This window comes from Apodemus sylvaticus, chromosome 10, assembly GCF_947179515.1.
Source record: "Apodemus sylvaticus chromosome 10, mApoSyl1.1, whole genome shotgun sequence".
Classification (NCBI taxonomy): Eukaryota; Metazoa; Chordata; class Mammalia; order Rodentia; family Muridae; genus Apodemus; species Apodemus sylvaticus.
This window is the reverse complement of record NC_067481.1, coordinates 53,541,045-53,672,646: the sequence shown is the minus strand read 5'-3', so window position 1 is coordinate 53,672,646 and position 131,602 is coordinate 53,541,045. Positions and strand designations below refer to the sequence as shown.

The following is a 131,602-nucleotide window of genomic DNA, read 5'->3' as shown; positions in this document are numbered from 1 at the left end:
TGGAGAAGAACAAGCAGTCCAACAGACCTGTACGCATGCGGTTGATTGTCAACAAACGAGTAAAGGCAGTTTGCTAGAGTAAGAATGGGTTTTCTGTCCTTTTAAACAGTGCAATAGAACAGAATAGAGATACATGTATACGGTCAATTAACTCAATGAAGATTTGGAGATAGTTTGTTGCAAAAAGAAAAAAAAGTCTTATTTGTTTGTTTAGCAGCTAGTGCTGAAACTACAGGGTAAACGTGTAATACAAAACAACAACAAAACCAGTTTCAAAATGGGCCATAGAACTAAATGCTAAACGGGCAAGTTGAAATTATAAAACTTCTAGCCAGGTGTAGTAGCTGCATACCTGTGATTCCAGCATTTGGGAGGCAGAGGCAGAGGCCGGGGGATCAGGATTTCTAGCCCAGCCTGGCATACATAAGACCCTGTCTCAATTGTTCAAAAGGATGTACATATGATATTTAAGCATATACTTCACCAATGAAGACATACAAGTGGCAAACAATCATGAGAGAACAATGTTCAGGATTGTAAGTTACTAAGGAAATGAGAACTAAAATCTCAACAAGATCCTCTGCTCAGCTCTGGTGATACTGTAACAAAATACCTGACATAAATAACTCACATACACATACACATACACATACACATACACATATACATATATATTTTGTAGTGTGTGTGAATACCTGCAGAGGCCTGAAGAGGGCATCAGATCCCCTGGAACTGTACTTAACAGACAATTGTGAACCACCTATCCTGGTGGTTCATATACTTTTTTGGGGGGGGAGGGTTCGAGACAGGGTTTCTCTGTATAGCCCTGGCTGTCCTGGAACTCACTCTGTAGACCAGGCTGGCTTCAAACTCAGAAATCTGCCTGCCTCTGCCTCCCAGAGTGCTGGGATTAAAGGTGTGCGCCAACTCCACCAGGCCATATACTTTTTAGATGACTAACTATTGTTCTTTGTGTTTGCCCAAGGAGTGGAAAGATAGTAACACTAATGTTTACAGTTACTTTATTTGAGAGAACAAAAAACTGGAAACATTCAAACGGTTCATCAATGTGCAAATAGGTAGATTATAATGTATTCATAGGAAGGAACTCAGCCATAAAAAGGAGTTATTGATATACTCAGCAACATGGATGACTCTCAGAATACTTATGTTGAGTAAAATGGGCCGGCTCGATAGGTATGTAGATAATAAAGCAACGGTGATTGTAAATTAATCTGTAGCCATAGGCCACAGGCTGGTGGTTGCTGTACTGAGGCTGGGCCTTAGAGAACGAGGGGAGATGGCCTTCCAAAGGGCAGGGGTCACTATGCTAGCACTGTGAGTGCTCACATATACATTATCAAATTACGGATAGTTTACAAACTACAGATATCTGCAGTGTATTTCATGTCAAAAGAAAACATTGAGTCTGGTGTGTGTGGTGTGGGAGGTGGGTGTCAGAATATAAATGATTTCAAGGCCAGAAGGGCAGAGTGGATGACCTCCAGGTAAGAGGCAAGTGCCCGAGAATTTCAGGTAGGATTTGGTTTTGGATCACGAGATCCTTGAGTGGTCCCATCAGAGAGTGAGGAAGACTCACAACAGCGGAAAGGGCACAGTGGGAACCATAGTAATCTAGGCTCCTCCCCCTAAGTCCTCAGTGTAGTCATTTGATAGATCTGGGGCAAAGAAAACCCTCTGGGGCTTGAAAAAACATGTGCATTTCTGCTTCTCTCTGGTTTCTCTTTGTGATTGGTGTCCTGTGACCCGAGCTCCTTCCGGCTGACTGCAGCAGGGTGTTAACACCTGCGTCAGAGCTTAGGAGGCTGCCCCTACACCTACCTGGCCTTCAAGACCACAAGCATCCCAAGGGACCAAGAACTCTTCCTGCTAATGCCCGCGGGACCTCTGTTACCTTGGCAATCTAGGAGCTGGAGTCCAGTGTCTAGAGTCAAGATCTTTTGTGTGCTCTCAACTCTGGATGTAATGTAAGCCACAGACTATGACTCAGGACTCAGTTAACGAGCCTGGGGTCAATGTCCCGCCCACTTCCTTACATCTCATCCCACTGCTGTCTACTCCCCAAGGGTTGCAGCTGCCACGCTGCCCTCATTAATCTATAACCCCATCAGATGACAGAAATCTAAATATAGCTCTGGCTGACTGGCTGGTTGCCTGTGTGTTAGGGCAAGAGACCAGGACTTGTTCTCTTGCCTGTCTTGCAAATCCAGATACTCGCTGACTGGAGCGGCCCTCAGAGTACAAGTTTACAATCTAATATCGGAGTGAGAGTGCATAGGTGGGGTGGGGGTAGTGGTATCAAAGGGAGAAGAGAGGCGAAAGGGAACACTGAGGAGTGAAATCTAAACCAGAGGCAAAATTAAGTATCTTGTGGGGTGACTTAACATCATTAAGCCAGCAGGGCAGTGGTAGATCACACCTTTAGAGCCAGCACTTGGGAGGCAGAGGCAGGTGTAGCTCTGTGAGTTCCAGGACAGCCAGAGTTACACATTTTTCAGCTCTGGCTGTCCTGGAACTCACAGAGCTACACAGAGAAACCCCTGTCTCAGGGGCAAAAAATCCCTAAGCCATGGATCTAAGCAGGGATACCCATGGCTTGTGAGCTTTTTTTGGAGGGGTACACGACCCTTTCATGGGGGTCGCTTAAGACCCAGGGAAAACACAGGTATTTACATTATGACTCATAAGAGTAGCAGATTTGCAGTTATGAAGTAGCAATGAAAATAATTTTATAGTTGGGGGTCACCGCAACATGAGGAGCTGTATTGAAGGGCCGCAGCATTAGGAAAGTTGAGAACCACTCCTCTAAAGCTTGTTCTATTTAATGTTGAGAATTTGTTCTAATGCTCTGAGTTAATCTGGCCTCCAAAATTGGGAATCTGAATGTCCAAACGCTGAAGGTTCTTGTTCCCAATTGTTTTTTTGATGGATCAATGAAGAGCCAATGGCCACTGGCTGGGCAGGTAGACTGAGGCAGGACCTTCAGATTCGTGAGGACTAGGAACTGGAAGAGAGGAAGGTGGAGAATTGGAGGGAGATGGATCAGATTTAGAGTTGCAGAAGGAAAGTCATCCAAAATGTAGGTGAGAAGGGTTGCGGCACCCGGAAGGGCTGCCCAGAAGCATCTTGGGCAGCAAAGACTACGGAGTCACCCAGAGGGGGGCAGGGCAACAAAGATAAAATATAGAAGTAGAGCAATGGGAAGGATTAGAACTACCCAGTCTTTGAGCTAGTCAAGGCAATTAAAATTAACCGGCGTATGTGTGTGTGTGTGTGTGTGTGTGTGTGTGTGTGCACCTTTCACTTAAAAATCCAGAGGGCTCTGGCGGGTGGCCAGGAGTGAAACCCCGGCAGGAACACAAAGCAGTATAGCTAATTAGCAGCTACCGTTTAATATGGGACCTGCAATGGACCTTTGATTGACATCACAGTAACTAACTGGAATCTAAATACAGTGTGAAGCCAAGTGAATTATTTTTCATCCTTTTATTCATTCACACAAGCACATAGCTACAGAAGCCCTGGTTGCCAACTTATATACCCAGCCCTCAGGAGACTAAAAAGCTCCCAGATGTAAAAGCTGTAAAGGACTCTTACCCTGATCTGGGAAAGGGTGAGGGAAGGTTTTCAGGAGGAGAACCCACTCAGATGTAGGGTTAGTGGGAATAAGCAGAGACTGGTGTGTGAGGGTTGGCAGAGGGCTGGAGGTGTCCTTAAAGAATGGGTATTGTCACTTGGGGTGAGATAGACTTGGGGCGGGGCAGGTTGACACTTCCCAATCACGAAGACCTTCATTCGTCAATTCTTTCCACAAACTTGCTGAGTATGTACTGAATGCCTATTCTGGGCCAGCCATTGTACTAGGGAAATTAAGAAGGGTTTGAGATTTGTTAAGACATTTGCAGTCGCTGGACCGATGGAATGATTTCTAGACTGAGGTGATTCCACTAATAACCCCCCTCCCATTTCAGCTGGGAACTGAGCCCCGGCCACACCCATGCCAGTGTTTGTCCAGAGTTGTTTTATGGATCCTGTTACAAGCATCTTTTCTCTCAAACAGATTGTGCACATCAAAGACAGTGGACATAGATACCTGCTTCAAATGTCCTTTTAATAATTTCTCTTCATCCATCTTGACCTCTTAGCATGGCTGAAAAATGACTTCCAGCAGGAATTAGCAGAGCATTAGGCCTGGCATTTCCTTGTCTGTCACTCACACTGGCTCTACTCATTTATCTTCAGTCTGAACATCATTGTGAGCCACGTGTCCAATTTTTTGAAGGTTTTGGCAGTGGTAATTAGATACTATAATCAGAAAGCCTTGTTTGTTTGGCTGGTTGGTTTTGGTCTTTCAAGACAGGGTTTCTCTGTGTAGACCTAGTTGTCCCAGAACTTATTCTGTAGACCAGGCTGGTCTCAAACTCAGAGATCTGCCTGCCTCTTGAGTGCTGGGATTAAAGGTGTGTGTCATCACTGCTTGACTAAGAAAATCTGTGTAATTGGACCCTTATAAACTATAAGATATCACAACATGGCCAATCAAAAACTATTGTGGTGAACTGGGTAAGATGTCACATGCTCATAGTCTAAGCTGCTTGAGAAGCTGAGGCAGGAGGATCACTTGAAGCCAGGAGTTCAAATATATAAACATTCTACCTCAAAAAGAAATGGTGGTTACCATTCTGTTTCCCCATCTACAAGCGAGTGGCTCCATTTTCTGTCAGGACACCTGTGCGCCTGTCTTGCCTGGAATGATCTGGTTCACACGTCAGGATGCCAGTGTCAGCGCAGGGATGTGCTTGTCCTGTCTCAGCCTTTCGAGGATTATACACAACCATACCTTACTGGGTCACTTTGATGGCTGGAGAGGTAGCTCAGTGGTTAAGAGCACTGACTGCTCTTCCGAAGGTCCTGAGTTCAAATCCCAGCAACCACATAGTGGCTCACAACCATCCTTAATGAGACCTGACACCCTCTTCTGGTGTGTCTTAACACAGCTACAGTGTACTCACATATAATAAATATTAAAAAAGAAGAAAGAAAGAAAAGTGGGTCACTTTGAGGCTCCCTAGAAGCAGGCTCCTCTCTATCTTAGGGGCGGAGCGAGCTTTCCTGTTGTCTGTAGGAAGCATCCATATTCCATATGGAATCGCTTTCCCTGAATAAAATCCTCTAGTGACTCCTCACTGAATCAAGAAACATTCCCAGTCTGTCACTATGGCCCTCAAGTAGGAAAACTGTATAATCATTCTACCTCAGACACTTAAAAGAGGAAGGGGGCCAGGAGGTTCACACCTTTGATCCCAGCACTTGGGAGGCAGAGGCAATTGGATCTCTGTGAGTTCAAGGCCAGCCTGGCTTGTAAAGCAAGATGAAATAATGAATTAGGTAGGAAGGTTCAACATCCCAGGGATATGGTAAGGATGTCACTTAACCTTATGGTGAGATTTGTTTAGGGAAGTTTTCTAAAGAAGTGATGTTCAGACCTCTAGCCCAAGTCAGCCAGGGCTGCATAGAGACCCTATCTCTAAATAAATAAATAGAAGAGGAGGAGGAGGAAGGAAGGACAGCTGGAACCCAGAGGATAGACATCAGTCAGGATGCAAAGCTATTTTAGAACATGACCCCAGCTTCACAACCTCAGGTACTATTCCTTCACTCTCCTTACAGAGCCCTGACTGTGTTGCTCTTCTGGCCTTGCACAATGCTGTTTTCTCCCTTTCAGTGGTTTCTTATTTGCTGGTCCCCCAGCTGGAACACTGTTCCCAGCTTTCCACATGGTGTCTCCTCCTCTTCGATGCTCTACCTTCAGTTCAAACATCACCTCTTTAGAGAGATTTCCCTAAACACCCTACTCAAGTGACATCTTCACCATATCCCCAGGTTGTCAAATCTTCCCACCTAAGACATTACCTCATTCTGTTTTGCTTTAATATTTAAATTTTTCTCCTTTCCCCCCCCCCCCCCTCTCTTGAGACAGTTCCTGGCTTGCCTGGAACTCAGTGTGTAAACCACCCATCTCTACCTCCCAAGAGTTAGAATTAAAGGTGTGTGTCACTATGCCCAGACACTACCTTTATGTTTTGAGATGGGTTTCATGAAGCCGGGGATAGGCTTGAAATCACTGTGCAATTAGCTGTATTAGTTAGGGTTTCTACCGCTGTGATGAAACACCAAACCAAAGCAGTTTGGGGAGGAAAGGGTTTATTCATTTTGGCTTACACTCTACAATTAGACCATAATTGAAGGATGTCAGAACAGGAACTCAAACAGAGCAAGAACTCGGAGCCAGGAGCGGATGCGAAGACCATGGAGGAGTGCTGCTTCCTGGCTTGCTCAGCCTGCTTTCTTATAGAACCCAGGACCACCAGCCCAGGGATGGCAGCACCCATAGTAGGCTGGGCCTGCCCGTGTCAATCACTAATTAAGAAAATTCCCTACAGCTGAGTCTTATGGAGATATTTTCTCAGTTGGGGTTTCTTTTTTTTCCAGAGGATTCCAGCTTGTGTCAAAATGACATAAAACTAGCCACCACAGCAGCCATGAGTGACCTGAGTTCTAATCCTTCTGCCTCCCTCCCCCTTGTACTGTGATTACAGGCAGGCACCACAATGCCTAGTTTGTGTTGTGCCAAGGAGCAAATCATGCTAGGCAAGGACTTGACCAACTGAGTGATGTTTTAAACTGGAAAACTGCTATTTAAAAATTATTTACTTTTATGTGTATGGTGTTTTGACTGTTTGTATGTTAGTGTGTCTTGTGTGTGGCTGGTGCCGGTGGATGTCAGAAGAAGGTTCAGATTCCCTGGGACTGGAGTAACAGATAGCTACAAGCTACTAGGAGGGTTCTGGAAATCAAATCGGGACCTCCAGAAGAGAGGCCGATGCTCTTCACCACCGAAGCATCTTTCCAGCCCCAGTAAACTTGCCTTTTATTTCCATTGTCTACATTGTACATCTCTGTATGAAAGCATGATGATATTTGTCACCAAGCTGTCCCCAGTGCAGTGTTGGAAAATAGAAATCAGGGGGGCTGGAGAGATGGCTCAGTGGTTAAGAGCAGTGACTGCTCTTTCAGAGGTCCTGAGTGCAAATCCCAGAAACTACCTGGTGGCTCACAACCATCTGTAACAGGATCTGATGCCCTCTTCTGGTGTGTCTGAGGACAGCTGCAGTGCACTCACATACATAAAATAATAAGTAATCATTAACAAAAAAGAAAAGAAAATAGAAATCAGGTCTGAAGAGATGGCTCAGAGGTTAAGAGCACTGGCTCTTAACAGCTCTTCCCGAGGTGCCTCTTAACAGTCTATAATAAGATCTGTACCCTCTTCTGGCCTGCAGGCATACTTGTGGCCAGAATGGGATATATATATCCCATATCATATATGTATACATGCTGATATACATATGTATGTATAATGTATATGTGTATGTGTATATGTATATGTGTGTGTATATGGTGGTGGTGGCTCATGCCTTTTAATATCAGCACTCAAGGAGGCAGAGGCAGATCTGTGAGTTCAAGGTCAGCCTGATCTATAGAGTGAGTTCTAGGATAGCCAACTGAGTTCTAGGATAGCCAAGGCTACACAGATAAACCCTGACTTGAAAAACAAACAAAACAAAACCGAAAAACCACTCTGAATGCTAACTGAATGAATATATCCAAGAATGGACGTAACAATATTTTTGGAGCACAATAGCTTGGTCAAGATGCTCTCTCTGGTAAGGACTCTTCTGAGGCTTACCTTAGTCTCCTGCTTTCTTCCTTGCACCTTTGTAGCTTGGTCCTCAGATCCCAGCATGGACAATCACAGGACTCTGGGGCAGACATGAGGCCAACTTGGAGGATGCTAGCCTAGGGGAAAGACCTCAAGCCTGGCCATGTTTGTGTGCATACTCTTCTGTCTGTTTGAGAGACAGGGCTCTCACACTTGGAGCAGAAATTTACAAAGTCATAAGGGGAAGAGTCCATGGCACTAAGTTAGAATTGGAGGCAGCAGTAGGAACTTACATTTGGCTTAGGATGATTTTTTAAAAAGATTTATTTATTATATGTAAGTACACTGTAGCTGTTTCAGATACTTTTTCTTCTCTCTCTGGCCTTGCTTGCTCCAACCCAAAGATTTATTTATTTATCCCAAAGATTTATTTATTTATTTATTTATTTATTTATTTATTTATTTATTATATGTGAGTACACTGTAGCTGTCTTCAGACACCACAGAAGAGGGCATCAGCTCTCATTACGGATGGTTGTGAGCCATCTTGTGGTTGTGGGATTTGAACTCAGGACCTTCAGAAGAGCAGTCAATGCTCTTAACCTTGAGCCATCTCTCCAACCCAAGATAATTTTGTATTAGAAACATTTATAGATGTGTGCATATATGCAAGATAGTATGTCTATACAGTTCATTCTCTAGCTCCATAGGCCCCACAGATAGAAAATATTCAAAGCATTCAAAATGGAGAGAAAGCTCAATGGTTAACATCCCCGTCCTCAGAAGCTGCCCCATAATCTGGCCTGAGGCAAGGCCAATGGGTCAGCAGCAGTTTCCAGACTTCCTCAGCTACTTCCACAGCAACAGTTTCCAGACCTCCCCAGAAACAGTTTCCAGTTCCCACTCCCTAGTAATAGAATGTCCCAAGAGACGATGCTAGGCCACCTACCCCAGAATCCTCTAGTGTGCTTTAAATCAGGCCTATGAGCTCACTTGGTTATCTATCTTGGTAATGGGAGACTCCAGCATGCTGGACTTCTGCAGAATAAAATACTCTTTGCATTTACATACTATTTGAGTCTGGGGTATCATTCTTCGGGAATCATGGACCTTTACAGTAAGTATTTATTTGATGTTATTGATAGGAAAGTAGATTCTAATAGCATAGAGGATAGGTATCTGCTCAGTTTTTGTACTGTTTAAGGCTTATCGTAAATATAAGGGGTGTGTGTATGTCTTTTATCTGGGAACTAAATGGTTTCAGGTGGGATAGAAACTTCAGGATAGGATTAAATAATTCCCACAACAAGGAATCATTGAGGCTGGGAGAGGAAGCAGTATGGCTGCTAAAAACATGGCCACAATGGGCTGGGGAGATGGCTGTGTTGGTAAAGTGCTTGCAAGCACTGCACCCAAGGAATGTTCCATTCCGTGAACCTGTGTTTAAAAAGAAAAGCCTGGTTTGTGGTGCACGCCTTTCATCCAATCGCTTGGGATGCAGAGTCAGGTGGATCTTTCTAAGTTTGAGGCCAGCTTGTCTAGCAGAACAGCCAAGGCTATGCAGAGAAACCATCTCAGAAAAACCAAAAGAAAAGCCTGGTATGGTGGTGAACATGTGTAATCTCAATGCAGAGGATCCCTGGGACTTGCTGACAGGCCAGTTTAGCCCATCCAGCAAGCCCCAGGCCCAGTGAGAGACCCTGTCTCAAAAACACAAGGTGAGAACCAGGCACGGCGGCAGATGGCCATGGTCACAGCTCTCAGAGACAGCTGGGTTTCTGGATTCCAGTCTAGCCAGGTTCACACAGTGAATCAAGTTGAGAGGAGAAATGATGAGAGAGGAAGCAAACAAATAAAACATGTAAAAATATATTTCAAAATAAAACAAAAACAGCTACACAGGTCCTGATATCAAAACCCAAGGTTGATCCTTTGGCCTCCACATGTAAATGCATACACGTGGACACACACACACACACACACACACACACAGAGAGAGAGAGAGAGAGAGAGAGAGAGAGAGAGAGAGAGAGAGAGAGAGAGATTTAAACTCAAAGTATAAAAATGAAATCGAACCTTGGTTAAAACAATAAACTACTATTGGTCATGCTTTGTGTGGTGTGTGGGAGAGAGAGGTTGGAGGAGAGGGAGAGAGGGAGAGAGGGAGAAAGGGGGGAGAGAGAGAGAGAGAGAGAGAGAGAGAGAGAGAGAGAAAGAGAAAGAGAGAGAAACTGGGAACAAGATTCATTTTGCCAAAATGGTTTGTAGATGAGATGGTTCTGCTTAGTACTATACTTGAAGAAGGAAGGAAAGGTTATGTTGTGGGAGGCCAGCCAGGTGTTACTGAAGATCTCCTTTAGAATTCCACTGACTTGCCTCCCTGATCCTCTCACTGTCCCTACCATCCAGGGAGAAGGAAGCGTCGAGGTTCCTGAGAGACTCATCTGTGAGAGCACAAGAGGCTTTTTGTTGCATAACCCCAGAGGAATGTAACCTTTAACCACAAGTTTGGGATAGCCAGAAAACTTGTAAAACATATCGATTGTGACAAATTTTATGTGTCTAGTTAGACTACAAAATATGCTTGTTAGAGGCCACCGGACTCACCCACATGATCTGAAAAGAGCGCAGCGGTTTTTGGTGACAATTATGGTATTATTTTATAATGAAGTATTTCCCAAGCAAAGACAATCAAAGAATTGCTGGAAAACCTGGAGAGCCAGCCCTGAGGTTTTGAAGTAAGAACAACAGCTAACCTTGTGGCCTACAGCTGCCCTTGTGACCACATCTCTGCCGACACTCTGTGGGGGCAGAGAGGGAGTTTTGCTGTGCTGCTGGAAATGGAAACTGAAGGCCTCCACTGGCCTTGCTCTGACCTCTAACACCACCTCCACCATCAGATGCTCTACTACCTCTGCTTCCCTCCAAGCTTTAGATCCCAAAGGAGGGACAGTGCACCCAATTGGTGGTGTGGTGATTTAAATAAGAACAGCCCCCATAGCCTCATATATTCAAATACTTAGGCACCATTTGAGAGGATTATAAGGATCAGGAGGTGTGGCCTTACTGGGGGAAGTGTGTCACTGGGGGTGGACTTTGAGGTTTCAAAAACCCAAGGCAGGCATTTGCCTATGGCTCAGGATGTAACACTCAGCTACTGCTCCAGCACCTGTCTGCATTCCACCATGCTCCCCACCATGGTGTAAAGTGAATCAAACCTCTGAAACTACAAGCAAGTCCCCAGTTAAATGCTTTCTTTCATAGGAGTTGCCTTGGTCATGATGTCTGTTCAAAGCAATAGAACAGTGGCTAAGAAGGGCAGTGTTTGCTGGGTGATGCTGGTGCACACCTTTAATCCCAGCACTTGGGAGGCAGAGGCAGGTGGATTTCTACAAGTTTAGGGCCAACCTATTCTACAGGAGAGTTCCAGGATAGCCAGGGATACAAAGAGAAACCCTGTCTCAAAGAACAGAAAAGAGAAGGAGGAGGAGGAGAAGGGTGAGCATGTCCTAGGTGCAAAGGAGTCTGGGGAAGTAAACACCTAACAATTTTAGGTTTTTATTTAATTTTGAATGTGTATGTGCATGTACATGCATGTACATATCTACTCACAGATCTCCTGGAGTTGTGGTGAGTCACTCAGAGTGGGGGCAGGGAACTGACCTGTGCTCCTCTGGAAGAGCTGTGCTCTTAACTACTGAACCCCTACCCCACGCAGTTTTAGCTTTTATGTTAGGAGGAGGATTATGATGTTTACTAGGAATGTTAGAATGGGGTTTCAGATGTAGGGAATACTGTAAAGTGGCTTCAGTACATAAAGAGTTTCCAAATATGAATAGCTAATAAAATGATGTTAGGCTTGGAATGTAGTTCAGTATTAGGGGTGAGAACATAAAAATCCCTTATATCTTGTTAACTCCAGCTATATTCTTAGTCTGTACCTGTGCCTCAAAAGGTGAAGGCTGGAAGAGAACATGGCCTCAGCATCTCACTGGACTCACTTGCAACCCCCAGTTGCAGCTGGCAGCGGTAGCACACATCTTTAATCCCAGCACTTGGGAAGCAGAGGCCAGTGGATCTTTTTGAGTTGGAGGCCAGCCTGGTCTACAGGGTGAGTTTCAGGACAGCCAGGGATACACAGAAAAACACTCTTGAATGATTAAAAAAATAAACAAACAAATAAGTAAAATGAATTTGTAGACTAGTCTATCCACTGTCCTAGTAAGTTCTCTTATTTTCTGAGCTAGCATTTTGTTTTTCTCTCTCTTCAAATCACTCACATCTCTCCTTCATCCAAATGGTGTTTTAGCACCCAGAGAAAGCAGATGAAATCAATGGGGTCTGTTGAATGTTCCTCTTTCCACCAGTACAACCCGTCCATTCAGCTTCTGTATCTCATCCCCTCTCCCCTACTCGGCTGTGTCTGTAATCTCCCCTTTCATACTGTTCTGGATCATTCTAGTGGAATTAACACATCTCTTAATATATCTCATGACAAACCACAAAAGAAACAAAGGCTTGCTTTGAGCCTGCATCCTCTTCCACCTTCTAACTTTGTTCCCTTTCCCAGCAAACTTGGCCATTTAGACGATCTATTCAACTCTCACTCCATCCCCAACTTGGCCTTAAACGATTTCAACTGAGCTCTTATTTCGCTATTCAATCAAGGTCACTAGTGGCCTAAATCTCGCCAAAACCAAGGTTTATTTGTTTGTTTTGTTTGCATCTTACTGAACTATTAGCATTTGCGACTGCCGAGTACTTGGTCCATTCTGAAACAGGTTTGTAGGCTCTCAGAGCTACACAGGCGCACATGCATACTTGCACACACATGCACGCGCGCACACACACACACACACACACACACACACACTCACATACTCCTTTCCTCTTTTTCCTGAGAACTCTATCCAATCACTTCTCTCCTTTATTTATATTCTGTCTAGGTGATTTATGGTCCTTTTTTTTTTTCTCTGCAAATTTTATCCTATTTATTTTCAACTCATCTTGAAAACTTTCAAACTTACCCCAAACTGGAAGAACAGTAACACTGAACAACTCATACACACTCCAGTGAAGCTCATCAATTGCTAATATCTCCCCAAGATTTGTGTATCTGCACCTTCCCTTTCTTTAGTCCTCCTCTCTCCTCTGTTCTGTACACTTAATTTTAGCTTGTACATTCCAAAACTGGAGTAAAAAGAATCTCCCAAATATTATATTATATCTAAGAAATTAGAGAATAAGGTTGGGGAGTAGCTCAGCAGTAGTGTGTGTATTTAGCATGCAAGAACCTCAGGTTTGGTGCCCAAGACTACCACGAAGGGAACAAAATGAAAGAAAAGAACAAAAGGATTAGCAACCTTTAATATCCAGTCCATGTCAATTTTTTTTCAGTTTCCATTCTAAACTGGATGTAATAGCATATGCCTTTTGTTTGTTTGTTTGTTTGTTTTGCTTTTGTTTTTTGAGACAGTGTTTCTCTGTGTAGTCCTGGCTGTCCTAGAACTCACTCTGTAGACCAGGCTGGCCTTGAACTCAGAAATTCCCTGTCTCTGCCTCCCAAGTGCTGGGATTAAAGGCATGTGCCACCACTGCCCGACTAGCACATGCCTTCAATCCCTGCACTCAGGAGGCAGAGGCAGGGGGCTCTCTATGAGTTTGAAACCAGCCTGGTCTATGTAGTGAGTTCCAGGACAGCGGGGCTATGTAGAGTGTCCCTGTCTCAACAAAACAAAACAAAACAATCAAAAAACAAACAAAAAAAAACAATTTTTGCAAAATTGTGTTATATGATAAATGTATTATTATTTATTAAATACATATTTAACATATATTTTTACATATTCTGAATGGACTAAGCACTCAGCAGTTTCAAATGCTAAGAAGTTCAGTAAGATGACAACAAGACAAACAAATATTGGCTTTGGCAAGATGTAGGTCGTTAGTGACCTTTGGATAGCGAAGTAAGAACTCAGTTGAAATCATTCAAGGCAAAGTGCTGAAGTAGTCGGGAGATACACACACACACACACACACACACACACACACACATTTCCTTCTTTTGGGTTAGCAAGATGGTTCAGTGGGTAAAAAGTGTTTGCCATATAACCCTGATGAATTTGATTCTCAGATCTCTCTCCTCTCTCTCTCTCTCTCTCTTTCACACACACACACACACACACACACACATTAATAATACTGCTGCTATTGTTAGAGATTGTCTTAGTCACTGTTCTATTGCTGTGAAGAGACATCATGATTCTTGAAAGCTATCTTACAGTTTTAGAAATTTAGTCTGTTATCATGGTGGGGAGCATGGCAGCATGCAGGTAGACATGGTACTTAAGAAGTGGAGAGTTTTATATCTATCTAGATCCACAAGCATAAGGAAGAGAGAGAGAGAGAGAGAGAGAGAGAGAGAGAGAGAGAGAGAGAGAGAGAGAGGAGGCACTGGACATTGGACATGGCCTGGACTTCTGAAATCTCAAAGCCTGCCCCACAGTGACACACTTTCTCTAACAAGGCCATACTTATTTCCACAAAGCCACACCTCCTAATCCTTCTCAAGTGGCACCACTCCCCGGTAACTAAAGTGTTCAAATACATGAGCCTATGGGGGCCATTCTTATTCAAATAATCACATTCTACTCTCTGACCGCCATAGGCTTGTAGCCATATCATAACCTAAAAATGCTTTCAATCCAGCTTCAAAAGTCCCCATAGTCTATCCCACTCTCGACAGTGTTTAAAAGTCCAAAGTTCAAAGTCTCTTCTGCATCTGATCACAGGGGAAATGTTAACGTACTTGGCCTCTATCCTTTTACTGTAGACTAAATCCCCTCCCTACCACTTCTACACGGTGAACCTTTGTTTTTCTTTTGCAACAATGTCCTTTTTGAAGAGTCTGCTTGTGGCAATTTAAATGACAATGGCTCCCATAGTCTCACATAAGTGAGTACTCGGTCCCCAGTTGAAATTGTTTGGGAAGGTTTAGAAGGTGTGGCATTGTGGGTGTGTCACTGGGAGCAAGGCTTTGAGGACTGAAAATGACTCTCCTAGCTAGTGTAGGAGACATGCTTTTAATCTCAGAATTCAGAAGGCAGAGCCAGGTGGATCTCTGAGTTCAAGGCTAACCTGGTCTATATGGTGAGTTTCAGACTGGCCAACATTACCCGGAAAAAGCAAACCAAACCAAACCAAACCAAACCAAACCAAACCAAACCAAACCAAACCCCTGTCTTGAAAAACAGCAATTGCAAGACTCTCTCTTTCCCTCCCTCCCTCCCTCCCTCCCTCCATCTTGGTTATAGACTAAGATGTGTGTGAACTCAGCTGCTTTGTCGCTCTGCCATCATGGAGTCTGTCTTACCCACTGAAGCTGTAAGTCAGCTTGACCCTGTTCTTTATACGTGGCCTTGGTCATGGCATTTTAGTACAGCAATAGAAACCTAACTCATGCTGCTCCTGGAGGATCTGTGGAGATCTGTAACATTTGACCTGGGCAATTTTGCCTCCTATGGAACATGGCAAAGTCTGAAGATGTTTCTCAGCTGTCACAGCTGGGGAAGTGGTACCTGCACCTGGTGGGAAGAGGCCAAAGATGCTGTTAAGCATTCAGCAGAGGGAAGGAGAATCCTACAAAGCATTACCCAGACCAGAATATCATAAGTTTACATTAAATGAGCTTTGGGAGATTTAACTCAATGGTAGAACACTTGCCCTGGGTTTGGTCCTTAGTTCCAGCAAAAACAAAAACCAATCAACCAACAAACAAAAAGATAAAATTACAAAATCAACAACAAATATCCCCCCAAACCAAAACCACGAATAGTAACATTTTAAAAGATTTATTTATTTTATGTATATGAGTGCCCTAGATGCTTGTACATCTTTGTGCTGTGCTAGGAGAGAGAGAGAGAGAGAGAGAGAGAGAGAGAGAGAGAGAGAGAGAGCATCAGACCCCATTACAGATGGTTGTGAGCCACCATGTGGTTGCTGGGGATTGAACTCAGGACCTCTGGAAGAGCAGGCAGTGCTCTTAACTGCTGAGCCGTCTCTCTAGCCAACAGTAGAAACATTTAATGGTTTCTCTTTGCTTAGAATAGGGAGAGCTCAGAATGTATACTATATTAGATCAGGAACTCAAAGCCATAAATCTACCCTAATGCAAAAGGGGAAAAATTGTAGGGACCGCTGTTTTGGAACAAGCTAACAATTGAGATATCTGATCTCCCAAAAACCTCAGGACTCCAGAGATACTAGCTGTATTTTCCAAATAGACTAGTTTCAGTTGGCATGACAACCAAATTCCCTCTCAAATCCTTACATAAAAGAAGAAATCTGAGGTGACCTAACGAGTCAGCAATTCCTCTGTTGTCTCTCTAACCTGACTCCACCTTACAAAAATTGGCTTTGTGTTGAGGGACCACAGCCTAATCCCATCCCCTTTTAACAAGCTCTACAGTATAGATCTTGAAACTACACAGAACCTGTGAGGATCAGCAGTCATTTGAGGGGACAGGCGAGGTCTGAATTGCACCCCTCCCCCCAGCCCTCCTCATATTAAGTTTGAAACCGGCTGCACAGACTTGCCCCAGTTTCATCTGTCTGGCAGCTACCACTCCTACAGTTTTCTCTTTATTTGAACTGGCTCAGAGCTCACCAATATGAACGGTCCTATCCCCAGGACCTGCAGAGGATGAGCTGCATTTGTTTGTTTTACATGAGGCTATCCGGTATAGACTTGAAAAACGGGTGAAGGAGATGTCTGTAGAGAGCTTGGATAACCTCTGATTTACATTTGGGATTCTAGGATACAGGTCCATTGGTGCGCATGCTTAAAAACACCCGAGGAAGCCTCCGTGTGTCACTTCTGGCTGACCCTGGGGCTTTTCTCTTGGTGGAAATGAAGTTTGAGGCGAAGTTATGAACAGTGTCGGAGCGTTGGAAATATGGCCCTCTTTTGAGACCTTCGGCTTGTTGGTTCAAGGTTAAGGATATCATGACCCCTTTATTAGCTGGCCATGAAGTTATTTGGGCATATCACAGAGTTCATCCAGGAGACTCATTGAGCAGCGGAGGCAGCGGCAGCAAAAGGAAACCGGGACTGGTACTGGGAACAAGATAAGGGAATTTGATTTCTAGAGTTTCCGTGTTTTATTATTTAAAATAGTTTCAGCTGGGTATAGTAGTAAAAGCCTTTATTCCCAGCACTTGGGAGGCAAAGGCAGGAGAATCTTTTGAGTTTGAAGGCAGCCTGGCCTATAGAGTTACAAAATGCCAGAACAGTCAGGGATGCACAGAGAAGCCCTGTCTCAAAAATGAACAAACAAACAAACAAGTAAAAATAAATAAATAAAACCAAAACTGAGACACACACACACACACACACACACACACACACACGCATACATGCACACAAAACCAAAAACAGAAGGTACACCCAAGGGGCAAAAAAGTCAATGAAAGTCAATGTTTAAGGAATTGGACATGTTAAGAATTTTATTCTTATCTTATTTTGCTATTTAATATTTTTAGTCTGGGTTTTTGAGACAGGGTCTCCTGCAGCCCAGGCTTGCTTTGAACTCAGTCCTTGAACTCTTGATTCTCTTGCATCCAGCTTTCAAGTGCTAGCTCTGAAGGTAGGCACTGTCATATCTGAATTATCATTGTGTTCAGCCACACCCAGCTCTATTAAATATTTAAACCAGCCATTGGAAGTATGGCCAATGGGGCTGGAGAGAAGGTTTATTCCAGCAGTGCTCAGCCTGTGGGTTTTGACTGCTGTGTGGGGGTCTAATGACCCTTTCACAGGGTTGCCTAAGACCATGAGAAAACACAGGTATTTACAAGTCATAACAGTACCAACATTACAGTTATGAAATAGCAATAAAAATAATTTTATGGTTGGGGGTCACCATAACAAGAGGAACTGTATTAAAGGGTTACAGCATTAGGAAGGGTGTGAACCACTGGCTTAGTGGTTCAGACCAATTGCTCTTCTTGCAGAGGACCTGGGTTCAGTTCCCAGCATCCATGTGGTGACTCACAGTTATCTGTAACTCCTGTTTTAGAGGATCCAATAACGCTTCAGGCTTCCACAGGCACTCCATACACGCAAGCTCCCATGTATACATACATACAATTAAAAACAGGTTTTTCAGCCGGGCGATGGTGGCACACGCCTTTAATCCCAACACTTGGGAGGCAGAGGCAGGCGGATTTCTGAGTTCTAGGCCAGCCTGGTCTACAGAGTGAGTTCCAGGACAGCCAGGGCTACACAGAGAAACCCTGTCTGGGCTGCCCTTCCACAGAGGCTTCTTTGGTCTTCTCTCCCTCTCCCTCTCTCTTTGTCCTCATTCTGTGAGTGCCCTTTCTCTCTTTCTCTTCCCCTGCCCCATGGTGACTTCCCTGACCTTGGTCCTTGGGGCAGTGAACTCACCTGCCTCAGAGCAGCTTCCCAATAGACCTGAATTTAATAAATTAACGGGGGGGGGGGTTGGGGGGAATCACTTATCAGAAGGCCATCTGAATATAGCTATTAGATTTTTGGCTTTTGAATAAAAGCCAGTCAATGCCTGGGATGTTTGAAAATGTTTCTCAGTGATCATTCCTCTGTTGTTACATTTCTTTATTGTTTGGTCTTTACCTCCCGGATTATTTCCAAAGTGATGAAGAAATAGGCACTTCAGTTCCAAGAGAGTCAGTGTTCCCTTCTGGACTCTGTGGACACCTGCCACACACACGGTACACATATATACATGCAGGCAAACATCCACATAAAACATTTTAAGAAGAATTTGACATTTTTAAAAAAATGTCTAAAACTTGAGAAACCCCTTCTAAGACAGTTTCTTAGGGGGAAGCATGAGTGCCTTACAAAGAGATTAATAGTAGGTTAGGGGACAGGGATGGTTGTATACGACTTCAAGCCAGGCGTTCCGGAGGCAGAGGCAGGCAGATCTCTGTGATTTCCAAGCTAGTCAGAGAACATAGTGAGCCTTTGTCTCAAAAAAAAAAACAAATGATGCAAACAAAACTTCCTGCAAAGTGGGGTGAGAGATAGCTCAGTTGGTACAGGGCTTGCCTGATCGCAGTGCCAGCACAAGGCCCCAAGTTTCACTTCTAGAGTTCATGCAAAGCTGGGCGTGGTGGCACTGCACTGTAATCCTCAGCACTGGGGAGGTGAGAAGGGAGTATCCCTGAGCAGGCCGGCCAGCCTGTCTGACCTACATGGTGAGATTCAGGCTCATGAAAGATACAGTCAAGGTGAATGGCTCCTGAGCAGTGACCCCTGAGGATGTCTGGCCTTACCACATGCACCACCCACACACATGTATGCAGACTGATGGGTTCACTACAGAGTTATTGTAGTCAGAACAGTGTAGGACAAGCATACGTTTCATTATAAAAATCAATAGACTAGACCTGTGCATTATGGTTGATTGATTTTTTGTTTTGTTTTTCAAGATGGGTTTCTGTGGTGGTTTGAATGTGCTTGGCCCACGGAAAGTGGCACTATTAGGAGCTGTGGCCTTGTTGGAAGAGGTGTGGTCTTGTTGGAGGAAATGTGTCACTGTGTAGGTGGGCTCCTTGTGCTCAAGCTCCGCCCAGTGCAGAAGAGAGCTTCCTGCTGGATCCTCCTACCTGGATGCTGCCATGCTTCCCACCATGATGATAATGGACTAAACCTCTGAAACTGTAAGCTAATCCCAGAACTCACTCTATAAGCCTAGGCTGTCAAGTTCATAGAGATCCACCTACCTCTGCTTCCCCAGCTCTGGGTTTAAAGGTATGAGCCACCATGCCCAGCATTTTTTTTTCTTTTGAGACAGTGTTTCTCTGTAGCTTTGGCTATCCTGGACCTCTCTCTATAGACCAGGCTGGCCAGGACCTCACGGAGACCCACGTGTCTCTGCTTTCTGAGTATTGAGATTTAAAGACATGAGCGGCCAACAATTACTTTTTAACATGGATATCAATACAGTTCATTAGAGAAAGGTGCTGTCTCGTTAACAAATGGTGTTACAAAAATCAATATGCTTATGTTGCAGAATAAAACTGGACTTTTAACTCACATCAAGGAAAAACGTCACTGAAAATGGGGTCAAAGATTAAAGAAACTATTGAACTCATAGAAAAGAGAGGCATAAGTTTGAATCAGTTAGTGTTCTCTCTCTCTCTCTCTCTCTCTCTCTCTCTTCTCTCTCTCTCTCTCTCAGCTCAAACTGTCTTTGAATTCAGTCCTCTTGATTCAGCCTCTCAAGGGCTGGAATTACAAGAATGCAATGCCTTCCCATACTCACTCCAGACAATGTTTTCTTAGACATGACATTAATATTGTAAGTTACAGAAGAAAACCTACTTGATTAAGATACTCCCCTTAAGTCTTGGGTATATGAATACTTGGTCCTCATGGGTAGAATTGTTTGGGAAGGATTAGGAGGGGTGGCCTTGTTAGAGGAGGTGTGTCACAGAGGCAGCCACAAGAGTTTCAAAAGTCTCCCATCATCCCAACTGTGCTTGTTGGTTCCTGCTGTTTTAGATGTTGTCCCTCAGCGATTGCTCCACTCTCACAGATGCTAACTAAGCCTCTGAAAATATAAGCCCCAAATAAATGCTTTAAGTTGCCTTGATCATGGTGATGTTTTGTTTTGTTTTGTTTTTCGTTTTCTGAGACAAGGTTTCAAGGTTTCTCTGTGTAATAGCTCTGGTTGTCCTGGAACTATCTCTGTAGACCAGGATGGTCTTGAACACACAGAGATCTGCCTGTGTGTGCCAACCCCGCCCCCCAACATCTGATCATAGTGTTTTGGTTCTTTTGTTTTGTTTTGTTTTTTGGATTTTTTTTTTTTCCGAGACAGGGTTTCTCTGTATAGCTCTTGCTGTACTGGAACTCACTCTGTAGACCAGGCTGGCTTTGAACTCAGAAATCTGTCTACCTCTGCCTCACAGAGTGCTGGGATTACAGGTGTGTGCCACCACCGCCCGGCCTTGATCATAGTGTTTTATCTCAGCCATAGAAATGTAACTAAGACAAGATATTGCACTTTATCAAGTTAAAAATTAGTTCTAGGATCAGAATGGGGTGTGTGGACAGCAGAAAAGCCCAGGAGAAAAGCCCAGGAGCATAAATGGAAATAAGCATCCTCAGGGGGTGAGAGGTGGGGAGGACCCTCTAGAGAGTAGCAGAGATGGAGGAGGTGAGACCTTCTCAAGACTCATTGGGGGTGACCTTAGCCAAAATGCCCAACATTGGGGAAAGGGAACTCGAAGAGTCCTCCTCCAGTAGATAGTACCTCAAGTAGAGAGACAGGGTTACTAACCCTAGTCAAAATTTCTGACCCAGAATTGTTCCTGTCTAAAAGAACTGTGGGACAAAAATGGAGAAGAGATTAAAGGAAAGACAGTCCAAGGACCAGTCCAACTTGGGCTCCATCTCATGGGACACCAAAGCCTGACACTACTATATTATGATGTGCTTACAGACGGGAGTCTGGCATAGCTGTTCTCTGGGAGGTCCTATGAGCAGCTGACTGAGACAGATGCAGATACTTACACTCAACCATTGGACTGAAGTTTGGGACCCCTATGGTTGAATTAGGATTGGAGATTCTGAAAGGGAGAGAGAACTCATAGGAAGACCAGCAGTCTCAACTAACCCAGAACCGAAGGAGCTCCCAAAGACTGAGCAACCAACCAGGAGCATTCACAGTCTGGCCTGAGGCCCCAAGCCCATAGCAGAGGTCTACCTGGTCTGGCCTTAGTGGGAGAAGATGCCTTTAATCCTGGAGATCCTTGAGGCCACTGGTTAGGGCAAGAGCACTCTCTGGGAGGCAAGGGAGAAGAGGAATGGGATGAGGAACTATGGAAGGGGGTACTGAGCTGTGGGTGATGACTAGAATGTAAATAAATAAAATAATTTAAATTAATAACACCAACTTAAAAAAAATTGGTTCTGCAGTGCTGGAAGTGTAGCTTAGTGGTATAGCACTGGCTTGGTGTGTACAGGGTCTGGTGTCGTGGGCACAGGGTCTGGAATCAGTCCTCAGTGGAAAAATTTGACCATGGCTTAGATGTTCTCAAACTCTCTCTCCTTCTTTAAGAAGGTTCTCACAGATTTTGTCACCAGGACAAAAGGCTGATAAAATAGCATCAGTTGAGGAGCATTAGGGACATTTCCTCATGCACAGCTGTGAAGGTTGGTGTACGAGCTTTTATAAGCAATACACTTTCCTTTATAAAACGTATTTGTATTTTCTGCATATGAGTGCTTTACCTGTGGGTATGAATGCCACACGCATGCAGTGGTCATGGAGTGTAGAAGAGAGGATCAGATCCCCTGGCACTGAAGTGATGGAATAAGGGTAAACCTGGGCACTGGGTCCTGAACCCAGGTCCTTTGTAAGAGCAACAAGTACTTTTAACCTCGGAGCCATCTCTCCTGGTCCTGGCATATATTTTCATTTCACTTAGTATATTACTGGCATGTTGCTAGAAAAAAATATTACAATTATTGGATTATTTGGTAACTCTATGCCTAACATTTTTGAGAAACTATCAAATCAGCTTCCAGAATATCTGTAAAATCCTTTTGCCTCAGTTCTAGAGTACCTGAGATCATAGGCACATGTTACTAGACCAGCTCAAATGACCTCATTTTAAGCTTGTAACTGGCAAAGATCCCTGTCTATATCAATTTCTTTTCATTTCTGTGCTAAAACACCGTGACCAAAGGAGATTTATGGAAGAGTGTTTATTTTGGCTTATGGTCCCAGAGGTGGGCTTTACAATGGAAGAATGCTTACTTTGGCTTGCTGACCTAGAGGTGGGCTTTACAGTGTGGGGGAGACCTGGCAGCAGGCGACTGGGGATGAAAACTGAGAGATCACATCTCCAACCACACACAGTGAGCAGAGAGAGCAAACTGGGAGTGCTGTAAGAAGGAAGCCCTCAAATCCCACCCACAGCAACATACTTCCTCCAGCAAGGTTACACCTCCCAGATGTTCTATGGTCTCCCCAGACTGCTCCATCAACTTTGGACCAAGTGTTCAAACAGCTAAGCTTATGGGGGGGGCATTTCTCACACTGCCACACTGTCTTTTTTACTTGAGGGACACCAAAACTTGTGTCAGATTTAAAGTCAATCTTTCATATCCCTGGCAATGGCTCCAGAGTATCCTCCCCACCTCCAATATCAAAGGCTGGGGATACTCAAGATCCTTATGTTCAAATCCATAGTGTTATTGTTTGAATGTCCCTTGGACCTTTATGTGTTAAAGGCATGGTTGTTACCAAACCATGGGAGATGGTTGAATCTTGAGGACTCTGACCTAATGGATGAGTTTTGATTTATCTATTCATAATATGATGGCCGTATTGGGAGGGGATGGAAAACTGGGAGGACATAGATCATGGGGTCATGCCCTGGAAAAGATCTACCTTGTCCCTTTCCATTACCTAGTTCTTTTTCTTTTTGATGTCAGTTACATACTGAGCAGTTCTACTCTGCCATACCTGTCTGCCATGACTCTCTGCCTTACCAACAGTCCAGAAACAAAGAGCCAACCAACTGTGGACTGAGATCTCAGAAACCACAAGACAAAAGAAACATTTCCTTCTTTTAATCGTTTTTCTCAGGTATTGTCAGAATGAGGAATAATACACACAGTATTTGTGTATCAACTACACAATGCTTCGGAATTATCTAGGATTAAAATAAACAGGCTCACAATATTTCTCAGGTCAGCCTGGAAGTCATTATCTGCCCAGGATGGCCTCAGACGCCTGGTAAAGCAGGCTTCCCATTGCTGGAGTTGAGGCAGGAGCTACCACACCCAACTCTTGAATATACTCTAAGTCAGTGGTTCTCAACATGTAGGTCACAGTTCCTTTGAGGATCGAATGACCCTTTCACAAGGGTCACATACCAGATATCCTGCATATCAGATATTTATATTATGATTCATAACTAGCAAAATTATACTTATGATATAGCAACAAAAGAATTTTATGGCTGGGGTCAGCACAACTTGAGGAACTGTATTAGAGGGTCTCCACAATTGGAAGGTTGAGAATCACAGTTCTAAGTGATCTCTAAACTACTTACAATTCCTAATGCAATATCAAGACTACAAAGTGGTTGTTATATCATATTGTTTAGAGAATAATGACAAGAGAGAAGGTCTGTACACATTCAAAACAGATGAGCTTATCTTAAAATACTTCTGATGAGAAGTTGGTTGAATTTTAGAAGAACCCATGGCTAGAGAGGATTAGTTGTGTAGAGGATCAGGATGGTTTTTGTTTTTCTTTTTTTTTTTTTTTCTTTTTTCGAGACAGGGTTTCTCTGTATAGCCCTGGCTGTCTTGGAACTCATGGTGTTGAACTCAGAAATCCACCTGCCTCTGCCTCCCAGAGTGCTAGGATTACAGGCGTGTGTCACCACTGCCCAGCTGAGGATCAGGATGTTAACTAGCACATTGCCAGCACCCTAGAAAGGCAGGCTTGTAAGAGCCCTTCCAGATGGCAAGCCCCTCCCCTTCCGGATTGTAAGCCCCTCCCCCTCGGTTCCTGACCATTTCCTGATTGCCATTGCTCTTCGACTCTCTTCCTGTCTTTTACTGTTTATTCACAAGCTTTACTTTTTCCTCTTTTGGGACTTCACATAATTTGAATTGGAGGATTTTAATAAGTTTTCTCTCAAAATATGTCTGTGAGGAACTAGGTGCTGTGGCAGGCATATGCCTATTGTCTTGGAAGGTTGATCTGGAGCATTTGACAAAAGCCTGGGTCACACAGTGAATTCAAGGCCTTCTCGTGCTACTCGGTGGGACTCTGTTTGTGAAATCATTCGCATGAATCACATGACTGGATGCTTACTTAATTAAAATGATTGGGATTCAGAGGTCAGAGCACTTGCTACCCAAGCATGAGGACCTGAGCCCAGATCACCACAGCTGTGTCTAACTTCAGTACTGAGGAGTTGGAGGCAGGAGGCTCACTGAGTTTGATGGCTGCGGTGCAGGTCAACAGTGGGGAGCTACAGGATCAGTGAGAGTTCCTGTCTTGAGGGAATAGGTCAGAAAGTGGTAGAGGAAAGTACCTGATGTCCTCTGGCCTTCACATACTTGGAAACATACCTGTACACATATATGTATGTACACACAGGCACACACATCCCACCGCCGGAAAATGGTTAGGTCATTGAAGTCCATATTAGGATACAGAACCGAGTTCAGATCTGCAGAACCCATGCAAAATGTATAGCTCTGATCCCAGCTCTGGGGAGGTGGGGCTAGGCATCTCCCTGGAGTTTGCTGGATAGCTAGTCATCTCGTGTTAATGAACTTCAAATTCAGTGAGAGACTTTGTCTCAAAAAATAAGGTTGAACTTTGTTTACAGAAATCAATCTGGAACTGACTTGAAAACTCCCTCCTGGCTAGGATTGGATTTGAGGTCTGCTCCATGGGAAACAATTCATGCCTGGTATTGTAAACCTGGTCGAAAGCCCATAGCTTAGGATGCCAAAAGTCATACTGTTGTCTTGATAAGTGGACCTGCAGTCAAACTGCCTCCTAAATATCTATGCTTATACATAGAGATTATTGATACAGTTAACTTTGACCAGAGAAGCTCTCTGCAGTGGGCAGCAACTAATGCAGAGACTTATAACTAGCTGACGTGCTAGGAATAAGAAATTATTGAGTGCTCAGCTCAATGGGACATCTGTCCTCTGACCCCTACAAAGCTAAAGGAACATCTAGGAAGAGGGGGCAGACAGAGTGTAGAGCCAGAGGAAATGAGCAGAAGTGCTATCAAATGCGGTCTTCAGGACCATGGCCCTTGCACTTATGAACTCACCTGCACGTGATCAAGCCAACAACATAAGGGCTTGACAACATAAGAAGTCAACATAAGGGCTGGAGATATGGACTAGAGGTTAAGAATACTTGTTGCTCTTCAGGGGAGCTGGGTTCAATTCATAGCACCCAACTCACAACTGTCTTTAACTCCCAGATACCCACTTGGTGCACATTTATACACATAAAATAAACTAAAAAGGAAAGAAAGAAAGGAGAGAGATGATATAAAGCTGGGAGGGAGCCGCAAAGGAGTGCCTGGGTTGAGTGGGAAGGGGGAGGTGGGGTGAGTAGGACCAAGATACATTATTAAATTTATGAAATTGCTATAGACTAAAAGATGCTCTATTAAAAATTAGGTGGAGAGAAACTGAGAAAGGTACTTCAGGTAGACTTCTGACCTTCACACATACACGCATGTACCTCAAAACATGTGAACAAAAGTACACAAATATATCACATATCACACAAATTTAAAAGTCAGGTGTAGCTGGACAGTGGTGGCACACGCCTTTAATCCCAGCACGGAGAGGCAGTGGCAGTCGGATTTCTGAGTTCCAGGACAGCCAGGGCTATACAGAGAAATCCTGTCTTGAAAAAACAAACAAACAAAAAAAAATCAGGTGTAGTCATGTATACCTGTAACCACCATACTCAGGAGGGTGTAAATTTGGGGCTGGCCTGGGCTACAGTTTTGCTGTCTTAAAACCAAAACCACACAACCAAACAAGACAAAATCATCTCTGTTGATGAATATTTGGGCCATTTATTTATTTGCTGTATAATGAAACACACCACTGTAAATATTCTTGTGTATGTCTAACATTTCACATGCAATATAATTGGCAAGTAATTATTTTATGTTTTATTTCTTAATTTCCTTCAGATTAAGAATTGTGACTTCTGTAGCTAATGAAGGCTTTGAGCATACGTTAGTTTTCTCTAGTACATATCTAGGAATGGCATCTAGTTGTTGGGTCTTAGGGTTTACACAAAAAATATGAAATGGGACGAGGGTATAGCTCAGTTGGTAGAGTGCTTGCCTAGAAGGCACAAAGCCTTGGATTTGCAATCCTAGCTTTTGGGAGGTAGGAGGATCAGGAATTCAAGGCTACCTTGGGCTACATGAGAACCTGTCTTAAAAAAATGAATATGAAAATGTATTAACTCTGGTCCTCCTAGGTTTTTTCAAAATTGCTTTTCCAACTTTTGACGTAGGGGCCTCTGAGAGTTCCTACCAGATGTCTGATCATTTCTGAGTGACCTTGGTCTTGAGGACTGGGCTGCCAACGGCAATAAATATGCTACGCAGTCAGTGGGAGGAGTCCCATCTGTGTAGGACAGCAGCATCTGCTATCTTTATGACTCTAGCCTCCTATTAGTCATTGCAACAGCACAGATGATTACTGAGTTGCCCTACTGGGGGCCAAAGGTCTCCCTGCTGAGCAAGGATTTGCTTACCCAGGAAGGTCAGATATCAGGGGGTGGGTGGAGACGGGCTTCATTTGCTCTGTCAATGGCATACCAGGAGATGTCAACTGCTTAAAAGTCTAAATATAATCCCCTTAATATTAGCAGGACCTCAGGCAAAAGTACAAATAATGACTACCTATTTAAAGTTATGTAAAATTAGAAACCATTCCAAAGAACTGTGACCCTTGCTAGAGTCTAGTCTTCTACTTTGACTAATGTGTACCATTATGGTTTGGATGTAGACATTTGCAGCGACTCTGGAGCAGGCTTGAACTTAGAACTTTTAGAATCAGAATAAACGAAGAAGAAAAAAGAGAGAAAAAGAAAAAGTAGGATGTCCTGGTCCAACCCTAAAATCTCAGCTTCTCAAGAGGATGAAGCAGGATTGCATACTCAAGGCTAACCTGGGCAATCTAGAGTGTTTCAAAATAAAAAAAAAAACAGAACAAGAGCTGTTGCTATAGCTGAGTAGTGAAGTGCTTACCTACTATTTTTAAGGTTAAATCTCAGGACTGCAGGAGGGAGAAAAAAAGTCTGGGGAGTGGTGGCAGCACTTTAATCCCAGCACTTGGGAGGTAGAGGCAGGCGGATTTCTGAGTTCAAGGCCAGCCTGGTCTACAGAGTGAGTTCCAGGACAGCCAGGGCTACACAGAGAAACCTTGTGTGTGTGTGTGTGTAGAGACGAGCATAGGTTCCTGGCCGCTTAAGCCATGGCCGGGCTCCTGGCCGGTTGCTTGCCTTCCTTCTTTCCTCACCTGTCTTGCACCACGAAGGATCTGTGAACACACACAACAGCTCAAATGTAAGTGCTATGCCACCTCCTCCAAATGCAGCTGCCCTTTGGCACGCTGGGAAGTGGCTATACCTTGCCTTACAGAAAAAACAAAAAACAAAAAACAAACCGAGAGACCACGGCTTCAGCTGTCCGGGGCGGGAATTGTGGGCGCACAGGAAGGCAGGTGAACTTGGTTCGGAAGTGCCAGACTGTGTAGATCCCTTGCCCTAGGAAGGCAGCAAGGTCTGAATGAAGCTGGAAAGGAAAGACTGGAGTCTCCGTATGGCTCTCTTGCCCAGGTAGAAGGGTTGTGCTTTCTGTATGTAGTTCCTCCCGTCAAGAATGCAAGCACTTGTATCTGGCTGTATCTCCAACAGCTTCTCTGGGCAGGACACGTTAAAGTCAAACATAGTGGCTTGATAGAAAAAGTACATTGGCTTGTACATCTGGGGTCCAGACCAAGTTCTGACCATAGCAATTTTTCCTACTTTATAGCCTCATTTAAACTTTTTTTAGCCATTGTACTTTTCAAGGTTAGGAGGTTAAGGGACTTTCTCAAGGACACACAACTAGGCAAAGTAGCGGCTGGCTTCGCGTGCACCCAGGGGCTCCTCACTCGGGCCTGGGTCCTGGGAGCCACGAGCTTGCAGAGTCTTTGCCTTTGAAGCCGCCAGCCTCCAACACCCTTTGCTCTCTCATCAGCCTTGTTCTGGCTCCTAGGCCCCGGACCCCTCCTCCCCGTCTCCCTCCCTCCTGAGGCCCCGCCCCTCCCCTTAGGCTAACGTCACGTGCTGTACCATCCCCCCGCGCCTGCGCACTGCTTATTTCCCGCTGTCAGGATGAGGAGGCGGAGGTCGGCGCTCTGGTCCGTCTCTGCCCGAGGCTGTGGCGGCGCCGTCGGCTCCAGCCTTAGCGGTTCCTCCCTGGGCGGCGGTGGCCGCGGCTCGGTCGACGCCTCCTCCGCCAGCTGAGCCCGCGGCATCCCGGGACGCTGCTTCCCCGCCCATCCCCGTTCCCGGAGGCCGCCCACTGGCCATGGCGCAGCCGGGCCCGGCTCCCCAGCCTGACGGTGAGGCGCCCACCATGGCGGGCGCGGCCTGCCCGGCGCGGCGTCGTGGGGGCCCTTGGGGCAGGAAGGGCACGCGCGCGGGCCCGGGGGTGACCCACGGGCTGGGGGGCGGGGGCGCGCGGGCGTCGCGAGCTGGGGCAGCCGGGTTGGGGAGGGGGCGGGAGGCGCGCGGGCGGCTGCCGGGAAGGGCGTGGGGAGGCTGCGGGGAGCCGGCGGTGGAGGTGGAGCACGGAGAGGAAGGTGCGGTGGGATTAGCACGTGGGTGCCTCGGGTGGGGAGGATGGAAATCGAGAGCATGTGCTATATTCCTTAAAACGCGAGCCCTCGCCTCGGTAGTGGCGGTGTGCCCTATCGCCCCACCTCCGCCCCCGCCTCCTCAGGCCACGCTCCAGCGCTCTTTGCACTGGACTTGTAAAAGTAACTGGGATCCGAAGCATTTGGTAGTATTCTTTGAGTGGTAGTGTTGCTTCATGGTAAGTCCGGGCTCATTTCTTAGTCTCTTCGGGCCTCGGTTTCTGACACACGAAGAGCGCTCGATTCATGTCTCTTTATCGAGAAAGATGGGCAAGTCTTGGGCCATGCGATAAAGATGGCAACGTTCATATGTAAAAGGATAGCTTGGTATTACTTTGGAAGTGTTAGGAATGAAAAGGTGCTCGAGTGGGCCGAAATCGAGTTATCAATCATCTTTCTCCATTTCGTCTCTACCTTTCAAACGATGGGATCTCACTGTGGACCATGTTGACCTGAAACTCCTGAGCTATCTTCCCTCCGCAGCTTCCCGAGTAGGCAAGACTTAGAGGTGCAGGACAGGTTGTCTTAATAGTGAGTGCTCATATTGGAAGGGCGGAAAAGGCCTCGTTCTAAATAAGCCATGATGGTTTATTAGAGCCCTTCATGACCTTTCAACCAACTGAGCGCTGCGCTGCCTCAGAGTTTTGACCACATTGTTTTAGGTGTTGTTGTCAACCTGGAGTTACGTTTGGAATGAATGTGCTTGGAAGACTTTACTGTTTCTAGTTGAGAAAGTTCTTTCAGGTGTGTATTTCTATAATTGACTTTTGTGCTTAGCATCTTTACCTGTAAGTAGAATGTTAGGATATGGTGGTTGGCACTGGAGGTATTTGGTCTTTTCCTTGAGTAGTCTCTTGAAATAACCTTTTGTGAAAACCTCTGTTTGTTCTTGCGGTAGGGGAACTGGAAACAATGTTATCAGATTTTGAGACTCTAGCCGCTCTCTGGGAAGTGTTCTCTAAAGACCGTTCGCCTCTAGTTTTGGGTTTTGTTAGTTGCCTAAGGGGTAATGTCCAGCCTTGACTTTAACTTGCTTGCCATTTCTATTCCAATAAAGAGAAGGGAGGGTTTCTGGTGGGCTGCCAGGAAACGGGGATGTTTTTTGGACCTTTTAACTCTCACCTTTTGTATTTGGTGTCAGGGAGGAAAACTTTACAAATCCTCCCTGTTACTGCAGAGGCAGAACACTGAGAAAGCTCTGGCTTCTGATAGGTATGCTTAACTGGCGGCTGTCTTTTGCCTTCCTTGGACAACTCAGGTGACATGAGTCTGGACTCTTAATCTCCTGCCTCTTTGAAGATATGAAATGGTCTTCCCAGTAAATAGGCAGAAGTGACTAAGCACTTCACGGAAGAGAGGAAAACGTTAGCTTTGAGGAATCTCATAGTCTTGCTATTCTCAGTGCAGGTTTACTTCCTATTTATCAAATTTTAAGACTATGGGATGAGATTAAGGTTATATACATTGCAATTTTTATTAGTATAAGTTAATGTAAATGAGCAAAGGTATCTATCAGTTCACAAAAGGAGAGAGAATTTGGTATGTTTGAGTTTTTTTGTGTCAGTGTCTGCTGACAAGCTCATCTTGCTGAATTAATTTTTCTCTTTAGTTGAGTTCATATTGATAGCTTTAATTAAAAGCACACTTGAATTTCTTAGACCTGCTGAGTTAAAAAACAAAATTATTGGAAAATTCCTTTGCATCAGACCAACAGTAAAACATAACTACTTAGTCTGCCTTCCCATCATTTTGGAAGTAGCTGCCGAATCTCTTTTCTTTTTGATATACTTTGTTTTTTCATGAGGATATTATGATGATATTAAGGCTTATTAAGAGTAGATTTATGTGTAATTGGCAAGACAAGATGTAAACTTTTTTTCTTATTTCATAATTTTTGAAGGTTTTGGTTTTAATGGTGCACTTTGATGGGTGCCAGTTGATTAGGTTATTTTCCGTTGAGAATTCAAAGACAAGTGTAAAAATTCTCAGATTCAGTTTAAGCTGAACTGTATTTTAGAAGCATTTGTCCTGTTTTACTTCATTAAAATTAAAATTTTAAAAATGACATTTATTTGTGTGTGCCTGTGTACATGTCATCAGCAAGTGTGTGCCTGTGGGAGTTGGTCCTCTCACTTCATCATGCTGGTGCTGGGAATTAAACTCAGATCATCAGGCTTGACAGCACTCATGTTTACCTGCTGAGTGATGTCATTGGCCCTTTTACTTTGTTTTTGTATAATCCTGCTATTAAGAAATTGTATGTGGGGCTAGAGAGATGGTTTAGTGGTTAAGAGCAATGACTCTTCTTCCAGAGGACATTAGTTGTAAATTCCCAGCAACAACATGGTGGCTCACAACGTTTTATAATTGGGTCTGATGCCCTCTTCTGTCGTGTAGACATACAGGAAGACAGAACACACAATATACATAAATAATTAAAAAAATTGTATGTTAGAAAAAAGGACTTTGAATGTTTTCCCATAAAGAAGTGATAAATATTTGATGGTATAGATATATTTAACTTCATTTATACATTTCATCATATATGCTAGTTTCAAAACATTGCAAAGTGTACCAGGCAGTGGTGGCGCATACCTTTAATCCTAGCACTTGGGAGGCAGAGGCAGGCAGATTTCTGAGTTCAAGATCAGCCTGGTCTACAGAGTGAGTTCCAGGACAGCCTGGGCTACACAGAGAAACCCTGTCTCAAACAAACAAACAACAATGCAAAGCACCCCATTGATGCTTTTACTTTATGTTTATGTATTTGAATGTTTTTGCCTGTATGTGTGTGTAGCATGTGCATGTCTGGTCCTCTAGGCAGCCAGAAGAGGGCCTTTGCTTCTCCTGGGATTAGAGTTGCAGATGGTTGTGACTGGGAACCCAAGCAGGTCTTCTGGAAGAACAGCCAGTGCTTTTATCAGTGGAGCCATCTCTCTAGCACTTCATTGATGGATGCTTTAATATATTAGAAAAAAAGTATTTTAAGAAGTAGAAGTATATTCTCCCATTTCTCAGAGTTGAGATTTCTTTTTTTTCCCCCCTTCGTTTTTTCTGAGATGGGTTTCTCAGTATAGTCCTGAATGTCCTGGAACTCACTCTGTAGACCAGGCTGGCCTTGAACTCAGAAATCTGAACTCAGAAATCTGCCTGCCTCTGCCTCCCAAGTGCTGGGCTTAAAGGCGTGCCACCACTGCCCGGCTTTATTTATTTATTTATTTATTTATTTATTTATTTATTTATTAAGAGATTTCTGTTCTGCTTTTTATTCATAGTTACACAGATGTGTTACTTTTAATCCCTGAAATAGATAGGTATTACATACATAGACCTACAACTTTCTTATGTCAGTTGTTAATCATTACTATGTGTGTGTGTAAATGGTCGTATGGCTGTGTGATATGCCATAACCACTGCAGGTACTGTCTCAAGAAACCTTCACATTAGTGAGGGGGTGCTATTGTAATAGTATTATTAATGCTCCTAGATGAAGAAACTGAAGCACAGAGAAATTAAACATGCCTGGAGTTACAGCAAGTTAGAGAGTGAGGAAGCAAGCCCAGATTTCTGATGCCAGGGCCCTCAGGTTTGTTTACCAGATCAGACGGATCACTGTCTGTTTTTGTATTATATATAGCTCTGCCTCACTCTTACTATTCCATCAGGTGTGTGTCATGCATGGGTTATTTGCTTATTTTTCATTATGTTAATCATTTTTTACTATTTATGTGTATGCATATTTTGCCTACAATGTTAGTCCCTTTTACCCACAGAGGCCAGAAGAAGGGATTGAATTCCTGGGATTGGAATTACAGATGGTAATGAGTTACCTTGTGAGTGCTAGAGATTGACCCCTGTTCCCACTGGAAGAGCAATCAGTGCTCTTAACCGCTAAGCCATCTCTCTAGTTCCTATTTTTATTTTTATTATTGAGACAGGATCGCATTCTAATTTAGCTGGCCCCCAATTTATGATAATTTCCTCTTTTATCCTTTGGAATATTGGGTTACAGGCATTAGATACCCTGCTTGGTTGTTGATGGCTGGCAGATTGCTTATCTCTTCATTTTATAAGCAATGCTGCCGGGGCGTTGTCACACCTTTAATCCCAGCACTTGGGAGGCAGAGGCTGGTGGATTTCTCAGTTCAAGGCCAGCCTGGTCTACAGATTGAGTTCCAGGACAGCCAAGCTACGCAGAGAAACCCTGTCTCGAAAACCGAAGGAAAAAAAAAAAAGCAATGCTAAAATGATGTACTTGTACTTTTTTTTTCTACTGGGATTTGAACCCAGGACCTCCCACGTGCTAAGCAAGCACTGTACTACTGAGCTGTATGCCTAGTTTTGAGACAAGGCCTTACTCGAGCACAGGCAGGCTTTGAATTTAAGATCCTCCTGTCTCAGCCTCCTTAGTAGTTGGAGTTACGGGCCTGCATTCTTTCTTTTATATCTGTGAAACTACTGAGTTAAAGGACACATTCTGAGTGATTTAAATGTTAAAGCTGCTGCTGGGTTAGTTTCAGTTTACATACCTGCCAGGGTATGTGAGAAGGTAGACTTCTCACTTAAAAGCTCTGCCTGGCTATTGTTTTAAATTTGTCTTCTGATAGATTAAGAAGAGGCTATTTTGTTTCTATCTATCAGTCTGTTTGTCTATCTTTTGTCTTTCTGTGTGTCCCATACTCAACCCCTCTCTGACTCTGACACTGTTTGCTAAGTAGCTTTAGTTTTAAATTCACTATGTAGCTCTGGTTCAAACTGCCACAAGTCCTGCCTCATCTCCTAAATGTTGGGATTACAGGCATGCCCACTATGTCTGAGGTATTCTTTAATTAACACTTTGGTGCCTAGAGTATGTATGCCAACCCCCCTGTTAGTCACTAAGAAATACAGAGGTAAGAAAACCCCAGACCTAGTCTTTGTCTAGGCAGTCATAAAGTCATTAATTAGATTATTCCACAGCTGGGTGTAAAAGCATTTATTCAACTATTACAAATGTGTATTACTTGCCAGGCACAATTCTCCATAATTATAATCCATCAGTGGACATGAGAGGTAATGAATAGTCCTGCCCTAATGAAGGGAAAACATACTAGACATACACAAGTTACATTAATAAGTGTTCTGCAAAAGAGCAACAGAGCATAGTTCAAGGAAGCAATGGGTTAGTTTTATTTATTTTTATTACTTATGTGTATATGTATTTATGGGGTGGAATAGGTTCATATGTATATAGATGCCCACGGAAGCCAGAAAGAGGGTGTTAGATTCCCAAGAGCTGGAGTTACAGACAATTTGAACTACCTGATGTGGATGCTAGGAACTGATCTTGGGTCTTCTGCAAGAGTAACAAATGATTTGCTAAGCCTTCTCTCTTGCCCTGGGGTTGGTTTTAAATGAAATCGTTGGAGTAGTGATACCCTGATACAAATGAAATCTGTGCAGAGACTTGAAGGACACAGTAGAATTAGCCAGGAGGATATCTGGAGGAAGAGAAGTGTTATAAAGGGATCCAATTTTGCAAAAGCTTTGAGGGAGTGTGTCTGACATTTGAAGAGGTCACTGTGATTGGGATGTTAGGAGAGTGAGGGGTGAGAGTAGTAGGATGTGAGCTCACAGAGATAATGGGGTGAGGGCAGATTTTATAGGGCCCTAGACACATTTTAAAGATTGCCTTTCTCGCTGGGCTGTGGTGGCACACACCTGTAATCTCAGCACTCTGGGAGGCAGAGGCAGGCTGATTTCTGAGTTCGAGGCCAGCCTGGTCTACAGAGTGAGTTCCAGGACAGCCAGAGCTATACAGAGAAACCTGTCTCAAACCACCCCCCCCCCAAAAAAAAAAAAAAGATTGCCTTTCTTTGTGGGTCTAGCTCTGTAAAAAGAAATGTGAGTCAATCCATTTGGGAATTGGAATTCCCACTATGGGAAACCATTGAAAAGGCTTTAAGCAAATGAGTGATATGTTGGGACAAAGCAAAGAAAGGTGATGGCTTAAGCTTCTAATCCCAGCACTAGGAGGCTCAAGTAGAAGGACTGCTACAGAGTTTGAGGCCAACCTGGGCTACAGAGGGAGAAACTGCCTCTAAAAAGAAACAAAAACCCAAGCCCTGGATTGCTGGATTGGCAGTAGGGTTTTAAGGAGACAAGGGAGGCCTGAGTCTAGGAAAGGTGATGGAGTCTGGACTAAGATGATAGATAGCCTATGGGGTTTGCTGAATGCATTGCATGTTTGGCAGTTGATAGAGGAGTCAAGGAATCCCAAAGTTCTGCTTGAGGACCTGTGAGAGGCACACAGAGCTTTTGAGGTATTGGGCCATTTAGAGGAGATAGTCCTGGTGTTGCTGTCTGATGATGATCAGGAGTTCCTTTCTTGGAGCAATAGGTTGGGTGAGAAGGTATGGGGTGTTAGTGGGCTGACCTGGGTAGTTTTTATCCTTAAAGATGAAAGAGATACTGTTGAAGGGTTTGAAGCTGGTAGATGACCTGGTAGCTTTAAAAGGTGTATTGATTCACTTGTTCATTTCCACTGAGCTGCGGAGCTGACTATATAGCTTCCAGGTTTGGCATGCTTTATTACCTTACTTAATTAAAAAAAGTTACTTAGTTGTTTGGGAAGTGTGTATTATGCATACCATAGGGCTTCTACGGAGGTCAAAGGACAGTTTGTGAAAGGTTGTTTTCTTTTTCTACCTCTACACGCGTTCCAGGGATCAAACTCAGCTGGGCTTGTGTGGCTAGCTACTTCATTCATTGAACCATCCTGCTGGCCCTAAGTGATTTAAGTTCCTTTTGTGGATTGACTGTTACAACTTTCTCCACTTTATTTTATGAGACAGAGTCTCTCACTGAACCTGGCACTTGCTGATTGGCTTAAGTTGCTGGTCAGCAAACCCCAGACATCTTCCTGTTTTTTTCCCCCACGCAAGAGTTGAAGTTACAGATTCGTGCCTTTGACTTGCTTTTTGTGGGGATAATGGCCTGAACTCAGATCCTTCTGCTTGTGTGGTAAATATTTTTGGCTGAGCCATCTCCTCACCTTCCTTTTCTGTTAATTTAGATGAGCTCTCTGAAAATTGTAGTAGCCTTTTAGTATGTATTAGATTTTTGTTCTCCTAGTTTGGTACTTATCTACTTTTTTTTTTTGTTTCCGGCTGTCCTGGAACTCATTCTGTAGACCAGGCTGGTTTTGAACTCAGAGATTTGCCTGCCTGACCTGGAATTAAAGGCATGTCACCCCTTTCCAGCTTTATTTTAAAATTTGAAAGGGAAAGTTTACTATAAAGAGTTAATAGGTCACCTACTAGGAGAAAAGAAAACCTTAAAGAAGATAATACTATAGCAATACTAGACATGAACAGTTTCTGCTTCCAGGGCTGAGGTCAAATATCTAGGAAAGGAGTCCAGTCCAGTTCAGTGCGAGAGCAGTCAGCACTCATTGCTCTGGAGCCATTCTCTAGCCTCAGAGACTGCTCGTGTATAGTCATTACATTGACTTTAATCTTTATAAGAGTATCTGTAAACTTTTATTGTTTATTTTTGTATAGTACAATTGTGCCAGATAATGGTATGTTTGGGGAATATAAAAATGAATGCTACACAGTCTGCCTTCCTAGACATTTTGATTTAGTGAAGTGATACCCTTGGACTGAATAAATTCCCAGTGAGAGTTAGTGGTAGTTCTAATTGGTAGTATAAATTCTATTCCTCCTGGAGAGAAAAGCTTGCTGCCTCCTTCTTTTAACTGGATTTGTGTTTTGTTTTACTTTTAATTTAAATGAGGTTTGCTCTAACATAACTGGCTTTAGTTTTGTTGGTTAGGACTACCCAGAAGAAGTAAAAAGCCAGGCAGTGGTGGCGCACGCCTGTAATCCCAGCACTTGGGAGGCAGAGGCGGGCGGATTTCTGAGTTCGAGGCCAGCCTGGTCTACAGAGTGAGTCCAGGACAGCCAGGGCTACACAGAGAAACCCTGTCTCAAAAAAAAAAACCAAAAAAAAAAAAAAAAACCAAAAAAAAAACCCAAAAAACAAAAAACAACCGAAAAACAAAACAAAACAAAACAAAACAAAGAACTACCCAGAAGAAATCCCAAGTCTTCGTTTGCATGCCATTCTGAGGCAGTTTGATGGTAATGTTGTGTTCTTTCTAAGTATTTGGTTTTTGCTTCCATTAAAGGACTACAGTCTACTTGCCATTCTTCAGATTCTTTTTCTTGCAGATTCCAGTTGTTAGTGAGTTTTAGTGGAATTTGAAATATGGTGTTCTTTAGATAAACTTAACCTACGAGAAGTAGTAGAAAATCATACACAAAAGGAGCCCTAGATAGTAGTCAACTTTCTCATTTTATAAATGAGTCTGAGGACTAAAGATGAAGTCATGACCTGGAGAGGTGGCTCAGTGATTAAGATTACTTGATTGCTCTTCCAGAGAACTCAGGTTCCCACATGGCAGCTTACAACTGTCTCAAACTCCTCTTCCAGGGGATCTGACACCCTCACACAGACATACATGCAGTTAGAAACACCAATGTATATAAAATAAAAATAAGTAAATTGAAAAAAAGAGAGATGAAGTCACTTGTATTCTGACAGTGTTAGAACTTACAAGTTGTGCTGTCACTTTTCTTCAAAGTATTGCTTCTTTGATATAGAATACTTTCTTCAGAAGTCTCATTTTGATGTTTCCTGAAAAGAATCATTAAGTTGATAGAGGCTGATCACTAGAACACACTAGAATGTCTTGATAATTAGCTCCCACACCCCAGGATTTCTTTCTTTAATCCTGGTTGTTCTAGATAGTGCTCTGTAGATCGGGCTAGCCTGGAACGCAAAAGATTGACCTATTTCTGCCTCACTAGTGCTGAGATTAAAGGTGTGTGCCACCTAGTCCAACCCAGTGCTTTCATTTTTTAAACAAGGAATTTATAGATATTGGGTGTTTAAACGATTCTTAAGGAACATAAACAGCGAATATACCCGCCATGAGGAAGAGACAACTTCTCCGAGTGATAAGTGGTATCTTCGGCATAATATATGGCATAGAGTAAGTGTGAACAATAGATATTTATTGAAAGAAACTGACATGAAAATAGGTGATTGTGATAATATGGTCACACTTTCTCATTCATAGTATTTTGAATATACATAGCAGAGACGAGACATCTTGCACCATTCTGAAAGTTAGATAACACAGACCTTCCACTCACACTATATTCTATTTTATATTGGAGAGAGTGGTACTTGAAAAGAATCTTGAGGGTTATGATGTATTTTTGACAAATGAGCAAGTAAGTTCATGGATGCATGCGATTTGCCAAGATTGACTTAAGGAGAGATAGGAAATGTGAACAGTTCAGTAGGAAGATTGAATCAGTAAGTCTGTCATAGTACAAAAGCCCAGGGTCTGACAACTCCATTGATGACTTTCATCGGGTATCAAAAGGATTGATACAATTTTGCTTAAACTCCTTAAAAATTTGGAAAGGATTCCTTCAAGTTCACTCTGTAATACCCGCATTACTCTGTTGTCTAAACCAGACATGGACACAAGAAAAAAGTCTGGCATGGTGCTAAATGCCTGTAATCCCAGCATTTAGGCGGAAATAGGTGGAGCCCTGGGAGTGCAAGGGCAATATAGTGAGACCTGTCTCAAAAAACAAGACAAAAAGCCAAACTATACTCTTTGAGACAGGGTTTCTCTGTGTAGCTCTGGCTGTCCTGGAACTCACTCTGTAGACCAGGCTGGCCTTGAACTCAGAAATCTGCCTGCCTCTGCCTCCCAAGTGCTGGGATCACAGGCGAGCGCCGCTGCCGCCACCACCACCACCACCACCACCACCACCACCACCACCACCACCACCACCGGCCTAACTATACTCTTGAACACAGATGTAGAAATTGTCAGGAAGCTAATACAGAGCAAAATTCAGTGGCATTTTAAAAAAGATTATTCACCTGATAAGTGGGATTCATGCAGAGGTGAAAGGATGGTTCATACAAATATAGGTGACCACATCAAGAGAAATAAAGGACAAAAACCATAGGGTGATTATTTTAATAGATATAGGAAAAGCATTTGACAAAAGTCAATGTCTCTTGGCAAAAACTCAACAAATTAGGTGTAGAATTCATAACATAAGAACCACCAATTTTGACAAAACCCATAGATAACATCCTGAATGGGAAAATGTTGGCGCTGGAAAAAGACACAGATAGACATTTTATCACTTATATTTGGCATAAAATGGCAAGTCCTATTCAGAGCAATAGGTATGAGAAAGCAATAAAAGGCATCCAAATTGAAAGAGGTTAAACTATAGGCTCAAATATAGAATGCCCCCAGGGTGTTTGGTTCCCAAAATAGCAATATTCAGAGGTGGGATTTTGGAGGAAATGACTGGATCATAGAGCTTTGTCTTTATCAGTCGTTCCACTGATATGTTCATAATTTATGGTATTTTTGAGAGGTGGAAGAACTAGGAGATGAGGCCTATTTAGAGGAAGTAGGTTACTTGGAACAGGCCTTTGGAGGTTATATCATGTCTCAAGATTTTTCCATTTGTTATCTCCCTTCCTGGTTGTAGTAAAGCATTCAACTCTTCACGCCTTGTGCCATGATTCTGCCATAGCAGCACGGCCGAAACCTGAAACTGAGCCCAAGTCAGTCTATAAATTGTTTCTCTCAGGTAGTTGTTACATTGGCAGAACTTACCATACTTCTACTTAGAAAACTCTGAAGATGTGGCTGGAGAGATGGCTCAGCCTTTTAGAGCACTGACTGCTCTTTCAGAGGACCTGGGTTCAATCACCAGCACCCACAGGGCAGCTCACAACTGTCTGTAACTCCAGTTCAGGAGTTTGACACCCTTACACACATACATACATGCAGGTAATAGATAGATAGATAGATAGATAGATAGATAGATTGATTTTAAAAAGGCAAAAAACTCTGACAATGACACACCTGAACACACATACACACAGAACAAATTCAGGTTCAGGATATAAAATCAACATAATAGAAGTGAGGGCGGGCAGTAGGCTCAGTGACAAAGTGTGTGCATTTGAGGGACTTTGTACATTCAATTGATCTCTAGCACTGCAAAAATAAATCAGTAAATAAGAAAGGAAAATAAAAGTAATTTTGTACCCTAAAAAACCTATAGTGTTTTTATGTACTAACTTTCCTCTATCTTAGAAAAAAATTAATTCTACTTATAATAGCTACAGAAGATAATAGCAAGGAGATGACCTGTCTCAAAGCTAAAAATTATGAAACATTGTTGAAAGAGGATAAAAATAAATGAAAGTATCCAGTGTTCATGGTTGGAAGGATTAACATTGTTAAACTGCGGAGGTATTGGTGGTGCAGGGGCAGGGGCACGGGCAGGGGCAGGGGCAGACCTTTAATCCCAGCTCTGGGAAGCAGAGGCAGGCAGATCTCTGAGTTCAAGGCCTGCCTGTTCTACAGAATGAGTTCCAGGACAGCCAGGGCTACACAGAAAAACCCGTAGAGGGGTTGGCAACAAACCAAAAAACTCTCCAAATATAAGGATCTTAGTGGTAAGAAAATAACCCAATTAAAAAGGGAACAAAATATCTGAGCAGCTTTTTTTCTTTTTTCTTTTTCTTTTTTTCTTTTTGTCCCTTCTAGAGACAGGCTTTCTTTGTGTAGCCTTGGCTGTCCTGGGACTCACTCTGTAGACTAGTCTGGTCTCCAACTTAGAGATCACCTGCCTCTGCCTCCTGAATGCTGGGATTAAAGATGTTCACTATGCTAGGAAATGAACACATTTTTCTTAAGAAAAGCACATACAAATGACTGATAGGACATATGGAAAAATTCCCAGTCTCACTAATCATCAAGGAATGCAAAGAAACCACAGCGAGATAATATGTCACTCTAGTTAGAAGGCAGTTCCCAAAAAGACAAAAGGTGGTGAATATGATGGGCACTGAAGAAAGAAATGCCTGTTCACTGTTGATGAGAATGTAAATAACAGCCATTATGGCAAACTGCATGGAGGTTCTCCACAAAGTTAAAAACAGAAGCACCATATAAGAACACTGTGTGGTGTATGTATCCACAATACATGTGATTAGTATGTGAAAGAGATAGTTACATTACTTTGTTTTTTGTAACACCTCACACAATCTATGTATACATTGAAAAAGACTGTTGAGTCTTTAATGGAAATTATGTCATTTGTGATGACAAAAACCAAGTTGGCATTATGTTAAGTGAAGTCCAAACATGTGACCTCACTCATCTGTAAACTCTTAAAAACGTTGATTTTATAAAAGTGGAGGGTAGAGTCTTCATCAGGGTCAGCATGATAGCTCAGTGGATTAAGGTGCTTCTAGCTAAGCCGGAAAGCATAATTTTCATTGCTAGGATCCATATAGTAGAAAGAGAGAATTTACTTCTACAAGTTGTATTGACAATAAATTTAAAAGACTGTGGATATTAAAGGCTGCAGATGGGAGGAGTTGAGATGCTAGTCAAAGGATATGTAAGTATAGTCAGGTAAGAATTTTGAGAGATCTTTCATACAGCACAGTGACAATAGTTAATAATTTTATATAGTATTCTTGGAAAATGCCAAAAAGGTTTGGAATATAGCTAATTTGGCTGGGTGCTTGTCTGTCAGGCACAATTCCTGAGTTCAGTCCCAACACTACATAAATTGGGAGAGGTATTGTGATCCATACTTATAATCTCCATTTGGGAACTGGAGCAAGAAGATTAGAGGTTTCAGGGTCATCCTTGGCTTTATAGCAGAGGTTAAAGCCTCAGCTACATGAGACCATGTCTTAAAAATAAAATGGTTGTGGGCTGCCCATTACTAAAGTGATAAATTTATGAGGTCATGAATTTTGAAGCCTTGGTCTAGCCATTTCACAGGGGATGCACACACACACACACACACACACACACACACACTCTTCATATGGAGACACACTTAAGAATATTATGTTTTACATAATTTTTATCTGTTGATCTTAAAAAATAAAGATTTTTTTTTTGATAGTTGGAACTGGTACCTTAGAGGAGAAGGGGATTTTTTGTGAGGTGGTAATGTGCAGGGCAGTTAATGGTTTGGTGGCGTGGGACTAAGGGTTTTGCTCAGAGGTTTGAAAAAGGAGATGGAACCTGAGCAGTAGAAAAGTTTATAACCAACCGAGTAGTTTTGACTTGACTTGACTTGACTTCTCCCCTCCCCTCCCCTCCCCTCCCCTCTCCTCTTCTTTCTTTCTTTTTCCTTTCTCCAGACAGTTTTTCTCTTTGGTCCTGGCTGTCCTGGAACTCACTCTGTAAACCAGGCTGGCCTCCCAACTCAGAGATCTGCCTGCTTCTGACTCCCAGGTGTTGGGATTTAGTTGTATGCCATCACTGCCCGGCTGAAGCTTTGAATTTTCTAGGTAATGTGGGAAGGGATGGTTGGCCCAAAGTCAGTGGGAACCAGAGGCAGAAACAAATACTAAACTGGGAAAAGATTTACTTGCTGAACTTTTGGTAGAGGATTCAAACAAGGAGAGGTTGAAGAGGATCCTAAGACTATCGATAATCTACCAATCTGGGCCACCTGGGGAAGGGCACATTTAGCAGAGTACTAAGTTTGGTGTCAGATATGTTGGAATATTGATAGAATAGGCATGTAGACATATCCAGTAAATGTTTGGGGAGTTTGGGGAAGAAATGGGAAGTAAAATGTTTAGATATCACCAAGGACAGTGTTTAGGGAGAATATAGTCAGTGAAGGTCACAGATAAAACTTGAGTTGGATGAGGAAGAGGAAACCAGTGACCTAGTTTTTATAAGGTGGGAAGAGAGGGGCTGATAAGAAGAAATTGTAATTAGGGGAAACTTGAAGGGGGAGGAGGATGGTCACTAGTACAGAATACTACAGAGAAGTCAAATGAAGACAGATATGGTCACTGAAATCAGCAGGTGTAGGTTCTCAGAAGAGTGGGAGTAAGGAAGAAGCACAGAAACAGCAGGTATAGACTACAATTTAAAACTTTGGAGATAAACATACAGATGTTATATCACTTGAGGCAGTAAGATTGTGGCAAGGATATGTATGTCTGTGCCTTTGCACATGCATTTGTGTGTTTGTGTGTGTTTGTATGTATGTGTATGTGTAAAGGATTTAAATTTGGATGCTGGGAGAAACTTCTAGAGGAAAAGAAGAGGTTAAACTTAGAAAAGACCTGGGCTAGATTTCAAGTTTTGAGAAGCAATGAGATGGATCAAGAGCTTGGATGTCAATAAGAGATACAGGGACTTCATCCTTCAAGAAAGGAAAGGATGGATGGCTGGGTGGTACACACCTTTAATCTCAGCACCCAGGGGCAGAGGCAGGGGGATCTCTGCTAGCTGCTCTACAGAGCAAGTTCCATAGCATCCAAGACTATACAGAGAAACCATAAAACCCTGTCTTGGTGGGATGGGGTTGGGAGAGGGAAGGAAAGGAAAGGGTGAGTAAGACAGGCAACTGAGGTAGGAGAGGGGACTGACTAAATATATGTAGCATGTATACTTTCATTCATTTTTTTCAGCTACATATGATTGGATTTCTGTGAGTAAATAGACCAGCTGCTTCTACTCAAAGAGGTTGCAGTTCTGAGACCTCACTTATAGTCGAGTAGATTATGTTGTTTGTTCTTTTTTGGGTTCTTCTTGGGTTATCTTAACCAAAGAACAAAGTAATATGTCAGTTGTTCCAAAGACAATTTATATATGTAGGAGTGTGAAGCCAATTCATTTACATACTGATGCAGGCATTAGAATTTTAAGTTTCCCATGGACATAAATATGAAAGGTTGGTAGAGAATTAAGAATTGATTTTGAACCCAAATTATTTCCCTTCTTTTTCTTAAACAGTTGGAACTAGGGCTGGAGAGATGGCTCAGTAGTTAAGAGCACTGACTGCTCTTCCAGAGGTCCTGAGTTCAAATCCCAGCAACCACGTGGTAGCTCACAACCATCTGTAATTGGATCTGATGCCCTTTTCTGGTGTGTCTGAAGAGAGTGACAGTGTACTCATATACATAAAATCAATCTTTAAAAAACAAACAAAAAACCCAATTGGAACTGGAGTATATTCCCTTTGTGCAAACAAGGGGCTTTCTGTCATGTTGGGGTTTTCTTCTGTGAGGATGAACTGACCTTGCCCGTTTTGTGTGGTTTCCACGGTCAGGCAAAGCAGATGCTTCAGTACTGGAGAGTTTGCTGGTGCTCATTATATAGTGATGTATTATAATTGAATAAAATGCTGTGGACATAACACGTGATGTGCATTGCACACCAAAATGTCCTTTTTTGACCAGGATCTGTAACTCTTTTAGTAAAGGCAAAATTCTCTCAGTTTTGTTAATTTACTGTATCATATTTATAATAGTAAAAGTAGCAGTTTCTTTCTTTCTTTTTTTTTTTGATTTTTGTTTTTGTTTTTGTTTTTTTCCTAGGCAGGGTTTCTCTGTTTAGCCCTGGCTGTCCTGGAACTCACTCTGTAGACCAGGCTGGCCTCGAACTCAGAAATCCGCCTGCCTCTGCCTCTGCCTCTCATGTGCTGGGATTAAAGGCATGTGCCACCACGGCTTAAAATAGCAGTTTTTCTTAATGACATGTAATATTAAACATCTTTTCATAAGTTGACTTGCTGTCTGGGCATCTTTGGGAAGTCTACCCAGAGCTTTTAACCATTTATTCTATTAAGTTGTTACATTTCTTTCCTTTAATTTTGTTTGAGTCAGGATTTCTCTGCCTGTCCTTGACTGGCCTTGAATTCACAGAGATTTGCCTGTCTCTTCCTCTGCTGGGATGAAAGGCCGGCATCTGGCTTGAGTTTTGTTTTTAAAGACACACACACTCTCTCAGTAGCCCAGACTGCTTTGAATTCACTGTGTACCCAGGATGCCTTGAGCTTTACTAGTCCTCCTCAGCAACCTCCTCAGGTGAGGAGTTGTGTCTGCCTTTGTGCCTGGCCTTACTGACGTCTGCTCTTTAGCAGTGTTGAGGACAAACTCACTGCCTTGTGCATACTAGGCAAGGGCTCTGGCATTGATTCACAGATTCATTTCCCTTCCCATTTTTCTTTTTATTTTAAAACAGGTTATTAATAAGTTACTTAGGCCAGCCTTGAATTTGCCTTGAAGTCCCACAGGCCCTGAAGTTGTGATTCTCCTGTATTAGCTTCCAAAGTAACAGGAATTAGAGGTAAACACTACTAGGCCATGGGAGGGTTATAATTTTTTTTTAATGTCTAGGTTTTTTAAAAATTATTTTTATTTTAAAATTTAAAACAATCTTATATCCCAGACTGCTCTTAAACTCTGTATTGCTCAAGCTGGTTTCAAACTCAAAAGAGATTCTTCTGCCTGAGCCTCCAGGGTACTGAGAATAAAAGGTTGAACCACTATGCCTGGCTTTATTTTTGTTTTTTTGTTTCTTTTTCTAAAAGATTTATTTATTGTCTTATCTGAGTACACTGAGGCTGTCTTTAGACACTCCAGAAGAGGGCGTCAGATCTTGTTACAGAAGGTTGTGAGCCACCATGTGGTTGCTGGGAATTGAACTCAAGACCTCTGGATGAGCAGTCAGTGCTCTTAACTGCTGAGCCCCGCTACATTGGATTTCAACTTCTGATTTTCTTGTCTCAGTTTCTTTAGTGCTGCTCAGTGCTGAACTTACAGGATATACTCCACTATGCCTACTTATATACAGTACTGGGGATAGGTCCTGAGCTCATGTGCATGCTAGGCATGGTTGTATCAACTTGAGCTATGTTCCCAGTCCTGTAGTAGGTGTTTCACTTGCAGTTATTTTTTTCTTGGTATCTATGGTTTATTTTTTTATTCTCTTGATAGTATCTTTGGTGTAGCAATTTTAAATTTTATTGAAGTCCAACATTAAGTTTTTTCATGGTTTATTCTTTGTTGTATCTATAAAGTAATGTCCAAGATCAAGGTCATCTGGATTTTTTTCTATTTATCATTCTAAGAGTGTTATACTTTTGCTTTTTACACTTACATTTGTCTATGATTGATTTTGAGTTTATTTTTTGTGACAAATAGAGAGTTTATGTTTAAGTTCATTGTTTTGAAGTTCAACATGTAACTGTCTTACTAGGGTTTCTTAAAAAAAGTTTTTTTTTTTCCTCCAGTTGGTTTTTTGTCAATAAGCAGTTGGTTGTATTTCTGTAAAGGTATTTGTGGTACATTTTGTTTTATTATAGTGATGCATTTGTTTATTCTTTCACTTTATATTTTTTAATTTTTTTAAAATATTTTTTTAACACTGAAAGCAATATTTTCTTCAGCATAATGGTACACACTTATAATTCCAGCAGTAAGGAGGCTGAAGCAGAATTTCTCTGAATTCAAGATCATTGTGGGCTAATTAGCAAGTTGCAGCCCAGCCAGGACTGCTGAATGAGGTACATGGATTTTTATAGATTACTATGTCAGCGCTGAGATGGCTCAGCAGTTAGGAGCACTGGCTGCACTTGTAGAGCTCTGGATTCTGTTCCAAGTACTTACATGGTGGCTCACAACTGACTGTAGCTCTAGTTTCAGAGACTCTCAGGCCCTCTTCAGGCTCCGAGGACACCAGACATGCATGTGGTGCAGCAAAACACATATACATTAGAAAAAGCTTTAAAAAATGTAATTATTATGTCATTATTTTCATCTTTTGTTTGTTTGTTAAAAGTTGGCCTATCCTCACTATTTTTTCTAGGCTGGTTTCAAAGTACAGGAATCAAATTATTCTTCTGCCCTAACTTACCATGTGTTGGGACAACAGGTACTTGCTAGTATAGTTTTTTTTTTTTTTTTAAATGAACTAATCTTGGACGCACTCACTCCTTTTATTTATTTTTTTATGTATGTGAATATATTGTTGCTTTCTTCAGACACACCAGAAGAGGGTATAGGATCCCATTATAGATGGTTGTAAGCTTCCATGTGGTTGCTGGGAATTGAATTCGGGACCTCTGGAAGAGCAGTCAGTGCTTTTAACCTCTGAGCCATCTCTCCAGCCCTAGTATACTGTGTTTTAAAACAAATCATGTTTATTGATGTAAATACACTGTGATTTAAACAGCTCTCTAATGATGAATTTTTGTTGACACAGTTCTGTAGTTAGTATCTTTGTATGTTGCTTATTTGTGCATATCCTTATGCATGTCTTTGTTGGGGCAATGTCTTTGAATGGCATTTCTGTGTCAGAATGTACACACTTAAACATTTTAATGTTAAGTACTGAGTTTATTCCTCAGGGAGGTCTGGCAGTTAGGATGTGACAATGATTATGGCCCTGTACATCAGTGAACTTAACTTTTTTGGTATGGAGAAATTGACCATTGTCATATGTAACGAGTACAGTAGACTTTTCTATCAGTTTTGTTTTTTTTTTAAACTTAGTGTTTGGCATATGGAAGCATTTTCAGTTTTATGTGATTTGGTTATCAGTGTTTTTCTTTGGGGCATTGAGGTTTATATTCTACCTGCTGTTTTCTAGTGTTTACTTTTAAATATTTGATTACAGTGAGGTTTTTATTTTGATGTAAGGAATCAGATAAATGGCCAGCTACTGTTTTTGCATTCTGCAGTGATTAGTTCAGTGTTACCATTGTTATTCATCTGATGATTCTGTAGATGTACAGCATAGTTTCATTTATTCTTTTTCTCTGTTTTGTGATGTTTTAGTATTTAAAGAGCCACATGTCCTTCATCAATCATTCTTTGGGATTTTTCTTGGCTACTTTTGAGTATTTACTCATTCAGATAAAATTCTGTATGAACACGTGTTTTTACTTACTTTATCTTTCTTGTCCAAGACAACATTTAAAAAGACCTGGTTTGACTCCCAGTTAATGCATATAAGAAGGAAAAGTGTTTTCATTGAATTATAAACTAAGAAGAACAAACCAGGCTTTTTTGTTTGTTCAGGTTTCGATTTTTTTTTTTTTTGTCTTATGTGAATCTGTGTATGTACACTTATAAGTGTAGGCACCCGTGTACACCAAAAGAGGGCATTGGCTCCAGGGAGCTGGAGTTATAGGAGATTGTGAGCCACCAGATCTGGGTACTAAGAACTGAGCTCCTGTCTGCAAGAACAGTGTGCTCTCTTAACCAATGAGCCACCTTTCTAGCTCTTTACCTTTACTATATCAAGTTAAGTATATTACTTATATTAAGTAATCCTTTTAATCTTTTTAAAGTGGGTTTCATTTCTGCTTCTGAGTTGAGTAAATGAAAATTGAGTAGAAGCTGGGCTTGGTGGTGTTCGCCTTTAATTCCAGCACTTGGGAGGCCAGGACAGTTGGTTCTCTATGAGTTCAAGGCCAGTCTGGTCTTCCAGGACAGCCAAAGCTATATACAAGGAGCTGTCTTGAAAAACAAAAACAAAACAAACTTGCCTTTCAAGTACTGGGATTGAAGGTGTATGCTACCATATCCAACCTTATTTAATTCTTAAGTTATTTCTTTGTGAGCTGTTTTTTAAGTTAGATTATTTTAAATATATCTTGTCCTTAAGTTATTTTTCTTTCTTACAATATTTAATAATTTTAGATAAAATTCTTTTTGCCCATAGAGAAAAAATGTAGAAATGAACTATTATCTGTGTGTGTGTGTGTGTGTGTGTGTAACTGTATGCATGCACGTGTGTGTCTATTAGTTGTTTTGTTCGTTTTGCAGTTCTGGCATTAAAACCAAGAGCCTCACACCTGCTGGGCAAGCCTGCTATCACTCTATAATCCCAGCCGTTACTGTACTTTTTTTCAACCGTGGTGGTTTGTCATGGAACTGCTGATTCTCCTGCCTCTGCCTCCCAAGCATTCTTTTGTTGTCAGTTAGTAATACTTTCATCTGAGATTAATTGGAAATACAATTTCTAGTGGTTTAAAATGTAAAGCATTCAGCTTTTGTGTGCACACCTCAAGAAATGCTATTTGTCTTCTTAGACATGTCAGAGATCCACACTCCTATTTTCATCTACTTTCTTCTGGGGACCTGGTTACTGCTATGTTGTTGTTGTTGTTGATGGTGGTGGTGCTGTTGTTTTCTCACATAGAAAAAAAACGGATTTGATTTTGGGATATATTTTTTCTTTTTGTTCTTTACTGTTTTCTTCATTGCATTTGCTGACTTCAGGCGTGTGAATCATCCTGTTTGGTAATTCCATTTTTTTAAAGAAATTTACTTAATGGCTTCACTTCCCATTGTAATTTGTGGAGCTATCTCACATATTTTTGAACTGTTCAACAAAATGAATTACACTAAAGGATTTCCTAATGCTATACAGCTCTAACGTATATGATATAAACTCTAGATAGTTTTGTTGGTTTGCTATTCTACTATGTAGTTACATTTGTTTTGCAAATCTTTGCAGTTACATTCTTGAGATTGGCATAGTTTTTTAATATTTTATTAGATTTTGTTACCATGACTATACTAATGTGTAAAAATAAATTGGAATTTATTCCATTCACGACAGTTCAGCATAGGAAATGCTTATCTTTTTTGATTGATAGAATTTGTTGTGCTCACATTCAGGTTTCATCTTGAATTAAGGTAGGTAGTATATTTTGTAGATTTTCTATTGTTAGGCACTGCAGATCCTTATCCATAGGCGACACATTCCAAGACCCCAGATGAATCTGAAACCATGGGTAATACTGAGTTCCATATATTTTATGCTTTTTCCATATGCATATGTACTTATGATAAAATACAAATTAGGTATAGTATGAGGTCTATAATATCTGATTATAAAATACAATAATTATGTTTTGTAATAATTGGGTAATAATTGGGGCAAATGTAGTCTCTAGCTTTTTCAAAATATCTTTTTGTACTTTAATATTTTACCAAAGGGAAGCAGTAAAATGCTTCCTTTTCATTCCATAAACTGCTAACATTACTACTTTATGCTTTGACACAATTATTAGGGAAAGGAAAGGTTACATGAGCAAAAGCATGTGATAATAGCTAGCAAGTTACCAATGGGCAGCTTACATTGTGTGGATGGGGGACAAAGAGCTGATTCACATCCTGGATAGGCCGAAAAGGGAGGGTGTGAATTCTTTATGCTGTCCAACAATGTACAATTTAAAACTTATGAATTATTTCTGGTATTTTTCCTGTGATACTTTGACCACTGGTATTGGAAACTATGGGAAGTAAGACTATAGACAAGGGAGGGGTAATACCTTAGTCATATTTTACTGATGTTTCAGAGTTTCAACTGTTCTGTAGTCATTAATACTTCTGCAATGAAATCTTTACACATATTTCCTTGATCTCTTCTCTAGGACAAATTTCTAGTAGGGAAATTGACTATGTAAAAGTTACATCAAAATTTAAGGCTTTTGTTATTGATTACCATCATAGCTGTTTGCCTTGAAGTATACCCTGGAATTGCAGATCTCATTAACACTCGTTCTCACTTTCAAAGATGGAGTAAAAGAGCCAGCTTGTCAAAGATAGAATTGACCCTTAGATTAGTGTTCTGTTCTAGAGCTTGTTTCTTCAACTTGTTTTGCCACAGTGATTGTGAAGTACCTAATAAACACTGGGCTATTGTTTAGTTTAGAGTCTCATTATATATTCCTGGCTGGCCTGGAACAAACTTAGTAGACAAGGCTAATTATGAACTCAGAGATCTGCCTGCTTTTGCCTCCTGAGTTCTGGGATAAAGGCATATGCCAGCATTCCAGCAAATATGTGATTCTGAATTGTTAATTCCTGTTATAATTCACCTTTTTTTTTTTTTTGTAACTTTGAGATTTTTTTTTTCTTACCTGGCAAATGTCAACATCTGTATTCTTTCCTTGAAATGTCTTTGGTTTTCATGTTCCTATCCTTAGATATAATCTTTACCTACATATAGGTAGGCTGATAGCTATTTATCAAAATTCTAATACTTTCCTACCTATGACCTTGATAGTTCTGAAAAGTTCATACATAATCTATTCAATTTCCTTGTAAATATAACCTTTGTGTTATTATTAATTTATGATGAAAGTCTGATAAGTAATCCCTGATGTAGAGTTGATACTTAGTGTTGCTATAGCACAAATATAGAGAGAATGAAGAAGTATGTCAGTTTACATTTTCTGTATTACCTATACAGGGGAAATTTGATTTGTCTTACAATTTAATCCAACATCCTAATGGACAGTTTATGTTGCATCAAGCTTTGTTCTTGTAAATGATAAAAACTCGAGGCTATCCTAAGCCAGTTATTTTATATTAAATGTATTGATGAGATTTGTTTTTTATTAAACAATTCTTCTTTATGAATTGTTATCTAGAATGATAGAGAAATGATGTTATATGAGTATATTGTTTTTCAGCTGATTTAAACTTAAATCCCCCAAACGCTGAAATACCGAGTCATTAAAATTAGCCTTAAACTCAGGCATTTAATCCCAGCACTCAGGAGGCAGAGGCAGAGGCAGAGGGGCAAGAGAGGCAGAGAGAGAGGCAGAAGGCAGAGAGAGAGGCAGAGAGAGAGGCAGAGAGGCAGAGGCAGAGATATCTCTGTGAGGCCAGCTTTGGTTACATGGTTGAGACACTATCCCAGAGCTAAACCAAACCCACAACAGCAACAACAACAAAAAATTAGCATGTAGGTGTACCACCTTTCACATGTCATGATTACTAATGCCTAGGAGTTTCATTGATAATTCTTTATCTCCTTTCTTATATTTTAAATATTCTACTACTACTACCGTCACCACTACCACCAATATCTCCACCACCTCTACTTTTTCTTCTTTAGATGGTGATGATGGTGATGGTGTGCACCGTGGGAACACATTATAGGGTCAGAAGATAAGTTTTGGGAGTTGGTGCACTTACTCCATCCTGCTGAGGCAGGGCCTCTCTTGTTTGTGCTGCTCTGTTTACTCAGGCTATCTGGTTAGTTAGTGTGCTTCCAGTCCATTTTACTGCTTCCATATCTCAATGTAGGAGTGATGGGATTATGGATACAAATATTCACATCTGATTTTTGTGGGTTCCGGGGGTTATACTTAAATTGTCAGACTCGTATGGTAAATACTTTTAATCTCTTAAGCCATCTCTCAGCCCTGTCCTAGATTTTTATTTTTACTTTTAAATTTTAAATATGTGTACATGCAAATGTGAGTACCATCCTCTGGAATGCTGCCTGCTTCCTTTTGTTACCTTTGCACATAACAGCACAAGACACACAGGTCACAATCCTCCAGCGCCTCCCTATATAAAGACAAAGGCTCGGTCTCCCATTAGCTGAGAGCTCACCAGCTTGGCTAGCTAGTGAGTCCCAGGATTCTGTCTGCCTCCCCAGCTTTGGGATTACAAAGTACACTGTTGTGTTTGGCGTTTTACATGGGTTCTGAGGGTTGAAAGGCAAGCACTTTACTCACTGAGCTGTTCCCTTGGCCTGACAGTAGTAATTTGCTAGCTAGAATACTTGTAGAATGCAGTATGGGAGCCTGGAGGCTTGTTACCAAGTTGGACCATCTCATCTGAGAGAAGTGTGAGCTCTCGGAGATGTATTTCTTCTCTCTGCCCATTGAATCTGAAAGAGTGAGGTTTTGAGATCATTCTAGTGTAGAAGCAGACTGAGCTGGCAAGCACATATGGTTCAGGCATCTGTCACCATTATGGACAGCAGTGGCCAAATTGGTCTTGGTTGTCAATGTTCCAAAGGTAGCTTACCACTGTCAGAGGTGTTCTCTTGTTTTGAGACTAGCCTTTGTCTTTATATAGGGAGGCTCTGGAGGATTGTGACCTGTGTGTCTTGTGCTGTTATGTGCAAAGGTAACAAAAAGGCTGGTACAGCTCTGTATTGCATCTCTGTTTCCAGAGGCGCTGGCATCATTCAAACTCTGTGTCCAAGGAGCTATTGCTGACTGGAATTGACTACCGCTCTGCATGGGTTAAAGCAAGCCTATGTTGGATTGACACTCACTGCCACTCTGGGCAACTTTGCCAAGGCCATCTTTGATGCAGTCTCCAGGAACTCTACCACCTGACCTTTGGAAGAGAGCCTCTTTATTTACTAAATCTCCCAGTCAGGAATTCATGACTGCTTTGTAAAGGTCCATGCCAGGGTCCCTGTGCAGAAGACCCAGGTTTAGCTATGGCTGAAAAACATGAGTGTTGTTTTATTTATCATCAATTTTTCAAGTTTTTGGTTCTTTTATGCAGGCACCAGGGGTTTGGGCTCGAGTCTCCATGCTTGTGTAGCAAGTACTTCTACTGCTGAGCTATCTTCCTACCCATGTATTTGGGTTGTTTGTTTGTTTTTGTTTTTGAGACAAAATGTAGCTCAGGCTCATCTGGAGTTCTTGAGCTTTCTATGTGTTTGAGTTTTTTGCTTGCATGTATGTATGTATGTATGTATGTATGTATGTACACCCAATGTGTACCTGACCCAAACATTAGATCCCCTGGGTCTGCAGTTATAGAGGGGATGCTGGGAACTGAATCTATAAGTCCTCTACAAGAGCAGACTGTGTTCTCAATCCCTGAGCCATCTCTCCAGCCCCAAGCTTCTTTACTTTTGAATTTTGTTTTTGTTTTTGTTTTTTTTTTTTTGGTGTGTTTTTGTTTTTGTTTTTTTCCGATTTGGTTTTTTCGAGACAGGGTTTCTCTGTATAGCCCTGGCTGTCCTGGAACTCACTCTGTAGAGCAGGCTGGCCTTGAACTCAGAAATCCACCTGCCTCTGCCTCCCAAGTGTTGGGATTACAGGCGTGCACCACCACTGCCCAGCTGTTTGGGGCTCTTTATTTCATGTATTTTTCTTTGAGCTCTGTGGTCTGCTGAGTATCTTCTGGTTCAACTCTGGTACCTGGTTTAGCTCATCAGAATGCAGTCTTGCTTCCCTAGGATGTCCTTGGCCATGAGTTTCCCTTCCAGGTTGCCTAGAGAATTTTTGCTCTGCCAACTCCTAATGGCAGCATGCCATGGCCTAGGCTGATGTTGGCAGACAGCTTCTTTTCCCAGTTAGGTGTAGCAGATATGTGGCCTGCCTGCTTTGTCCACTGTCCTGGTCTGGCATATTTTTTTCCAGTTTGTTTTTATTGTATTTTTACATGGTTCATATTGTGCCATGCATAATTTTGTATTTTGTTCTTTTCATTTATATTTCCTGGCTTTGGTTTCTTATTAAATGGATATACCTACAATAGTTAATAATTTTCTGCTTTCCTTCCTTTCTCTTCCTCCATCCTCCTCTCTTCTCCCTTCTTTCTTACAAGGTCTCACTGTTTCCCAGCTGGGCTTGAACCCCTAGGCTGCAGTATCTTAGCTGCCTGAGTAGCTGAATTGTGAGCATACACCCTGTGCCCAGCAGTAGTTTCATTTCAAAATTCGGTGACAGTGCAAGGGGTTTCAGTAACTTTTTTCTCTCTCCTGCACTGATGTTCTGTGGTTTGAAATGGGTGTCTTTTTGGATCTTGAGTAAAATCTTCAAATAAAAGTTTCTGGTTATAGTAAAATATGACCCAGACTTTTCCTTTTTCTAGCTTTGTGTCATTAAACTTAGTAAAGTGTTTCCTTTTGGGGAGGTATATAGTAGGACACAGCTTAGGGTTTTAAGTTATTGCGCATTCTTTCATATCAAAATTAGGGAAAATTAATGTGGTGTGGACCACTCTTTCAGTCCAACACTTGGGAGACAAAGAAAGATGACCGAGGGTTGAGACTGTCTCAATAAACAATAGTGAAACTAGGAAAAGTCACATATGTAAGAATTACTGGATCTTTTCCTTATTTATGATTTTACTTTTTCTTCTTTCAATATTGGTAGTGCTTAATTCAGACATTTTGAGTAAGTGGCTATTTCTTTTTGGACAGTAAGCACTAAAAGTAGCCACTATCTTGAAAAACAAAACCAACCAACCAAATAAAATAAAATAAATGAAACCACAGAGGCTTGACATGGTGGTGTGGCAAGCTCCTTTAATCCAAGGAATTGGCAGCTTGTGGCAGTTGGATCACTGTGAGTTCCAGGCCAACCTTGGCAATTTAACAAGTTTCATATTGGCTGTGGCTTGGGCTGGCTAGAGAGTGAGACCCTGTCCTTTTTGCTCTTCCTGTCCTTGATAAATAAATTAGTAACTTAGCCTTAGCATCAGATGATTTCCCCCTTAGTACTTCAACAACGGTAATGACATTATTTATTGTGTTTGTGAAGGCTAAAACTCCATGCTGTTAAATCCCGAAAGGCTAATACTGTTGAAAGCTGGTGCTGAGGCTAGTTAATTTGTGTGTAGCAGGGAGGGGTATGCTCCGAAATCAGTGAGTATGGAACTTAGCGAGAATCTTGAGGTCAGGAGTGACTTCTAGTCTTTTATGGCTACAAAGGGATTTGATTTCTGTATTTCTTTACTCACTAACTATTCTTAGTTTTAAAATGACAGCTAACATTTATCATTTTTTTCCTACATTCCATGTTAAACACTTTTTGAGCTCTATGCTAATCACTGAGCTATTGAAGTCACCATGTTAGAACATAATATATAGCACGTGCATTTGATGAACTGTTTTCAGTTTAATTTCTGGTTGCATTATGCTATACCTACTTGTAAACTTCTATTTGGAGTAAGTTGACTTTTGTACATGTGACATTAAACATATGCATGTGAAAAGCAGTTATTTTGGCCATTCTGTTTTGTAGAAATGCAATATGCCTAGAGTACTTGAGATAGATGGTTTCAGAAGTTATATCAAAACAGAATGAAAATAAGGGAGTTATTTGTTACACCCTCAAATGGATCATGATTTCTGGAATTGCAATCTGTCTTATAAATATGAGAGAGTCAGTTGTGGGTGTGGACTTGGGTTTGAATTGTGTGGGTCAGAGCCAGGATGGAGTAGGGAGGAGTGGAAACACAATATTTGGCTGAAAAAAAAAATAAAAACAATTTATGTGAATGTTTGACTCTGTAGCCCAGGCTTGCTTGGGACTATTCTAGTCCAGGCTAACATCATACTCATGGTAATCCTCCTGCCTCAGGCAAGGGCTGGGGTTACAAATATAAACTACCATGCCAGGCTTTGGCTGTAATTTTGAGAGCTGCATTTTGGGTTTTGTTTTTTCATTAGTCTTTTGACTTAAATATAAATATAATGATGAATGAATTTAAAATTTTATTTTAAATTGCTAAATTGTACATAATAATATTTTGAAGTACATGTACATTGTAGAATTGTTTCCTTCATTTTTTAGAGGCTTTTTTAATTTTTGTAGTAGTCAGTATGTGCCAGTAATTTTAGTGTTCTTTGGGAAAGCTATTAATTTAAATGTTGGGATGTAACAGTAACTACCAGTAGAAATACGGAGCTCAGAGACTAAATTAAATTCCTTTCTTGATTTTAAATGGTAAAGGGACCCCAGCTAGCTGAAGTAACTAGATAGTGGTTGGCTACTAGTGCTGATGAATGGCCTCCTGAAGGGATTATGTTGATAGCCTTAAGGCTAAGTCAAGGGTTTGTGTTTTGACCAAAACAGCCACTGGCCTAGACCAGAATAGACAGACAATGAGCTCCAGATCTTGAGCTCCTAAGTAAGGAATGTGTCCACTTATTGTCACTGTGGTCAGTACTTATCTGAAATCATCATCTGCCAGTTTTGGAGCTGTGACACAGAACCATGGGTTTGTATCCTTTCCATATGTAATAATTTCCATATAATGTAATGGGTGTTTGGGGACTGGAAGATTAGTTCCGGTTGCTATGGGTGTCCTAGCCAGGATTTTGACAATAATAAAGAAACCGGAAGTAGCAACATTGACGGTGGGGTTAGCTGAGGGATAAATAGCTTAATTAAGTCATTATTTAACTATTCCAGCTATGGATTAATGTTAGGAGCTCTTGTCTTGCACCTGGCTTTGTTCTCTGTGATTATCTGTTTCATTATATATGACTCATTCACAGTATGAAAGTCTAATAGAAGTGTCTGGCTTTTTTTAAAAAAATTACAATTTACTAGAATATAATGGATTTCACTTTCCCTACAAGTTTGATGTGTAGCAGTATGTAGCTGGATGACTATTCTTGTACCTTATCAACAAAATTATTACTTGTTAACTAGTATTTCTTTTTTTCAGTTTCTCTTCAGCAACGGGTAGCAGAATTGGAAAAAATTAATGCAGAATTTTTACGTGCACAGCAGCAGCTTGAGCAAGAATTTAATCAAAAGAGAGCAAAATTTAAGGAGCTGTATTTGGCTAAAGAAGGTAAGCTTGCCAGTCTCTTCTCCAACTTTCCTACCAAAACTGTCTTAAATGTTAAGTTTCTGATAGTACAGTATTTGTCATTGAATAAACCATGGTGTGTGTGTGTGTGTGTGTGTTATAAAAATAATGCTTTTTGAAACTAGGGTTCTCAGTGGAGTTGGGGAACAAGTTGAAAATGCACCATTAAGATCTGTATGTTTTCTGACCATAATCTATTTAGTTTAGTTGGCTGTTCTTAACACTTGAGGTAACAGTCCCTGGTTCTGTTGTATAGAAACTGACATGTTATGGAATTTACTGAGTATTATTTTCTCAGTATGTACTATTAGGTACCTACTTCTGTGGGATACAGTTTATTTAGGTGTGAACATAAAATGGCAGCAGAATTCATGTGGCTCTTTAGATTGATTGACCTGAAGGTGAGGAAAACAGATGGAGCATCATTGTGCTATCAGTTGTTAAGAATGAGTGTTTAAATTTGGTGGGGTGTCTAATTAGGAGGGGCAGGGGAGGTGTTTGCATTCTAGGTGTTGGCTTAGAAGCAGTGTAGATCTGGCTTCCATGGTGCCATTGTGGAACAGCTGCGGCAGTATCAGGCTTACCCAGGAAACTTCTTAGGAATGTACACATTTGGGTGTATTCCACATTTCCTGAGTCAAGAACTGGGATGAGGGTCTGGTGGTCCAATGTTTGGTGTTTTAATAAGCTTCCATGGTGATTCATTGGCAGAGTTTCTGATTTACCAGGACTCTGGGACCGGACTCCACAGTTTGCAATTTTAGCAAGTTATTAGGTGATACTGTTGTTAATGATTTAGGTAGCACACTTTGAAAATCAATAGCCCAAGTCAGTAGCTTTTGTGTTTTTTAATTGAAAAAAATTTTTTGAAAAACATTTTTTTTATTTTAACTTTATTTTATGTACATTGGTAATTTGACTGCATGTCTGAGTGAGGGTATACAGGAGTTACAGTTGTGAGTTGCCATGTAGATGCTGGCAATTGAACCCGGGTCCTCTAGAAGAGCAGCCTGTGCTGTCTTTCCAACCTTGAATTTTTGTTTTGTTTTGTTTTGTTTTTAAGACAGGGTTTCTCTGTGTAGCCCTGGCTGTCCTGGAACTCCCTCTGTAGATCAGGCTGGCCTTGAACTCAGAAATCCCCCTGCCTCTGCCTCCCAAGTGCTGGGATTACAGGCATGCACCACCACTGCCGGCCAACCCTGAAATTTTTATTGAGATAGAATTCTATATATCCCAGACAGACCTTGAACTGGTTACATAGTAGGAGGGTAAGTTCTGATCCTCCTACCTTTACCTCCAGAATGCTCATTAATTTGGTACTCCAGTTTGAACCCAGGCTTTAGGCATGCTAGGCTCTTATCTTAAACTCCTAAAGCAAATCTTGGGCTTGAAAGTCTTTTAAAAAATAATCTCATTAATGTTCTGCAACAAAACTCTGATTTAACTAGGCGTGACATCACACACCTTTAGTCCAGCCTTACCTTCCTGCCTCCTCCTCCTTTTTTCTTCCTCTCCCTTCTCCTTCCTTTGCTTCAGATAGGATTTCTTGTAGTTCAGGCTGACCTTGGACTATTCCTAATCCTCTTGCCTTTCTCACAAGTACTGGCATTACAGATGTGCAATACCATGCTTGGTTTAAGTGGTGCTAGGGATTGAACTCAGGGCCTTGTACACACCAAGCAAACGTTCTACCAAGTTGTGTTCCCAGCCCCTGGTTCTTTCATATATACTCCTGCACATTTGTTAAGCGCCCTCCCTTCCTTTTCTTGGCTGTATAGCACTATACTCCTGAGGTGCCCTGGTCTTCTTAAAGTTATTTCTGCCTTCATTTGACAAAGTGCCACCTTAAACTCTGAGCAATGATGTGGTGTCGAGATGACCTCTTAATACATTTAATACACACATATATAAGGTCCTTCTAGTATTTCCTCTGATGCTAAGTTCACACTCACTATGGTCATGGTTTATGCATCTTTTTCCTCCCATTCTCATGTGAATATGTTAGTCATCTTGTATAGCTCTTCAAGTTTCTTTATTTTAAACTTAAAAATTATTTGTTTTTATGTACCTGAGTGTTTTGCCTGCATGTATGTCTGTGTACCATGCATATCTGGTGATCATGGAGGCTAGAAGAGGCCATAGGATCCCCTGGGCCTAGAACTACCAGACAATTGTGAGCTGTCATGTGGGTGCCGGAAATTGAACCTGTGACCTAGCTTTTTTTATTCAATAAATTCTAGTTAAGTTTGAAAGCTTGTTTGATTTGTTTTCTATTTCTCTTTGTTCCCAAATGAAAATTTGATGTTTTTCCATTTTCCTTGAAGTTATTTTCTGTAAAAACTTAAAAAAAAAAAAATTAAGAGCTCCTTCCTCTCTGTCCCTTTCTCTCTCTGTTCCCCCCCCCCACTTTTTGATTCTTTATGAATTTTACATTATGACCCCCAATCTCACTCTTCTCCCTGTCCCTCCATATTCAGCCTCTGCCCTTGGAACCTTCTTCCCCAAAAGAAAACAAACAAAACAAGACAACAAAAGAACAAAAACTTACCTTGGAAGCTTCGGTGTGTCATGATGTGTCACACAGTATACCCCTTTGCCCAAACAGCTTTTCTTGAAAATTTTCATTGCACTGAGTCGTTTGTCTGGCTTAAGGAATCTGGCTTCTGCACGTTATCAGGTCTAGATCCTCACTGGGACTCCTTTCTACCATCCTACTGTTGCCTGTGTCATGGAGATCCTGCAGCTTTGGTTCTGGAGAACCAGCCCTTTCATGTGCTCCAGCAATTCATAGAGGGAGTAGATGTTGGGGTGGGCCAACTCAAAGCCCTGGATCTGGGCCTGGATGGTAGCTGAGTTCATGGGGGCTGGCTTACCTGTGCCCACACCACCAGTGTTAACTCTATTGTGCTGCCCAGGGAAGGTGCTAGGCTGCTTTCCCATGGAGTTCAGGCTAGGGGTGAGCTTTTCTTTTCTTTTCTTTTTTTTATTATGTATGGGAGTGGGAGTTTGTGCTAGAGCATGTGTGTGGAGGTCAGAGGACAACTTTGGAATTAGGTCTTTGTTTCTACCGATTTTAGGTTTTGGGGATCAAACTTAGGTTACCAGACGTGGACAGCAGGAACTTATTTATACCCACTGAGCCATCTCACTGACCCATAGTTTCTTATGTTTGGCATATATTATCAGTTTTATATGTCTGAATTAAACAGCTTTATGTTAAAATTATTTCAGTTAACTGTACTTTATTATCTGAAATTGTTAACAAATTTAAGCTGGCTATAGAGATAATTGAGGCAGCTTTTTACAAAATAACAGAAGGAATTCTATGATCCTTTCTGAGACCCTAAAGGCAATATATATGGTATATAAGACATCAGTTTTGATTATTTAGTTTTTTTCTTGGATACTTGCCTGTATCATAGTAAAAATCAAATTTAAAACTTTCTTCTCAAGCAGCAGCTTATATTATTGTATCTGTTGTGAAGGTGGAAACCAGACTTGATTATCATTATAGGCACAAACAGTATATAATAGTGTGCTCAGCAGTCTTGCCTTGCAGCAAAATAGGGCAAGGTGACTCATAAATCCAAACACTGTTATTCTCCTGGAAGGAGCAGTTTTGGTACTTCTGTAATTATTGAGCTTGCTTTTATTTAGAATGTCAATGAGTTATAAATGCAAACAGTAATGAGGACTACTAATAAAAGATGACATGTCTGCTTTTTGACTTCTCCCTGCCTGTTTTTGTCTTAGTGTACATTTTCTTTAAGCTGACATCAGTTAGGAATATTATAAAACTTAAAAAACTGTGTTAATTTTCTATTCAACTTTAAGGTATTTTATTGCACCTTTTCTCCTTAAACAGCTTTAGTCCAGCACTTAATACTGCAGCAGTGCTTGTGGTTGGAAACCCTTAGTCCAGAGTGTTAGTAGGACCCTCCTCTCTGGATCTGCAGAAGAAAGGCTGTGCAAGAAAATGATAGAAATGGAGGTGGAGTTTTCTAGTGGTGTCCCAAAGGGCTTTATGCATGGCCATAATTTACATAGTGTTCTGATGCTTTTACTCTCAAATATGAGAAGCTTGGTTTGACATATGTTCACTTAGATATGGATATGAAACAAGGAATATTTTAAATATTAAAATTAAAACTGTTGAGAAAAAAGATAAAACTAATTAGAAAACTTGTATACAAAATATAAAAATAGAGAATAATCCATGCACAATGGCATCTGAATGTGAGCTCAGCATTTGGGAGGTAGAGTTAGAAGGACCTTGAATCTGAGACTAGCTTAGGGATTGATAGCAAGAGCCTATCTGAACGACGGCTCATCAACATTCAGCTGACCCCAGGAAATATAATGTATTAGCTCCTCAGATGACAGAAGACAATGGAATAACATCATCAGAGTTCATAAGAAAAATGGTTGTCAACCTAGAATTTTAATATTTAAAATTGAATTGAGTTCTTGAATAAGGACAAAGTATATCCTTGAGGCACACAAATGCTAAGAATATTTATCACCTCTGCATGGGCACCAAAGTAACTGGTAGAGCCTGAGTTTAAGAGAAGAGAACTAAATGGGGAATGGTTGGGACATAAACTATACAAAGCTGAGAAACAGAAATATGACTACTTAAAAGAATCCAAAAAACATTCCAGCTCATATACACAAAAGTTTTAAAGAGCATTTTTCAGCCTGAGATTGCTCAGTAGTTTGTCCTTGTGGGAGATCCAGATTTGGTTCCTAGTACACACTCACAACTATCTTCTAACTCTAGCTAGAGCAGATTTGATGCTCTCTTCTGTCCTCTGCTAGCACCAGGCATACACCCGGTATATATATGTACGTCAAGGTAAAATGTACTCATATATGTAAAGTAAAATAATACTAAAAAAAAAAAAGTCTCCTGGAAGAAACTAATAAAAATACAAGTTTAATTACAGTTATTGGATCGCCAAAACAAAGAAAGATAAAGACAAAAGCAGAAAGGAATGGCTGGGCAGAGGGAAGTAGTCGGTGTAGGAGGGGACGAAAAAGGGGGAGTGTGATCAAGATGATAATTCATGTAAAGAATGCCATGAAGTCATTATGTACAATGTATGCACAATTTATTAGCTGATAAAAACATGGGAAAATTAAACAAAACCAACCCAAATATCTGGGTGGCTTAAGCAGAAGGACTGGTATACAATAGTTCTACCTTTAGGTTTTTTTTAAAGAATTATTTATTTTATGTATATGAGTACACTGTAGCTGTCTTCAGACACACCAGAAGAGGGCATCTGATCCCATTACAGATGGTTGTGAGCATCATATGGTTGCTGGGAATTGAATTCAGGACCTCTGGAAGAGCAGTCAGTGCTCTTAACCACTGAGCTATCTCTCCAGCCCTACTTTTAGTTTTTTGAGAAACTTCTGTGTTCTTGTTTTTTGTTTTTTGTTTTCCCGAGACAGGGTTTCTCTGTATAGCCCTGACTGTCCTGAAATTCACTATGTAGAGCAGACTGGCCTCGAACTCAGAAATCTGCCTGCCTCTGTCTCCCAGAGTGCTGGGATTGTAGGCGTGTGCCACCACACTTCTGTGTTCTTGCATCAGTTCTTTATTATTTTGTCAGAGTTCCTCATAGATAATATAACAAAATAAAAAGAAATTAATTACAAAATTAAAAATTAAGGAAAGATTTCCCCTTTTTGAAAAATTATGTTTGTTTAAAGAATTGTTCATTATTTGACATATTAAAATGTACAATATTTAATATTGATTATGATCCATGTTATCTAATATGAAGGAAGAATTAGTACCAGTATTTTCAAATTTTTGTAACAAACTGCAAGTGACATTGTATAGGTAGTATTATCTAGACCAAGATAAAACTTAGAAAAGATGTAACAAGGCATCACAAGAACTTTAAGCATGCATCTTTTTGAAATACAGATGTCTAAATCCTCATTAAATGGTTGAAAATCAAACAACACAAAAGAATCAGATTGTGACCAATTGGACTTCATCCTAGAACTGCAAAGTTGGTCAAACACACACTCATTGTAATACTATCTCAGTAGCCTAGAAACCAGACTGGACATAGTGGTGCACAGCTTTGATCCAGCACTCAGGAGGCAGAGGCAGTTGAGTTCCTGTGAATACATAGAGAATTCCAGGACATCCAGAGCTTACATAATAGAGGAGACTGGTTTCAAAAAATAAAAGGATAAAAGCCAAAGTATTCAAACTTTTCAGTTGATTAAGGAAAAGTAATTTGTAAGACTGTACACCTATTCATGATTAAAAACTAAACTAGATACAGAAGGGAAATTTGCCAACTTGACAAAGGACATTTACAAAATACCCATGCATCAGCTTGTCTGTCTGTCCGTCTCTTGTGTGTGTGTGTGTGCGCGCGCACGCGCGCGCATTTATGTGACACACTGGCATGACAATAGAAAGGCACTGTGAGGGACAAGGAAGAGAAGTCTCAGTGGAGGAAGGGGTTTAAGAGAGTGATGAGGGTAGAGAAAAAGTCAAAGATACTATACTATATACTTTTTATGCAGAAATTATATAAAATGACACAGCAGAACAGTGACTTATTTCTGGTAGAAGAGCATTGAAGAGATGATGGTTAGGGTTAGGATTAGACCTTTTACTAGGATAAAATATAAACAATGGAAAAAACTGGGGAGAATGTCAAAAGGGGCACCAGGATGGATTATTGAGAAGAGTTATTTAGACAAGTTATTAACACATAGGGGGCTTCCAAGAGAGGTCAGAGACAGATAAAAACATAACATTTCAGGGGCTTTGATGAGAGGAGTCATAATCTGTAACTGGCAGACTTGTCAGTCTCTTGTGCCTTTCTGAGGATTTGGAGGTTGGGGGTGTTCACAGTCCTAGCCTGCAGCCTTTTCTTATTCTCATGTCTATTATTCTCAAGCAGGCCAGGAGTCAGGGAATGGGGTGGGGCATAGGGCATGTGGCTACCAATACCTGCTTTGATGTAAACTCACTTTCCCCATTGAAAGGTCTTGGCACTGGGAAGTCTGTTAGCTAGGGGTTCAGTGTCTCAGTAAGGGTGCCATTTAGTATTCGGGAGAGAGAAAAGGCACATACAGAGATGTGGCCTGCACAGAGGCTGGATTCAGATATTGTCTGGAGGTGAGTTGTGCACAGGTAGTCTGATCCCAGGTTGAGCTTTCAACCCTGTCGACCTAGTAGGCGGGGCTTCCACCTTCTTGGGATAGATGGAGTTCAGTCACATCCCCTGGGCCCTCTGGCCCTTATTGCAGTTACAACCCCCTACCCCCACCCCCAAGCAGGAGAAGTATGTGGCTATCAGTCACATATGAGCCGCACCAACCCTTCCCACAGGTAAATAAGGTTTCCCCAAGCTCTTAGTCCAAGCCAGTGAGAAGTACTTGCTGTCAAACCCTGAATTACCCCCAAAACTGTATATAAATTCTTTACAGGGAATTAAAGGTGTATGAGAACTACTCTGTCATCTGAGAGCTTCTGTCATAGGAGCCGTAACACTAGGGAAGAGGTCTACTCTCCTGAAATACCACCAGCCGCTCTGCTGCTATCCTCCCTGGCTAAGTGGCCTTTTGTTGGCCCACCAGACTCGACTCAGCGCAGGGCAGTGTGGGTAACCGGTAGCACGGTAGCACAGTGAGACTGAAGTAGTATCAGCTGTGGTGGCAGCAAAAGTGACTTCCCCCACCTGCTCCCCACCTCTTCCCTCTGCCAAAACAAGGCCTCCTTGTAAGGGCTAGGCAAGTGCTCTACTGCTGAATTGCATTTCCAACTCTACTCTTGGAAATCATGACCATGTTTATGTTCTATCTAGGCTTAAGTTGTGTGGTGAACATGTGATATCAACTTAATATTTTAAGAGATTATAAACAGTGATTGAGAAAGTAATCTTAGCTTTATCAACTCTAATTACTATGCAGTATGGCTTTCTGCCATTAAATATGTCTTGAAGGCTTACTCTTGAAAATTACCATACTTAAAGACATTTACAGTATGTCATTTTATCATTGCAACAGTCCTGTACAGTGGCCATCTTTAATTTCCATTTTGTAGATTTGGATACTTATACCTGAGTAGTAAAATAATTTGATTATTGGTGCTGGAGAGATTGCTTAGTGGTTAAGAGTACTGGCTGTTCTTCCTGAGGATCTATTCCCAGCACTTACATACCAGACACAACTGTGTAACTACAGTCTTGGGAATTTGATGCACTTTCCTGGCGTTCAAAGGCACCAAACAAATGTGGTGCACAGATATATGTGGTGCACAGATATGTGTAGTTAAAACACCTATACACAGGGCTGGAGAGATGGCTCAGTGGTTAAGAGCACTGAGTGCTTTTCTAGAGGTTCTGGGTTCAATTCCCAGCAACCACATGATGGCTCACAACCATCTATAATGGGATCTGATGCCTGCTTCTGGTGTGTCTGAAGAAAGCAACAGTGTACTCATAAAATAAATAAATGTTTAAAAAAACCCAGAAAACATTCATATACAAAAACAAATTTAAAAAAAAAGATTTTGATTGTGTTCATTTAGTGAGAGGTAAAAGCCTAACTATAGTAACAAAACTGTGACCTTCCCCAGCGTGTTAGATAGTTTAAATACTATGTTATTGAAACCCAGCATGCTTTATATTTCTATTAAGATAGCTTCATAATCTATATTAACATTTTAAAATTCAATTTCTTCATCTTTTTGGGTCTGATAATGTGAACTACACATTAATGGAAAATCTTTTACTTTTTCCCCAGAGGATCTGAAGAGGCAAAATGCAGTATTGCAAGCTGCACAGGATGATTTGGGTCACCTTCGGACACAGCTGTGGGAGGCTCAGGCAGAGATGGAGAATATTAAGGCAATTGCCACAGTTTCTGAGAATACTAAGCAAGAAGCTATAGACGAAGTTAAAAGGCAGTGGAGAGAAGAAGTTGCTTCACTTCAGGCCATAATGAAAGGTAAAGACAAAAGATCAGGGTGTAGACCTTCTAAGATCAACAAATCCTGATTCTTGATACCATTTTCATGGTCTTAAAATATATTTGTGGTCACAATGCACTTTAGTGCACTGGGTAGTGGTGGTGCGTGCCTTTAATTCCAGGACTCAGGAAGCAGAAGCAGGTGGATCTTTGTGAGTTTGAGGCCAGCCTGGTCTACAGAGTAAATTCTAGGATAGCCAGGGCTACACAGAGAAACCCTGTCTTGAAACTGCCTCTCAAAAAAAAAAAAAAAAAAAAAAAAACAAAAAACAAAAAACAAAAACAAAAACCCAAAAAGCATTTTCTATTTATATATTTGGCTTTATTTACTGTCATCCTCAAGATGTCAGGTGAAAGAGAAACCAGAGGTGTTGTAATGAATGGACACATTACTGGTGTCTTTAACAGATCTAATAATGGAAACTTAGCGAGATGATGTATTAAATGAGGGTCGTAGTTACTTGTATGATTTAAAGCAGGCTTTAAACCTGGACTTTTATTTGTTTAGATTTTAAGTATAATGTATATTTATATGTGAAATATTTGTTTGATGGGCAAGAATGTCCTTAAGGCTAAAATGGACTTGATGGAATGCTTATGACTGAAGGAAGTGTAATAGTGTGTAGCTTCTCCCCTTTCAGCACAGTGCTTCATCACTTCCTTCGCTTTTGAGAATAATGACAAAATGAAATAAGGTGTTACCTTAGTCTTTGGGATCTTGGAGTTCGTTAACATTTACGATGTGTACCAGTGGTAACTGCCCTATCCCAGGTGGCCTTTGCATTTGTGTTCCATTTTTTACATAGTATTCCTTGAGAGGAAGCAGTACGGTTGCCTCTGTTTCACTAAGGGTTACTCTAGTCTCATGTAATAAGTCTGATATATTGGTTTATCTGTACAGGAGTTAATTTTTCTCATAGAAATCAAATTCATCTGTAGGTAAGCTAGGGATGGTCATAACAGATCTGTTACCCTCGCCATATCCTAGAGTTTTCGGCTATCTGCGTCTATATAGTTAACATGTTCTTTAAAATTTCATCTTTGCTTTGTGACTGAAAAATACTTATACCTCCTTCAGTCTACATTAGAAAAAGAAAAAAAATTCTAGAAATCTCCTTGCTCTATCTTCCTCAAACCTTGTTGACAAAGTATGTGGGTTACCTTATAAGGATATTGAAATGTAATTTTAAGCCTTTGCATTTAGTTTGGTGCTGTGAGGTAGGTGATCCCACTAAGCTGCTTTACTTAGCTTAAAAGTGTAGTATTTATATTGAACAGCATAAAGTCCGAAGTTTGGTCTTGTTAGTAATGAGTAAAGGAGTAAAACTTAGGGCTGGAGAGATGGCTCAGTGGTTAAGAGCACGTGTTGCTCTTGTAGAGGACCTGGGTTCACTTCCCAGCACCCCCAGGGTGGCTCCCAACTGCTTGTAACTACAATGGGTTCTGACACAGTCTTCTGACTTCTGTAGGTAACAGGTATGCACATAGAGCAACACGTACATGTAGGTGTCACTCAAAAAAGACAAATCTTGAGAGAGAGAGAGACAGAGAGAGAGAGAGACAGAGAGAGAGAGAAAAAAGTATTGCTTGCCAGGTGATGTTTCAAGACTGAATTAAAGAGGAAGCCATTTTTTAAAAACTTTATAGAATTTGTCTCAATTTTAGAATCTTAACTTTTATAGTAAAATATCCCAGAAAAAATACTTCCTTTCTTACATGTTCCCAGTTAGAATGAGATGTTGTATTTGTTTTGGGAGCCACAGTAGAGGGTCAAAGATCGATGATTTGGGAGAGGGTTTTAGATGTGAGTGGGAAGCTTCACTTTGAACCGTCCCTAGGTTTTCTTGTCAATAGCATATGACAGTCTGTTGTGAAGATTGATGATGAAGTAATGCAGTCCTTATGTTCATTCATAATAAGAACTAGAATGTTTTTTATTGTCTCAAGCTCTTAACATAACTTAACTCTAGTGAACACGGTATCTGCCCCATAACGTTAGACATGGACTATGTGATGTTTTATAGAGACAGTCCGTGACTATGAGCATCAGTTTCATCTGAGGCTGGAGCAGGAGCGAGCGCAGTGGGCACAGTATCGAGAGTCTGCAGAGCGGGAAATAGCTGACTTAAGAAGAAGGTTGTCTGAAGGTCAAGAGGAAGAGAATTTAGAAAATGAAATGAAAAAGGTATGCAGGAATATCATTCACTTACACAATTAGAATTGCTTGAGTCTAAAAGCAAAGTGTTTAAAAGCATTGTTGTAGAACTGGAAGTTGAATGCTGTGCCTTCTTTCTCTTGAAGGAGTTCCTTGTGCACTAGACAGCGCTTTCCCCTCTCCTCCACAGTAATGTGCCTTACTGTTTCCAGATCCTTGATAGGATGTCATCTCTTCATGAGGCTTTCCTTACCTCTGTTTAAGATTGCAACCTATCTGCCTCTTCCTCTGAGCTTCTAGGACTCTCCTGATTTTCTGTACCCGGCTTCAGGTTTTTCTTTGCACAGCATATTTCCTTATAAAACAGAATTCACCTTTTATTGTGTTTGTTTACTGCTTTTTTTCCGGTTTGGTAGACTGTGAGTTCCCTGAGGATGTAGTAGTCTATCTGTATGTATTAAGTGGTGGGATGGTGTCTAGCACATAGATGCTCAGTGAATTCATGTTGGTTGAGAGATGCTGCTTGTTACTGTGTCTAAGCAATATTTTAGGGGCTGGAGAGATGGCTCAGTGGTTAAGAGCACCCACTGATCTTCCGAAGGTCCTGAGTTCAAATCCCAGCAACCACATGGTGGCTCATAATCATCTGTAACAAGATCTGACCCCCTCTTCAGGAGTGTCTGAATACAGCTACAGTGTATTAGGACACTAGTTAATTTTTTTCATCATACTTTGGTTTCTATGACAAATGCTACATGTATTATGCCTGAACAATACCATACAATACCTTAACAGAGGCAACTATATGACAGAGACATTTTAACATTGAGAACATTAAAAATACTTATTTATTTTGTATGTGGATGTGTGTACACATGTGTGCCACAGTAAGTGTATGGAGGTTAGTTTTAAACCAGCTTTTCGGAGTTATCTTCTTCCACCGTGTAGGTCCTAACTCAGGTCATCAGGCTCCATGGGAGGAGACAATTGAGCCAGCTGCTTCACCCTCATTGAGACCATTTTAAATAACCTTTAAGTAGTTTGATTACAGAAATTATTTTGTGAATTTATAATGTATATATGTTTTTTAAAAGATTTGTTTGTTTGTTTGTTTATTTATATGAGTACACCATTGCTCTCTTCAGACACACCAGAAGAGGGCATCAGATTCCATTACAGATGGTTGTGAGCCACCATGTGGTTGCTGGGAATTGAACTCAGGACCTCTGGAAGAACAGGCGGGTGTTCTTAACCACTGAGCCATCTCCCCAGCCCGATAATGTATATATGTTTTTAAGAACATAAAATAATTAAAAATTAAAATTTTAAAAATGGTTAATAATGATCTTGGCTAGTAATCTTTGCTCTCTTTATATAGATGTGTAATTATTACTTCTATAATCATATTATTTGCTACTTTAAAATTTTTTAATTTTTTTTAAAGATTTATTTATTTTATATATGTAAGTACACTGTAGCTGTCTTCAGACACCCCAGAAGAGGGTGGCAGATGTCATTACGGATGGTTGTGAGCTACCATGTGGTTGCTGGGATTTGAACTCAGGACCATTGGAAGAGCAGTTAGTACTCTTAACTGCTGAGCCATCTCTTCAGCCCCAAAATTTTTAATTTTTAAACTAGCTTTTATTTTTATAAAATTTACTGTGTGTGTGTGTGTGTGTGTGTGTGAGATGCTAGAGGTAAATGTCAGGAGTCTTCTTTCCTTTTCTACCTCTCCATTTCTAAAATTCTTTTTAGTTATACTTTTTTATTCCATGTTTTGATTATATTTTTGCCTCCCCCAACTCCTTCTAGATCCTCCTCACCTCCCTCCCCATCCAGCTTCATGTTTTTTTCTTTCTCAAAACTGAAACAACCTCCCTCCTCCTAAATGAAAATCAAACAAAAAAGAAACAAGACCCAAAATACCAAACCAAAACAAAAGTACACAAAAGAACACATAGTCTGTTTTGTGTTGACTTAACACCTGCCTTGAAGTGTGATTGATATATCCAGTGATACTCCATTGAAAAAAGCTGATAGCCTTTTGCCAGCAGGTACCAATTGCAAGGAACATTTTGGTTAGGGATGGGATTTTGTATCCACTTCTTCTTCCTGCTGGATTTTTGTCTCCCTTGAACCTGTACAGGTCCTGTGTGTGCTGTCACAGTCTCTGTGCATTCATTCATATGTGTACCAGCCCTCTTGAAGACACTGTTTTCTTAGGGTTAACTACTACATCTTGCTTTTCTGCATAGTTACTTGAGTCTTCAGGGGTGGGGTTTGATGAAGACACCCTGGTTTGGGCTGAGTGCTCCAAAGTCTCTCACTTTGTCCAGTTGTGGGTTTCTTTGTTAATAATTCTTATCTGAAAAAAGAAGCTCTGAAGAGGGTTAGATGATGTACTGTTCTGTGGGCATAGTAGTATGTCATTTAGAGTCATTTTATGGCTGTGTTCCTTTAGCAGAATAGTAGTAGTAAGCTTTCCCCTAGACCAGTGACCTATTTAGTCCCAGGTTCTTGGCCACTTCAGCAGTATCAGTTATGGGCTCTGTCTTTAACTTTAATTGGGGCAGGAGTGATGTTGGGGGTGGGGTGGGTGGTTACTTCTGTATAATTTGTGCCACTGTTGCACCAGTATATCTTGCAGACAGGTCACTCTTTTGTCTGTCTGTCTGTCTGTCTGTCTATTTATCTCTCTTTTACTTACTTTACATCCTGTTCACTGTCCCCCTCCTGGTCACCCCCTCACCTTCTCCTCTAAGCGAGTGGGGGCACCTTGGGAATGCTCCCAACCCTGGCACTTCAAGTCTCTGCAAGGCTAGGTGCTTCCTCTCCTAATGAGGCCAGAAAAGGCAGCCCAGCTGGTAGAACATATCCCATGTATAGACAACAGCTTTTGGGATAGCCCCTGCTCCTGTTGTTTGGGACCCACATAAAGATCAAGCTGCACATCTGCTGTGAGGCCTAGGTCCAGTTCATGTCCATCCCTCCTGACCCTCCCTACACCCAACTTCAAACCTCCACACTCCGCTTCTGATCCCCTCTCCCAGCCAGTTCTCTCCCTCCATCTTCCTTCCACGACCAGGTGAGGCTCAAGCCTCCTTGCTTGTGCCCTCCTTCCTGCCCAGCCTCCTTGGGGCTGTGGAGTGTAGCATGGGCATCCTGTATTTTATGGCTAATATCCACTTATAAGTGAATACTTATGGAGCATATTCTTTTGGAACTGTGTTACCTCACTCAGGATGATGTTCTCAAGATCCATCCATTTGCCTGATATATTCATGATGTCTTTGTTTTTTATAGCTGAATATTATTCCAGAAGTATCCCATTATCTAAATGTATGACATTTATTATTATTATTTAAGATTTATCTTTGTTTTATCTTTCACAGTTTCATACATGCATACAATGTATCTTGGTCATACTTATTACCAATTCCTAGTTCCCATCCCTTTCTCTATCTTGTCTTTCTCTTTCTTTTTTGAGACAGGGTCTCTGCATCCCTGGCTAGTCTGGAACTTTCTATGTAGACTAGGCTGGTTTTGACATGGAGATCTGACTCTCAAATGCTGAGATTTAAAGCATGTGCTGTAAGGGTCCGAAAATCGCTGAAGAAAGATCCCAGGCTCAGATAGTATGCAAAAACAAAGAGCGTTAATTCTGCAGAAACAACCAGCATGTGTGGGTCAACCATTCTTTGAAACGGTGAGACCAGATAAAGGCATGCAGGTCTTCTTATAGGGAACCAAGGAATTCTCTAGAATGATTAGGTAATCTAAAATTTCATTGGGGAGTGCTGGGGGGTGTCAGGTGGTCAGTGGTCTGAATTTCCATGTCATGAGCGTTTAGCCATGTGATGAAATAGGGCTGCCCAGCACAGATGTCCTATTCTGAGTTAAGGTATTTCCCCATTTTTGTGGTTGTCTCCAGGCTGTTCTTTGGGAGGGGGTTTTATGTTCTTGTTCTGGATGGAGCTGGTGTCTTTTGACCTAGTTTCTGGGACTTATGGTCTGTTCCTGAAGCTGATGCCTTATGGCCTTTTTTGAAATCAGGTCTGGTCCTCAAAATGGAGCAAATGGAGTCCTTAAATAGGGATGAATGGGTTTATACTGTCCTTTCAGTGCCAACATATTGGATACTTTACTTTTTGAAACAAGGTCTCTCACTGAGCCTGAGGCTCATTACTTGGGCTAGATTGACTAGCCAGTAGACTCCTAGAATCCTGCTCTGCTTCACAAATGTGAACAGCTACCCTTGACTTTCTACATGGGTCTGAACTCAGGCCTCATACTTCTTGTGTAGTGAGCCCTGTACTGATTGAGTCACCTTCTAGGTCTCTATACATTTTATTTTGTTTTTTTTAATTGTTTGTATATGTATCTGTGTACAGTACATATATATGAATGCAGATGCCTACAGAAACCTGAGATATCTGATCCCTTGGAGCTACAGTTACAGGTGGTGTGAGCCGCCTGACGTAGGTGCTGGAAATCAAACTTTGGTCCTCTATAAGTGCAATACATGCTCTTAATCTCTGGGCCATATCTTCAGCCCAAAATTTTGTTTTTTAGGAGTTTTTTTTTTTTAATATAAAAATGTATGATATTATACCATTTCAATATACTCCATACCCAGTGTTCTTAACATTTTACCATATAGTATGTTATACTTGTTGGAGTTAACAAAATAACGTCAATTCATCATTACTTAGGAAAGGTTCATTCTTTGTATTTAGATTGTATTACTTTTCACCCAGTGTCACTCCTCTTTTTTCTCCCTTCCTGTTTGAGCCTTCTATCCAGGAAATCACATGGCATTTGGTCATGCAGTCACATGGTTGTAAATGTGGTTTGGCTGTAACACCTTCTCTTTTGATTTTAATGACCTTTGTGCTTCTTTTTATTATTGTGTGTGCGCGTATGTGTCCAGACATCCATGTGGGGGTCGGGAAGCAACTTTAGGGAGTCAGTCTTCTCCTCTGAATTCTGGGGTTTGAATTCAGGCACGCACAGCTGGTGCTTTTACCCATAGGGCCATCACACTAGCTACACTTAGTGCACTGTTAGTGGGCTCCTTAAAAGTTTGTTCATATATGATACCCAGCATGGAAATTATGAGGTCTTTTGCACTAGGAAATAAGATATATGCTTTTTTACAGTCCTTTGCCTGCTGATTTTGTAGGGAGACCACAGCAAGCACCTCAAAGAAGCCCTGACTGTGAAGATAGTTTAATCTAACATATCTTATCCAAACAGAATTTAGTTCAGCACAAAATAAATAGATTTTTGTAAGGATCAGGGAACAAAGTGACTCTGAAGCTTTCTTAACTTTCTTTTGTGTATGTGTGTGTGGGGCAGGTAATATTCCTCACATTAGTCAATATATGCATTTTTTTATTCTGAACAATTTAGGGTTTGAGCTTGTTTACATTAGGTAAATAAGGTTAATTTTCATCAGTAGCAGGAGTCCCAACTTTTTGAATTTTTTATCCGTTTTGTTTACTTATTTTCTTGTTAATTTACTTTGTCCCTCACAATATAGATAGCCTGGAACTTGCTATCTTGACCAGTCTGGCTTCGAACACACAGAGATCCACCTATCTCTGTCTCTTGAGCACTGGGACTAAATGTGTTTGTTTTTGCTTTTTTTTTTAAGAATTATTTATTAATTTTATGTATATGAGTACAGTATAGCTGTACAGATGGTTGTGAGCCATCATGTAGTTGCTAGGAATTGAACTCAGGACCTCTGCTTGCTCTGGCCCAAAGATTTATTTATTGTTATATGTGAGTACACTGTAGCTGTCTTCAGACACACCAGAAGAGGGCGTCAGATCCCATTACAGATGGTTGTGAGCCACCATGTGGTTGCTGGGAATTGAACTCAGGACCTCTGGAAGAACAGTCAGTGCTCTTAACCACTGAGCCATCTCACCAGCTCTTGTTTTTGCTTTTTGAGGCAGAATCATACTCTGTAAGTCTGGCTGACCTAGACATGGCATGTAGACCTGAGTAGGGTCCACTTGAGTGAGTCCCCTTGCCTCTGCCTTCTGAGGGTACACCCAGCTCTTGTTTCTGCCACTTACATATGAGATATTTTATAACTGAGTTACTCAGTAATCAGCTAGTTACAGTGAATCTGTTTTTCTACTTATTGTTAAATTCTGAGTAAAATATTTGGGAAAATCATAATGACACCTTGACATTCATTGTAATAAACTACTTAAAAATGGAATTGGCCCTGGGAACTGGAGGTAGAGGCAGGTGTCAGACAAGGATGTTGTACTAGGAACTGAGCTTGGGTCCAGTGGAAGCTTGTGCTTGCTCTTGTGCTAAGCCGTGTCCCTAGCCACACAGTGAAGCTTTATTCTGAAGATCATGTGTGTTCTTTGCCAGAACCTAGGGTCAAATGTTATCAGATATTATCAACAAAATAAGCTATACTCAAAAAGACAACTCTTGTGCTGTCTCATTTCATATATAGAATCTAGGGTGTATGAGTGTGTGTGAGAGAGATAAAAGACAAGGAGAGATCTGGGTAAAGGAAGACCGAGGAGATGGCTGGTGCTAATTCGGTCAAGTATGGGATGGACTAGAAAGAAATGCAGTTTTGAAGCCCATTATTTTGTAAATATAATGAATACATACTAATAAAAATTCAAAGAAAAACACCTGAAGAAAAAGACTGGTGCTCGATCTCATAAATGCTAATAAAGTGTGTACTCTAGTTGTTATATTAATTTTTAGCAAATAGGTAGATCAGGGTTTCTTAGAAAAGCCATCAATTAGTAAGTTGTTGCATTCACTTCTTTGTAATCATAGGCCCAAGAGGATGCTGAAAAGCTTCGTTCTGTCGTGATGCCCATGGAGAAGGAAATTGCAACTCTGAAAGATAAACTGACAGAAGCTGAAGACAAGATTAAAGAGCTGGAGGCTTCAAAGGTTGTGCTCTTACCCATCTGCTCCAATGCCAGGAACAAAATTAGAATCACTTAAGACGTGGTGCTGGGAAGTTATTTAGCCTTGCATCTTAAGAATTTTATTTTTTGTTTTAAATTCAGAAAAGCAAAGTGAAAGCAACCCCCCTCTATGGTAATTTGGCCTTTGGCTATTTAAACCCTCAGCGATGATGCCTATTCATGAATGAAGACTGGTGTTCAGTTGCTCATTTTATCCAAGTGAGACTCAACTTCAATTTTCTCTCATTCTTCCCCTCCCCGAACCCTGCTTCTTGGTTTACTGAGACAGAGTTGGTCTCTGTAGCCCTGGCTGTCTTGGAACTCCCTCTGTAGACCAGGCTGGTCTTGAACTCAGAGATGTGCCCACTTCTGCCTCCTGAGTGTTGGAATTAAAGGTGTGCACTACCACTGCCTGGCCTTTTTTCTTTTAACACGTAATCTTTATTGGTTTATTTTTTGTAAGATAGGGTTTCATGTAGCCCAGGATGACCTTGAACTTGCTATGTATTCCATGCCTATTTTATATGGCTCTGAAGATCAGGGCTTTAGGCTGAGAACTCTGACAACTGAACTACATTCCCTGCCTTAGTTTTCTTACTGAGGAAAAGAAGCTGTTTATAGTTGACTATTTCCTTGTCCTAGTTCTGGAGATTTTTTAGAGAGGGTGCACCTCCTATTGACCATGTATACAGCACGGCTGGGATGTGGCTCCTTGGATGTGGATGTGGTGCCTCTTTAGCATGCTCAAGGCCAAGAGATTGATCCTCAGCACTGTATAAACTGAGCATGGTGACTGATGTCTCATAATAGAATGTATAAACAAGAGGACCTGAAGTTCAAGGTCATCTTCAGCTTCATTGTGAGTTTATATCCATCCTGTATTACATGGGTTGCTGCCTTTAAAAAGTCAACTAAAGAAAAAATGAAGTGAAAATATTAATGGGGTGTTAAATATGTCAGTTTTAGTGCTGGAAATTGAACCTAGGGCCTCACTGAAATATGTTAGGCAAGTGCTTCACCGCTGAGGAAATTGTTTAGTAATGAAAGAAAAGAAGAGATTAGAGATGCCGTTAAGTGCTGACACTTGTCTAGTGTGCACGAGGGTCTGGGTTTGATCTTCAGTACTAAAAGTACTTTAAAAAATTGGAATCAGCAAGTTAGCATGGCAGATAAAGTTGCTTGTCTTCCTGCCTGGTGACCTGTGTTTGATCTGTGCTGTCCCCATGATGAAAAGGAGAACTGACCCCCAGAACTTGTCTTTTTATCTGCATGTACCCCAACTCTGCCCCCCTTTAAATAGAAGTGTTTGAAAAATAAATCTGAGAAGAAGAGGTGTAAGAAGAAGAGATGAGTAAAAGAAGGGAACAGGTGGAGTGCTGACTTGCAGCCATGTCCTGTCTGTAAAATTCTTGAACCCATAGTAGGTATTATTCTTGGGCAGGATTGGATTGCTAACAAACCCTGTTAGAGAAGGAAAGTGGCGCACTGTTCATATCTCCATTAGAAGTTATATGGAGTTAATGGTTGGTAGGTGAGGAAGAGACATTTTCTTCAGTGCTATAACCAGTGATGTGGTGCCCATGCTCCCACAAACTCTCACTCTGACTCCTGTGAACAACTTCATCATGGGAAGGAAAAAAAAAAGGCATGAACGTAGACAAGGGACTATGCGGGGAGAAAAGGGTCAACAAGGCTGGAGTGGGACAAAAGGGGGCAATGGAGCAGATGTGATCAAAGGGCAAAGTGTGTATTTATGAAAGAAAGTACCATCATGAAACCCATTATTATGTGTGAATAATATATGCTGATTGTTAACTCATTAAAACAAGACAAGAAACAAATGGAAAAGACTACAAATGTATGAGGAAGGAATGTAGAAATAAATGGAAATGTATTAATATTAGTAACTGTAAGCTAATATATTCTGCAAGATGGTCAGATCAAATTTAGGAATCTAGCACCATGAAGATGACTCAGCAGATAGTGCTTACCACCAAGCCCGACTACCAGAGTTCTATTTCTTGAACCCACACATTGAAAGGAGGGAATGGACTTGTGCAAGCTATCCTCTGACCGCCACATGCTCAAAGCACACGTGTACCCACACACATGCACACACATGTGCGCATGCACATGCAAAAAAACCATTCTATTTTTTATATGACATGTACCTAAACACAAGGTAAGATTGATCATAAGGAAATAAGCCAGACCTGGTGGTTCACACTCCAGTGGCTGGGGTAGGAAAATTGCTGTGAGTTTGAGGTTAGTTTAAGCAACAGAATGAGATCTTGTCTCAATAAACAACAGTAGAGAAGGAAGGGATGCATTAAAATACACTGTCAATTTAACCAAATGAAAACTGATGCAAGCAAGCATAAGATAAGATAGGTTAACATGGGAAAAGAGGAGATACGAGCTAGAGAGATGAACCCAGGTTCGGTTCTCAGCACCTAATGGAAGCTCACAGCCATCTGTAACTCTGCTTCCTAGGGACCTGGTGCCATCTTCTGGTTTCTGGGCACTAGCACCCATAGTATGCATGAATTTATGCAGGCACACACATAGACAAAAAAGTTCCAACAACAAAGAAGATTAGAAATAAAGAGATAATAAGTGTTCAGTAGTCAGTAACTCAGCATTTAGTAATCTGGATAACTTGGTCAGGTTTTTTTATTTTTACTGTCCTTTAGTTGTTTTGCTGTAAAATTAGAATAGGGACGTGAGGGTTCAAAAAGAGAAAAATGTGTGGACAATATGACTGTTTACCTTACAAGGATACACATTCAAATTAGAACATGTTTCAGGTAATGCATGGAGAAGAGCATTATTTCCAGACACACTATGTTTTATTTCAACATTATAATTTATTTATATTTTCCTTCTGTATCTTTTTAAAATAATGTCATAAAGTATCAAATTTCAAAGAATCTGTTATATGGGCCCAATACTCTGATTATATCTGAAGATGGGCTGGAGAGATGACTCAGTGGTTAAGAGCACGGATTGCTCTTCCAAAGGTCCTGAGTTCAATTCCCAACAACCATATGGTGGCTCACAACCATTTGTAATGGGATCAGATGCCCTCTTCTGGTGTGTCACTGCAGTGCACTCATACAAATATAATAAATAAATCTTATAAAAAAAATCTAAAGATTCTGGGAAAAATCACAAAATTCTTAGGATGCTGTAAATATTACATGTGTTGTTTTGCTGTTGTGAGACAGTGACTTATATTAGGGTTGCTTCCAGGAAGAGGGGTGATTTAGTAGTGGCTACACAACTAAAGAAAATGTCTTTTCCTCTTCCAGGAACCACAAACTGCATATAAACCACCAGGGAGGACAAGGACCCTTCATGACAGATGGTGATAGGGTTAATCCTGTGCAGGCAGTCATGCTGCTGCTGCAGCAGCCAGTTCTTGCACTAAGGACTTTTTCACAGCGTTTTCCCACTTCCTCTGGCTCTCACATTCTTTTTATCCCCTCTTCTGCAAGAGGCCTCGAAAGGGAGATAAGATGCACCATTTAGGAGTTTGCATTCAGCATTAACTTTACCTCAGTACTTTGCCCAGTTTTGAGACACAACCTGCCAGAAAGCACCTTAGAAGGAACATTATTCTAAGAGAGTAAACATAAATATTTAGAAGGCAATTTGACAATTACATCATGTCCACTTAGCAAAAGAACATTAATAGTTTTCCCATTAGGGCTTATGACCACCACAGCCATGGTTATGTTTTGCTTGGCTGGTTGGTTGTGTGACACCTGGTGTCAACAACTGAGTGACGGTTTTCTTTCTTCCAGCAGCCTACATAGTGTGTGGAAGATAGCCAACAGGAAGGAAGCTTCCATTTTAGTCCCATCTTGATTTCTTTATAAATCTACAACCAAAGCAAGTGGTGCCTTCAGGTTGGATCTTGACATCTAGTTCTGATAGGAGTTACAGCAGTGGCAAATACTTAGCAGTATACTCTGAAGAGAAAATAAAAACAGTAAAAAGTAATATGGAAGGAAATGCAGAATAGCAGAAATTAGTGAGATAGGAAAATAAAAACTAGAGAATGTCAATAGAAAAAAATCAGGAAAGTGAAAAAAATCAGAAGTGGGGCATGATTCTTGATATAAAAATAGTAGACACTATTAATGTCACACTAATAAATTTGAAAAAAGATTTTAAAAATTCTGATAAATGCTAGTAATTCTAACACCAGGGAAATAGCGGCAATAGGATCATACTGTCAAGATCAGCCTGAACTAGTAAGACATTTTGTAAAACAAGACTAAACAAGTTATTATAAAGGATTATACAGTTTTCCTCAATTTAAAATAGGAAAGCTAAAGTAATAATTATTACAGAATCGGGACCCAAAAATCTTTTTTGGTGTGTGGAATATGCATGCATGTTCCGGTTTGTCTGGTGTATGTGCACTCGGGAGGTGGAGTCAATGAAATCTGTTAGAGGGCAGCTGTAACTTGTGAATTGTAGGACAGCCAGGGTTACATAGAGAAACCAAACAGCATTCAGGCACATCAGGAATCAGGGAACTGCAAATGAAGGGGGTTGTATTTTAGTCTAAAAGGGCTCTCAAGTCTACAGAAGAGATTTGTTGAAGCACTCGTGGTTCAAATGTATAAAACAGTCCAGCAGCTCTCATTGCACTGGGCATTTGTTAACCGTAGGGTCCTTACAGCTCTTGTTGCCTACTTCCTTTGTCTCCTAACACCACCTGCTTTTTTGGGAAGGTACCCTTCACAGTTTGACCTTACCCTGTCTTTTTTGCTTGGAATGTTATAATTGTCCACTTGTGTGAACTTTTTTTCTTAATTATTTTTTATTTTTATTTTTGAGGTGTGTGTGTGAGCAAGTCTTACAACATAGCCCAGGCTAGCCTGAAATTTGCAGCAGTCCTGTCTAAGCCTCCTGAGTGTTAGGATTACAGACATGAATAAGTAAACATATACGCCAATAACCCTCCCCCCGCTCTCTCTCTCTCTCTCTCTCTCTCTCTCTCTCTCTCTCTCTCTCTCTCTCACTCACTCATTCATTCACTCACTGTTTAGCTCTGGCTGTCCTGGAACTTGCTATGTAGACCAGACTGGCCACATGGTTTTCTTTGCTTTTCAGGAGTGCTGGAATTAAAGCCTTCCATGTGGTTTTGGTTTGGGTTGTTAGGGAGTGTAACTCAAGGGTACTCACATGCTATGCTGCTACTTCAGCACCTTCCTAGAGTTAGGAATAACTTTCAAATGTTAGAAATTCATCATTTTTTTTAATTCAAAGAAGAGTGTATTCTAAGAAGTAATACGTAGTAGAATCCATGGTTATAAGTCACCCTTGTTATAGCTGCTGTATTGACTGTGCTAGGTTCACCTGGTAACAGCTATGAAGAGACTGCCTTACAGTGTTCACCTCTCTGTCATGCTGGCTGATTGTCAGCTTCCAGCAAAGCACTTAGCTGGAGTAAATGATCATTTTGGCTTCCGACTTCCGACTTATAGTTTCTGACCACAAGCTGTTTTAAACTGGAGAAAGATGGTTCATGAAAAAGATGTTGGATTTGAAACTAGGTAGGAGCATTTTGAAAAAAAAAAAAAGACCCCAGAAAGTTTCCTATACACGTTGAATTTACATGACAGGATAAAACAAGGGGTACTTTGACCCTATTTTTTTTTAAGTAATATTGCATTTTATTTTTGACTGTGTCTGTTTAGTTATGCGGGCTGTGTTGTTACCAGTCTGAGTATTAAAACAGGAAATATATTATGAAAAGATAGAATTTAAAAATTTTGGGCACTTGCCTTCAAATTTGTATGGTTATTATGAGACTAGTTATCTTTACATCATGACTTCTCTTTTAGAAAAAAGAAATTGCCATGATGTGCATATGGAGGTCAGAGGACAACTTCAGGCAAACGTTGGCTCTTCCTTCTGCTGTGTGGGTTCCCTGGATCAAACTTAGGTCGCTAGTCTTAGGGGCAAGCACATTTATTTTACCTGCTGAGCCATCGCCATGTCTTAACTTCTTTAACTTCTATATGCATTGATCAAAATGAGTCCATTTTATTTGGAATTACCTCCTCAGAAACCAAAGAAAAGTTGTAAGACTATTATGCCATTTTATCTTACCTAAAAGGAGAGTGGGACTGAGGAGATATAATTAGGACTGAACTTCAATCCCTGGAACCTATAGGGGGGAAAACCTGTGTGTGATGGATGTATTAATAATCCCAGCACTAGGGAGAAAGAGATAGGCAGATACTTGTAGCCACCCTACACACTAGGTAAGTTCCAGGTCAGCGACAGACCCTCTGCCAAAAACAGAATAAAATAAAGCTCCCATGTAGCAGGTACATAAGGGAACACTTGTAGTTGTCTGATTTACATACATATGTGTTTTGTGCACCCATGCATATATGTGTATTCTTATACACACACAGGAAAATCATAATTTTGCTGCTGCAAAGGAGAAAGCATATGCATGCATTGCTCTGTGAGTACAAATTTTAGTGTCTTTTTGAGATACATGATATAAAATAGTTACACATAATTTTACATATATATTTAACCTGAAGAATTATGGCTAGCATCTGTCAATGGCTATTTTCTAAATTTGTATTCTATTTTTGTGTTTAAAATATAGCCATTGATATTTACCTTATTTGCCATTCCTACCAGGGTTGTAAAGTTGAGCTTTATACTTTCAGGTTAAGGAACTGAATCATTATCTGGAGGCCGAGAAGTCTTGCAGGACTGATCTGGAGATGTATGTAGCTGTTTTGAACACTCAGAAATCTGTTCTACAGGAAGATGCTGAGAAATTGAGGAAAGAACTGCATGAAGGTAAGTAAATATATGTTGTGTTATCTTTTTACTTTATTTCAGTGATGTAAGTAAAATTCATATTAACAACAGCATCAAGTCCTAAACCACCAATGCAACAGCCTAGTGATTTAATTTAAGCTTTATAGTCAGTTTGAAAGCTGTTGTGAAAGTTGCTAAAGGAATTTGGATTGTTAAGTAGCCTCTCCTTCCACCACTGCGTCAGCAGTAACTTTACGAGGCATGAGCTCTGGGCAGGATGTAATGATGCTTAAAGTGCTTTAGTCTACATGGTATTCAGAGGGAAGTGGATTAGCAAAACTGAGAGTGCAGTAGACAGCCTCTCATGCAGCAAGGCTGTCTTAAGGGGTGGTTTCAATCTCACTAAGGAAGATGTACTTTGTATCTCCACAATTAAAAAAATAGAAGCAACTGGGTGTGGGCATAGTGGCTCACACTTATAACCTTAACACTTGAGAAATTGAAGTAGAGGAATCATTAGTTTGAGACCAGCTTGGGCCACAGAGTATGTCTCTGTCTCAAAAACATACAAGCAAACAAACATGTGTTGGAGAGATGGGTCAGCAGTTAAGAGCACTACTCTTCTTACAGAGGACATCTTGTAGAGGTTGGTGGGCAGCTCATAATTGCCTATAACTCCTGCTCCAGGGTTTCCAGTGTCCTCTTAGACCACTGCATGCACCTGCACTTGTGTACATATAATCATACCCACTTATAAATACATAATTTAAAATTAAAATTACAATACTTTGAAAAATTATTTCTTTTACTTTTTAAGGTCGTAATATAATTGCATAATTTTTCACTTTTTCCCTATAAATGAGCCCTTCTATAAAGCTTATTCTCTTTCAAATTCTGAGGCTCTTTATCCCTCTTTTTTTTTAAACAAACAAGCAAATAAAACTCCTCCAGAACAAACCAAAAGAAAAAAACTACAAAATCAAACACTTGAGATACATAGTACTAACTGCTGCTTCCTCAACACATCAAGTAATAAGGTAAAAGTAGCTCATTTAGCAGTTGCAATTCTGAGGTCCTTAGGAATGTAAGTGAATAAAGACTGAGACTGCTTGCGTATGCCTCTACTCCAAGCACTGGGACCTAGAGGCAGGAAAGTCAGAAGTTCAAGGTCACCTTCAGTTGCTACTTACCAAGTTGGGATCCAGTGCTGGATAGAGACCCATTTTCCCATACCCTCAAAAACATATCTGTAGAAATATACCAAAATATGAAAACAGTTGTAATTTCTGTTGGTAATAGTTGTGGGTATAGTTAGGTTCCTGTGGTCTGTTGCCTACATTTTCTAAAAATAGTACAATAGAAAGAAATAACAAAATTAAGCTAGTGAGTAGTGAAAATGAAGTTGTAACTTTAAAAAAAAAAGAGGCAAACACTTCTGAGCTGAGTCCTCAGCTCCACTTATTTTCGTGTACACATAAATAAATCTATTTGAAATTTTATTAGGAACATGTTTTAGAATATAGGATTTGGTCTGTGCTAGAATCCTATAGTGAACACTGGAAAATAGAGATGTGAACAATTTAGGACTGTATGTGAGTGGGCTTTCCCCTCCAAATAGTTGAAAACTGAAATAATGTATCCCTAAGGAATTGCTACATAAAATGTGAAAATATACCAGTCTCTGAGTAGGGTTTCGATTCCCAGGAAACATCTTTTACTGTGCTTTTGGTGTCAGACACTTACGCTGTCACTGGGGCCCAAAAGAAAGAAGTTTCAATTTGATTAAGATAAATTTAAAATTTGTGTCATAGCCTTTCTAAAATAATCTTTGAGATTACAAAACCTTCTTAATAATATAAGAACTGTGTCAAACAATCATTAAAATGAGGAAGTAAATGAAGTAAATTTTGGTGGTTGGGGTCTTAGTTTGGTGGTAGAGCACTTGCCTAGGAAGCACAATGCCCTGGATTTAGTCCTTAGCTCTGAAAAAACAAGCAATTAAAACAAAAGCCTGGAGTAATTTCTGTACTGATACATAGCACATCAAAAAAGTATCTTGGCATGGATAAGATGGTTCAGTGGCCAAGCCTGATAACCTGAGGATCCATATGGTAGAAGGAGAAAATGACTTCTATACGTTGTTTTCTGACCTCCACATGTAAATAACCTACCACACATACAAAATAACTAGTTAAAATATGGTAAGAAATAAAGAAAAAATAAGAGCGTCTTTTTTTTTAGATTTATTTATTTTATTTATATGAGTACACAGTAGCTATATTCAGACACATCAGAAGAGGGCATCAAATCTCATTACAGATGGTTGTGAGCCACCCTGCGGTTGCTGGGAATTGAACTGAGGGCCTCTAGAAGAGCATCAATACTCTTAATCACTGAGCCATCTCTCCAGCCCAAGAGTGTCTTGAAAAGAGATAAAAATTGAGAAGCAGTGTAATAGTCTAACAGCAAGTTACAGGTCTGTCCAGCAGTCATACCCAGCAGCTGTGGCATAGAGTACCACACAGCTGCCCTGCTGGGAAGTGGATTGAGATGGGACAGGATCACTAACAGAGTGGTCAGTTCTTCTTGTCCTATTAGATAGGTTTCTTCAGAAGATAAAAACCAAAAACCAAAAGATGCAGACAGATCTCAAGGCTAGCCTGGTCTATAGACTGAGTTCCAGGACAGCCAGTCTATACAGAGAAACCCTGTTTTCATAAACCAGAAAACAAATATAGTATATTAAAAAAAAAAATTGCGGCGGGGGGCACTTAAAGAAATACTAGTTTGGCCTGGAGAGATGGCTCAGAGGTTAAGCCACTGACTGCTCTTCTAGAGGTCCTGAGTTCAATTCCCAGCAACCACATGGTGGCTCATAACCATCTGTAATGGGATCTGATGCTCACTTCTGGTGTACACAGCTACAGTGTACTCACATAAACAAAATAAATGAATCTTTAAAAAAAGTTTTGGAGGCAGAAGTTGCCAAGACTTTTCCTGACCTCTTAAGATCTTATTAGCTGGGACTGCAGACTTAGGTCATTATACCCAGCTGTAAGAAGTCATGGTTACATGATGCTTTTAAAATTTATTTTTAATATTTTCATTGTTGTTGCTTTCTTTTTTTTCCCTTGAAGTTATGGAAAATTTTATATAGATATAATAATGGTAGGCATAAAAGTATTCCTAAGTTGGTTGATGTTGTTGCTTTCTGAAGTCAAGTTTTAAGTGTTTTGTGAAGCCTGGAACAGAGCTGTAGACCTCTGGCTACAGCTAAGGGAGTGCAACAAAGTGGTTCAGCAGGTGTGATGGCACACACCAGAGAAGTTCCTAGTCTGCACAGTCAGTCCTGTCCCTTGTCCCCACCCTCCCAGCTAGTTCAGCAAATCAGTGTGCAAGAGACAAAAACAAAATGTGGTACTGGACCTGGGGCAGGCCATAAAGACGTTAGTCTACTAAGGCCATGCTTTGTCATATGAGTTGTGAATTAGCCTTGAAGGCTTTTAAAACATTGTATTTTCTCAATATTAAGTTTGTGCATGGTAATCATGTGTTGTGTCCCTAGAGAACATAGAGGTAGTCTCCATAACTATAATAACACATGTAAGGCCTGTAGTAAAGCAACTACTAACATTTTTTAAAAAATTTATTCAGGTTTTCTAAAACTTACAAAGCACAGAAGTTGTATGTCTGTTCCTAAGGACATAATTGAGGTGACTTTAGTTTTGAGGAGTGGCGTGGGAATAGTTGTCATATTCACTTGTAGATTGATCATTGGTGTCAGTTATAAGGCAAACTCACAGAATAGAATGCTGGCCAGACCTGTAGTAGACCTATGCTGAAGAAATTGCCCACCATTAACATGCAGTGCTTTTGATTGGGGAACTCCTGAACAGTTTGCCATCTCTTGGAGCAAGAACGACAGCAACACAACCAGTTAAAACATACATGGCAGAAGGCCAACGACCAGTTTCTGGAATCTCAGCGTTTGCTGATGAGAGACATGCAGCGAATGGAGATTGTGTTAACTTCGGAACAGCTCCGACAAGTTGAAGAACTAAAGAAGAAAGATCAGGTAAATAGGTTGTTTTTTTTGTTTGTTTTTTTTTTCTCTATGTATTTATGTCTGTGTGTTTTTTGGGAGGGGTGTTTACTTTCGTGCACATTGGAGCCGGGGGCACAGATCCTGTGGAGTTAGCAGTCGGTTGTGAACTTCCTGATGTGGGTGCTCTGCAAGAGCAAGAGGCACTCTGGAATGCTGAGCTCTTCCTCCAGCCCCAACAGTTGTGTCTTAGGTTCCATGGTTAATAGTCGTGCCCCTGTCTGTATTGTTGCACAGTGTGCAGTTGGAAGCTAACCTAAGCTGGGGCAAGATGTCTTGAGACACTTTATTATCATTTATTTAGGATGTTGGGGATCAAACTGAGGGGTTTTGCTCCTGTTAGGTAGGTGTTGCCCCACTGTGCAAAAATCTCTCTTAGTGATTATATTTTTAAAGTCACTTTGAAAAAAACATAGTAGCTACCCAGATGTGGTGGCACACACTTACTTACAGTCCCAGTTGTGGTGGTACACACTTACAGTCCAGACGTGTTGGTACACACAGTCCAGATGTGGTGGCACACACTTACAGTCCCGGCCCTTGGGTTTGCGGTTAGAGAGTGATGGCTCTGAGAGCAGCAAATTCTGCTCAAACCAAGCAAGCCATTGGGAGGACCTTGTCGGCTTTATACATCATCTCATGTGGGCAGAAAGTGACTTAGAAATAACCTTTGGAGACTGAAGAATGCAGCTGTATGTATTTCTGAGAACATTTTCTCAATAGTATGTAGGTCTCTTAGGACTTCTAAGTTTTCAGAGTAGGCCAAATTTGTGGTGATCTTGCTTTAAAAGTCTGATTAAACTATGATAGGGTAGAGCCTGGGAGTAGAAGCCTACACCTGAAATCCCAGCACTTCGGAGGCAAAGAAAGGAGAATCATGATTTCAAGGCCTGCCTAGGGTTAGGTAGTGAGATCCTGTCACACAATCAACCCCACTGAATAATGAGTAATGAAACACTAATACTTTCTTATAGAAAAAGGTGCTTGTTTTAAATACAAAGTGAGGTACTTAAGAGATGGCTCTTTGGTTAAGAGCTGTTGTTGCTCTTGCTAAGGTCTTAGGTTCAATTCTCAGCACCCAGTGGTAGTTCACAACCATCTATCTACTTTTGTTCCAGGGCATCAAATTCCCTGTTCTGATGTGCTCTTCTGACCTATGAGAACACCAACACACATACATACATGTAGGCAAAACACATAAAATGAATAAGTATGAACATATTTTAAAAATACAAATGAAATAATATCAAGTGCTTAAACACACCACTCTTTCCAGTCATTTCACCTATCAGTTTGGTAGTGTCTTCTAAATTAGTTCTGGGTATTTGTGACCATGTAGTTAGTATAACTTGTACATACTTTTGAGTATTATTTTCTACCTTGCTTTTCCATAAGCATTATCTTGGGTTTACTTATATTCCAGTTCTGTCTCGCTCTTGTTAACTGGTAGCAGAGCAACCATGATTGACTTTATCTCCTCTGTAGCGGACATCTAGAGCTACCTCCACTCTTGTGCCTTCTTCCTCTCAGAGAGTGTTAGAACCAGTATTCTCTGGCATAGTGTATATGTATAAAAGTATTTCCCTAGACTAGCTGTTAAAAGTGTTCCTTGCTTTTTTAGGGATTAAAATATTTTAAAATGCTATATATGATGTAGGTTAGATTTTGTTTCTTGGTTTTTAATTTTGTTTTTAAATTCATGCTTAAAGTGTAGATTTTAATCTCATTAAAACAGTCTTTTAAGATGATTGTTGAAGCCCTTTATTGATGCTTACTGTGTTAGGTATCATTGCTCTGAGGCTCTATAAAGCATTTCTCAGCAAACAAAAACTCAGCGAGGCAGGCATTACACAGCCATTCCTTTTGTGGATTAGGAACAAGCGAAGGAAGATGATGGCAGTGCCCACCCCTGAGCAGTCCAGTCTAGAGGTTAATTGCTTGATTACCACCGTTTTGTTCCTGGCTTCACTTTTCATGTGCCTGCCCACATGTGTGTCAGTTTGGTCGGCCCTTTGCTCTTCCACCACGGGTCTCGTCTTCTAGGCCTCTGTCACAAATGCTTCGTTTCTTTCTGGAGCCCTTAGTAGCCTTCTCTTATCCAGTGAACAAATTCATCTTCCTGTCTTTTGAGATTCAGTTCTAGAAGTTCTATCCTTTGGGTTCCCTTTGCTGGCTCTCTTAAATGAAACAAAAGCCAGTTTGTATTTTTCTCCTCCTGCAGGATTCTGTGTGTCCTTTTCTGTGTATTTATGTTTGTTCCTTCTCACTAGACTGGAAAGGTCTGTCTGTCTTTGTTGAGCTGGTTACTATTTGGACTTGAAGCTTCCTTGTGTTTTATGTGTGTCTCTCCTAGCCCATCTTTTCCCTCCCCTCCTGTCCCTCTTTCCTTTCCTTTAGTTTTATGAGATAGAGTCTCACTGTGTAGCACAACCTGGCCTTGAGTTTGTGCCCCCTGACTCAGCCTCCAGGCCGCTGGCATTATAGCTCCCCTTGGTAGTACCAGAGTTGTACATGTTTTCAATGGGAGTATGTCGTCAGAACAACGTTTTCTGTTTTCTGTGGTGAGATAAGATTTATTTTATGTAGTTTTCCTGTTGTGTATTATCTGGAGCAGGGAATTACTTTTCTTTTGTTTGTCTTCCTTTTGTACAGTGTGCTTTCTCAAATGGTCCTTTTTGATTCACTTACTTTGTGTTTATAGTAGTAAAATGTTTCTTATGACCAGAGGCCCTGAATACAGAACAAATAAATCTCGTGTCCAGTTTTTGCTTCTCATAAAGATCTCTGCTCTTGTTTTGAGTGGTAGAAGAACTAAATAATGCTTACATAAACATTACCTGGGTAGCTAAAGGATGCTTTTTCTTCTTAACTTTTAGGAGGAGGATGAACAACAAAGGATCAATAAGAGAAAAGATAACAAGAAAACAGATACTGAAGAAGAAGTAAAGCACACACCAGTAGTGTGTGCTTTAACTCAAGAAGAATCTTCAGCCCCATTATCAAATGAAGAGGTAAAGTGAATCCTTGACTATAGTTATTCTATATGCTGGGTGGGAGAGGCTGTGCTGAGAGACTTTCTGGAGCCCAAGACACAAAGGATCTCAAAAAACTTATAGCTGGGCAGTGGTGGCGCTCACCTTTAATCCCAGCACCCTGGGAGGCAGGCAGGCGGATTTCTGAGTTCAAGGCCAGCCTGGTCTACAGAGTGAGTTCCAGGACAGCCAGGGCTACACAGAGAAACTGTGTCTTGAAAAAAACCAAAACCAAAACCAAAAAAACCCCAAAAAAACAAAAAAAACCCACAACCCAACAACAACAACAAACCCAAACAAACAAAACCTTTTATGCATAAATTCATAATTTTTTTACTTATTTCTTCATCATTCACTTACTTTGTAGGTTAGTGAGGGTATTGATTGCTGTGATTAAACACCAAGACCAAATTTTAGGTCACACTCCAGCATTAAAGGAAGTCAGAGCAGAAACTAGGGGCAGGAACCCATGCAGAGGCCATGGAGGAATGGGCCCTGGCTTGTTCCTGGTGGATTACTCTGGTGCTCTCTTACACAACCAGACCTGCCTGCCCAGAGTTGACACAGCTCACAATGGATTGGGCCCTTGTACATCAGTTAATTAAAAATGTCCACAAGCTTGCCCACAGGCAAATACTCTAGCTGCAGCATCTTTTTTGAATTGAAGGTTCCTCTTCTCAAATGTCTCTAGCTTATGTTGACTTGATAAAATAATAACTAGGGCACCCTGTTTGGGAAGTATGTAGATGAAAATGAGATAAACATCAGCTGTTTTCTGTTGTTGGCAGTTGTTCCTACAACATTTTAACACTATTCGAAACATGCTGAAGTTTTATTTACCATTTAAAATTACTAGATATTTCTTTACTGCTATTTTCAAGTGTCATACATCAGAACAGGTTTCTAAATGATAGGTTTTTTGGTTTTGTTTTGAAGTAGAATTGGAGGATTATTGAATTTTTTTTTAAACAGATTTAAGCACAGAGTTACTAGGAAGGGGTCAGGAAGAGGGATAGGACACATTTAAATGTGGACTTTTCAAGCATTGCCGGATGTCCTTTTACATGTATATGCTATATGTACAATCTTTTATATACATATGCATACATACATACACACACATACACACACATACATATACATATTTAAATGTAGGTGTTTTACCTGCATATATGTCTATATACCATGTGCATGCAGTGCTCACAGAGGCCAAAAGAGGGCATTAGATCCTCTGGAATTGGAATTACAGATGTTTGGGAGATCCCAGTGGGAGCTGGGAATCAAACATAAGCAAGAGTGCTCTGCTGGGCAGCCCCGTCTCCAGCCCAGGTGTCTGTTGTTAATGGGAACTATAAATGCTGCTAAATACTTGCTCTTTTGGTGGGGGAATGACAGCATCTTGCTATGTAGTTCGAGCTGACCTTGCTGTCAAGGTTGTTCCTTCCTCAGCTTCCTGAACATTTGGGTTCATTACAGAAGCTTGCCACTTGTTCAATTCCAGGATTAGGGCATATGTTCTGAGGATAGAAGGTATACTTTGGCAGATTATGTTGAGATTTTGAGGAAGGGTGCAGGTTATGGGAAGGGAAGAACAGAGAGGCCAGAAGTGCAAGTATGTCAGTGCCATGCTTGTGATGTTAGCCCATGCCTGCTGTATGGCAAGGGCCTCTGCGCTGAGTGCACTACTTTAACTTCCCACAGCTGCTGAACCTCAGCATTACAGTCCGACTCTCTTCTCTTTCTTAATTATGGTGGTCAGGTCGCTCTCCTACACAAATCACCACTGACTACTGTAACTACGTCACTGTGTAGAAATTTGTGTAGACTGTTGAAACTGTTTAAAAGAAGAATTTTCTTTTTTAATTTTTTAAAATTGTGTGTGTGGGCAAACTTACGTGTGGATGTGAGAGTTTGTACGTGTGTGCACATACCCACACTGTCCAGAAGACATCAGATCCTTTGGAGCTGGAGTTAAAAGTGGTTTTGAGCTGTCTGACATGGATTCTGGGAACCAAACTCAGGTCCTCTGTAAGAGCAGCAAGTGTTTTTAACCATTGGGCCTTTTTTTTTTTTCAGCTTCATGAAAGTGTTTATTTTGTTTTTTACAAACATATTTATTTTAGTATGGGAGGGTCTGGGGACACCTCAGCATACATGTAGAGGTCAGATGACTGGGTTTTTTTCCTCTCATTTTGTGGGACCTGGGGATTTGAACTAAGGTCTTTGGGCATGGTGGCAAGTACTTTTACCCAATGACCTATTTCTTTTGGCCAGAAAGAATGACCAATAGCTTGCTGGTCATTCTCTTGTGCCAAACTGTCCTCCTCACTTGTTGGTTCCTTCATGTGGAATGCTTGCCTTCCTCTTCCTGGTTATTAAAATTCTCCGTTCATCCTTCATAGCTCATGCCAATGTTCCCTCTTCATAGAGGAAATAACTTGTATACCTGGTGCCTTTGGGGCAAAACTTAAGGTTACCCCTTTCCCAGTTGAGTGGCCCTTCTGGCTTTACCTCTTGTTCTTCACTACAATTAAGCCTGACTGCTTGTGATTCATACTTGTAAGTCCTGTTTGTGTCATCCCTATTGCTACAGCTCATTGATTCTCACTTATCATGTGTAAGGCCCTGTGTCTGATACCCAGCATTGGAAAGGTGAGATTTTGATCGTACACACGTCCCTAACTTTCACCTCCTTTCCCAGCTGGTGAACTTGCAGTTCAGTTGACTATATTTGCCTAACAGGCATCTTGTTTCTGTGTAGTTTACAGAATTACTGCGAGCCATGTGCAGTGCAGTCTCTGGTGGCTCATATTTTCATCTTTCTTGACACTAAAAAATTTTTTTTTAATTTTTTAAAAATTCTGTCAGACACTGAAAAGTGTGATGCCAGTGTTTTTTTGTATATTTTTGTTGTTTGTTCTAGAGCACTCACCAAAGGCTGCTTGGCTGGTGTTGCTCTGCATTTTTAATACTTAGAATCCCGGGAGAATGTCTGTACTTTTGTGTTCAGCAGATATTACATGGCATTTGCATCATGCAGTAATGTACCAAGCAATGTTTAAAGAACAGGAAGGAGAGTGTGTCACTTATAAAGAAGTATTTTTCTATCGCTTCTCGGCCTTTTGGCTAAGATCAAGTGTAGTATCTGTTCTTATCAGTTTAAGAAGTATTTTTCTTATTTTTGTTTCTGTTTTTAATAGCTTTCTCCTACCATGCCTTTCCCAACCTTTAAAATCTATTTTAGACCTTCTGCTGGGGATGCACTCAGTGGGAGAGTGCTTTGTCAGCATGCATGAGGATCTAGGTTCAGTTCTCTGTAACCCTCACCCCCACTCAGTTTGTGTGTGTGTGTGTGTGTGTGTGTGTGTGTGTGTGTGTGAGAGAGAGAGAGAGAGAGAGAGAGAGAGAGAGAGAGAGAGAGAGAGAGAGAATATGAATGTTTCTACTTTCAGATCTGATACTTTGCATTTTCAGTGTTGAATATAATTGTCTTGTGTTCAGATCCATGATAATTTAATTTGGCTGGGAATTAAAATCAATATGGAATACTTTGGAGACAGATTTATTGCTAAGGACATTTAATATTTTTAAACAATCTTATATCATCTTAATTTTTTATTTAGAATATGCTTTTTCACTATGAAAGGAATAGGAAAATATGGAACATCTGTGAAGTGCAGGAAGGGTTTTACAAATAAAAATAGTTTTTTTTTTACCACCTACAGACAACAGTCTCTAGTGTTTTGTCAATCTCCTATTTCTGTATTTTTTCCCAGGATAAGATAAATATATTCCCACTTATTTTGCTTGTTTATTGTGCTTTATTTTGTTTGAGACACACCTTTATGTAGCCCAGGCTAGCCTTGAGTTTCTGAGCTTCCTGCCTCTATTTTCTATGTGATGCAATTATAGGTATATGTCTTCATGCCTGACTGGTACCTTGCAAATACACTCTATATTGTACTGCATGTTTATGAGCATTCCTACTTGCTAAAATCTCCTTGAAGGTTTTGTCACCCTTAAATTTTTTAACCCATTTAATAGAATTTTAATATAAATGTACCGTAATCTCTTTGGCCATTTCCCTGTACTTTGTGACCAGGTTTTAATTTCTGAGGTGGCTGACAGTCTGAGGAACAGTGTCTTTGGAACAGTTTGCAATTACATTTTCCTGTCTTTTTTTTTTTTTTTTCTCAAGCACAGTATTGTGCCACTGCTGTGCATTGCTGTCACATGCTTTTCCTAGAAATGAGAGCCATGACATGCCGCGCAGGCGCAGAGAGAAACTCAGGACTGGCTAGTTAGAATAATTATGGCAGCCTTTGGGTCATAGGAATGGCTTTAATTGTTTGGCATCTACCTGTTCCTGGGTGATTTGGAGCAGGGGAAGTAATGGCTTGGTGAAAACTGGATAAAGGATGTGGTTGGGGTTATAGATCTGAAACTACTGGGTCTACATGTGATGAGTGACTGTAAGCAGGCAGTAGTTAGTGCTAGGGTGCAGTCTTCTGCCTAGCTAGCAAGGACTCCAGGATGCCCAAACATGATAAACTATAGAATAAACATGATTAACATACTGCTTATCAAGTTGGTTATTTTTTACTGATATAAGTGTTTTCATTAAATAACACTATAATGTTATATATAATTTCCCTTGTACAAAAAATCATTGTAATGTGTCTGGAGGAGCAGCCAATGCTCTTAACTGAGAAGCCATCTCTCTAGCCCAAACTAATATTTCTTTATGTGGCCATTAAAATTCTTCTCTCTATTCTCCAATGTCTTTATGTAACTATAACATGTGTGATCATTGTAGTTTTTTAAATTAAATTTATTTTATTATATTATTTTGTGTATGTGGGTATTTTGCCTGCATATGTATCTGTATACCATGTGTGTGTAATGTTGGATTCCTTTGGGACTGGAGTTGAAATACATTTGTGAGCCAACATGTGGGTGCTTGGAACTAAACCTGGGTCTTCTGGAAGACCAGACTCTGCTCTAACCATTGAGCTATCTCTTCAGCCCCATTTGTTAGGGTTTTTAAGTTTCCTTCTTTCTTTCTTTCTTTTTTTTTTTGTTTGTTTGTTTGTTTTTTTGTTTGTTTTTTGATACAGGGTTTCTCTGTATATCCCTGGCTGTCCTGGAACTCACTCTGTAGACCAGGCTGGCCTCGAACTCAGAAATCTGCCTGCCTCTGCTTCCCAAGTGCTGGGATTACAGGCATGCGCCACCACGCCCGGCTTTTTTCTTTCTTTTTTTAATTAGATATTTTCTTTATTTACATTTCAAATGTTATCCCCTTTTCTGGTTTCCCCTCCGAAAACCCCTTATCCCATCCCTCCTCCCCCTACTCACTAACCCACCCACTCCTGCTTCCCTGTCCTGTCATTCCCTTATACTGGGGCAACGAGCCTTCACAGGACCAAGAGCCTCTCCTTTCATTGTTGTCCCACAAGGCTGTCCTCTGCTGCATATGGGCTGGAGCCATGGTCCCTCCATGTGTACTCTTTGGTTGGTGGTTTAGTCCCTGGGACTTGTAGGGTTACTGGTTGGTTCATATTGTTGTTCTTCCTATGAGACTGCAAAACCCTTCAGCTCCTTGGGTCCTTTCTTTAGCTCCTCCATTGGGGACCCTGTGCTCAGGCCATTGATTGGCTGTAAGCATCCGCTTCTGTATTTGTCAGGCACTGGCAGAGCCTCTCAGGAGACAGCTATATCAGGCTCCAGTCAGCAAGCACTTGTTGACATACACATTAGCGGCTGTGTTTGGTAACTGTATATGGGATGGGTCCCCAGATAGGGCAGTCTCTGGGTGGCCTTTCCTTCAGTCTCTGCTCCACACTTTGTCTCTGTATCTCCTCCTACAGGTATATTGTTCCCCCTTCTAAGAAGGACTGAAGTATCCACACTTTGGTCTTCCTTCCTCTTGAGCTTCACTTAAGTATACTATCATATCATCTGCAAATAGTGATACTTTGACTTCTTTCCAATTTGTATCCCTTTGACCTCCTTTTGTTGTCTAATTGCTCTAACTTCAAGTACTATATTAAACAGGTAGGGAGAGAGTGGCCAGCCTTATCTAGGCCCTTATTTTAGTGGGATTGCTTCTAGTTTTCTCCTTTTATTTTGATGTTGGCTGCTGGTGTGCTCTATTGCTTTTACTATGTTTAGTATGGGCTTGAATTCCTGACCTTTCCAAAACTATTATGAAGAGGTGTTTGATATTGTCAAATGCTTTCTCAGCATCTAATGAAATGATCATGTGGTTTTTTTCCTTTGAGTTTGTTTATATAGTGGATTACGTTGAAGGATTTCTGTATATTGAACCATCCCTGCATCCCTGGGATGAAGTCTACTTGATCAAGATGGATTATTGTTTTGATGTGTTCTTGCATACAGTTTGCGAGAATTTCATTGAGTATTTTTGCATCAATATACATAAGGGAAATTAGTCTGAAGTTCTCTTTATTTGTTGGGTCTTTGTGTGGCTTCATAGTTGGTTAGTGTTCCTTCTGTTTCTATAATTTGTGGAATAATTTGAAGAGTATTGGTATTAGGTCTTCTTTGAAGGTCTGGTAGAACTCTGCACTAAACCCATCTGGTCCGGCTTTTTTTTTTTTTTTCTTTTTTTTTTTTGGTTGGGAGACTATTAATGACTGCTTATATTTCTTTAGGGGTTATGGAACTGTTTAGATGGTTTATCTGACTGATCCTGATTTAACTTTGGTACCTGTTATCTGTCTAGAAAATTGGCCATTTCATCCAGATTTTCTAATTTTGTTGAGTATAGGCTTTTGTAGTAGGGTTTGATGAATTTTTGGATTTCCTCAGTTTCTGTTGTTATGTCTCCCTTTTCATTTCTGATTTTGTTGATTTGGTTACTGTCTCTGTACCCTTAGGTTAGTTTGGCTAAGGGTTTATGTATCTTGTAGATTTTCTCAAAGAATCTTCTCCTGGTTTTGTTGATTCTTTGTATAGTTCTTTTTGTTTCTTCTTGGTTGATTTCAGCCCTGAGTTTGATTATTTCCTGCCATCTACTCCTCTTGGGTATGCTTGCTTCTTTTTGTTCTAGAGCCTTCAGATGTGTTGTCAAGCTGCTAGTGTATGCTCTCTCCAGTTTCTTTTTGGAGGTACTCAGAGCTATGAGTTTTCCTCTTAGCACTGCTTTCATTGTGACCCATAAGTTTGGGTATGTTGTGGCTTAATTTCCATTAAATTCTAAAATTTCTTTTCTTTTTTTTTTCTTTTCTTTTCTTTTCTTTTCTCTTTTCTCTTTTCTTTTCTCTTCTTTTCTCCTTTCCTTTCCTTTTCCTTTTCCTTTTCTGTTTCCGTTTCCTTTTCCTTTCCTTTCTCTTTCCTTTCTCTTTCCTTTCTCTTTCCTTTCTCTTTCCTTCTTTCTCTTTCCTGACCAAGTTATCATTGAATAGAGCATTGTTCAGCTTCCATGTATATGTGGGCTTTCTAATATTTTTGTTGTTATTGAAGACCGTGGTGATGTGATAGGATGTATGGGATTATTTCAGTCTTCTCATATCTGTTGAGGCCTGTTTTGTGATCGATTAGATGGTCAATTTTTGAGAAGGTATCATGAGGTGCTGAGAAGAAGGTGTATTCTTTTGTTTTAGGATAAAATATTCTATAGATATCTGTTAAATCCATTTGGTCCATAACTTGTTAGTTTCACTGTGTCTCTGTTTAGTTTCTGTTTCCATGATCTGTCCCTTGATAAGAGTGGGGTGTTGAAGTCTCCCACTATTATTGTGTGAGGTGCAATGTGTGCTTTGAGCTTTAGTTTAGTTTAGTGTTTCTTTTATGAATGTGGGTGCCCTTATATTTGGAACATAGATATTCAGAATTGAGAGTTCTTGATAGATTGTTTTGAGTATGAAGTTTTCTTCCTTATCTTTTTTGATAACTTTAGGTTGCAAGTCGATTTTATTCGATATTAGAATGGCAACTCCAGCTTGTTTCTTGGGATCATTTGCTTCGAAAATTGTTTTCCAGCTTTTTACTCTGAAGTAGTCTTTGTCACTAAGGTGGGTTTCCTGTTTACAGCAAAATATTGGGTCCTGTTTACGTATCCAGTCTGTTGATCTATGTCTTTTTATTGGGGAATTGAGTCCATTGATATTAAGAGATATTAAGGAAAAGTGATTGTTGCTTCCTTTTATTTTTGTTATTAGAGGTGGAATTATGTTTATGGGGCTATTTTATTTTTTTGGTTTGTTGAAAGAAGATTATTTTCTTGCTTCTTTCTAAGGTGTAGTTTGCCTCTTTTTGTTGGGAGTTTTCCATTTATTATCCTTTGAAGAACTGGATTTTTAGAAAGCTATTGTGTAAATTTGGTTTTGTCATGGAATATCTTGGTTTCTCTGTCTATGGTAATTGAGAGTTTTGCTGGGTATAGTAGTCTGGGCTGGCATTTGTGTTCCCTTAGGGTCTGTCTGACATCTACCCAGGATCTTCCCGGTTTCATAGTCTTTGGTGAGAGGTCTAGTGTAATTCTGATAGGGCTGCTTTTATATGTTACTTGACCTTTTTCCTTACTACTTTTAATATTCTTTCTTTGTTTTGTGTATTTGGTGTTTTGATTATGATGTGATAGGAGGAATTTCTTTTCTGGTCCAATCTATTTGGAGTTCTGTAGGTTTCTTGTATGTTCATGGACATCTCTTTCTTTAGGTTAGGGAAGTTTATATAATTTTGTTGAAGATATTTACTGGCCCTTTAAGGTGTAAATCCTCACTCTCTTCTATACCTATAATCCTTAGGTTTGGTCTTCTCATTGTGTCCTGGATTTCCTGGATGTTTTGGGTTACAAGCTTTTTGCATTTTGCAGTTTCTTTGACTGTTGAGTCAGTGTTTTCTATGGAATCTTCAGCATCCAAGATTCTTTCTTCTATCTCTTGTATTCTGTTGTTGATGCTTGCATCTATGACTCCTGATCTCTCTCCTAGGTTTTCTATCTCCAGTGTTGTCTCCCTTTGTGATTTCTTTATTGTTTCTTCTTCCATTTTTAGGTCCTGGATGATTTTGTTCAATTCCTTCACCTGTTTAGTTGTGTTTTCCTGTATTTCTTTAAGGGAGTTATTAATGTCCTTCTTAAAGTCCTCCATTAGCATCATCAGATGTCATTTTAAGTCCAAATCTTGCTTTTCTAGTTCTGCTGTGGTAGGAGAACTGTTTTCTGATGATGCTATGTAGCCTTGGTTTCTTTTCGTGAGGTTCTTGAGCTTTCCTATCACCATCTGATTATCTCTGGTGTTAGTTGATCTTGCTGTCTCTGGCTGGAACTTTTCCCTCCTATGGGCCTGTAAGCCTGCATCAGCACTTCTAGGAGACCAGCTCTCTCCTGGAAGGACCTGTATACAGAGGACTGTGGGATAGCCCTAGCTCCCTGGTGCAGATGGCCTTAAGTTTATTTTCATTTTGAAAGTTTTACAGAATGGGTTTTTAGTCTACTTTTGTTATTATTTGGGATAATTGCAATCAATAGCTTAATTAAACTCATTTGTTTTCCCAGCAATTTGAATTTCAAATGAGTAAAAATATTTGAAATAAAGGAAATAGAGAAATTAACATAAAAATAATCTTTTTATTATACCAGATAACAGTTTTAAACATTTGAAAATAAAAAAAATAACATCAACTGATGTATTCTCCAGTTTTTTCTAGTTGGTCCATAAAATGATATTTAAAACAAAAAATAGGTCCAACCTGGTGGCACAATACCTTTAATGTCAGCACTTGGAAGACAGGACAGAAGACAATATGAGTTGTAGGTCAGTCAAAGCTACATGATGAGACTCTGTCTAAAGAGGGTAACATTATCTTAAAGAGTTGTTGTGGCTAAAGAGGAGGCTCAGCAGTTGAAAGTATTCGCTGCTCTTCGAGAGGACCCAGGTTCAAGTCCCAGTACCCACATGGCAGCTCACAACAGTGCATGCAGCTGCAGCTCCAGAAGATCTGACACCCTCATATATATATGCAAGTAAAACACCAGTGCACATAAAATTCAAATAACAAAATAATTTTAAATCTTTTTTAAAAAGGATTTATTTTATGTGTGTATTTATGTGCCTAAATGTATGCACATATACTACATGCATGCAGGTGCCTGTAGAGGTCAGAAGAGGGTGTTGCATTCCCCTGGAACTAACGCTACAAGTGGTTGTAAGCCACCGCATAGATGATGGGAACCAAACCTGGGTTCTATACAAGAGTGGCCAGTCTTTTTATCCACTGGCTCACCTCTTCAGCCTAAGAATACTAATTTAAATTAAATGAAATTGCAGAAAACCTTGTTACCTTTCTTTTTTTATTATTTCACCACTCTTAACCTTTTTTTGTTAGATTTTTTTATTATATATATATGTGTGTGTGTGTGTGTGTGTATGTATGTATGTATGTATGTATACTATTGCTGTCTTCAGATACACTAGAAGATTCCATTACAGCTTGTTGTAAGCCACCATGTGGTTGCTGGGAATTGAACTCAGGACCTCTGGAAGAGCAGCTAGTGCTCTTAACTGCTGCTGATTCATCTCTCCAGCCATTTTTTATTATTTCATTTTGACATTTAGCATGCGTGCGTATGCATTTAGAACTTAGAGGGCATCTTTCTGAGTTGGTTCTGTCTTTGCACCTGTGGGTCCTGAGGATGGAGCTCAGATTATATGATTGCAGCTAAGCCCCTTTACTTACAGAACCATGGCCCTCCTTGACACGCCTCCCCTCCCCAGACAGCATCTTTATGAGCCTTGGCTGGCTTGGAACTCATTCTATAGACCAGTCTACCCTGTCCTTGAACTCAGTGATTGTCCTGACTCTGCCTCTAGAGTGCTGGAATTAAAGGTGTGTGCCAGCGCTTCGCTTCTCATTGTTACCCCTCACTGTGTAATTGTATAGTAGCAGTACTCTGTGTACACCTTTTAGAAGTTAATATAAGTAAGTGCATAAAATGTGTATATGCAGTATAGAATTAGCAATTTCAAGTGTGCAACTCCTAGGCAGTTATTATGTTCAATACCATGTAGTTACTACCTTTGTCAAATTTGAAAACATTTCTCTCACCCTTTGCCTCCAAAGATTCTATACCTCTTTCCCAGACTCTTGCAATTAGTCTGCTATGTCTCTCTGTTCTGGACATTTCCCGAAGATGGAGTCATATGATATTTACTGTATTTTTGGCTTTTCCCCTTGTTCTGCGTTTAACATGTCTTGCTTGAAACTTGGCTTTACAGTATGATCCTCTGCTTTCATTCCTGTTAGGGCTTTGCCTTCCTTTGTTTATCTCCCACACAGTGGTAATTCCATTCACATTGCCCTTGACCACCATCTGTTACTCTCATTGTAGGATTTGCCATTGTACCTTTAGTTACTTTTATTTTTTTGGTGACAATGTTTCTACATAGCCCTGACTGTTCTGTAACTCAATATGTAGACCAGGCTGGCTTGGAACTCACAGAGATCTGTGTCCTCATTCCTCCTAAGTGCTGGGATTAAAGCATTTAGTTATCTTTGTGCAGTGGTTATTTCCAATTGTCTGTCTAAAGACATTTCCATCTGTCTGTCTGGTGAATGTCTGTACTTGGATCTTCAACAGGCACCTCACACTTAACATACCCAATACTGAGTTGCATGTGATGTTTGCCAACTCATTTCTCAACCAGATGTTTCTCCTTGTGGTCCCAGAGTATAGAGTTGACTTCTATCTTGTATGGTTCTGTACAGTATTATAAGAGCCTGTTTACTTGCTTAATCTCTCAAGAAACTGTACACGTCTTAAAATTAGAAGTTGTATTTTGTTCACATGTCTAACTGTGCCTGAGTAGTACCCAATATACAGAAGAGATTTACTTGATAAGTGTTTGTTAAATGATTATATGAAGGCAGCAAATTGATTATGTTTAATGTGTGGTCATATATATATATGTATTACATGGTGGTTATTCTCTTTGGGAGTTCAGAGAATTATTTAACTTGAAAATAATGTTTTTTTCACATTTCAGGAGCATTTAGACAGCACCCATGGGTCAGTCCATTCCTTGGATGCAGACTTGCTGTTACCAACTGGAGATCCATTCAGTAAATCGGACAATGACATGTTTAAAGATGGACTCCGGAGAGCTCAGTCTACAGACAGTTTGGGAACCTCAAGCTCATTGCAATCCAAAGCTTTAGGGTATAACTACAAAGCAAAATCTGCTGGAAATTTGGATGAGTCGGATTTTGGGCCACTGGTTGGAGCAGATTCTGTGTCTGAGAACTTTGATACTGTGTCCCTTGGGTCACTGCAGATGCCAAGTGGATTTATGTTAACCAAAGATCAAGAAAGAGCAATTAAGGCCATGACCCCTGAACAGGAGGAGACAGCGTCCCTCCTCTCCAGTGTCACCCAGGGTATGGAGAGTACATATGTATCTCCTAGTGGTTACCGCTTAGTGAGTGAGACAGAATGGAATCTCCTGCAGAAAGAGGTGAGATATTCTGATCTTGTTTCTTTTGTTGTCTTTTTGTTTTGAGACAAAGTTTCATGTAGCCCAGGCTAGCCTCTAACTTACTATACAGTGAAGATGACCTCGAAACTCAAAGGGTATCTCTTGATCCTCCTGCCTGCACCTTTCCAGCCCTGTGATTATAGGCGTGCACCACCACAGCTTGCTCTTTGCTCTCTCTGAAGGAATTAGGTAACTGATATTCATTGTTGATTCAGGAGATAGTTCCTGGAGTCAGCACAGGCCTGTGCTGCCAGCAAGAATTCCTTAGCACATACCCACCCTTGTCAAGTCTGCTTTATCTCTTCGAAGTATCTGACTGTCACAGGAAGCTGGCTAGTCAGTGGTGTTAACAAGCATCGCAGTTAGAGCAGCCTGAGTTTGAGTTTTCAGTTTACTGAAGCTGAATGAATCCTGTGATGCACTCATTTTTTCTTTACTTTTAAAATGTAGAAATGGTCAAGCACCTGATGTAGAGCATGGGTTTAAGGAGGATTGAGAAACATATGAGAGGGAAAAAAGCTACCCTTGATGAAAAGTAATTTTTCTCAAAATATTTTTAAATGTAAAGATTAGTTGTTAAGAATCTAAGTAGTGAGCTGAAGATATATGGCTTAGTGGTTAAGAGCACTGCTGCTCTTCCAGAGGTCCTGAGTTCAATTCCCAGCAACCACATGGTGGCTCACAACCATCTGTAACAGGATCTGATGCCCTCTTCTGGTGTGTCTGAAGACAGCAGCAATGTGCTCATATACATAAAATAAATCTTTAAAACAAAAAAATCTAAGTAGTGTCTAAGGGTGTGGTGGCGTACAGCTTTAATCCCAGCACTCAGGAGAGAGACAGGCGGGTCTTTGTGAATTTGAGGCCAACCTGGTCTACGAAAACGAGTCCAGGATAGCCAGAGTTCTGTTACACAGAGAAATCCTGTCTAGAAAAACAAAACAAAAAACAAAATACAAAATCAAAAAGGAATGTTCGTTGTATTTGTGCACTGCTTTACAGATACCACACCCTTTCACATACCTCATCTCTGAGCTTTCTGATCATAAATGAGGCAGTCAGGTCACAACTGTGCCCGGGTACAGATGAAACTGGCTCAGAGAGAGTGAGCAAAACCTGTGTTGGAGTCTCGGGGTTCTGGCCTAGCGCGCCTTCTCAGGGCTCCTTCTCTTTAAAGAGGCACAAGGAAGTGGGGCAGCCTGCTAACCTACACATGCTGTCCTGGGCCGTGCCCGTGTGTCAGGAACATTCTGCTTCCTGGAGCTGGGGGGAGGGGCGCTCTGTGCTGCCTTTCTTTTCTTCCTCCTCTTGGTTAGGTAGTATTGAGTGCATGGGTAGCACCTCTTGCTTGCTCTGTGTGTTCTTCAAATGTGGTATTTTGTGGCCCTTGGTGCTAAGTTGTGTCCCTTGTTTTTCTACCATACTTGTACAAGAAGTTACAACTTTTAGAATCTGACTTTATATTTTAATTTTTTCCTGAAAATCTCTGAAGCATTTACTCTGTGCTATGCATTGAGTAACATTGGTAAGAATGTGTGTATATTCCTTGATTATGAGACAGAATTATTTTGTTTTGGCTGATAAGTGGTGATTTTGGTGCCCTTCAGGTACATAATGCTGGAAATAAGCTTGGTAGACGTTGTGATATGTGTTCCAATTATGAAAAACAGTTACAAGGAATTCAAATTCAGGAGGCTGAAACAAGAGACCAGGTGAGTTTCATTAGAGTCACAGTTGTCTTTTTTTTTTTTTTTTCTGTCTGCTTTATGAAGTGTATCTATCTGGTTATGGAATAATCTAGCACATACAGTGGCAACAGTGGCAGCTGATTTCTAATGAGAGCCCAGTAGGAATGGGTATCCATTCATTAGCATGCCAACACTATACCAGCTAGCTCAGCGCTCAGAGGTGCCACAACACCATAGCACCTTCCTCTGCACCCCATCACCCAAACACCTAAACCTGATGCTGGCCTGATACCACCCTCACAGTGAACTTAATTGTACAGATATGAGGGAGGAAAAATTTACTGTGGCTTTTGACCGTAAAAGCCAGCCTGATGTCATGGTGACCAGAGTTTGGATACGTTGCTTACTGCCTGTTTGATGTAAATTTGTTGACTTGATTAATGGTGATTCATACAGCACACAAGCTAAGCTCCTGTGGGCTTGGACTACTGGACTTGAGGGTAAAGGTCCAGATACAGAGTAGAAGAGTGGACACTGGTAACAGTGTAGTGTTTAACAAGAGGAGCCTTGTGAGAATGTGTCAGGGAAGGAATGTTTTTCTTTGGTTGGTATGAGGATTACTTAGTGCCTTTGCCATCAGAACTGAAAGAGGTTAGACTAAAGATCTGGTACTTTCAGGTGTCACTGACATTCAGTTTCTCATCTATAGTCTTTTTTATTGATAACTTACAGGTGGATTTCTAAAGTTAATTAAACTGAGATAAAATGGTTGGTTTCGGATAGCCTTACCTGGGAAAGGGGTGTCTTGGATTCCTTTGTTATTTCTGTAGACTTTTATAGATGACTCTTAAACTTCTTTAAACTTCTTTAAACTTCTTTAAACTTCTATAAATGCCTGGTGTTTTACTGGATCCTAGCAATTCAGATACAGTTGAAAGATGGTTTTGGCCCATAAGGAGCTTTCAGCATTACAAACCAAAGAATAAGTTCAGTTCTCTCTCTCTCTCTCTCTCTCTCTCTCTCTCTCTCTCTCTCTCTCTCTCTCACACACACACACACACACACACACACACACACACACACACACACACAGTTCCTAGAGATGAACGTCTAGATTAGAGGAGGGTGTGTAGCTCAGCTGTAGGTTCAGGAAGGCAGCATTTGGGCCGTATGCTTTAGAGCATGCTTTCACATTAGGAGAAGAACTAGGGAAGGAGAAAATGTATTCAAGGAGAGAAGTGTACAGAGTCATGAAAGAGAATGGTATGTTCTAGGACACATGGCTGGCATGTGAGTTTATAAGCTAGTCTGAGAAGATGCTGCACAGGAAGGTCAGGGTGAGACCAGTGAGTGAGGAGATAATCAGAGGAATTGTGTTGACGCCTAACAACTTGGAGGCATAATTGCTTTTAAATAGGAAAAGCGTTATAATTTCAGTTTTATAAAATGTGGAAGGTTCTTGTGACTCCTAGGGCTTGGCAGAGAAGAGGTCTCGGCCGGTTGTGTGACAAGTAGCCGCTGACCATATAAAGCACAGCCTCGTGCTTGACGTGGTCCGTTTCCCTCTGGATTGACAAGTCAAAAAAAAAAAGATTTTTCACTTTACAAAAGAAATGTGGGTTGAGCATGTAGCACAGTGGTGGAGCTCTTGCCTGGCATGCATGAGGCCCTGGATTAGCAGCACAAATCCAACTACTTCCTTTGATTGACTTTTTAAATTATATAGGTGAAAAAACTGCAGTTAATGCTCAGGCAAGCTAACGACCAGCTAGAGAAGACGATGAAAGAGAAACAGGAGCTGGAGGACTTCCTTAAGCAGAGTGCCGAGGACTCAAGCCACCAGGTGAGCCGTGGGTGAGAGACGACTTCCGTTCAATTATGTTTACAGTTCAAAAGTACAGTTGCTTTGTATTTTCTGCTTTGAAGATTTAGCAGTTTTATTTTCTCTGAGATAAAAAAGTGTTTTCTGATTGTTCCATGCTTAAAATTATTTTTTAAGTATTTATTTATATTTTAAATGCATATATATGTTCCGCCCGCATGTATGTGTACCATATGCATCCTTGGTTCCCTGGAAGGTCAGAAGAGCGGGTCAGATCCCCTGCAACTGGAACTAAAGATAGTTGTGAGCCACCATGTGTATTCTGGGAACAAAATTCTGGTCCTCCATCAGTGGGAGGAGAGGCCCTTGGGCCTGAGGGTGATTGATGCCCCAGTGTAGAGGAATGCCAGTGTGGGAGGACAAGAGTGGGTGGGTGGGTAGGGGAACACCCTCATAGAGGCAGGGGGGGATGGGATGGGGGGTTAAGAAGGAGAGACCAGGAAAGGGGAAAATATTCAAATGTAAATAAAATATCCAATCCAAAAAAAAAAAAATTCTGAGAGGCAGGCAGATTTCTGAGTTTAAGGCCAGCCTGCTCTACAGAGTGAATTCCAGGACAGCCAGGGCTACACAGAGAAACCCTATCTTGAAAAAAAGAAAAAAAGAAAAAAAGAAAAAAAAAATCTGGTCTACTTCAAGAGCAACAAGTTTCTTAGCTGCTGATCTGTCTCTCCAGCATCTTATTTACTCCTTCTGAAATAATAAATTAGCAAACTTAATGCACTTATATCTCTGAGGGCTCTGGATTTCTCTCTCTCTCTCTCTCTCTCTCTCTCTCTCTCTCTCTCTCTCTCTCTCTCTGTCTGTGTGTGTGTGTGTGTGTGTGTGTGTTTACTGGGTTTTCCCTAGTGCACAAGAACCTCATTAACAAGAAATATATGACGTATTAGCTGGAAACGTAGCTCAGTTGATAGAGTGTTTGTCTAGGGTACATTAAGCACTTGCTTTGATCCCAAGCAATAAATTGGGGGTGGAGGTACACACCTGTTATCTCTTGAGAGGTAGAGACAAAAAGGTTAGAAGTTCAAGGCCATCCTTAGTTATGGAACTGGAGGCCAGTGTGGCTATTTGAGACCTTGTCTTGAAAACCAAAACAAAGGCTGGCAAGATGGCTCCGTGGGTAAAGTACTTACTACTAAGCCTCAGTTCAGTCCTTGTTTTCCCCCTCCTCTTCCTCCTCCTCTTCACCTTCCTTCTTTCTTCTCCTTCCTCCTTGTTCTTCCTTCTTCCACTCCCTTCTCCTTTCTTCCGCCTCCTCCCTCCACTACCACCTCCTCCCCCTTGTCATCGTCATCACCACCATCACAAGTGACGATCATGATCATCATCATTACCATTGCTGTCCTCATCATTATTAAAAAAGGGTCTCTCTACACAGCTCTGGCTGTCCTGGAACTCATTAAGTGGACCAGGTTGGCCTTGAACTCACAGAGATCCACTCGGTTCTGCCTCCCAAGTCCTGGGATTAAAGGCATGTGCCACCATGCCTGGCAATAATTGTATTTATCTATACCACTATTTTTTCCAAGCAACAGTTGAGAGATGCTTAGGTGTTTCTAGTTTTCTAGTTTTTGATAATGATAAATTTCTTATGAAGATTCTTGTATATGTCTGTTAGTGGATACATGGACTTCCGTTTTCTTAAGCACAGGTAGAAATGGTGAGAGAGATTGGGAAGTTGTTTCACAGGCTTACCTCTCAGCTCTCCTAGCTATTTCTAAGGACATTAGCTCTTCAAATATTACTAACAGACTTCCCTGCTTCTACATACCTTTTTAAATTGTATGTTTCTTTTACACATTTTATTTATTTTTGAGAATTTCATAAATGTAGTTTCTATCATTTTCTATTTATTTTTTTCAGATCCATCTTTTAGTTCACTAAATTTTTCTTCTCTAGAAAACCATCCATTGAATTTTTAGCTTAGATTTTTTTTCAGTTTATTTTTTTTTTGGCTATTATTTATTATCCTTAGTTCTATGATGATTCCAAATTTTGTCTTGTACACAATCCAGTAGCTAGTGATTCAGACATCTGGACTCATTGAAGACCTGTATGTATTGTCTGTTGTTTTAAAAAGCCATTCCCCTTGGGCTAGAAAGATGAGATGGCTCAGTGGTTAAGAACACTGACTGTTCTTCCAGAGATCTTGAGTTCAATTCCCCAGCAACCACTTGGTGACTCACAACCATCTGTAATGGGATCTGATGCCCTCTTCTGGTGTCTAAAGACAGCTACCGTATACTCATATACATAAAATAAATCTTTTTTTTTTTTTAAGATTTATTTATTTATGTATTCACCGTTGCTCCCTTCAGGCATACCAGATAAATATTTTTTTAAAGCCATTCCCTTATGTGTTTATATTAAGTGCTGTATATTCTGTTAGGAATGAGTAATGAATGGACTGGGGCTGGAGATGTAGCTAAATGGGTGGAGTGCTTGCCTAACATGCATAAGGCTCATGCCCAGTGCCATAGGGCGTGATGGTGCATCCCTCTGACCCCAGCACCAAGGGCATTTCCTTAGGAGAGGCAGTTACTGGTGATACTCATAAGTCTTGAGTCATTTGATGGAGTTATAGGACCTCACATTGTATAAAGTTTTATAGATTAGATTATTTAAAATGTTCATTCCCCAAGAGTGTGGTCCTTCTGGATCTAATTCACTAGGTGTTTTCTTGGTGCATCCTGGATTTTCTACGTTCGCCACTCTGTCTGGCTCTTAGATGCTCTGCCACAGCTGTTTATTAGAATTGGTACCTTCAGAGAGCTGCTTCAGATGCTATGCCCCGTACTCTATGTAAGTTGTCCAGTGCCTTCAAAGAGATACATTTTTTTGGTTGGATATATGGCTTCAGAGGTTAAGAACACTTACTGCTCTTATAGAGGACCTAAATTCTGTTCCTAGCCTCCATGTCTGGTCACTTACGACTACCTCTAGCTCCAGCTCTAGGAGATCCGAGACTCTTCTGGCCTTTGTAGATACTGCACTCAGATGCACAAACCAAACTCAACTTATGCATATATACATAATTAAAAATACAACTAAAATTTTTGAAAAGGTAAATTTCATATTTTTATACAGCCTTTCTAATTGTCAGTAGTTTTGTTCACATCACCCAACCTGTCATTATTAAAAACAAAATTCCTTTTTGGGGGGGGGGGGAAACAGGGTTTCACTATGTTGCCCTGGCTAGTTCTGACTGCCTCTGCCTTTTGAGTGCTGGGATTAAAGGTTTGTGCCACCACACAGCCCAACTAGAAACAAAATTCTAGTCATCATTTTTTAAATATGGAGACAAAATTATTTCTATTAGTTTTTGTGTGTGGATGATTAGTTTTCAAATAGTTCCCTCCCCAGGAATATTAACAGTAATTCAAAATAGTCAAGAGTTAAATGGTGTTAATTGCTCTTTAGTACCTACCGTAGAAGGCTGTGACCAGTGCAGAAAGGGTTTCATTCGTATGTTAAAGGTGTGCAGTCTCCCCTCTTTCTCTCCTTTCTTCCATTTTAAAGAAATACATTTATTTGTTTGTGTGCACACATGCTTACATTATGCATGTTAAAATATGTGGCCATAGCACATGTGTAGAGATCAGAGGACAGCTTGCAGGAGTCGGTTCTCTTCTTCCACCATATGGATTTTGGGTTCTGAGGACCAAACTCAGGCTTAGCAGCAAGTGCCTTCACCTTTTATGCCTTTACTCCAGCCCCAAGCTTCTAGTTTTAAATTGCTTTTTTTTTTAAAGCCCCTTAAAAATATATCCATAACTAGGTCATGTGGGTTTCCATCATTCTAAGGAACAATTACTATTGTTTGCTAATATATGTCAACATGTGACTTGAGCTTTGCTTATGCTCTGGGGGTACCAGAAAGTCGTGCCGTATAGCAAACGTACACTTTGATTGAATGAAAGATGAGTGGTTCTCATGGACTTGTATGGAGTAATGGGATGCAGGTTAACTTCAGATAGCCAGTTTTAACTGTGTTTTCACATGTGCGTCTTCTGTTCAGATATCTGCACTTGTTTTAAGAGCCCAAGCTTCTGAGGTCTTACTTGAAGAGTTACAACAGAGCTTTTCCCAAGCAAAGAGGGACGTTCAGGAACAGATGGTAAGTCACTGTTTGTAGTACACGTCACATGCTTTATTCCTGGATTGCTTTCTCTACATTGTCTTTAATATGTCACTCTGCTCACAGTGTCTACTGGAGTGTCTACACTCCAGGGCCTACAGAGCATTATGATGGTAAATACTGTATAGATGTTGCTTCTAAGCACAGCTCCTCACCCGCCCCATTTCATCTTTACCTTTTCTGACTTGGGAGACCTAAGCAGAATAAACTATGATAGACCTGTATTTAATTTTCAGTTTAAAATACAAGCTAAAAGATAAAGATAGCTGTCATCTCCAGTTCACACAGCTTTTGAATATTTATGCGTTTTCCTGGAAAACTCTTATTTATTTAGAATAACCTCATTAATTTCCCAGATTTATATATTTGCTATAGCTCTGGGGGTCTTTCAGAAGGCCGTCAGTTGTGAGGGGCAAAAGCAGGGCTTCTGGGGCAGTGGCCATCAGGAAGCTTTGTGGAACAGTTGAGGCTTGGATCTCCTTTCTTACTGCCCTGGCTGTGTTGTCTTGTTGGACCCTGTATCTAATGGCTTGGGTCAGTTATGGTGGAGTTGTTCTTTCTGGGATGACTGTGATGGCTGCTTGCTCTTCCAGAGGTCCTGAGTTCAATTCCCAGCAGCCACATGGTGGCTCACAGCCACCTGTAATGGATCTGATGCCCTCTTCTGGTGTGTCTGAAACAGCTACAATGTACTCATATACATAAAATAAATAATCTTTTAAATAAAATAAAAAAATGCATTAATCTCTAGGCAGTGGTGGTACATGCCTTTACTTCCAAATACTCAGGGAGGCAGAGGCAGGTGGATCTTTGTGAGTTTGAAGCCAGCTTGGTTTACAGAGTGAGTTTCCAGGACAACCAGAGCTACACAGAGAATTCCTGTCTACGACAACAACAAAATGCCATTAATCTTTTTTTTAATGATTTAGAGCAATTATTTTACTCAAAATGTTTTAGGTTAATGTTCTGTAGAGTGTATCTGATTGTTTCCTTGTGATTTAGTAGAGGTCAGACATTTTGGCAAGAGTATTGGACAGATGAAATGTTTCGGTGGTAAAGTCATATTGTGCGCAGTGGTGGATGTTTTATTATTAGTGACACTTGGTGAAGCTGGATGCAGAAAGAGTGTGAGTGTCACCATTAGCAGTGAACTCACTAAATAGGCTCGGTGGCTTTTGTGGTTGTTTTTGCCCATAGAATACATCCAGCTGAGGGCACAGCATGGGAACTGCTTGAGGTGTTCGAGTTGCTCTGTAGTTATGTCACTATCTAGAGGTTGTAATCAGATTAAAGGATTAAAAGGCAAGAAAAAAATCTTGATCTCCACAGGTAATATCCAGGAAATTAATAAATTAAAACAGGAAATCCATAAATTAAAATGAAATAGACATATATTTTCTTTCACTTTCCTTTTTCTTTTTTCTTTTCTTTCTTTCATATCCAGAAGGTAACAGGAAGCTAATACTTAGTTGTTAAGTGGATCTGTTACTGAAATTAGCATCAAAACCTGGGCCTTAGCAGTCCTAAGAAGTCAGGTTTGGTCAGCTATTCTCAATAGTTCAGTTAAAGTCATAATTAGCATTGAGAAATTTGGGCTAGGAGGATGGCTTAATTGGCAAAGTTGTTACTGTACAGTTTAGATCATAGTACCCACATAGAAACCCTATATGTCAGCTCATGTGCCCCTGCAACTACAGTGCAGGGAGGGGAGCAATTGGTATGCAATTGGCTGATCTCTAGAACTTATTGGCCAGTCAGCTTAGGTTTAATGTCTTCAAAATTGGGTGTAATTAAGGTAGAGAGGGATTAAGAGGTCAGTCCAGTGTTGACTTCTGACCTCCACACGTGCTGTGACCTATGTGCGTGCACTTATACACATTGTATATACAATACTATTTTTTTTTTAAGATTTATTTATTATATGTAAGTACACATCAGACACACCAGAAGAGGGCATTGGATCTCATTGCAGATGGTTGTGAGCCACCAGGTGGTTGCTGGGATTTGAACTCAGGACCTCCAGAAGAGCAGTCAGTGCTCTTAACAGCTGAGCCATCTCTCCAGTCCCCACAATACTATTTCTTAATACTCAAACACACTCTTTTTTTTTTTTTAGATTTATTGATTGATTGATTGATTGATTTTACGTATGTGGGTATACTGTTACTGTCTTCAGACACACCAGAAGAGGGCATTGGATTCCATTACAGATGGTTGTGAGCTATCATGTGGTTGCTGGGAATTGAACTCGGGACCTCTGGAAGAGCAGTCAGTGCTCTTCACCGATGAGCCATCTCGCCAGCCCTCAAACACAGTCTTGTGCATGCATACAAATACATACATAAACACAAAGAAAGAGACACAGACAGAGATAGACAAACACAGACAGCTAGGTCTCTACCCAGGCCAGAGAATCTTCTCTTGACAGGAGTTTTCCTTTGATAGTCTTTATTGCTGCTCTTCCATGGCTACCCTGGGAAGAACAAAGAAGTCAAATGACACCCCCCCAAGTCTGCCTTCATGCTCCTAACGAGGGTTAAATTTAAGTTGAAGGCAAGACGTGTGCACAGATAGTTAAGCTATTCTGTCAAGATGCGGTCCCACCTGTCATCATCGGCTCTGTTCTTGTCTTACCCTTAAGGTGGTCGGACAAGTCAGAATTGTGTGGAGTAGTTTCTAGGAGATGACCCTCTGGCTGGTACCCGGGTGACTTTGTTTCTTTTTCTCAGCATGGGTCCTGGGGAATTCCATTTCCTTGGGGTTCAATGTATCAAGAGTCTGTTAGCCAAAGGGAGAGTCCTGGGTATCTCTGTAGAATGTTAGTAGGATAGGTACAGATTGCGGGTGATCATAGAGCTCAATCCAACTAGCTTCAGGCAAATAAAGCTAATAATGTTTAATTACAGTTTGTAGATGACCTTGACTGCCTTCAGGATTCAGCTGTCACCTACCCTGAGAGATAAATCTCTCCCTGGCCTTTTCCTAGTTATGTGTTCCTTGTACTGTTTGCTAAGCAGTTTTTATTAATAGCACCATGTCATATTGAAGGGTAGTTTTGGCTTTAACTCAACTTTCTCTTCTATCTCTCCAAGGCAAATATCTTTGTCTATGTATTATTGTTAATAAATCTTTTTTTTTTAAGTTTTTATTTTATATGCACTGGTGTTTTGCCTGCATATATGTCTGGATGAGGTTGTTAGATTTTGGAGTTACAGTTGTGAGCTGCCATGTGGGTGCTGGAATTTGAAACTGGGTCCTACCGGGAGGTGGTGGCGCACGCCTTTAATCCCAGCACTTGGGAGGCAGAGGCAGGTGGATTTCTGAGTTCGAGGCCAGCCAGGGCTACACAGAGAAACCCTGTCTCGAAAAACCAAAAAAAAAAAGAAAAAAAAAAAAAGAAAAAAAGAAACTGGGTCCTTTGGAAGAGGAGTTCGTGCTCTTAACTGCTAAGCTATCTCTCTAGCTCTGTCTGTGTATTCTTGACAAACAGAAAAATGCCTGCTTTCCTATAGTGGGTGACAAAGTTTGCTTGAGTGAGTGATCTGCATTTGTGGGTATTTAATTTAATCCCACCACACTGAGTTCCAAGCCAGCCAAGGCAACATAGTGAAACTCTGTCTCAAAAAAAAAAAAGACGCAAAACAAAAAAATAAGCAGAGACAAGGGAGTTTTATACAGCTTTAGTTTAAACTTATATTAGCTGGAATAACTTTCATGTTGATACAAATTAGTTAGTACTTGATATTTCAATTCTTTTAAACATCAAAAGAAATATGAGTTTTCTTCTTATAATTAAACTTAACATCTTACTTAATAAAAAGTGAGGTGGGGCTGGTGGGTGTTAGTTTAAAAATTAAGACATAAACTTCTTAAGGTGCGTATTAACTTAGCGTGGATCTTCTTTATTGAGTAGTGGTGAGGGAGCGGCGTGGAAGCTTGAGGCAAGACCTCATGTTGCTCATGTTGGCCTTTAGTTTTCTATCCATCTGAGGCTTGCTTGCCTTCCGACCTCTGGGTGCTGGGAACACAGGCATACATCACCACATACAACCTTAGATCCTTTGGAAGACTCGTAGCCTGAGACTGCCCAGCCATTCACTAGCTCCTGGACACAAATATTGTATATATGCAGCAAGTATGAAGGAAGATGGGAATACTGCCTTTTCCATTCTTTGGTGGAATATTGTCAGCTAATTGTACTGAGCCGCAGAATCTGTTCATCTGTGTTCTGAGAGAAGCAGTGAATCTTTTTGAGTTGCTGGTAGGAACAGTAGAGAATGAGCTCCCATGTTTGTCTCATTGCCTCACCCCTTGCTGAATAAATAGGCTGCAAATAAAAAGTGAGGTGGGGCTGGTGGGTGTTAGATGGCTCTGCAGGGGAAGGTGCTTGACCTGGGTGTGATACCTGGAACCTCTGTAAACATAGAACCAAAGAATGGACCCCACAACCTTGTGCTCTGGTCTTCACACACATGCTGGGGCACACACATGTCCACACCACAATAAATACAGGAAATATAAGTTATGAGCTCCGTGTACATTTTTACATTTTTAGAAGTTTGTATAGTTTTATTGCATGCTCCATCTTCAAATGTCATTTTGTTTGGCCTTATTTTTCTCTGATGTAGTTGTTACTAAACTGGATTTACCTTCCTAGCATCTGTTTCTGTTTTAGGCAGTGCTGATGCAGTCACGGGAACAGGTTTCAGAAGAGCTGGTGAGGTTACAGAAAGACAATGACAGTCTCCAGGGAAAGCATAGCTTGCATGTGTCATTACAGCTAGCAGAAGACTTCATTCTTCCAGATACTGTAGAGGTAATGTATTTCCACAACATCAAAAATACAAGCAAGTATACTTTTTAAAATGGTTTAAAGCTTCTTTAGAAAAATCTTTATTAATTTTATATGCCAAACAATTCTACTTTTAAAGATGTAATTCATCCTTTAGCATATTGATGGATAAATGCCAGTTTTAAAACTTTGTCTTTGAAATATTGTCTGCGTATGTAGTGCAGGCCAGCCTCAGACTCCATCCTGTCTCTGTCTCCCTAGTGCTGGTGTTACTGGTGTGTGCTGCCACACTCCCATTTTAGCATTTCCTTTACTGTAGAAAGAAACCTTCAGGGCTGGAAAAAACGGTTTAGTGACTAAGAACATTGGCTGCTTTTCCAGAGGATCTGGGTTTGATTTTTCTATACATCCAGTCCCAGGGGATTAGACACATCTGGCCTCCGCAGGTATCACCTATGTGTGTACTGAAACATGCAAGCAAAAACCCCATACACATAAAAGAAATCCAAACCAACCAACCAACCAACCAAATAAATAAAAGTCCCTCCTTTCCTTGTAGGGATTCCTTCTATTCCCTTTATTCTTAATCTAAGGAACTAATGATCTGCCTTCTATCTGTAAATATTTCCTTATACTCTTTTTTTATCTGCTTTGGCTTTTTTTTTTTTTTAACTTAGCATGTTTTCAAGATTCACCCATGTTGTAGCAAATATTGACTTTAATTGCTTTTTATAGCTGAATTATAATACTGTACTGTCTTGATGTTTTGTTTATTCATCTTTTGGTGGGCATTTAGGTACCAGTTAGGTACAGGATCTAGTAAGACCTGTTTTCATTTCTCCTAAATATATACTTAGTAGTATAGAGTTACTATGTCATATGAGAACATGGGTAATTTTGGAACTATGTAATTGTTTTATTTATTGAATTAGCATATATTAATTACACAACAGTAAGTTTCATTTGTGTTATTTTCATTCATGCATATAGTGTATATCAATCTGTTTTTTCCTATTTCATCTCTTAACCCCCACCTCTAAAATAGTCTTTAAAAAAAGTCTAGATTCTGCTGTATGAGAGATAACATACAGTATTTGTTTGTCTCACTAGCTTATTTTCCTTAATATGATGGATGGTCTCCATCAGTTTTCCTTTAAGTAACATAATTCTTCTTTGTGTACAGTGCCACATTTTTTTCTTGAATACCTACATAAAACCTTTGCAAGAATAATAATGTTGCAGTAAACAGGGTTTTTCTAGGGTTTGCTGGATTTGATTCCTCAGGGGCACACCCAGGTACAGAACAACTGGACTATTTGGAAGTTTTGGTTTTGGTGGGTTTTTTTTTTTTTTTAAGACAAGGTCTTACTTTATAGCCCTGGCTGGCCTGGAACTCACAATACAGACCAGGCTGGCCTGGAACTCACAATACAGACCAGGCTGGCCTGGAACTCATTATACAGACCAGGCTGGCCTGGAACTTACAAGAGATACTCTTGCCTCTGCCTTCAAAGTTAAGGACTGGGTAGCTATGTCTAACCTAAGTTTTACTTTTTTCTTTTTCTTTTTTTTTTTAAAGATTTATTTGTTTTATATATGTGAGTACACTGTTGCTGTCTTCAGACACACCAGAAGAGGGCATCAGATCCCATTACAGTTAGTTGTGAGCCACTATGTCATTGCTGGGAATTGAACTCAGGATCTCTGGAAGAGCAGTCAGTGTTCTTAACTGTTGAGCCATGTCTCCAGGCCCTAAGTTTTACTTTTGAAGAGCCTTTCTGTACTGTAATGTTTATAGTGGTTGAAGTAATTTACATTCTTAGCAACATTATTATAAGGGTTTGTTTTCCCTTATATCCATGTCCACATTTACTGTGGTGGGTTTTTGATCTTTTTTTTTTTTTTTGGTAACCCTTCTCACTGAGGTGAGATGAAACCTCAGTGTACTTTTGATTTGTATTTTCTTGATGGGTAAGGGTATTGAACATTGGTTTCTTCGGTTTTCTTTTGTATTTGCTTTCCATTTTCACTTCTTTGAAGAATAGATTTTTCCGATTTGTTGATTCAGTTATTTATTTTAAAGTGTGATTGTTTTGTGTATGTATTCGTATGTATTCTTTGCCTGTGTGTATTAATCATGCAATAGTTAGTTTTTCATTGCTAGGGCAAAATGCCTAACAACAGCAGCTTACTGGAGGGCAAGTTCACTTCGCCTGCAGTCTTTACCTGTCATGGCCAAGGACAGCAGGAACATGAGGCGGCTGGTCATAGTGCCCCTCAGCCAGGAAGCAGAGGGAGGGAAGGAGATGGAGCTGCTCTAGACACCTCGATACTTTACTCCAAGCACCCATTCTCTTCCGTGTTGGTGACTAAGTATTCAAACACACAAGCCTTTGGGGGACACTTCACATTCACAGCACATCCTGACTGTGTAGGAAATGTTTTATCCCTTTAGTTTGATGCCCATTTCCCATTGTCAGTTCTTACTTCCTGAGCCTTTGGAGCCACGTTAAGAAAACTGCTGATGTAGTTTGATTTTTTTTGTTTTGGTTTGGTTTTTTGTTTTGTTTTGTTTTGTTTTTGTTTTGTTTTTGTTTGTTTGTTTTTTTCGAGGCAGGGTTTCTCTGTGTAGCCCTGGCTGTCCTGGAACTCACTCTGTAGACCAGGCTGTCCTTGAACTCAGAAATCCGCCTGCCTCTGCCTCCTAAGTTCTGGGATTAAAGGTGTGTGCCACCACTGCCCAGCACTGATGTAGTTTTAAGCATTGCACTTCTGTATTTAGTGCTTCCAAATCCATTTTAGAATCCCACTTTTTCCTCCCGCCATGAAGAATGGAATTTTTATGGTGAGTGCATTGAGCCTTTAGCTAAATTTTAATAATATGTCAATTTTCAAAACATTAGTTCTACTAAGCCATTAAATGGTTTTCAGTTTTCTAATGTCTTCAATTTATTTCTCTGCTTTCCTTCTAGATTCACTGTAGAGGACTGGAGTTCTTTTTGGGTGATCCTGTTTGTTGTTTTACAGGATTATGAATAGAATTGTTTTCCTTATTATCTCTGTCTTAGTTTGCTGGTTATTGATACATAGAATATAGTTTTCCTATGTTAAGTTTTTACTTTCTGCGGTCTCATTGAAAGAGTGTATTGGTGTCTTTAGGGTCTTTCAAAGTATAGACTTATCATCTGCAAATAAGGGTACTTGGACTTCTTTTTATTCATCTGTCTTGCTTTATTGCTGGCTAAGCATTAAGCACTAGGCTGAGTGCTAGTAAGAGTGGATACCCTTGTCTCATCCTGACGTTACATGAATGCTTTCAGTTGTCTTTTCATGTGCTATGGCTTGGCTTGTGGTTTATCATAAAATGGTGTGGAGAAGTGTGATCATTCTGTTGGAGTGTGGAGAAGTGTGATCATTCTGTTGGAGTGTGGAGAAGTGTGATCGTTCTTCTGTTGGAGTGTGGAGAAGTGTGATCGTTCTTCTGTTGGAGTGTGGAGAAGTGTGATCGTTCTGTTGGAGTGTGGAGAAGTGTGATCATTCTGTTGGAGTGTACATATTTAGATGTAAATGTGTGTATACGTGTGGAGGCCTGAGGTAGATGGCAGGTTAACTTCCTTAATCTCTCCTGTTCTTTTGGGACAGGGTTCTTTACTGAACCTAGAGCTTACCAATTTGGGTAGAATGGTTGGCCAGCGAGCCTTGAGGACCCTCCTGTATCTGTTTCCCTAGCACTGGAACATAAACCTTCACCACAAAGCTGGCTTTTAGCTGGGTTCTGGGATGGAAATGCTGGCCCGTGCTTATGTAGCATGTTTTACTAACTGGGCTGTCTTCCCAGCCCCGTGTTCCTGCTTTATATACAAGGGATGTGTGTGGTGAAAGTGTGTTGAATTTTGTTAAACATCCTTTCTGCATCTATTGAGACAATCTTTAGTTCTCTTCATATGCTATATTATATCTAATTGATTCACATATGTTGTTGAATAATCTTTTTAAGTTTTGTTTAATTTTATTTGTGTGTGTGTGTGTGTGTGTGTGTGTGTGTGTGTGTGTGTGTGTTACTTGCATGTTTTTGTACCACAGCAGTGCTAGGAATCAAACCTGGTCCTTTACAAGAGCAACAAGTGCTCTTAACCACTTAGCCATCTCTCTTCTAGCCTTTTGTATTTTATGAGAATTTTTACATTTTTGTATCAGCATAATTGATCTATAGTTCCTTCCTTCCTTCCTTCCTTCCTTCCTTCCTTCCTTCCTTCCTTCCTTCCTTTCCTCCCTTCCTCCCTCCTTCCCTCCCTCCCTCCTTCCCTCCCTCCCTCACTCACTCACTCACTCACTCCCTCCCTCCTCTTTCCTTCCTTTACCTGGTTTTAGTGTCAGGTAATAGTGATTTTATAGACCATGTTTGGAAGGTTCCTTCCCCACTGTTGTATAGTTTGTGGAGCATTGTTATTTTTCTTGTGGGTCTGGTAGAATTCTGCAATGACTGTCTAATCCTGACCTTTCCTCTGGAAGATTTTCTGACCTCAGTGTTTATAACAGATCTGCTGGAGTTGCGTTTGTTGGTTTAATTTGGGTATGTCCTATGCCTCCTTAATTTATCCCTCTCATCCAGACTTTAACTTTAATTTAAGTTAAAGACTTTCTTTTGTGGTCTTCTGGATATAAGTAGTGTCTGTTGTAATATCTCCTTTCATCTCTAATTCTATAATTTGAGTGATTCATCCCCTAGGATTACTTTAGGTAAATGTTTGCCAATCCTATTTTTTTCTTCCTTCGTGTCTTTTTTTTTTGCATTCATTCATTTATTCATTTATGAGACAAGGTCTTTCTGTGTACCACTAGCTGTCTTGGAACTCACTATGTAGGCTAGGGTGGCCTCAAAATACAGAGCTCTGCCTGCCTCTTCTTCCCAAGTACTGGGATTAAAAGTGTGTGCAAACATTGCTCAGATTCTTATTTCTCTTTTCAAAAAACAGATTCTATTTTATTGCTTTTTTATATTTTCTTTTCTTCCTTTTAATGATTTATTTATTTTATACATGAGTGCTCTATCTGCATGTACATGTGCTCATCAGAAGAAGGCATCAGATCCCATTACAGTTGGTTGTGAGCCCCATGTGGTTGCTGGGAATTGAACTCTGGTCCTCTGGAAGAGCAGTCAGTGCTCTTAACTGCTGAGCCATCTCTCCAGCCTCCTTGTATTTTCTTTTAGTCTCCATTTATTAATTTCCACCTTGATGTATTTCTTTGCATCTACTAATCTCAGGCTTGGTTGGGGGGAAGAATATATACTATGGCTGCTGGATAGAGTATTCTGGAGATGTCTGGTATGTCTGTGTGATTGTAGTATAAGTTAAGTGTTGGTTTGTACTTTTGCCTTGGTGACCTGTTGATGAAGAGTGGGGAGTGAGATCACCTGCTGTTGCTGTGTCTGAGCTTCTGTGTCCTCCTGCATTTCTGTTTCATGATACTCAGTGCACCGTTGTTTGTCACACACAGTTGTTACATATTTGGGGGAACATTCTCCACCCCAAACCTTACTTAACTATGTGGATTTTTTTAAAAGATGGGTTTCACTAATAGCCCTGGTTGGCCACTTTACCCAGTTTCCTGAAGTGTGTGGATTGATTCTAGGGCCTTGTGTGTACTAGGAAGGTGCTTTGCTGCTGACTGATATCCTCAGGTTTATTTTTTATGTGTTGTATTTGTTAATTTTGTGTGTGTGTGTGTGTGTGTGTGTGTGTGTGTGCGCGCGCGCGTGCGCGCGCACTCGTTGATGTGTATGGTTTTTTGAGACAGTTTCTCTGTGTAGCCCTGGCCATCCTAAAACTTGCTCTGCAAACCAGCTTGGCCCTTTAATTTATATAGAGATCCACCTGCCTCTGTTCCCAGATGCTGGGATTAAAGGTGTGTGATACTACTGCCCGGTTCTTAATTTATTTTTGCTTTTTCTTTTTTAATTTACTTAATTTATGTGCATTGTAGTTTTTCCTACATGTGTGTGTGAGGGTGTTGGGTCCTCTGGAACTGGAGTTACAGACAGTTGTGAGCTGACATGTGTGTGCTGGGAATTGAACCTGGTTCCCCTGGAAGCCAGTGCTCTTAACTGCTGAGCCATCTCTCTAGTCCTGTTTTTGTTTGCAAGACAGGGTTTCCTCTGTGTACTACTGGGTGTCTTAGAACTTGCTCTGTAGAGCAGGCTATCCCCAAACTTAGCGGTCTGCTTGCCTCAGTCTACTGAGTGTCGGGGTTAAAGGAGTGAGCTGATACACCTGGCCTTTTTTTTTTTTAAAAAACTTCTTTATTTGCTTATTCCCCCCCTCCCCGCCCCCCAAAGATAGGGCCTTACTATGTAGCCCTGGCTGTCCTGGAACTTATAATGTAGACCAGGCTAGGCTATAACTCACAGAGATCCATCTGCTTCTTTCTGCCTCCCAAGTGCTATGAGTAAAGGTGTGCACCACTACACCTGGCTCTTCATTAACTGATTTTTTTTGTTTGTTAGTTTGTTTTTTGGATTTGGTTTTTTTGAGATAGGGTTTCTCTGTATAGCCCTGGCTGTCCTGGAACTCACTCTGTAGACCAGGCTGGCCTCGAACTCAGAAATCCGCCTGCCTCTGCCTCCCAGAGTGCTGGGATTACAGGCGTGCACCGCCGCCGCCACCACCACCCAGCTCATTAACTAATTTTTAAAGATTTTAATTTTGTGTGCCTGTCATGTTTGTGGCTTTGAGGAAGCCAGAAGAGGGCATTGTATTGACTGGAACTAGAGTTGCAGGCACTCAAGCTGTGGGTGCTGGGAACTGAGCTCAGACCTGATACGGGCGATGTACATGCTCTTAGCCTCTCAGTGTCTCTCCAGGCCCTTTGGCTTGAAATCTGATTTGTCCCCCCATCCCCACCCCCCAAAAGTAGTTGGGATTAAAGGGTGCACTACCATGCCTAGTCTTTTGATTTTAAAAGATGACTTTGCTGGATTTGTAATCTTGGTTGGAAGTTATTTGAAATATATCAGCCCTGCTCTCCCAGCCTTTGTGGTTTCTGTTGAGATGACTGCTGTTACTCTGGTAGGTTTGCCTTTGTAAGTCGGCACTTCCCTCCTGAGGGGCCTGGCTTGGGGCTGTGGACTGTTTCTTGTCTCTGCTTTGGCTTTCTCACTGTCCTGTTCCCCCCACCCCACCACCACCACCCCCTTTAATCCCAGATGCCTTTCCTTTTTATTTTGGAACATGGTCTGTTACTTGTTACCCTTCTCCTCATCTCCCCCAGCTGATTGGAGGAAGATTCTATTTCACCAGTTTACACTAGAACAATTAAACTGCTACGTTTTGTTCCCTTAGAACAAGGTCTATGATTTTGTCCTGTAGGACCAGATGTAGAATAAGCCATATGCTTAGGTTCACCAGGTTGATTCTTTGTGATGCTTGCTTTTGTAGATAGAATTTAAAGAGTTATGTTATATTCATCTATTTTCTGAATGTAAAGATGGAATTTGTTTTGCCACTTGAAGTCTGCTTTGGTAGGGAAATTACCCTCTTAACTCTGTCCAAATGTTACAACTATGTAATTACAAATCTTTCAATATGAAAAGAAAATACCTTTTTAGGTTTATGATCCTCAAACTCAATGTTGCCTAAGTAGAAATGAGATTTCTTAGACCAATTTTCAAAACAAAATAAGAGAATTTTACTTGTGAGGCCCTTTTCCTTTATTTTGTAGAAAGAAAATCAGGGCTGGTGAGATGTCTCAGTTGCTAAAGGGTGCCTGCTGCAGAGGCTGCCAGACAGAGTCAGTCCCTAGGACTCCTTTGCAGGAAGAGGATGGTCTTCACACAGCCATATGCCAGGGCCTGCCTCTCACTCACATGTGCAGAAATAAAATAGTAAATGAAAACTGTTACTGCTTTAAAAATTAGATATGAGCTGGTTATAGTGGCTTGGCTCTGTAATCTCAACACTTTAGGTGGCTGAGGCAGGAGGATTGGGTTATGTTTGAGGCCAGCCAGTTCTACTTGTAAGCTCTAGGCCAGCCTGCCCTACACAGTGAGACTCTTGTCTCAAATGAAAAAATCAAATATAATATAAATTTATCTTTTTATAAGTAAGTTTCTTATAGTCCTACCTAATTTTTTCTGTGTACACATTAACATTACTAGTAGTAGTTTTTGTTGTTGTTTTACTTTTAAAGACACAGTTGTTTATCTTGCCCACTGCTATGGTCTAGCCCAGACCCAGCCCTCTTAGGAAAGATCTTGCCCCTTTCTTAACTGGTAATTGATGATACAGAAAGTTTGGGAAACTGTGGCTTTGCCATGATTTTTAAATAACTTTACTACCACCTTCACCTCTGATAAAACTTTCCTTTTTGGTTGGAAATAGCTGTTTGCTCTGTTAGCTAGAGAATCTTTATTCCTAGATTTAGAAGCTCTCTAAGATGAGTGTGGCGGTGCTTGCCTGCAGTCCCTACACTCTAGAGACTGAAGCAAGAGGTTTGTGAATCTGAAGCCAGATGGGCTGTGTAGGGAGTCCCAGGCCAGCCTGGGTAACATAGGTAAGCCCCACCCCAAAACACTAGGTAAATGTATTCACTTAGAAAACTGTGGGGGTGCCAGTTTGGTTGGTTTTCTGTAGGATATGATTACGATTTCTAAAAGATTGAACTTTGGGAGGAAAAAGCCATATATGATGGCATATTCCTGTAATCTCAGCACTTGGGAGGCAGAAGCAGGTGGGTCTCTGTAAGTTTGAGGCCAGCCTTTCGCAACAAAACAAAAATGAAGAAAAAAAAAGCTTGCTGCCTTTCTTTTCAGGGTGTGTGTGTGTGTGTGTGTGTGTGTGTGGTCATTACTTACTTGACATAGTACTTTGACTAAAGAGATTTAGCATTTGAATATGCGAATAGGTAAGTTAAATGTATTTTATCTTGAGTTTATACTTGTTCCTGAGTTTTTTATCTTTTTGATCTTTATGAAGGTACTCTTCCTAGTGAATTTCATAAGAAAATTGCATAACATTTTATTTTTCCTGCTCATAAAACATCTTTGAGGGGACAATGAAGCTCACGTCATAGCTTTTGGCCATGGTGAATGTGGCTCTGCAAAGGTACCAGCTGTCAGAGCACTGTGCTCATGGACGCTCACAGTCTGTGTACCTGCATCATTTGAAACGGAAGTCTTCATCTTCTCCCACCTTCACAGATCCAGTAACCTCTTATTTACTGAATCCAGGTGCTTCGTGAACTGGTTCTAAAATATCGTGAGGACATTGTTCATGTGCGGACAGCGGCAGACCACATGGAAGAGAAGCTGAAGGCTGAAATACTTTTCCTAAAAGAGCAAATTCAAGCGGAACAGTGTTTAAAAGAAAACCTCGAAGAGACACTACAGCTGGAAATAGAAAACTGCAAGGAGGAAATAGGTGAGAAAAAGTGTTGGCTGGGGCTGGGGCTGGGGCTGGGGCTGGGGCTGGGGCTCTGCTGGTGCAGCGCTTACCCAGGAGGGAGCAGAAGCATCAGAGGCCAGGACTCCAGGAGATCTGTCTCAAAAAGGGAGCTTGACAAGCAAGAGTGAAGAATTGGTAAATAACACTGTTTGAGACTAATGCATTATTATCATGGATGTAGAAAGCAGAAGTATAAAAGAACACCTGTCCTGGAAAGGCTTGATCTAGCATTGTAGGGGAGTACCAGGACAGAGAAAAAGGAGGGAGGTGATTGGAGAATGGGTGGAGAAAAGAAGGCTTATGGGACATATGGGGAGGGGGGAACTGGGAAAGGGGAAATCATTTGGAATATAAACAAAAAATATAGAAAAAAAATTAAAAAAAAAAAAAAAAAGAACACCTGTCCTGGGTACAGTAATTGTGAAAGCCCTAAATCCTTTTATGGGCTTTGATGGTAATGGAGCCAAAGGCCATGGGTAACAGGGTCAGACAGACAGCATTTCTTTCTAGAACTTTATCGCTAACAGCATTGCTTTCCTACAGTTAGATATGGTTTAATTTAGGTTGGAACACAATATGCATGTGTACTTGGCCTTTCCCTGAGCTTGATTATAATGTCAGTTCTCTGGGGTAGTTTGAGAGAGAACACTTTTCTCCCTGTATCTCTGACTCTTTGGGGACATTTTAAGGAAAAAAAATAATTGCTAATATTTCTCCCTTTTGTCCTAGCTTCCATTTCTAGTCTAAAAGCTGAATTAGAAAGAATAAAAGTTGAAAAGGGACAGGTGAGTCACAAGTTTAAATTTAATTCTGTCAACACTCAGTGTTACCTATTCAATCCTGTGCCAGAATGAAGAAGTGAAGGTAGCTGAGGCCTCAGGCCTGCTTTTGAGAGCCGCCTTCTTAGTGGGAACGCTGGGGCGTGGTCGGTAGACTGCCGCACTCCAAGTGTGCATACACTGTTGCCCACAGGGCATGCTATTTCTCAATTCCTGGCCTCAGTGTCCTTGACCCAACAGACCTTTACTCCCTTGCTGCCCTGCTTCTCTCACTGGCTGTGCCTTGCTTCTCGTTCTTTGACTCCAGTGTCTGTGTCTCACTTGAGTGCCTCTTGTAGCTCCCTAACCTGGAGCAGCTGCTTCCTGGCTGTGCCTCCCTCCCTCCCAAGGCTCGCTGCTGGGCTCTTTAGTTGGCTTCCAACTCACAGTCTGCTCTTGCTGTCCTCACGCAGCTACTGCTCAGTTCTGGATTAGGCCTGTTATTTCTTTTTCTTTTTTTCTTTTTCTTTTCTTTTCGGATTTATTTATAAGAGCACACTGTAGCTGTCTTCAGACACACCAGAAGAAGGCATTGGATCCCATTACAGATGGTTGTGAGCTACCATGTGGTTGCTGGGAATTGAACTCAGGACCTCTGGAAGAGCAGTCAGTGCTCTTCACTGCTGAGCCATCTCTTGAGCCCTAGGCCTGTTATTTCAAAAAGTCAATGCTACCAGAATTGGTGGCATCTCATGCCCTTGCTGTCATGGGCTCCAGTACTCCTAGACAATCTTTCATTTGTTCTAAGATTTGTCTTTCGGTCTTCACAATGACTTTCAGTCACTGTCATCTCAGTACCCTCACTGCTTAGTCATTACACAGGCCACTTGGAGTCCCAGATTCCCCAGTGACATGCTCTCCTAGTTTATTATCAGTCGTATCTTTGACATAAAATGATGGCTTGTCTCTCACCATAGTGTAACACTGGCAGTACCTTGACTGACCACCCCTCTACCCACCCCACCCCGCCCCCCGCCCCATGTTTTCTAGCTTTTAATGGCTATCTCTTGATTGATCTTTCATCCCACTGTATAAAACATTGCCCAGCCGTTTCCCTTTAAGAGGGAAGAATTGAGATGAGTGTGGTGATACATCTGTAAGCCTAGCACTCAAGGAGCTGAGGATTCGAATTTGGGGCCAGCCTGGGCACATAGGAAGACTGCCTTTCCAAATGAAGAACAAACAACAGAGTCTCCTTGCATTATGCTTCTCTAGGAAGTCATTAGTTTTCCAAGGTTCTTGAAAGAGTTCTGCCTCCCACCTGACCTCCCAGGCACTTCTCTGCCACAGGCAGCCTGCTCTCCCCTTTACTTCTGTAGAGGTTTCTTTAGATCACACTGCAGAGAAGAGCTGCACGCAGGCCTGGAGGGTGTAGCTCAGTGGAAGAGTGCTTTCTTAGCAGTGAGAAGAAAGTGCCAGGCTTAGAGGCATCACGCTCCACCTGGCACTGTCAGTCTGCGTTCAGACTTCACTTTGTTTTGGTGGTTCTTGGAATTGAAATCATTTGTGTTCTAGGCAGGTGCAGTACTGTCCCGTTGAGCTACTCCTCCAGCTCTGAGGTGTCCCCTCTCTGCCTGTTCTCACATCTTGACCGGAGCCTGCTCCAGTTCATCTCTGTGTTGAAGCCAGCCTGTTTCAATCTTTTTGGCGTCTTCAGCACTTCCCTTCAACTAGGAGGACAAGTCTACAGTCTTAGTGCAGAGATCTCTCACCTCTGGCTTCTCAAGATTCCACAGCCACCACCGCTGCAGGGAGTCAGAGCACCATCCTTGGGCAGGGCAGACATTCTGTTTTTGGAACATTTCTTTACGTTCTTTACCTTGTCACCCTTTCCTTCCCCTGTGAAAATGTTAATCCATGATGGCAGTACAAAGAGAAGACACAGGAGAACCACAGGTTTGCTTAGGTTAGAGAGCTCAAGACCAGCTCAGAACCAGCCTGAACAAAAAACCCTGTTTGAGAAGAAGTTGGGGATGGAGACAAGTGACCACACGCTTGCTAGCCTCTGACCCTGGGTTCAGTTCCCGAACTAAATGCAAAAGTCACTCATCATCTCTTCTAGAAAATGCTGTCCAGTGTTTCTCCCTGAGTAAATACTGCTGCCTTTCTGTTGATGTGCATTAATTTCCATGTCTGCTTGTCCTGATTTCTCAGTTTCAGGCTTTAGAATTAGAATATGGTAGGTGCCTAATAAATAGGTAAAGGCCAGGTCTGGAGGGACAAGAATCTACATTGTGAAGCTTGAGAAGACCATTCCAGGCACAGCCTGACTTTGGGCATGGTAGTCTAGGTCACAGATAGCTCTAGAAAGCACTCTGTGGCCTTCAGCATTTCTAGGAGTTTCAGTTTTCCCTTTTGATTTCACAGTTGGAATCTACATTAAGAGAGAAGTCGCAACAACTTGAGAGTCTCCAAGAAATAAAAGTTAATTTAGAGGAACAGTTAAAGAAAGAAACTGCTGCTAAGGTAATTATGTTTGTTGGTCATTTAATTTAAAAAATGAGACTAAGGCATGACAGCATACACCTAATTAATCCCAGCACCAGTGAGGCAGAGGCAGAGGCAGATAGATCTTTGTGAGTTCAAGGCCAGCCTGGTTTACATAGTGAGAGCTTCTTAAGTAAACAAACATGGAGGCTAGAGAGCTGGCTTAATGGTTAAGAACACTGTTTGCTCTTGGACGACCTGGGTTCAGTCCCTAGCACAAACATATTATGTTTACAACCATCTTTTTAATTCTAGTCACGGGGAGAGCCCGTGCTTCTCCTTGCCTCCAGGGCATTGCAGGTATATGGGACACAGACCTATGTGTACATAAAACACCCATAGTTTTTTAAAAATTAAAAAATTAAAAATGCAGGAATTCAGCATATCTATTAAAAAAAAAAACCAAAACTTTGCTGTTTGTAGTTATATTCTGAACGCTGGTTTTATTGACAACTTGTAAAAAGAAAATGGATTTAATGTACCTAGAGTTGGGTTAAGTTTACCCTCTGCCAATGTTGCAGGCTTGGGTCATACATAGGCTTTACTGGTTTCAATTAGTAGTTGATTAGAAATTTCAACCCACAGCTATAGCGATAGCTCAGTGATTGTGAGCACTGGACTATGTTTAGTTCCTAGCATGATTATGGCGGCTCATGTAGCTCAGGCAACTCCAGTTCCAGATTTGGCAGACTTTCCTATCACACACATTGTGCACATACACATATGCAAATAATCACTTACACATACAAAATAAGATTGAGCCTAACTCGGACAGTGCTGTGTTGGAAATATTGCTCTGAGTTGTGCTGGGTGATGCGTCTACCTGCAGCTCCTGTTACTGGAGACCAAGGCAGGAGGCTTGCTAGTTCAAAGGTCTTAAAAAGACTACCAAGTAGCTTAACACCAGCTTTGATCTTGTCTAAAAATAAAAAGTAAAAACAATTTTATTTGAAAAGGTAAGGTGGGAGCTGGGACTATATAGCTCCGTGGTAGACTGCTTGCCTAGCATGCATGAGGCCCTAGGTTCAATCCCCAGTGATTGAAGGAGGAGGGGTTGCTTTGAAAATATTACCCCATTCCATCCCTATATCAAATGATAAGATTACATTGAAGCAGATTTACAGATTATTTTGGTTGAGTCTGGATAGAATAAAAATACTTGTGGCTGATGATGGAGGGACATTGCCTAGACACGGACTTAATGAGTTGAGTTAGTGGTAGTCAGTACATTGTTTTTAGAGAGTTTCCCATAATTTTCAGTAGGAAGGCTGGAGATAGTTGTGGCCCATATTACTGAGGTGTTAATGTCAAAGGAAATAGCTCTTTAAACATTGTGTTGATGTGACAGCTGTTATCTTGGGATCAAAGGCAGAGCACTTTGAATACATTTCTTATCCTGGCTTTCATACCTAGAGCAAGTAACCCATCCAACTGGTACCCTGCCCTATGGAAAGAAAGAACGGGTGGTGGTGGGGGTGGAGCAGCAGGTAAAGAGTTCTTGCTGCCAAGCTTGCTAACTGGAGTTTGATCTATGGGACCCATATAATGGGAGAAGAGAACCAACTCCTATGGTTGTCCTCCTGACGACCTCCTGTGAGTGCTTTCCTCTCCACACACTGCAGATGTAAAAGATGTTGGGTGTGAGGGAAAGCTGAGCTGGTCCCGTGCTTGCCTCGCATGCAGCTGTCCCTGGGGTTTGATGCCCCCACTGCAGAAAACTGGTGTGTTGGCACAAGCTGTAATCCCAGAAGGGAGGCAAGTGGATCAGAAATTCAAGATCATTCTTAGCTACTGTAGAGCAAGTTCAGGGCTTGTTTGGGCTAGAGAGACCCTTAACAAAAACAAAACAGAACAAAAAAACAAAAACAAAGATGGATACCAGTGAGCAGCTAGATGTGCTTGCTGCCAAGCCTAAGCTCAATCCCTGGGCACGCATGGTAGGAGAGTTGACTCCTGCACCTTGTCCTGTGGCTGCTCCTTGTGTGCTCTAGCACGCACCCTCCCACCATCAGTAGAAAAATAAAGTTAAAGATTAATGGAATATGGAGGTATCATTCAGGTTTCTGCTCTAGTAGTAGGAAGAGTTGGGGTTATGCTTGGTAGTATAGAGTTCTTGCCAACCACAAAGCTATGGTCCTGGGTTCAGTCCTTAGTACAGAAAATAAAGAAAAATTACAGCTTCTATATAGCGAGTAGTTAAAGTTCCTAAGAAAGCTAGAGAGGTGTAGTGGCTCTTCAGTGTCATTAATCTTCACTCAAAACTTATTTTTTTAGGCTACTGTTGAACAGCTCATGTTTGAAGAGAAGAACAAAGCTCAGAGGTTGCAGACAGAATTAGATGTCAGTGAACAAGTCCAGAGAGATTTTGTAAAACTTTCTCAGACTCTTCAGGTGAGGCATTTGGCGAACCACGGTGGCCCTCTGAGGGTGAGGGCACCAGGGTAGCTGAAGGACTCTGATTATCTCTCTCCCTACCTCAAATCTTTGCATGATCAATAAGCCAGAAACTTGGGTCTCTTCCACAGACTTGGTCCCCTTCTCCTTTCCCTCTACCTTCAACCTTATCATCAGGTTGAGGGGTACTGTGTTATATAGATTAATTTGGTGGATTTTTAAAGTATTTTTTCTGTCTTCTTCTTTCCTTTGAAGAGTCATATCTGGTGAATTGCTCTGCTGCATGTCAACCAAATAGTCCGAGTAGAGGGCACATAGGGAGGGAGGGCGTTGTCTCCGCGCTCAGCTCTTCATTGTTTTCTCCAGGTGCAGTTGGAGAGGATCCGGCAAGCAGACTCCTTGGAGAGGATCCGGGCAATTCTGAATGACACCAAACTGACAGACATTAACCAGCTCCCTGAGACATGACACCCTGATAGCAGGATTCTAACCTGCATTTGGGGTTTTTAACTCATCTTTAGAATAACATTAATTATTATTTAACTCTTAACGGAAGAAGTCACAGCAAAGGAAGACTGGAGAAATGCAATTCTGGAGGGAGAAGGCTGCTGTGTGCAGGGACAGCCAACACATGTTCAAAGGGAACACTAATGAGACACTGGACTCGATCCCAACAGGTGTGGGATCAGATTTGGTGCCAGAAAAGTGCTGTTTCCTTGCCTGCTTTCTCCAACATGGATTCTGGAACATATTCCCTGACATGAAAGCAACTTTCCAATAGTGTTTGGATTACGTTTTCTGTTCATACAAACTGGGAGAGAAGTTTCTTTTTTCTGTTGTCTAGGGCTCATCAGTAGCAGTGTTCAGCTAGCAGAAAGGTGTAGTGTGCTATATGAGTATTTTATATTAAAATATGAAGCGTGAGAGCAGGCCATCGTCTATTGATTGTATATCCCTTGCTCAGTGCATTTTGTTTCCTTTTTACCATTTTATCTTCTATTGGAAGACCTTAAATGCTACTGAAACTTGCCTGAGAACTATAGGGCCATGGCAAACAAAAGCAATTAAAATTAGGAGAATCTGAATATTTGGCTGAGGCCATATATATATTGGAAGTTGAATTTATAGAAAAAAGCACAAACAACCTTGAAAGCACTTTGTCTGTACACCGTGATGAACTTCCCGGGCCCAAAGGTACCAGGGCAAAAAACTGGCACCATCTACCCTTTCAAAGTGTTTTAGTTACTGGATCAGTGGTAAAAATATTAATAAAACAAGCTATCTCTGACATCTAGTACACATGTATAAGTCTGCTCACTTTTAGCCTGCCTCAGAGGCACACTATTTATTTTTTAAAGTCACATTTAGAATGGCGATGGTTTACAGATCTTTGTCTTTTTGTTTTACAGTTTAGACCTAAGGTGTAAGCAACTATGCTTACAGCGAAGCTGGGAAACTTACTGGTTTAGAATCTGTTTCACCCTTTCCAAGAGTTGAGATTGCTTTCCTATTTGGAGAAACAGCCAGTGGAACAGGCTGTTGAGGACAGACAGCTTTATGAAGTGGTGCAGAAATCAGAAGTGTGTTCATGTACTAGCTGCAGGCTACCCTGGGAGTAGCCAGTGGACAGCTAACTATGCTATTTAACTCGTGTGGTTTGAAAGTAAAAATGTGTTCAAGTAATATTTGTGAGTGGTGTTGGCTTACAGCTGGTACCCAAAGGAACATTATGGGAATGAGTAAACTAGACTCTTCTGGTTTAACTACCATCAATTCATAGCATAAATGGACTTTGTTAGTAATAAGTCATTATGAATTTGCCCTTGAGATCTTTGCTACTTTTTTCTTTTAATAAAATAGATAAGGCCTACTTACCCCATATCATGGGTTATTTTTATAGTCATATTCATGATTATG

At 40.9% G+C, this 131,602-nt stretch overlaps 1 protein-coding gene and 1 pseudogene across 2 annotated transcripts; both read left to right on the top strand.

The window, feature by feature from the left end:
- The first annotated feature begins 28,683 nt into the window (after window positions 1–28,683).
- Window positions 28,684–131,368, top strand: Rabep1 (rabaptin, RAB GTPase binding effector protein 1). 2 transcript variants are annotated; one of them, XM_052196654.1, is made up of 18 exons: window positions 28,684–28,928; window positions 57,333–57,461; window positions 66,264–66,467; window positions 68,513–68,673; window positions 75,469–75,588; window positions 82,313–82,448; window positions 86,306–86,484; window positions 89,388–89,522; window positions 101,558–102,025; window positions 103,654–103,758; window positions 105,461–105,577; window positions 109,635–109,733; window positions 114,430–114,570; window positions 123,773–123,962; window positions 124,716–124,771; window positions 127,172–127,270; window positions 129,566–129,682; window positions 130,052–131,368. In XM_052196654.1, the coding sequence occupies exons 1-18, from the start codon at window positions 28,895–28,897 to the stop codon at window positions 130,151–130,153; spliced, it is 2,592 nt and encodes an 863-aa protein (XP_052052614.1). In that variant the 5' UTR covers window positions 28,684–28,894; the 3' UTR covers window positions 130,154–131,368. The 2 variants fall into 2 exon arrangements, with proteins under 2 accessions (XP_052052614.1, XP_052052615.1); XM_052196655.1 differs by lacking the exons at window positions 66,264–66,467; window positions 68,513–68,673.
- Window positions 92,650–92,827, top strand: LOC127695744 (uncharacterized; annotated as a pseudogene).
- Window positions 131,369–131,602: the final 234 nt, after the last annotated feature.

What these genes read in the sequence shown, in the direction of transcription:
- Rabep1 (XM_052196654.1), top strand. Translation starts at nt 28,895, where the DNA reads ATGGCGCAGCCGGGCCCGGCTCCCCAGCCTGACG. An exon ending in CCCGGCTCCCCAGCCTGACG is followed by an intron (nt 28,929 to 57,332) that starts GTGAGGCGCCCA and finishes TCTTTTTTTCAG; the next exon opens with TTTCTCTTCAGCAACGGGTA. An exon ending in AGGCTGAAACAAGAGACCAG is followed by an intron (nt 103,759 to 105,460) that starts GTGAGTTTCATT and finishes TAAATTATATAG; the next exon opens with GTGAAAAAACTGCAGTTAAT.